We start from the raw sequence: 121,896 nt of genomic DNA, 5'->3' as shown, positions 1-121,896 counted from the left end.
AAAACCGTGTAGGCTAATAAAACCTTTATGCAATTAACAACCACTAACAATGCTTTAACAGCCACATTGCAACAACCTGTCAACCACTCACAACATCCTGCATCAAGTTTTTGCAATATCCACAGAGGAGTCCTCATACAGATATTTATAAACAAAGGTGTGTTTATAAAATTCAGGGCCGTCGAGGAGCTCTGCTATTATTTCCCTCTCTATTTTCAACACACTAAACTAGTCCTACTCAGGGAAAACTGTTCACAGCTTAATTCACAGGCTCCCGTTCTGAGAGAAGGTTAAGGAACAGGATTCATTAAAGATGAGAAGAAGAGGTGGTGAAGGCGCTTTGAGAGATGCAGAAATGCCAGTTTAACTGGGACAACAGAAAATGATTCTGAAAATGAGAAAAAAATGTTTGTGTCTCTTTCGCTCTCTCTCCGTCTGTCTCACTTTGTGATCTCACGTACATTTTGCTCGAACTCATAAACTGCTATGATTTCAGCATTTTAAAACAATCACTGACACAATGTGATGACTTTAATTTAATAAAACCTGTGTCAATTAAACACTGAAACTATGAATCCCACTGAATACAGTATATGCTAGGCAAATGCAGTCCAGATAATGGAATGCTGATCTGAGGTCAGATCCACATTTGAGAGAGTATTTCCTTGTGTTTTTCTACATGTAGCATCCTGAATTACATAACCACACACCACATAATCTTTCTAACCCCAATCTCTCGCCCTATGCACGTGGAAAATAATGGCTGTGATGAGTAACCATAGCAATGACTCATGACCGGTTACCTAAGTCTTTTTGAATATTGATTTATTTGGTTTGATACCATATTGCATAACTGACTGATCACAAGTCACAAGACAGATATAAAACAAATCTGATTAACAAACAAAACAAATGTCTTAAGCATGTAAATGATCAATTATTTAAAGTCTGGAATTTTTTTATATAGAGTTAGTCATTTTCATTACAGTAGCATAGGCTACATACCAGCAGACTAACGAGAAACCTCAAAATAGGACAAATGTGCTTATTCTGAAATATAAATACAGACAAATACAGGCTGTATATGAACACTTTGGTTCCAAATTGAGATAACTAATTGGTTTGTTTTGATTAAAGCCATAATAACTAAAAAAATACAGCTAACTAACAGAATAAAAACGTGATAATACAATAAAAACATGATCTTAATTTGGAACCAAACTCTTCATATGTTCTCTAAAGGTCCAGTGTGTAATTTTTTAGATGATCTTTTGATAGAAATGCATAGCTTTGTCGTCAAAGGTGTATAAAAGTCTTACAAAATGAAGCGTTATGTTTTTATTACCTCACAATGAGCTATTTCTATGTACATACACAGCAGGTCTCCTTGCATGTAATTCGACATGTTCCGTCAGCCGTAGTGTTTCGAAAGGGAGGGGTGGAGTGAGCGGTTGGTTCCAATTCGCAACCTTGCCGCTAGATATTTCTAACTGGACCTTTAAGTCATGAAGCTTTATTTCTAAACATTTACACCTGTGCCATTACAACAGTGTGCAATACACACTCACCTTCTAAACATTCAAGTCACTGTTCTGCCTAAAAGAAACATAAACATTGGAAAAAACATCAGAGGTTATAATACATTTAAACAAACACGTGAACAACAAACTTGTTGCGCACCTATATAAGCAGAAAAACTGATATTTAAGATCGTAATTTTGACTGTAAGTCAATTGCTCTCTGTCAGTTGGGCATACCAAGATGGTGGCGCGATCGCTTCGTGTGGCTTCACCTCTTGCTGTTGGTTTAGCATTCTTGGGGCAATCCAGTCATTTATATCAGTGTATACAATTCCATATAAACCACAATTGTGTCAATTTGGGCTCAACAGCTGCTTGGAGCACTGACAATGAAAAAGACCAGAAATCTGAAGTCACCATTGAGATGAAATACTTGACACAAATGTCAAAGCTTTGTCTGGATTTTTTATTTAGAAAGGAGAGTTTAGACTATGATGTGAACTTAATTTAGTGCCATGTACTAACTAATCATGCCTGTGTATTTCTTCTCAACGACAACCAGACTGATCATGTGAACTAAACAGATTTACTGGCTCAAGGCCAAATTGCACAGTTCCATAGCGTGCGAGTAAATTTCTGACCACTTACCACAGCAAACACAAAAGGTGCTGGTTAGGGTGGGGGATTTGGGTTTGTTGAGTTAACCTAGGGCATCTGGCCAACCAAGAGAATCTGAGAGCATGAGGAACTAGGGAAAAGAACAGATGAAAAATGTGTTTGACAGACAGATATTTTAAAGTCTGTTATGGTAGCTGGATCATCTCAGACCTTTCGTGTTTTTTGTTTATTTTTGCAAATTCAGCATCATTACAAATACATACTGATACATAGACAGAGGGAGACCCACACTCGCCCATTCATACAGCATGCACACATAAACACACTTGTGCACAGTATGTTTTACTGCATTATTCCTGAAGGGAAAGATAATGCCACAATCACAGTGCAATCCAGTCAGCAGCCATTGAACACACCCTGTGGCTAATAGTTTGATAATGTAATGATATGTAAAAAATATAGCAAAACACGTCTAAAACAACTTCAGAACGTCAGAACAGTGTAGTTAAGATTACAAAATAATTGTATTACTAAAACTAAGAGGGAATAATGACCAGCACTCCAGAATAATATAAAATGCTACAGTCTGTTGCTCAATATAAACAATAAATGTGTCAAGATATAGCGGTTGCTGGTAAATGAGTGACCTGCAAGGTCACAAGCCACAACAGTGGCAATCACTGAAGTCTAAAAAGCTATTTTAAGGTATAACATAACATAATTGGGACAGTTCTAAATTCCCTGCTGATTCCTGAATTATTTGTTGTTGTTTTATATCGACCCTTGACAATAACATTGCAGTTTATATACTGTACGTATAAGTAATGAGGTGAATATAATGCTGGCTATAAGCTTTGGCAGGCATGGATATTATTACAGTAAAATCTACAGAGTATTATGAGGTGAGGGAGATTGTGAAAAACATGTTATGAACTGCATTAATGTCCAGAGGGATGTAACAGACACAGATGAGATCTTCACAGCATCCTGGAAATGTGTAATGTTCAATTTAGAACTATAATGCCAAATGACAACTGCAGGCTATGATTATTTTGTGTGTATATATATATATATATATATATATATACACAGTATGTAGAAAGATTAATAGAAAATTAATGGCATACTTTAGTGTTAATGTAGATAAGGTGTAAATGAGCATAAATATCTTTGTGACTGGACTTTTAAGCATATACTGTACTTGCAGTATTGTAAGTAAGGACTTGTATTGTACACAGTCAAACCCCTGTTTCGTTTGGCGAAAGTAAGGTTTGTTTTCTTTCTTAGTCCTGTGCTTATTCAAATCTCATGACACAAACATTCCCCTGACGCCTCGTGTGTTAGTTGCAGTTGTGAGATTTGTCCTCTCACCTGAAATATTAATACTGCTGCTGTTAGAAGAGGATTTCAGACAAGCAAACTACACAAATACCCACACAAACACGCAATGTGATTAAATGATCTAATTTCGCATGAGGCATCAGACTGGCTGTGTATCACTTTGACTCTTGAGGGGACAAGAAATGATGGGTCAAACCTGGCAACAAATCTCATAAGGCTTTATAGCTGTATATATTATTTGTTTGATCTCGCTGTCTGAAATGTCTAAACGTGTCATTTAGCATAAACAGGATGAAATATTCTTGAATTACATTTTTGCTATTTCGCCCAGACAATAATCTCTAATTTGGTATTTTAAATATTATACAGTGAATATCACAATGCATTCTAAAAATAATTTCAACACTAGTTCGGTTGTCACAGTACGAATTAATGTCTCAAATCACAAAAAACATTGTATTTGCAGAAAGATCGTGGGTTATGCAATGTGAAACGGTTTTATTTTGGAAGCACACGAGCAGACGCGTTGCTTAGGACTGGCTTAACATTTCAAATAGTCACAAATTACAGTAATTCACCACAACAAAGAGAACAAGCTCAAATTCTGCCCCCTGATAGGAGCACAAATACCTCCACAGGTAAACAGGATCTAGTTTAATCCAATCCTTCAGTTATGCATTCAACTTTGTTTTTGAAACACCTGATCCGCGTGTCGACAATAGCTTGTCGGCTCAGTTGTTGCGGAGGATTTGCTCACAATGGTCAGGATGTTTCTAGATGCCCTGTTACCGTCGTGATGTGTTGAGTGAATTACACTGGTTGGCGGTTTCAGAATGGGCAGTTAAGCACTGCCCTGCGCCCATGTGTCTATAGTCGTGCTCGTGATCCATTAATCCAATTGAGATTTACAACCTGAGGCGCACTAAACCTAACCTGTGCAGGAGAGAGAGAGGTCACTGAGGGATTTTTGGCCCTGACATCACACGTTCCTGCATCACAGGAAGAGCTTAACTTCCTATTTTCACTTTATTCAAGTTAGTCTGTGTGTAGTATACAGTGTTTTGATAAAAAGGGTGCAATATATAACAATGTTTATGTACAATAATTTAGAAAGAATGTAGAAGCGTGTTTTGGGCATTCCAGTAGAATGTAATGACGTTCTACTGGTTTTCCAATTCCTGTAACGGTTTATTTAACCAAATGCTGAAATTACGCTCTACGTGATTACTGCGCCAAATCACAGAAGAAAGAAGAAAAACGCAGCTAACTGCGAAAAAGATGAATCTACCCCCATCTATTTGATCAGTTTCTCAGCCCCGCTCAATTAAGCACCCAACCTCCCCGCACAGTCCGTCGGTACTTTTCCGCAGGCGTGGCTCCGGTCTGACGTCAGGTCAAGACAGCCCCGTGGCTTTTGTTGAGCGCGTGCTCCAGCGTCAATGCAAGCTCGAGCTCATATCTAACAGTAGCGGAACCCTACGGACACAGGAACGTGCCACATCGATTTCTTTTGCATATCCACAACCAACGGCTCTGAATTTACCTTAAATATGTCTACTATCGTCTACTGTCAAACAGATCAGGTAAGACCGCCATGGATGGAGAACGCGTGAAGCTTTTGAGTCTCGTGTGGCCCCTGGTTCAACGTTAGGTCTTTCACAGGACGACAGCTGTTTTGCGTGAAGATACTTGTATGTATGTACTAATACGATTACTGTAATGATGACCTGTAAGCAGATCATCAGATTATTGATATGAATGAACGTTATTTAAAATACTCGCCTGGGTTTTATGTGTGAACTGTGCGCAGCAGAATGAGGTTTTACCGTTCCAATATTATACATGGACAGCGCCATTTTAATGTAGTACGATGTAAAAACTGCCCAGTTTTAATTTAACGTTAGAACACGACAAATAAACAGCTGTAACCTTAGTAACGTTAACGTTAGTCACAACCTCGATTGCCAGCCTGTCGATTAGGACGTTTATAATACATTGCAGCGTAGCAAAAGGCATGTTTACACGAAATTCCTTCGAGGAAAACAAATACGACTTGGTATAAATGAGTGAACACCAGCACGGGAGCGATTTGTCAAGGTTAATGCTTGCCGTTGTGTTTCGTTGAAAGCAGTGTTCGTGTATTTTAACGCAGATGTTCTAACCGATGGTTTGTAAGAATTGAGAAATATATCGACCAGGTCCCACTGACCTAGTTTTGGATTTTACATTATACTTTGGCGAGGGTAGAGGGTCGTCTTCTGATAACGCAAGCCTCATTGTGCGGGAAAAGTGGCACGTCTTCGAGGTGTATTGATGGACTCACGATTTGGCCAATAGCATCGCTCGGAATCGTGCGTTCTGGCCAATCAGCATTCGTGGAATGTGTCGGGGCGGTGACCTGGTCATTTACTATCGCCATTTAACGTAATATATCTCGGTTTTTTAAAACCGATTTTATTATTCTTGCCGTGATGCTCATGTCCATTATTTATAAATTATAAAATATGATTTAAAAAAGTTATATTGGAGGGAATTTTCTATCAATGCCTTTCTTGCTCGACATTATTTGATTTGATTTCTCTCAACAAATGAACCTAACATTCCCATGCAATTTTTTAAACGGATTTTTTATTCTTGCCGAGATGGTTATGTCCATTATTTATACATTATATGATTTAGGAAAAAAAGTTATATTAGAGGGAGATTTCTTGCTTAATATATGCTTATTTTATTTGCTAGATTTCTCTCAACAAATAACCCAATTTCTCATGCAATCATTTCTGATCGCCCCCCACTCATACATCACAATACATCCCATTTACGCTCTGTATCATACACATGAAATCTCCAGGATGAAATTTGACTTCCTCAAAGGGGTTTCACAACAATACATGGACTTATATGTGACCTAATTGCAAGGCCCAGAGCTTAATTTGTGTTTAGCAAATGTGACCTTTGCTTGTGTATTTTCATTATTTGTTAAAATTTCTCAAATCTAGTTAACTCTAGAAGAATGTGATGAGACGCTGTTTTCTGATGTTGGCAAAGATTTTGGACACATTTGTAACGTGTTGACAAAGATTGCAGAATGATCTACATGGTATCTTATCCCTTCTTTTGGGCTTTTTCCGTTCATAGCGAAGGATAATTCAATTTTCTACTGTGTTCTCATGCGGGAGGTCATGTGCGTTGCATTGTTAGTTTACTCTATTAAATCTGTTCTCCCATTAACCTTATTTTATAAGGCTTGGCATTAGTTAGAAATGAAGATAAGAACAGCACTCTGTAATAGCTTAAACTCAAAATGCTTTGTCCCGCTTGATTGTGATATAGTTCAGAAAGCAGCTTAGTAATATTAAAAAAATATATTCTGAAAAATCATTATTGTGATAATTTATATATTTTTTATCCCGTCATTTTAATAAGGAGTTTCATTTTTTTCATTAGGCAAGGCTCTGACTTCCGTAGCCTTGGTCTTTGGGTTTATGCTGTATTGGAAAGTGCAGTCTGTATATCGGTTAGATAGAGAAATCTAGCGTTTTTCCAAATGTCAGATAACCTTTGGAAATTCACAGTGTTTTACAATGCAATTGTGTTTGGTTGGACCATAGCATTATTTCATTAGCTCAAAGATACATCAGGGAATGTGCTGATTTAAAAATAAATGTATGTTAGACCTTTTTTTGTTACCCTAGATGGCGGAGACTCAACTGGCAGACTGTGAGCATGCTGTGCAACAATGCTAAGGTCATGGCATGGGTTTAATTTCCAGGGAACACATGTATATTGATAAGATGTACTTTAAATGGCCTTTGATAGAATAAATGTAAAAGCTTGGAAGGCTGTGAACATGTGACACTGAGTAATGTATTTTCACAGATATCACTGTGACTTGAGTCTTATGACATACTGAAACAATTATATACTCATACTGCCTATGGTCATGGGCTAGACACAGCTGTTAGATCTATCTAAGATTCCATACAAGGATCCTCTTCAAATAGTTTTTTGGGCCTTAAGCGATGCAATAAGTTGTTGGCCAATCTGGGTTATCTGTTTAGGATGGCTACAAAGTGAATAGAACAACTGTTGCTGCGTGTTGCCCCCTCTCTCTTGTCTGCCGACAGACCCACGCGAACTTTCTGAGCATGCTGTTTACCGCATGCCAGAGGGGATAAAAAGAAAATCACGTACAAAACCGTCTTTCAATGTGTTTTTCCATCACTGCACATTTCAGTGTGTCTTGTCTTTGTAACATTGTCTCCATCAATAATTGCCTGAAGATGTTGTGGTTGTCAGCACACAATAGGCTGATTTGTTGTAGTTCATTTGAAAGTGCACAGTCACCATAGGCTTTGTCTGGTGTCTGGCCTGTGAATGCACTGGTTTAGATAATCGGTTCCCTAGTGGACTAGTCGCTGGTGGCCTAAGATTAAGGCAACAACCTTGATTGTGGACAATTGAGATTTGGTCAGTGGTTTGTGTAAATTTAATATGTTATGGTTTTTGTAAATCTAGACAAGATAAAACAAGTGATGCTGGGTAGTTGACTGAAAAGCCACCACTGTCCATCTTGAAATGTGTGGCTGAAAGGTGTGAGTGGAAAAACACCAACAGGTTTTTTATGTAAAGCGTGTGAACTCCACATACTGAATCTTGTTTGTTTTCATTTTGGGTTTTTTCTTCCCCCCCCCCCCCCAAACAGCTGTTGTCATCTCATTGTGGGAACGTGATAAGTCCATCAAAATTCCTCTGTGATTTGTTGGCTTTGTGGCCATCCTCCACCCTTAAAGTGAGCCATCTGCTGGCTAAAAAGACTTGTGGAAAATTACGGAAGCATATGGGTGTGTCAGCCATGTGGTTAGCGGGAGGAGATTGGAGGGAATTTTCATGCTGGGGTTATTAAAAGGCGAGCAGGACTGACTGACCGCAGGATAGGTGATGGCAAGGGTTGAAGTGTGCGTTAGCAAGAAGCTTTTTGACTTAGGTTTGCATAAGCTTGGATTAATTCGAACGCTGTGTGCTGCAGGAGTAAGCGCTCATCATGGATGAGACTCGTGTTTAGCTCTATAAATCATCACTACCGTAAAGCCGGGGGCCTGGGTCAGTCTCTCTGGTAGAGTTTTGCCCTTGAGCTGTGATTGTTGTTTATTTGACGTCACAATTAGTTGTTAAATTGCGTTGTGGGTCACCGCCTGAGGTATTATGTTCTAGAAATGGCCATTGATGTGATCATTGTTCCAGAGAATGCGCTGTCATTTTAACCCCTTGTTTCTTTGTTCCTTGTCCTGTAGGTTATAATGCACGATCAACACAGAAAAGGTTTGAGTCTATAGCCAACGGGACACCCGAGGACTTGATTGCAGTCACTCTAAGCCTGAGAGTTTGAGTCACCTCTGCCCCCCCTACCGTGCCCGCTGGCATTGCCGTTAACACCCAAAACGTAGTGAAGGAAGACCTAGGCACTCCCGTCCCTGGCTCAACTTCACTTGTGCTTTTCACGGCTTTCTGAAAACTATCTCCCAGACGTACGTCATTTAGTATTAGGTAAGCACATTATTTAAACATGCATGCGTGTTGTTTGGAGAGAATAGGATGGATTTGTAGTGTTTACAGACATTTACATTTATTCATTTAGCAGACGCTTTTATCCAAAGCGACTTAGAAAGAATTCAGGGAGCAATTAGCGATATGTCATAAAAGAGCAATTTATTGCAGACTGAATGCTTTATGACCAGCTCTATATCGTGTCTATTTGTGGGTGTTGTGTATACACAATGTGGGTTAGATGCTAAGCCACATTTAAAGGACCAAGGTGTTTTGACGTATCTGACTAACACTTTCTTTATGCCATATTTTACTTTTTCAAAGGCTTAATTTCCAAAACGAGCAAAAATGATTCCCAACGGATATTTGATATTTGAGGACGAAAGTTTCCTGGATTCCACCGTGGCCAAGATGAACGCCCTAAGAAAGAACGGCCAGTTCTGTGATGTGAGACTTCAGGTAACACACCCTTTTTCAACACCGTGGGTGTTGATCACACCTGAAATGTGAGACAGGGAAGAGTGTGGTTCATTAGACGCAGCTCCTGGAATTTCAAATGGCCTTTAGCTGAGTGACATTTTTTACCAGACGATATAAAACTCTTTATATTCTCAAGGTTTCAAAGGCCCAAAGGAAGGTTTAAGAAATTGTAGTTGCATTACAGAGTAGAACTAAGTATAAAACATTGACAAACACCTCAGAAACCTAACAAACCTAGAGAATATACCAAGAATACCATTTAGACTTTAGGTTGGGCTTTCTTGACCTGGCCCAGGTCAAATTTAGCAAAGACTAAATCCAGTTTTTCTAGCTTTTCAGTTTACTTTAGTTTGCAATTTTGTAAATGGAATAGACCTTTGACACTGTGTCATCATAGTGATGGTGTTAACCTTTGCCCTTTAACCCTTGCAGGTATGCGGTCATGAGTTGATGGCTCATCGGGCCGTGCTGGCCTGCTGCAGTCCATACCTGTTTGAGATCTTTAACAGTGACCTGGAGCCTCATGGCATCTCCCATGTGAAATTTGAAGATTTGGACCCTGAGGCTGTGGAGATCCTTCTTAACTATGCTTACACTGCCCAGTAAGAGACAAACACACAAGATATAGAAACACAAGTTACAGCAAGCCAAAGAGATTTGTATCTGACCAGTATGCCAATGTTGCTCTCTGCAGGTTAAAGGCAGACAAGGAGCTTGTTAAAGAGGTTTACTCTGCAGCTAAACGACTCAAAATGGACCGTGTGAAGCAGGTAGGACTTGCATTTTATACTTTCTATTGTGCATGTGATTGAATGGGTTTTACTTTAAATACAGTCCTAACTGACTTTTATTTTTAACTTGCTTGCAGATCTGTGGTGACTACCTTCTTTCCAAGATGGATTCCCAGAGTGCTATCTCCTATCGCAATTTTGCCAGCTGCATGGGAGATGCACGTTTGCTGAACAAGATTGACATCTATATCCAGGAGCATCTTCTGGAGGTGTCTGTTCAAGAGGATTTCCTTAAGCTGCCACGCCTTAAGGTTAGAGCTTTAGATCTTTGAACATCTACTATGGTGGTTAACAACCCTGTTTTAGAAAAAAACCCAAAGGAGTTTTAGATGTTCCTTTATCTGAAACACCCGTTTAATCGTCAACAAACCAGGCGATGAGTTGATTTAAAGTAAGGGTTAGATTTTGGAAACATCAAGCATATGTGCATATTTGAATAATGCATTTGTGGTAAACATCAAATTCATTTTGTGTTTATAGTTGGAGGTGATGCTGGAAGATAACCTGTCCTTGCCTAGCAATGGAAAGCTTTACTCAAAGGTGATTGGCTGGGTTCAGCGCAGCCTGTGGGATAACGGCGAACCGCTGGAGAGACTGATGGAGGAGGTCAGTAGTGCCCTCCGCTGTGAGCTCTGCTCTTCCTTCCCTCCCCTTTCCCCTCGTATTTCATCCCATTCACAGATTTAACAGGTCCGCTCACACCGGCCATCCTAACGGTAGAGGTCGGTTGCTTTTGTTCTCTCTGCCTTCCATATTTGTTGTTTCCTCTCCCCGTCACCCACGAATCACCCCGGGTTTTTAAGTATATACATTTAGGTACAGAACGGGGCTGTTACACCCTCTGCACAGGCAAGTGGTTAGTCCAGGTGAGCAGAACTAAAAGCCTGATTGCTCAGTGCTGTACAGAAGTCGTTCTGTTTGAAACACTTGCAGAGAGCGAATTGGCATGATGCCTTTTCAGTGATATCTCTTTTTTTTTTAAGCAGGTGTATGAGTGTGTGTTTGTGCTCTGGGAACCAGCACTAACAGTTCTTCCTCCCCGCTGATTTATCTCTCCTTAGGTTTATTAGAGCAAACATCAGCAGGATTCTCACAAGACTGAAGAAAACCAAGACTGGGGCCTTCCAGGGTAAAGAGTCAATGAAAAGAATGAAAATAACAAAAAGAGGGAGCCATGGCAGGACAAGCGCTAGGCTCTCATCTGCTAATAAAATGCACCGACAACAGTACACTTACCTAACTTGACACTTAAGAATAACTCTCCGAAACGCTGCAAATTCTCTATTTAGAACCCAGACAGTGGCCTTCTGCGGTACTCTCCAAACTCGCATTTGAATGTAGTTATGCAATTGCTTATGCATACACTTACATGCCTTTTATATAAAGTTCATGAATGTGAGGAAGAGAGACACTTTATACTTTCACCACTATGAAAAGTTGAAAGAAGTTTTCCGATTATGTTCAAATGAAAGAATGGAAGTGAGCCATCATCCTTAAACACACTCAAGGTGCTGTAACAAAGCCTTTTTTTAAGAAGTGGAAACTGATTGCAGCTTGATGACTCTGAAAATAAATGGAACAAGGAACCGATTTTAGAAGACATATTCCCACTAGGGATGGACACGTACAGTATGCTTTAAAGTTACATGATTTGAAACACAATAAAAGCATAACTTTACACATAAACGTGACCCATTTAATTAGATTGATTGAGGCGTCATTTTAAGCAGTGCTTTGCAATTCACGCCAACACACTTCTCGCACAAACATTAGACATGATGCAAAGGCAAATACATTATTTGAGTTCATTTAATGGATTGTTTCTTTATTTATTTTTCTTTAATCTTAAAAATGAGCCAAGAGCATTTTTTATATCAAAAATCTTTTGAGCTGTAAAATGTGAAAACGGCTAACCAGAGTTTGTGATGACGTCTGACTTGACTAACCTCCTCAGCTGTGAAGATGGTGGCAGAATGACAGCTGAACGCATTGACGTCGCTTGTTTTTCTTATTTCCTTCTCCAAACTGACAAATGAAGTTTCCCACAATCCTTTGTGGTGAATAGTATTGTGATCCCGAATCTGCTATTTACAGTGGAGCCATTGGCCAGAAAGTGCTGAAGATCTTTTGAAATGTCCCCATCCAGAATCTGATGCTGAAGCAGTATGAAGACAGTATGTTCATATTCTTAAAGAAGCTTTTTCACCAGCGCCTCGCAGATCGGCGGCAAGAAGTGGATCTGCACCCCTCTTCATAACCTTCCTTTTCCCACGTTATTGGGTGCTCTGTTGTCATGAAGACAGCCACATGGGTTCTATTGTCGCTGTGTGTTTTGCAGGTGCAAACGCTGTACTATTCGGCTGATCACAAGCTGCTCGATGGGAGTCTGCTTGACGGGCAGGCTGAGGTGTTCGGCACTGAGGATGACCACATCCAGTTTGTGCAGGTACACAACCAGCGCCGAGCTGTTCTCATGCTGGACAGCAGCAGGCTGTAGTAAACTCAGACCTGCTTTTGAGATTTTAGTTTAGTTCTGGCCAAGGAGCTTCTTTGTTGTGCTGGGCTGGTGAGCCGGAGATTATGGGTATTTGACCTCAGCCTAGTGTTTGTGTGTGTTTGGGTGTTTTTGTGTGTGTGTGTGTGTGTGATTGAGTGGAACTGTGGACTGCTTATAGTGTGGCTTTCCATTGGGTTAGATTACCTATACGTTAGTTTAATCTGATGCAGCCATCAGAACCGGTAAGATGTTGAGTTGGGCAAACACCTAGACCGGGTCTGGCTTTGTGTGAGGTTGTTTTTGTGTGGACCATGGGCTCGGAGTCTGTAGCTGCACTGTGCCTTTGCAGAAGAAGCCCCCACGTGAGAAAGTACACCGACAGCTGAGCACCAGCTCCTCTGGCAGCCTCTCCCCTGGATCCACCAAACATCCCTGCAAGCAAGAATGGAAATACATCGCTTCGGAGAAGACCAGCAGTACGTCTGCACACCTTCAGATAATTAAGAATTGTGTTTCAAGTTCACACAGATATTCACAATTGATCTCCATCTTCCTTTTCTCCTTTTAGACCACACGTACCTGTGTCTGGCTGTGTTGAATGGTGTGCTGTGTGTGATCTTTCTACATGGACGCAGCAGTCCCCAGGCCTCGCCCTCGGCCACCCCTTGTCTAACCAAAAGCATGAGCTTTGACGGTCAGCCGCTTGAGGAAGAGCCGGATAAGCTGCTGGCACCTATGCACTATGCTCGCTCCGGCCTGGGCACTGCTGCTTTGAACGGTCGACTCATCGCTGCAGGTCAGTGGATAGAAACATTTGTCCTAAGAGGTTTCTCAAAGAGTACATCTTCTTTCTTTGAGAAGTACATGGTCTTAAAGATGATCTCGTACTTAGGTGGTTACAACCGTGAAGAATGCCTGAGGACTGTAGAATGTTACGACCTGAACACTGACAGCTGGACGTTCATTGCCCCGATGAGGACTCCGCGTGCGAGATTTCAGATGGCAGTGCTCATGGTTTGTACATACAGTTAAATGTATACTTGGATAGATTAATTCTCAGCCTGTGGAAGTGCTAATAATTTTTCCCGTTGTGTTGTTAACCAATCAGGATCAGCTTTATGTGATGGGTGGGTCCAATGGCCATTCTGATGAATTGAGTTGTGGGGAGACTTACAACACAAACACAGACGAGTGGACTCAAGTGCCAGAGCTCAGAACTAACCGATGCAATGCAGGTAAGAAGGATGAGACACCCCCAAGTCTTAAAACCATGACAATGTAGGTTTAGATGCATCTGATGCATGTTTGACTTTGCGCAGGTGTCTGCTCTTTGAGCAACAAGCTGTATGTTGTTGGAGGATCAGATCCGTGTGGACAGAAAGGCCTGAAGAACTGTGATGTTTTTGACCCTGTCAGCAAGGCCTGGACCAGCTGTGCCCCATTAAACATCAGTAAGTCAACATTTCAAAATACACCACACCAGAGTGATATCGGGCATTTAAGAGCTTGGCGTACAGTGGGGATTACATTTGATAAAAAGATGGATCTGTTCTCAACATGATTTTTGCTTGCATAGGGAGGCATCAAGCTGCTGTGTGCGAGTTGGAAGGATTCATGTACGTGATTGGAGGAGCCGAGTCGTGGAACTGCCTGAATAGTGTGGAGCGCTACAATCCAGAAAACAACACCTGGACCCTTGTTGCCCCAATGAACATAGCCCGCAGAGGAGCCGGAGTGGCTGTCCATGAAGGTAAGCAGAGCAAAAGACACCAATTCATAGCACAGGACATTTACAGAGTGTTGAGTGCTTTATCGATAGTGACCAATGTCTGTTCTCTCAGGTAAACTCTATGTGGTGGGAGGCTTCGATGGCTCTCATGCCCTGCGTTGCGTTGAAATGTATGACCCTGCCCAAAACGAATGGAGAATGCTAGGTAGCATGAACTCGCCACGCAGCAATGCCGGCGCGGCCGTGCTCAATGAAATCATCTACGCCATCGGTGGCTTTGACGGAAACGACTTCCTCAATACATTTGAGGCCTACAACCCAAAAACAGACGAATGGAGCCCGTGTGCAGATGCCTTCACCAATTCCTAAGAGCCAGGGGTGGGAAACCAATCGGGTGGGAGGGGGGGACTCACTCAAACTAACAGGCTTAGTGACGTAATCGTGCTTTGTAATGTCCTTGATGTATGCGGGTGGGTGGGTTTAGGAGGGTGCGCGGGGGTGTGATGGGGTCTCGTGGGGGGTTTGCATTGAAGTCACCCAATAGGCTGACTTTTCTTAGTGTTTGGGTGGGGGGGGTTAGTTGGGGGTTGCTGAAAGCAACATTAAGCCTTTGCATATTGCATACTTTATTTTTTGTGTTGTATATATTGTTTCGTTTCATTTTTCTTTCAGTTTTATTTCCTGTTCATGAAGAATGCCAACATTTATTTCACATCGAGTGCACCGTTTAGATTTGAGTGCTTTGGAATATTTCATTTTCGGGGGAAGTTTAAGCATCTCTGAGGTTTGATTGGTTGAACCCATTTAAGGAAGTGACTGGTTGAATTAGTTTTTCTACGCTTCTTGGTGATTTTGGCTTGCTTTATTTGAAGCTCCATGCGTATACAAAGCCTTATTTTACAAAATGTTGAATAACATGGCTTTTTCCTTGTCATCCAGCCATGATGCTGATAACTAACCAATCTTTAAAGATGGCCTTTTTTATATTTTTGATACACTGCTAAGTAACCAATAGACAGATTAGATAGCAGACCCACAACACCTGTGAGGTTATAAACTTTAATCCGTGCCAGTTTAGTAAATGCATAGTCAACCATGCTTCAATGCTCATTAGATATTTTATTAACAGTTTTTGACAGATTCATGCAAGTGAGAAAATGGTTGTTTCTTGATACATTTTTAAAAGTATCTATCGTTTAGCTTTAATTTGGATGTGACCGAGTTCTTTTGGCTCCAATGATTTATTTTCTCTTAAAACTAAATTGGGATAAATCTGTATCACATTTGTTATTATGAGCTGATATTTCCTTACTAATAAACCATTTCAACCTATGGAAATTTATTTCTGTTTGTCATTTATCTAGAAAGTGTATTGCTACATTTTAACATTTAATCTCTTAAACCTAATTCTGGTGGGATTAAATTGAGGGTTACGTTATCCTGGTGGGATTACACTAGGGTTTAGTTATAAATGGGAAGGGATGAAGGGAAAGTCTAGGTCATGTTTTCCAGAGGTAACCACTTGAAAGTGTAAAAGCAAGCTGTGCTATTTAACAAATTTAATTTAAAGCTAGTCAAACTACATACAACTAGCCAGCAATGCTAAATAATGTACTTTGCTCAAAAATGTAACCTGTCAGATATTAAAAATGACTATGTCAGGTTAAGTAAGCCATTTACTGTTACTCTGAAACTTTATTAGAATCTTGTTCATAAAATATCAAATTAAAACGATAGTTTAAAACTAACCGATGGTCAAGTATTTATATAACAGACTTACCGTCTAAAAAGTATCAGTTGTTACTCTCGTGGACTTTTTAAGTGCGTGAAAGAATTATCATTGAGGACATGTATTACTTTTCACCCATATGTGGAATATGTCTTGTATTAAGTAAAACCATGACAACCAAAATAGCAACGCTTTCGTTTGTGATGTCATGAGAGTGCTGTGACAGGACTGCGAATGCAAGAAACATAAAATAATCAGGAAAAAAATCTATTCAATTGTCATAAAAATATTAATGTAAAATTCAGTTTTACGGGTGGTAAAAAATATTAAGGGCTAATAAATTCTCATTTGATTTATTGTGGTGTTTTGGTAATTGTTTGTCTATTCATTAGTCACACAGAGTATTGTTCTTTAACTGAGACTTGTTCAACAAGCCTTCATTCACAAATATTAACCTGTCTTGATCCCAGACATATCACATGTCAATCCTGCTGTCAGTAAATAGGCCAAAGCCTGGTGTGGGATTACAGGTCTTTTCCGGCCGTGGCTAGCCACTGAATTACGGCCTCGGACATCTTTTCTTACCTTGCAGGTTACAACTGTGATTTCAACATAGCTGACAAAAGGACTGCTAAAAATAAGTGCTTCATCAATGGACGTGATCAGATCCATTCTGTATCTTGCATAGACAATTCTAGTCTGCAACTCTGTACATACCTATGAATAAAGCACTGAATTAAAAATCAATTGAGAAAAAAACACTTTAAATCCGTAATCATGGTCCATCATGTTCTCGATGACCCATCATCTAGCACAGGTCAAATGTAATCTCAAGCCATGTCACATCAATTCCCATAATCCTGTAGGGCCTCTTAAATAGTTATGTCACAACCTGAAACTCAGAGTAACATCCTCATGTGTGACAAAAACGGACATATACGCATCATTCAAGATGCAATGTTTTAATCAAAATGCAAACAGATGTACATCAAAAAATATATAATTTTTCCATTAATACTTTAATAAAAAAAGAAATATTTACAAGAACGTAAAAAAACATTATTGTAACACTCTTGCTGAATTGCATATCTGAATAGGCCTATGTTTACATTCTGAGGTGAAGAGGATTTAGTATCTTTTGCATTTTCTCCCAGGCTGCTTCACACAATAGATTCAGCTCCCGTTTACTGGAAATGATTCAGAATGAAACCAGAGAACATTAATCAAAAGAACAGACATAAATTATGCTGCTGGGATTGCATCATAACCAGTAGCAGAACGAAAAGCTCTGAACAAACAGACAACAATATCAAGATAGTCTCAATATCAAGTGACGCCCAGGAAAGCACATTTCGACATGTGACTAATTTAATTACTGAAAGCCTCATAGACCCGATGAACCATGCAGTGTGTGAGACAGTATCATTAGGTAACATCTTTGCTTCTAACTGCAATAATAACCAGCTTGTAGATGTCAGTAGTATTTTGAACAGTGTGGCAGACGGAAGATAAAACAATTCTTCGCACTCCTGTAATGAATAAAACCACAAATTTTTCTCTAAAACAGTCCCAAGTTTTACAACCAGGGTCTGTATGACTTAAAGGGATAGTTCACCCAAAAATGAAATTTTGTCATCATTACTTACCTCTTGTCATTTTAAACATTTTAACAAAAAATTTATATTTTTACCAACATTCTTCAAAATATATATATTTGTGTTTTGTGGAAGAAAGAAAGTCATACAGGTGTGAAATGACAAGAGGGTGAATAAATGATGATATAATTAAAATGTTTGGGTGAACTATCCGTAATTAATCAAAAACATTTAAATCACAGCTTAATAAATAATGAATTATATTTTAAAACAAATGTAAAAAAATACTGCAACGATTACACAAACTAGAATGCGGTGTAAATAGCACATATGTTTGCATCAGAAGACACACTCTGCTATCGAAAACCAGGTCAAATGTGAGGAGCTGTTTTGTAGTTGGGTCCAAACATGGAGTGTTGGGAGGTAAATCAGGTCCAGGAGTTCAAAGAAGCAGCACAGTGATCCAGATTTGCACTCAGTTCAGACAGCTGCGCACCACCTACACGCAGCTTTTCCCTGAGGACACAAAAACAGTGAAGTCACCACTTTTCTAACCACAAACTCTCTTTTATCAAACATATGGAAATACACAATACATACAAAAACATCATGTGAAAGAAATAGGGGAACAAATATATATTTTGCCATGTCAGCAAAAAGGAACTATGTTGAAAGACAAAAATCTGTCAGGGCTATCAATATACATTTTTTTAACAATTATATTAAAATAAACTATATACAATTATAAACATAAAATAAATATTACAATTAAATACAAGCAAAACATGTCTAGATTCCCAAAGCTACTTTTCGTAACGCATGTTCAATGACTTTGTCACAATATTGTAAAGTCTTTGAATGATCTCAGTTTCAGCTGTTTCCAGCAAATATACACATTCATCGTGATTCATTATTTTGCATAAAATTCTACTTAAGTTTTAATCAACTGCCAGCCTCAATGCAAACAGAAACAGAACCAGTGTACGTGAAGACCATCATCAGCTGTTAAAAGAAGCAATGAAGATCTGAATAAACAGTTGTGAAATGTTTCACTTCACACAGGATCACTTCCACGCAACAGCCTGCGGTTACAAACAAGAACGGGATGTCTCTATTGCAGGAAGCCAAAGAGCTTAAAAGAAGGTAGCTGAAGAAATGACTTAACAATAAGAACATTCAGACTTCATGTTAATATAGCTACAATATGTTAGTGGGTCTCACTTCAATGTGTTTTTACAGGAAATGTCCTAATGTTAAACAGTACTGCGAGTCTTGGCAAAGGAAAGCAGCATTTGTCCAATTGACTTCTCTAACTCAGTCACACAGACTTTCTCACTGGTACCGTGTTGCAGTGGCCATTATTGCATTTCTTATTTTCACAGTTAATCTTTCTCTATTTTCATCCGCTCCCTCACTCCCTTCCACTTTAACCTGTTGCTGCTTGTGCTGCCCAATGAACGTTACATAACAACAACAGCAAAAGAACTGGAAGAAATTTGTGTACTTGTTATTCCTCAGTATACACCCTCCTCAGCATCCATCCAGCCTGGTTACGTAATGGAAGGGTAATGTGGAAAAAAGATGCAAATCTGGACACAGAGTGTTGTGTTTGCTCAGTTTTGGTGTCTTTTAATAGAATGGAGAGAGAAACAATATACGATTAAGTAAAGATATAGATAAAAATGACTTGGTGAATGATCTGGTTATAACCTTGCTTTCTCCAAACCCTGTCTTTACTAATCTGATACGTGAGGTTCATACACTATGCAAAACTATTGACTGCTCAGTTGTGACGTGTTGAACGTGCGATGGATTCCTTTCCTCCCGCCTTGCAATTATCCGCTTAACATCGCGCTACCATGGCAACCATACAACACTAGGGCAGCTCCCCTTCACTTGGAAACAAGACCTTGAAAGCACAGTGAATGCTTTACGAAGCCAAGCTCAAATGCTGCAAACCACAATACCGCAGTAATGCCGCTTGCTCAAAAACAAGTGTGCAACACTGATCACATCTTCAGACACAAGCTCGCGTAGTGTTCACGGCTCAACACATACTAAAATGACACAAGTCATCTTAAAATCCTGTTAAATCTGCGAAAAACCTTCTGACGTCGTCCAACCCTCCCTTTGAAATCCAATTACAAAAGGCCACATGAGACACATTTGAGATGCATGTCACTAGCGGGTGTGAATGCTGACGTCTTGCGATTATATCACCTGAGATCCTAATACAAGGTGTAAACAGACCCTCAGGTCAATTTCAGAAACCTTAGGCCTAAAAATCTATATCACATGAGATTACAACCTGAATAAAGGACAGCTTCTGTCAACGTCACATGATAACAAAATCATTTTTCAAGTTATGAAATGTTCAGTAAAGCAATTCCTGTTTGCTTAATGAGACCAGCGTGTTACGTAAGAGGGTACAACTGTAAATCACATACTGATAATATGCGTACAGAATGTGAAATGTATATCTCTAAGTCTTACGGGTTGGGTAATTGACTCATTGTGCTTTGGTGCCTTTACATACAGTACAGTAGGTGAAATGATACCCTTTAAAGGACTGAAACGCATGGATTGGTGCGTGACATGAGGTCATTGAGTTCTTTGTGATGAATGCTGAGTGCTGCGGCTCATTGATCCAACTGAGGTAAGCGAGTCACTAACAATCAGCCGTCAACCGCTCTAGAAGTGCGTGTGTGTGTGTTGCTATGCTTGGCTGACAAGGTTAATCAATGAACCCTCTCTTTGGCCCTGAAGAAAAAAACTGATGGTTGACAAACACAAGCAAAGTCAAAGTCTAGAGTGTTAATCTCCCAAAAGTGACGGCATAATTAATCATTATGTTGGCTGTTTGTACGCACGTCTGACCTCAGGGGGTGTAGCCAGAGCTCTACGGTGCGAGGTATGAACTGTGCGTGAAACGCCTGAAATTGACCGTGTGTGACTGTGGAAATTTTTTAGCTGTTTGACTTGGGTCCTGCCAAATTCCAGTGTTCCATCAGCTGTTATTAAACGCAGAAACATGTCCTGTGTGTTTGCTCTAATGTGCCCCAATTACCGTATAATGCATGAATATTGATTGGTCATGTGGACGTTGCTAAGCAACCTTCTGACTAACCCATCAAGGTACATGAATACATTTTCATGAGCAATATCTTTACCGTAGTGTCATTTTTTAGTTCGTAATCAACTTGACTATTAAAATTTTTTAGGCCTTCTGGCATAAACCAATTTATTCTAAATGTTTTATTCAGAGCTAGTTTATGCTTTTATTTAAAGGATAGTTCACCGTTAAATAACAATTCTGTCCTCATTTACTCACCCTCTTTTCATTTTAAACCTGTATGACTAAGAACACAGAAGAAGATATTTTGAAGAATGTTGAAAATGATAACCGAACAGCGGCGGGCCCCATTGACTTCGCTCGTATGGACACAAAACCAATGCATCTCAATGATGTGGTTCACTTACCAACATTTAGCAGAATATGTTTGTTGAACACAGTCCCTGTGCTTGCAGCACTACAAACAAATTGAAAAAGAGTTGGGAGACATTGAATCGCAAAGAAATCTCTCATAAACTCCTCACTGCCTTCTCTTGCACCCTCATAGAGCCACAAGTTAAGTCCTGCCAATATTCCGCTTGCACACATATTTTCCATCTCCAGATGAAATATATTTTTAATAAACCTTATAATTTAAAAAGCATTCATTTTAAAGAAAGCTAAAACAGTTTGGAATTTGCTGGCTGTCATAGCGGAAAAAGTGCTATTACACCTGGCACAAAGATCCACATAAAACACCACATCCTATTCCATATCCAAACACTGACAAGTGGAATTACATATTTATTTGTGGAATTAATAATTTTATTATACTGTTGAGCACTCCACACCAGCCCGAGGCTCCATTACATCAGCACACTCAGGATGAGAAAATCTTTAGATGACTAGATGCATCATGCTAACGTTCTGTTCCATTTCCACTAACACACACTGCTGGGAATATATTGCGAAATACATTTACCAGGAATGTGTGTTCAAGCTAACGGCTCAGGGGACTAAAGGTGATGTATCATTAAATACACTCTTTGAGTCATTAATGCCTTCCTTTGTGCTATAGATTGTGATATGGATTGCACAAGAGTTGAGTTTTCAGCACAACCTGTTATTACACAAGAGACACGTTATGCGAGGGATGTGACAATGTTGGATATATCAAACATAATGAGCTAAACCGCAACAAGAATCAAAAAAGGAAAAAGATCAGTGGTGTTTTTATGCTACTGCATAAAGAAAGATGCTGAATTACAATAAAAGAATGTGAATATAAAAAAAATGAAAAATACATATAACACTTATGTTTACAAGTGTATGCAAAAATATCCTAAACACTTTCCACATCTGCCCCTGGTAGAATATATGGTTGGAGAAAATTATTTCTGCATGTAACACCCCCACCACTTTGCCTGATACGCCCAGACGGTTGTGACATCATAACCATGACCATTTCTGAACATTTTGTTTTTTTAGCCTATTTTCCATTAATGGTTCAAGCGAAGCGTCCTCATGAAGAACACATGCGCCCATTCGCCTTGTCATGCAACCGCTGCTTATCTAACCTGCCAGACGTGACGAACTGTCTTCGGAGGCTTGTCAAAGCTTGTGATGCAACAACTGAAAATGGAAACTCGAATTTCCTCCGAGGCCACAGACACCTGCTGAGACCTGCCATAGCAAGCACTGACCCGAGAACAGCAGAGCTGCAAACGTTGCCTGTTTTATGGGAGGTGCTTGCGTGGTCTGAACAGAACGGTGCATGTCGTGCACGTAGCCGGTTAACAAAGTTAAAGATAAGCTGATGTAAACGTGACTATGAACTTACCGGTATTCCTGTTGAGATATGAAATCAAACAGGTCCCTGGCGGTGAAGTGTGGCTCCATAGCAGCAATCTGAAACCGAAATGCCTTTCTTTTATTGTCAAGTACAGCTCAATGTCCTTCTGCATAATCACTACGTTAGCGCATTGTTGATTTTTATGATCAGATTTCTGTTCTAAACCAGATGAAAATTATTTCTGCAGAGCTTAAATATAAAAAAATAACCTTTCCTGTTTGAACGACATATTCACTATGGATCTTTTCATACATGACTCATGCTGTAAATTCATGAATAGTCAAAAGATAATGTGTGACCACATTTATCACAACAATATGACTCCCACAAAGCCTTTTTCAGTGGGTGATGTGTTCTTACCCCACTGGTTTGAATGAAGGAGAGAAGTATCTGTGCATCCTGAACACTGCCGTCAACAGATAGCACCCTATTGAAGAAGAAACACACAGCAATCTCTATTGAATACCTATATTTTGTTAAATTATATTTGTGGATATGAATTTTTTTTATCTTAATGCATGCAGAATCTATCTAACTTCGAAGAAACAAAACAATGTATAGTTAATTGTGTGGAAGACACAGCAGAATATGTGAGCAAAAGCCCGTCCTAAATAACCTTCAGGAGATCCGGATGAGAACGAAAATGTTGGTGCAGAGACAGAGGTGAGATGGAAAGAATAAAACAACATGGACTGTAAAGGGAGTAAGAGATGGGGAGAAAAGAAAAAGAGCAAACAAGAAAAAGCTATTTCAGCAAAAATGACTCATGCGTCTGCTTTCCGCACATAAAAACAAGTCGAGCCGTTTCCACTAATCTTCCTTCAAACCTTGTCATTCCACCTTCTGAAACACTTTTCCGTTAGAATCCACAGAGAGACTTTACCTAAAAATAAAATTTCTGTTATTATTTACTAACCCGCTTGACATGATGTTCCATACCCATATGGTTTTCTTTTTTCCAAGTTATCACAAAGACGTTAGTGAGAATGTCTCACAGTCTCAATCCCCATTCACAGTCATTAAAAGAACTGTCCATTTAAATCCACAACAATAAAACCTTAGAGACCATAACAAACGTAAAAGCAACACACACCTGAAGCTCAGATGAAAACTTTGACAATTATGTAACAAATGTCAGTGGGGGGGATCGGGATCAGTAGTGAATCAGAAAACACTACAGTAGGGCTGATGGGTAAAGCTAAACTGTGTCACACTTTCGTCAAAAAACTCCTTATAAAAACAATATAATACATCTCCCTTATAATTAAAGCCAAGGACTGGAATAAAATGAACATGTTAGTAAAAAAAAAATTTGCGCACACTTATCCATGAGCAGGGAAACTTGTGTGGGAATAAGCGAGCGTATAATCAATTAAGCAACACAGCACATAGTGTCACGTCACAAAACATCAATTTCCACTGTCGACTGGAGTCTATAAGTCAGCATGAATCGGAAGGTGTGATGATGTTATCTTCCCTATTGTGACGGCTTCCAGACTGAGAAAAAATGTGTAGGAAAAGAATTGTTGGAGGCTGGAAGTGTGGCCATTACAATCACACCCCCACGTGTGATTTAGAGAGGATATATCTTTGTGAAGTGAAGGTCAATGTTTTTGAAGTAAGATAAAATTTCATGCATTTTAACCAAATTAGGCATGAATCAATTTTCATTTATAGAACTCTCACAAAAGGTTGTTCTGTCCAACATGTACCCCACTATAAAATACGCAAATGTATATTATTTGTAACAAAATTCATGTTTACACAAAAAGTTGCTTGTGTGTGACGCCATTAACTAATTTAGCAAGCAGTAATAAACTACTTGACTCTCTAAATGTAAAGCTACAAGCTACTTACTTAGTTCTATATAAATATACATTCGTTTCAGACCCGGTGATTGATTCGCAATGAAATATTTATTATGCGACCTTGAACGATGAGAGCGAGCGGCTTAATATCTTCATTAGGGCAGACAAGCTTTCAGCTATGTCAGCTATTACAATGAAACAGAGCTTGTCTGTGTGCTACAGCTATGACGGAATCCACCGGCCGAACTGATTTACTAGCAAGACCCAGATAATTCAGATTAAAAATTGTCATGTCAGTTAAGACGTCTGTCTGCCGGCTAATACGAATCATAGAGTCTACAGGAACGCTGAGAAATAAAAGTGAGTCACAAGAAACATGCAGTAAGGATTTGAAAGTGAGTACATGCAGAATACTCTCAAGACAACGCCCCTCCCCCACTCTTGTGACACACCTACTTCTGTCCACTACGTGCTTTGTTGACTAAGGACACACACTGGACAAATCCTGTTAGGAGACATGACCAGAATGTAAACAGGCCCTGCTGCTCAGTTCTGTGTGTGTGTATACCTATGAAGAGCCTCCAGGAGCTGTTTAAGTGCAGGGGAGAGCCTGTGGAGGCAAGAGAGGGCTTCCTGAGGTGGGGGTGTGGTGGTCCGCGGACTGGGCTCAGTGGCTCCCGGGCTGTAGTGTAACACTGAGAACAAGGCCGAACTGAGAGAGGTGAACAGACAAACAAATATGAGTCACGTATCCGGTAATGCAGTGTTTTTATTTAAACGTTTGAGGTTACAAGCTATGTGAATAAATGGTTCTCACCTAATCTGACACACGTTGTTCCAGATGCTCTCAAACAATGCCCAAACTTCCTCATGGCATGTGTGAGGGGGTGGGGCTTCATCCTCCACTTCTGCCATTAGCGAGTCCTCGTTGTCCTCGTTGTCATAATCACCCTTTCGAGAAGCTTTGGGAGACTGTCACACACAAAAAAACATGATCGATCAGATCCACACAATGTTCCATTATAATTTAGCTGTAACTGACCTGTAGTCGTTGCTGCAGCATATGTAAAGTGGAGAGAGCCTGATCCACACGCATGCTGTATAGAGATCTGCAAGTCAGCCCAGACAAGAGCTCCGTAGCCCCCCTCACAGCACTGAGAACAGATGCACGATCGATGGACCGATCTACAGACAGACACAGAGAGACAAGTCAACGTTAATGAGACTTTTAATTGATGCACGACTAACAGCTTTAAAATCAATAGGCCTTAAAGCAGAGGTTGAGTTAAATGGATAGTTCACACAAAATATAAATTCTGTCATGACATATTTACCCTTTTGTCATTCAAAATGTGTACAACTTTTTCTTCCGTAGAACACAAAATAAGAACTTTGAGAAATGTAGTTGTGTTTTTGTTTGCACCATCCCTTTGATATATTGTGTCTAGACATATAACTGGGACTTTGCTGTCCCTTCAGGCAGCTATTTCAGTCGAGCCTTTAGTCAACCAAATTTTAATTGGTAATTTAATGGAAAGGCAACTGTATGTGACTCAGATCTTTGTGACTTTAATGACCTCTATTTTAAATCCTTTGGAGGAAATGAGCGCACCATAATCAATCCGCTTCACAAGATGTCTTATTGAATTCAACAAAGCATGGGTCTCTTCACACCCTCCATCACTAATTTATAATAAACGTGTATTTTTTATTTTCGTCTTTCCATTAATGTGAATTATTAAGCTATTAATTATTAAGTTATTTAATTCTACTGCTAATATTTCAATCGTGTTTAAAACATAGCGTATTCATGAAATAAAAATAGCATCCATTTTCTTGCTCAGACCAGTTCACAAAAGGTCATCGCCGTCTGGATGCACTACAAACCCACACGAGATGCTCTAACAGCTTTCCTGTTGCTCAGTGGTAAGAGCATTGCGTTAACACACAAGATTGTGGGTTCGATCCCAGGGGATTGCAGATACCTATGTAAAATGTATAGGATAATGCAATGTAAGTCACTTTGGATAAAAGCGTCTGCCAAATGCCTAAATGTAAATGTAACACAAAAGCGCCCACGCAAATGCAGCGACAGATGCTCTCTTCACCCCAGACAAACAACAAAATGTTTTAAATCACATTTAGGCATGAGCAGAAGGACCCTGGTACTTTTCCATAACTCCACTACAAACTCTTAAAGTACCCTCCCTCCTCCGCTCTGTTGGACCAGGCTTATGGCCAAAGGCAGCAGAGAAGAAAGGCACAGTCATACTCCTGAAGCAATGATTGACAGAATGAGGTCAATCTCATAACTTCCAAAACAAACAAAATACGAGTAAAGAGAGCATGGATTAAAACCACATGTGTCACATGTGCACACAGACACACAAACCGTTGCAGTTTAATGACATAATGAGCATTTGAAGAAGGAGAGGAACGGTTAAAATATTCTCCCTTTCTGACTTCTAATATATTAAAATCATATGTTTTAAAGAAAGTTGGTAACCGGACACTACTGGCCCCCATTAACATCTATTGTCTGGACACAAAACTAATGGGGGCCAGATAACAACATTATTCAAAATAGCTTATTTTGTGTTCTGCAGAAGAAAGTAAGTCATTCAGGTTTGAAATTAGGGTGAGTAAGGAATAAAAATGTTTAGGTGAACTATCACTTTTAGCATCACACTAAAGCTGTCAGACATACATACTTGAACAGAGACAGTCGCTCAGCATCTCCACGCAGCTGAGCAGGCTCCTCTTAATAATGATTCCAAACACAGCGATCCAGTGCTTCTTAAAACACTTCAGTACACCGTCCAGATTCCACGGTGGCTTGACGTACACTATCTGCACACACAAACACGCGTGTCACTGAGTGCAGACCACAGCACTGTAAAAGCCCTTCTGCAAGTTCATACAAAATTGATAAATAAATTAATCATCAATGTGTGCAGTGCTACCTCGGTCCATAACTCTCCAAACGCGGCCTTCATCTCTTCCTCCAGCACCTCAGACAGCACCCCCTGGAGGCAGAACTCCAGGATTGACACACAGTCACTAAGCTGTGGTTCCTCAGCTGGATCGTTGCGTGTCCTCTCCTGTGATTTTTCCTTTGCAGGAGGTCTATGTGCCAAGACAATCTTGTCTTAAGAATTTAGAGAAATATAAAATCATTTTCATGATGCAGAAACAGCATGAGCATTCAAATTGCAGGTGTCAGTAGCAGACCTTTCTCTACGGGTCCAACAGTGGTCGATGCAGCGGGTGGAGCACAAGTGTAGTTTAGGATCGAAAGTCTGTTTTCTTCCACCTCTTTTACAAGGTCTGCTTTGCTTAAGGCTTTTACCCCACTAAGCAAAGCCTTGCTGCACAAGTTCTTATCATTACTACAAAAATAAATCATACAGAGAAATTAGCATAAATAGCACGTTTTCCTCCACTATCATGATGTACCTTACACAATTGCTAAATAAATCACAGTGTTTTTCATAAGACAAACACATGGCCACCCTGCATGTCATTAGCCATCTGAAAGGACAATTCAGGGTCAACAAAAAAATGGAAATGCACTGCAGACACGTACAGAGGACAAACAGTTGCATGGAGCGAAGACACTCACGTGCAAAGAACTACAGCGCCCTCTGGGTAAAGAGCCTGGTACTGCAGACAGCATGCCAGAACTCTGTCATCGTTATTTACAACACCAGGTCCACCTGTAGGAGAGAGAGAGAGACAGAGGATGACACAGCTCCATCTGCTGGTGGTTGGTTTGCTTTCCACTAAACAGCACATAGCAGGGGGCTTTGATGCAAATACTGATACATCTAAAAAAAAGCGACTGGTTACTCACAGACAGCCTGGGAGGCCTGCTGCATTGACTGGCCCAAAAGTCTGGGCTCCTGGTTTTTCAGGCAGCTGTAGATGTAGTGGACTGCTGGCCTGGCTTTGTCCTCCACATTGCTGGAGAGTTTGCCACTCTTCAGATAGTCAAGCTCCTGCAGGACCACCCACGGGATGAGCAAAGTGGGGAACCCGAGCGCTGAGAATGAGAGTTTTTAAATATTTTGATGAAAACTGCACTGCAGTCATGCATCATCTCAAGCTTTAAAAGCATGCACACTGAATTTCTATGTTGAGAACAAACTGAAAATGAAAATACAAAGTTCCCTTTTTTTCTAATCTTACCAGCAAGGCCATGTGACCTGATCTTCTTCACAAACTCCAGATGGCTGAGCAGTACATTTGTATCAAGGACGATAAGGAGGCTCTGTTGATGTTGTTCTTCATCTGTGAGTAATTAGAAACACTATTCACCAAATCCCACTTCCACCAGATGCAAAACTGCACAATTATTTATCAAAAAGCCCTTGCAAGAAAAAAACCTTTCTATATTTATACTTCAGCAATATGTTAAATCTGTTCATGTGACATTACTGAAGGGGATGCTGGTTCCCTCTTCTGGTGGATCAATGTCCATGCATGTGAGCTCTCCACAGTTCTCCACTAGGTTCAGATCCAGTCGCCTCTCAGAGCGTGCCAAATGCAACTCCTCCACCAGTTGCATCTGAAAAGTGCATGAAACAGAGTAAGAAAGCTACAAACGCTCATGGCTATATTCTGAACGGTAAGAAATATGGCTAACCTCATGGTCACAGTCAAAGGTCTCTGCAGATTCCTGAGGAGTTTTCTGAAACGGCACAAAATATCTGTCTGATCACCACATACCCTGTGTTGAAATGTTATGGTATTAGTACCATTTACTGTGGTTCACTGGTACGAACAGGGTGGGATTCTTTTTTCGAAACCATTTTCTCTTTTTGTCCTGATGCATCCGTTAAATTGGTATTTACCAAATTATATTCTTGTCTCTGTCCTTGGACTGAAGATTGCTCTGTTCTTGTGTCTCTGTAAGCATTGCATATTTCCTGGAACTGAATAAAAAAGTGTTATATTTAAGTGACATTAGTTCCTTTCATAACAAAAGCCTTATTAAAATAGTGTGACAACTGATCATGACGTTTGTGAACTATTAAGATTTTTTTGTTACTGAAGTGACTTTCACTATTAGGACATGGCACACATTTAGAACTGTAAGCTTCATGTATTATCTAAATGACTAAAACAGACCTATAAACTGTAAGCTTGACTTAAAATGTGAGTAATAAAAGACAAACTCAAAGAGAGAGAAGAGAACATACAACAAATTAATGTGTGAAATAACACATGATGTATTAAGCTGGTGAAAACACAGAAAACGTGGTAGTACAGTACCGTGCAGGAAGCGACGCTTGGTGTCGTGACGTCTTTTGATTTATCCGTCTGCACCTGCTGAACCGCACCTGCTGAATTTAAATGTAAAGGATGTGACGAGCGATTACCAAAGAGTGGGTTAGAGGTCGGACCCAAAACCTTCTGTGGTGTCTGTTCGTGCCTCTTAGAGACAAGAAATGTGTTTGTAGATGGAGATACTGCCACCACAGTTTCAGTCAGACATGCCTGAGTGCTACATCGAGGCCTGTTACGAGAAGAAGCCAAATGGACATTCCAAATATCCGTGTTTGTCTGAGCTTTAACAGTACTGGCCTTCTTTGGAATCTTGAAACTGATTTTTGGCATGAGAGAAGGGGTTTGTCTTTCATCCTGCTGCTTGTGTGAAAAATCCTCTGGTAATTTTGGTTTAGTTGCAGAGTCTACATGCTTCACTACCGGCAAATACTTAACCGTTTTATCATGAGAAGTCTCTAAACCGAAAGCCTGGTCCAATTCTTTTGACCTCCTGCTCACCAACTTCTTCCTCATCTCCTTTAAAGCCTCAGATTGAGTTTCCCGATGTGCTGAGCTATTGCTGGTCACATTTTTGTCGTCTCTTCGCTTGGCATCGGTGTGATGCTCTGGCGATACTGACCTCTTCAGTAGTTTCCTCCGTTTCTCTTGTTCCTTGGAGGGAGAAACATCCTGTGCAGGTTTGGGCTTCTCTGGTGCTGATCTCCTCGATACCAACTTCTGTCTCTGATGCTCTAGCTCCTTGGAAGAAGGCTGATTTGTTGCAGTGTGTCTGCTGAAGCTTTTACTCGAGATAGTGGGGCTTGTATTTTCATGTTTGCTTTTGGCCTTCACTTTTTCTTTGTCCTCTGTGATATGAGATTTGACAGTCCTGGATTTCTCAGTTGCTTTGCTTTTCAAAAAACCTTCTTGCTTGCTCGTTTTTGAAACCACATCTGTTTTTGACAATCTCGCATTATTGGGACTGATGCTTGGTGTTGAGGAGTCAGTGGCCCACCTCCCTTTAGATTTTTCTTTGTCAACACTGAAATTCAGTGAAAAGTCAACAATTACTTTAGTTGATTTTGATGAAGATTGTACGGCGTCAATCCCAAATGTTATAAACCCACCAAAATGCAAATATAACATTTCTAAAAAACATGCCATATACATTTTATACTATATTTAATAACGTCTCCATCTCAGAGTTGACAGTGACATTTGTACATATACCTACATTACATCATATTTACATGAAAAATGATCTATGCTTTGACACTCACCTTTCATGTCGATGATGATGACGATGATGATGTGTGTGGCTCTTTGAACTGCTGAGTTTCTTACTGTCTCTCTCCTGTTTAGCAAACACATACAGTACGTGTTAAAAATCTAACAGCCATGAGAACTTAAAACACATATTGTTGGTCCAGTGCTGATAAAAACTAATGCATCACAATCATTACACCTCAAAATATTCCCTTACCTTTTTCTCGTCTTCATGTAAACAACTCGATGAGACTCGTTCCTCCTTTTTGTTTTTTTTCCTTTTTGATTTCTTGCTAGACATGTTCAAACCTCTGTGTCTGTAATTGAACGTAAATCCCACAATGATTCAGTTAAACCTGTGCTCTTATCATCATACAGTATGGTAATACAACAGGATTTATAGTTGGGAACACCTTTCAATATTTATTTAATAAAAAACAATTACTACGATATTGGGTTTTATAACCGTTGTTTATAGTTTCGTTAAAGTAGTCAGGACCAATAAATCTATTTTCTTTCAAGAGCTTCATATCAGTTAATGTTATTCCCAGAGCGGAATCCAACTCATCCTTGAGAGACAGAAAACGCCAAAACAATTTAAACCAGCTAAGGGTTGACCTTAAACTGCTTCACAATACGACAATTGAAATGAAATGGTGATATTTAAGCAAAATAGAACTGAAACATTAAATAATATTTGTTCTGCTTTGATATTAAATAGGTTTACCTACCAGAAATAAGGCAGACGTTGGTAAATAAGTAACGGAATGACAGAACTAGACCTTTAGTCGTCTCACACCCCTCGAAACAACTTTTCCACCAGCGCCTTTGCTCAATCCACTTCCGCTCTCTGAGGTAGCGTAGTTTAGGAGAATATGATTGGTCCGCTCACACTGCGCTTAATGCCTGGCATTTGACGTACGCAATATACGTACGCTAGTTTCGAAAATGGCGGAGCCCAAACAAGAGAACACTGAGCAGCTTCACCAGGAGGACGCCAATATAAAGGGTGAAGTAATGTATTTACCTAATATAAAATGGTTCAGTTTTGTTGCGTAGGTTCCAATTAGAACACATAGCGTTGAGACATTTTGAATATTTATGCAAATTGATCCCAATGCGACTTCAAAACTGCTAAACTAAATATAGGCGTCCTCACGGAGCTCCGCCATAGGACCTACTTTGTAAATAACGTATTGTTCGAAACGTCTCGTTGTCTCAGCACATCGGCAAATTACCATCATGCATTTCTGCAAATACTTTCCAATAATCAGAATCGATTAACTGAGTTAAAAGACAATTTTGAAATAGCATGTAAATGTACAGTGTACGTTTAGCAAAGGTCTTACCACGGAGCTCCGCAACAGAGCCCTTCTGCTTGGAAACGTCAGCCACAGAAAGCGGGATTGGCTGTTCTGCGGGAAATGCTGACACGTGAACGAATGAGGCTTAGAATTTAATCTAAAATGAGTGAAAGTGTAATATAACGTTTTCTTTATGAAATAGTTGATGCGTGAACATTCGACAGAATTATGTCAACATTAACTAAAATGAATCATTTTTAATGATAATTATAATAACTTCATTAAACAACAAATGGTTTAAATACACAACATACATCACTATTTAATATCATATGTAGTTTTTGCTTTGTCTGCATATCCAGACACTGGTACTGATGAAAGAGCGCAGGTGTCCACTCCTGATACCTCCACTAAACCAGCGGAAACAGAGGCCAACAATGGACAAACATCCTCCACTGTTACGTCAGGTAAGAATTCAACAGTTTTGACCTCTGATGATTATTTGAGGCAGTGCATTAAGAAGGTAAAGTCATTCAAATTTGTCATTTCAGAGAGACACGTGTCTATCCAATCCACTCTGGAGGGCCTCGAAAAGCTTGTGGATTTAAATGGAGGTACCAGAAACCTGCGGTATCTTAGTCTGTTCGTTAAAACCCACCATACTGGTTTCCCCATAAAACCACCATTCATACCCGATGAATCTGCAATGACCAGATATCTATTTTTATGATTTCCGACAGCTGGAAGGAAGTCTTGTCCATTGTGTCCTGAAGAAAAGTTTAAGGCCTGTTATAGTCACAAACTTAGACGACACCTGCAAAACCTGCACTGGAAAGTTTATGTGCAGTTTGAGGGTAATTGATTTTTAATTCAATACCATTCTACAGCACTGTGCCCAATGTGCATTGCTGCAGAGTAGAGAACACATACAGAAAACATTTTAATTCGAGAAAAATATGCGAGGTATTCACAGAGAGAATTCGTACATTTTGCTTCCACAGGCCAAAGAATGTGCATCTGTCATCTGCCTTGCAGACAACTCAAGTCCGGTCTTGGTGCTGACCAGGTAAGGTCACTTGTAGCGTTTATCCCAAACATCTATGCAGTAATAATCTTCACCATTAGATGGCAGAATAAAGCAAATTATGTAATTGACAGCTTTCCAATTAAAAATACAGTGATGATCTAGTGACATGAATGGTTTTCCTTCCTTTGTCGCTCAATATATCCACTTTTCTTTATGGCCGTTTTTCTTATAATCGTTTGCTTTGTCTAGACACGTTTGTTTACTTTCAGAACAACCACAATAATAATGAACCAAAAGCTAAAATATCTGGATTTCATATTGTTTTAATTGTGTATTTTTATCCAGCTTGTTTCTTGTGTAGTATCTAAAGTCCTTAAGTTATTCATAAGTATTTACATCACCAGACTCAAGGCAGACTGGTGGCACACTACCACTGTGTGGTTTGTTCTGTCACGATTGCTCGAAAGACAGACATGATCAGTCATCTCAAGCGTCATATCAACAAGGGCGAGACAGAGGAAAGTTATTCAGGCAACTCTGATGTTCCCTTTGTAGAAGCCGGTAGGCATTTTCTCTGTTTATGATGTCAGTGCAACTAATGTCATGATTCTTCCTTCTTTTGATGTGCTTTACTGACATGACAAATCATTGTGTGATCGTGCATTTGTGTTGCCAAGTCATTAAAAGTGACCGGCAGAACTGGATGCCAGTGTCTTGGTGCGGAATTATGTAAATGTTAAACTTGAGCTGCAACATAGTTTTGTTTAATTTCCAATGTAGTTTCAGTTTTCACAGTTTTCCTGTATCTGTGTTTTTTCAAATAGTAGCAAATTATTTGTATATACTGTATGATAACAATACCTGCCCCTTTCTCAGTCCCAGGTGGACAGGCCTATGAGATTATGAAAGAATTGGGTACTAATGTCCAGCTCATGCCCAACCACACCACACCTCAGAAAACAGACACATACTTCAGCCGCAAGATGAAAGCCAACAGGTTCAGACTTTTTAATATAATTTTTGCCTTGTGATGTGTTTACATTGACTAAGTAAAACATTTTCTCTCTGTGATGTTGTAGGCAGCTGGTGTTCTGCTCTCTCGCTGTTTTAGCTGAACAAAGGAATCCACTCGAATGTCTTGATGCCTTTGGAGCCACTGGTAAGAAATCTAGTGTACAGCAAGTAATGTATTTTTTAATTTACATACATAAATGATGAATCCTTTGTGTAGGCATCATGGGCCTGCAGTGGGCGAAGCATCTGCGTAACTTGGTTAAAGTTACAATAAATGACATAAACGAAGCTTGCGTGAAGATGATTAAGGAGAACTGTCACCTGAACCACATCAGAGTAGAGGGAAGTCGCGCGGCCTGTCAGCTAGACGGAGCAGGAGATGTGGAGTCACCCATTGCCTCTGTGGAGGTGGTGAAGATGGACGCCAATGTCATTATGCATCTGAGACCATTTGACTACATGTGAGAATTTCTAACCAATAAAATACGGTAGCGATCAAATAACCGTTAAAAAATGCTTTTTAGAATTTTGGATCACCACAGATTTAAAGTTACAGTTGAATTATAGTTGTTGTATAGTTAAAGGGACAGTTTGCCCAAAAATGAAGAATCTGTCATTATTTCTTAATTTCATGTCATTAAAAATCTGTGTATAAATCTTTCTTCTGTGAGACACAAAAGAAACTATTTTGAGAAATGTCTCATTGGTTTTGTGTCCATACAATGGGAGTGTATGAGGGCCAGTGTTATTTGGTTACCGAAGTGAAAAGAAAGTCAAACATGTTTGGAATGACGTAGGAGTGAGTAAAAGATATAAGACTTTTCATGTTTGGGTGAACTATCCCTTTAAATTACAGTTGTAAAAAGTAAGTCATAGGTTCATTTGTCTTTAAATCAGACACCTTGACCCATTTGGAACATCTGTAAACTATCTGGACGCTGCTTTTCGGAACGTTCGCAACCTGGGAATAGTCTCTGTGACTTCTACAGACACTGGCTCGCTTTACTCCAAATCCCTGAATGTGACGCTTCGACATTATGGCTGCCAGATCATCCGGACCGAGTATTACAAGGAACTTGCAGCACGTATGGTTTTGGGTTCAGTAGCCAGGTATGATCGCCTGTGAATTTTTGTGAATGGAAGGTTTTTGATTGATGTAACATTGACAAGTTTGTCGACGCATTTTTCAGGGCAGCTGCTCGCTGCAACAAAGGAATTGAAGTGCTGTTAGCTGTGGCACTCGAGCACTTTGTCCTGGTGGTGGTGCGAGTGCTCAGAGGGCCCACCCAGGCGGACGAGTCCTCAAAGAAACTGCGTCAGCTTTTGCACTGCCAGTGGTGTGAAGAAAGGGTGTTCCTCAAACCAGGAAGCATGGTGGAAGGTAATAAAAAACTAAACAGCTGCCACCGAATATTGTTAACAAGTGGGTTACAAGTCATTTATAGAAAGGTTTGCAGACAGCAGGGGTTGAATTCAATCAATAAAATATATATATTTTTTTACATCAAAGCCCATGCAACCAATCAAAAGTCACGCTTGATTTCATGTCATCAATATTTCAATGAAAATCTATACCCTTGAAGCTAAATATGCTCTGTAAATAAATAATCCCTTGCTGGTTATGATATCAACAGAAAACCTGTACAGACAGCTGCCCTGCCAGTGTCATGGAAGCATGCCAGGGAAAACCGCATTAGAGCTCGGGCCGCTCTGGTTAGATGATCTTTCATGCAGTTTTCATTAATACATTATTTATTCATTAGGATAAGTGTGTAATTATAAGTTTTTTTGTTTTGTTTCTCTCCTGTATCGCTCAGGGCTGGTCCTCTGTTTAACACTGGTTTTCTGAGGCAGATGTTAGTTGCAGCAGTGCAGCACAATATGGAGGACATCCAGCCTCTGGTGAAGTCTCTCATTTGTGAGGCCGACTGCACCACTCTCAAGCCTTCACCTGTACCGGGATATTCTTCCCTCTCCAGCCAAGGTATTTTTTTGGGTGTGTCAGTATTAAATTCTAATTTATCGTTTTAAATGATGTTGTGTTTGACACAATTAGATGAGCCAAAAGCTCCCTCTGGCTTGTTTGAGCAGAGAACCAGGGCTTTGACTTGATGTTTTTTGTGCATAGTGGAATGTGGTGTGGTGATAAAAACCTTACAGAGGGTTGAAGAGGCTGATACGTCTGATCAATCAGGTATTGCGCTTTTTGAAAACTGTTTATTTTATTCATTGTTGTCTGTTATTGGCTGTTCTATTTACCTCAAATTATAACTTTGGGTTTTTGTACTACAATTTCCAAATTATCTGAGATTAAAAGGCTGTGTGTATGGTGAAATATTTTTATTGTATTTTTTATTTTATGTATTCAGGCAAAAGAAAAACAGCAGGGGAGGATTCTGGGAACGTACTGAAGAAATTAAAACCTGACACATCTCTGGAACATCCAGCGTTCTACTACAGCATCCATCGGCACAGCATCCGTGGCATGAACATGCCCAAGTTAGTCACCACAAACCCCATACACACTCATATAGTGAAGATGTAAACTAAACCTACAGTATGTCATATCACCTGAATCTTGCTTGAGTCATTCGATAAAAAGCTGCACAAGGAATTTAATAATGATAGAAGATATAATTCAGCTTAATTTAGATGAACCTAATTTTGAACTGAGTAATACAAATCAACAACATACTGTATATACATTTATAATTTTATGGGGTATTCTTTAAAAAAAATACACATTTGTTGTTATATAAGGAGTGGAATACGTGTTTAAACACTTCAAGGACCTATTGCGTAGTTCAAGCTTGAAATTTAAAGTCACAAACAAAACACCACTCTCATTATATCTTTCCAATAAAAGTACAGTAGTTTTTTGCCCAACATTGGATTTTAGCATCTTTGGTATTTATCCAGGCCTTCAACTGAATGTGACCCTGAGCTTTGTCCCTCTCTTAGGCTGAATAAGTTCCTGCAGTATCTCACTGAGGCTGGATTCAGAGTCAGCCGCACACACTTTGACCCGACAGGTGTGCGAACCGACGCTACTCTGTTACAATTTAAGGATGTGCTTACGAAATATAGCGTACCTACTTATTCGTCTGCCTCTCAGAGCGGTGTTGAGAGCTCAGATGTCACACGACGTCAGACTGTCTGAAGTTAATGAGACCAATCCAGATGTTTGTGGGGCAATTTAATTGTGTTTTTGAGGTGTTAAGGACATGCATTTCTGAGTTTGACTGCACAGAATTCACCTCTCTTCTCTTCTTCTCCTCTTCTCCTCCTCTTCTTTTATCTTCTCTTCTCTTGGACTGCTGTTGTTGAGTTTGTTTTAGAGATGGATATTTTTAATCGCAAATGAATAAGTATCATTAAGAATGTTGCTCAAAGCTGTTTTTTTATAGTTGCACTAAGGTTTTGACTCACTGTGGCCTTTATAGTGTTTGATATAAATGCTGATGGTAATGCAGTATTGACTGATCTTTTTTCTTTTAATCTAAAGTATTATAATGATTCTGTAAGATCTAGCTTGATCTGTTTTTTCTTTTACAGTATTTCACCTACAGTGTTTAATAGCTCCATCAATAAAACCCTAAGCATTCTCACGTAACACCTGTGGGTCATACTTTACCCCAAAATCTTGTTTGCTCGGTGGATATGTCAAAGAAAGTCAAATGTTAAATGTAATATTTTTTCATTTCGATTTCGAAGTGAAAAATTTCCTGGACTTTCGCGACACGCTTTGTGTGATCCACCACTTCTGTCTTACCACAAAGTTTAGTCCTACCTGCAATGTTCAGACTGAAATAAATTGACTTCTTGTTGATCTGAACAAGAAAACAACTGCAAACTACTTTTTAGCATTTGTCCAATAAATATATTTAAGGTTTTTGTTTTATTTGAGTTTATTTTGCCTTAACCCCATGTATTCTAAATCTAATCATTTATCAACCTAGTGAGCATATTAAACTCATGCTAAGGCTCAAAAATGTTATCCAGGAGGGTAACGTCCCGTGTTTTGGTCGACGTCATGGCGTGTTGCTGGTTCACTTAAGCCACGCCCACAGTTGTGAAACGTGAGCGCGTTGAGAGACTCCGTCAGTCGCGCTGTGAATCTTCTTCACCTGAAATAAACGGGGTCAGTATGGGTTCAGCGTCCAGTTTACTGGATGAAAACAGAGCCAACTACTTAAAAGGTAAGTGTGAAAAACAACGTTTTAAGTTTGACGTTATGTGACGTGGAAAGAGCAGCAATTGCCAATTTTTGGTCAACGATTAAATGTACATTATTGAACCTCAATCATTCACTAGAAAGCGTCTTTTTTACTTGTGTAACATATAAAAAGGGAGCTATAAGGCAGAAAAATAAGATTTTGTTAAAATTTGTTTTGTTTGATTTTCCTAAAATAAATTTAGGATAATTTCTATTTAGTGTTGTTACGTCACAGACTGGTTGCGATGTGAATTTGGACTTGTATATGACGCACGTACGGCCCCGGGATGAATTCTACTATCATGATAGTTAGTCGGGTCTCAGTTGTTACTTTAACTGCAAAGCTGAAAAGTGAGAGCGAGAAACCGGTTTGTTTTCTTATTCTGGCCATTGTACTATACGGGTGGAGCTGTTCGTGTGTCGTGGACTAATTTTCTCTGTACTACACCTTGTGGTTATATACCTCATAATTTACTCCGTCTATTCATGCAGATCTTATTCGGATGCGTAATTGTGTTTGTCAGACTGTGTATTTACTGGCTGTACTGTCCCAGTTATCTAAATATGTGGAACCCTGCAACGTATTTCTCAAGACCAACTAACCCTAAATTCGTCTGAAATTTCAACAAAATGCAAATGTATGTGAATTGGGTTTAGTGTTAAAGTGGAGAAAGCTGTTCTATGGGAACACAAATGGCCTAATTTCACTTGGAAAAGCATTTTTTAAGGTGGAAAGAGAGTGTGTGGTCTCTCTCTCTCTCACACACATGTACAGATGTTGACAGACGCTCCCTGGTCACCATTGTAGGCTACTGATGATGTTTGTGTTTTGATATGAGATATGATCGTACGAAACTGGCTCTTACGTGGCAAAAACTCAAGAATTTGAGACGTCTCAAACCGCAGTTCCTTCTAAAACAATGAATTTCACTCTTGTGTACATACAAAATAATACAGCAAAGCATATTTCAAAGCATGAGGGCAAATGGGGACTTCATTACTTTCAATTGAATTAGTCATTAAATAATGCCTTTGTAATACTGTTTGGTATACTTTATACGGTTGTCTCATCTTTCATAATGTAAGGAACTCCAAACGAAAAAATACTTTGCGCGAGAGGAGTTTTAGAAAGTATGAACACCCTATAAAAGTGGAGATTCTGGTGTGGGTGTGAAATCAGAAAGTTAAATCTTGTCCGGGTAACAACTCTACACACTACATTAGTGCCACAAAATGTTTATGTAAAGAAAAAACTAATATTACTAAACTACAGTGTGTTAAACATTTGATGTAGATGCAGTAGTGGCCAGAAGTGATGTCTGGGGGGGGGGCGTGTTTGCCTTTAAAGAGATATCTAGATATTAATATAACATTTCCTAAGACTTAAAAGGCAAAAAGTAGACAACTGCTTTTATATATAAAAACATTCACTGCAGAAAACAAGGTAACCGTTAGTTCTCTTTTTAACCCCCTGAAAATCACGTACCAAGCATACTTTACACTAGTTAAAGATTATTTAAGCTTCAAACGTTTCCGGTATATCTTTATTCAACAAACTAATTAAAGATGTTCTTCCCGAGCAACCCAGAAAAATGTTCTTAATAGCCACGAGTCTGACAGGTCTCAAGACAGAAATCATCCAGACAGCAGTCTGATTCATGCAAAATGCTTTTGTTCCTATAATTTACACTCATAAATACTAAATCTTAATAAATAATAAATATTAATCTTTTTGCCAAGCCTTTAGTTGCCACTACAATCAGAACAACACAACTCACATAGAACCAAAGTTTTCGATAAAAATATGCAATAAGAATCAGTTGCTACAAATTGAAGATACTTATTTTATGTTATTATGCAAATTCATTCAATGAATTCATTAAACTAAGCCAGAATGCTGTATATTGACCTATCAGTATTGATATCTCAACGTTTCTGTTTATAACAAGGCTAAAATATTTAATATACCAATAGAATTAATAGCGAGTACTAATAGTAATATCTAACATTGTCTGGAGTAACTAGACTTCATACATAATGGAAGTTGTGGTTGTGTTATGTCTCCGCTTGTCAACAATTGTATATAATATAAAAACAGGCACAAAGCATCAGATCAATTGTTATATCAAATATGTTCATCACAGTATTGTTTGGCTAATTTTGTTTACGAAGCAAAAGTAACCACAGTGTTCCTAAAAGATTCCTTGAAGTTGCTGCCATTTAAACAATGCCATGAAATCCCTCTTCACTCGCATTTGGACCGTGCTTGTTTTGTAGCAAATGGTACTCTGGATCATCAGTTTCCTCTCTTTTCCTGCTACATTAAAAGATGATAGCCTGGAATACATAGCTTTTCTAACCTCTTATTGTCTTATAATAATGTATTTACTTTTGTGTTGCAGGGCATGTGGATGCAAGATTTAATGAGTTCTCGACGATTTATAAGAAACAATATTTTCTAGCCTTCCTGTCCCAGGTTCAGGATGAACTTCAGCATCACAAAGAGCAACACACACAGCTCCTCAAACAAAAGGTAAAAAAGTGAATTACAGACATGATAGATATTTGTAATCATCTGTATCATTCAGTCAGTCATCATGTATGATGTTGTCATTATGTTTACTTTCCCAGAATCCTTTAGAGTCGGGAAGAGTCCTGTATGAAGAGAATGTAATGTTCTTTGAGGATGGCAAAAGGTGGAAACACAGATTTATGGTGATGCGAGCCAATTACATCTTGGAGTGTCATAAGAGCTACAAGGTATGAACTGAACGATCTAGAAATAAACATTTGCAGAATGAAGTATCACCAACCAGTATTCATTGCTGTCTCTCGTGGGCAGGCATTCATCAAAGGTTATCCTCCGCTGCTCAGGGTCGTGCCTACAGGGGGCACTGTATTCACTTCAGAACAGAAATATATGGAGATTCTGGACCAGTGTTGCTCCTTCACTAGTAAGTAGCAGTAAATGCAAATCTTCTTTTTAAATGGAAAAAGAATGTCCTAACGTGTCCAATCGTACATATTTTTAGGCTACGAAACAAACGTTAATATCTGTATACTTGTGTTTTTAATTACAGATGTCAAGGGAGATTTTGTGCCTCTTGAGGAAAGCATGCCAGGACAGTGGCCAGTTTATCTCAGACTTCCGTACCGTATGGATCACTATTTCTGTCTCTACAAAGAAGACCAGCAAAAGGAATTCATCTCCATTTTATCGGATTGCATTCGCCACCAGAACCAAGGTACGTATCAACTCCACGTATGAAACCACAAAGCCTTATGATCAATTAAACACTGTCCTGCTTCCAAACGTTACAAAAAAAAACTCAAATATGATCATATTTAATATTTTAAATGAATCCCAAGTCACATACTTCTGAATTATTTGGCACCTTTTGTAGCTTAAATGTTTAAGTGTTTTCACACTGAAAAAATCCCAGAAAGTGTGCTACGAAGAAATTGTGGAATGTTGGACACTGTATATGCAACCAGGTGAAAATAAAACCTTTAGTTGTTCTATTCTGCCCAATATGCATATAGAACATGTGTTTTTGTGTTCCCTTTCCTGCCTCACATAAGAATAATTGAAAGTGTTGAAGATATGATTGTCACATTAGCTTTCTCCTTTCCTATTTCCCGGTTCAGTTGAAGTATTGTATGCTATTAAATATATTTATTATTTATAATATATTTAACAGACTTTCTCAAGAAGAATACGTGCGAGGTTAAGACCTTTCTCAAAGCTCTTCAGTTCTACAGGCAGAAGAAGGGCCAGTATGAATCATGGGATATGCTCATAGGCAGTGATGTACGGGTAGGTACCCTGAAATCATCTGTGCTGATAAATTCCCAGGTGGATGTGCAAGAACCGTGTTCTGACAATAATCAATAAAAATGTGATAAATTTTTTCTCAGTAAGGCATGGAATGTTCTAGATGTTGAAATGATAACTTTTTTGCCATAACAAAGAGTTATGTCATTGTATGTGACATTTGTGACCTTGGTTGAAAAGTAGAAAAACTTTTTTGATACGCTTTAAATTGGTCTTTCTTTAGTTTTTCTTTTTTTATGGACATGTCACAATTTTTATTAGATTTTCATACGTCATTGGATCACTATAGCCTTCTGGAATCTAAGAAATGTGCACAAAGTTTCACTCTGTAGTTTCACCATGTAGTAGTTTCATCATCTATAATGATAAATGAAATATAAATACACAAACACATACAGTATAAAATACATGTAGGCAGTCATCCAAAGCGACTTGCAACATGAGTGAAACAATAAAGCGATAAGTCTTAAGAGGAAATAATATGAGAAGTGTCAACAATTATTATAGGCAAAAATAACTTATCTTTGTATGTATGTATGTATGTATGTATGTATGTATGCATGTATGTAGCTCACAGACTGGTTTTGCCTAGTTTAATCTATCATGGGACGTAAGTATTGTTGCCATGTGACATAATGTACATAATGACATAATGTAAATACACAAGTGTTCTTTTATTCAATGAGTGTTTGAGAATTGAGTTTACATAAACTGTGCTGAGTGGGGTTTAACATCGCAGTGTTTGTCTTCAGTGTTTACTCGATCTATCGATGCACGCATGTTTCTGAATCTGTGAACGTGTGTGTTGTTTCGTTTCATATAGGTGCTTGCTAATCTGTTCATGGGGGACCTTATGCCCTATCTGGAGACAGAATTACTGCCGTTTCTGAAGACCAGGAACAGGAGGAGAATCTGGTTTATGGTGCGTTTCTTTCTTGAACTCTGATTTCTGTGTTGCACGAGAAAGCTGAGAGTAAATCCCTAACATACTGAAAAGCCTGTCTACAAGATAAGATGCTGTTGAAGTACCAGCTTTATCAACTGTGTTCCATGCAGATTTTACATCTAGATTGCTTCTCCGAGCATGGTAGGGATTGTACAGATTGTATAGCTTTGGGTTTTACCAGAACCTTGTCCTTGATACTTTATCCTGGGGTGTGTGAGCCTGATGTAAGCCCAGAGGGATGTCCCACACCCAAATAGCCCCAGGCCAGGGAGGCCAGAAAAGTCCCTTCGGTTTTCAGACGCATACCAGAAACGTGTCAGATCTCAGACAAATTCCCCAATGATAATAAAACACTTACTTTACAGAACACTTGTTTTGAATTACTCTTTGTATGACAGACAATGGAAGCTGCTTATTTTCGAATGAATAAACATCTAATGGAGAGGCTGAACACATTGAAGGAGGAATGCAAAGACATGGTGAAAGAGAAGGAGGTTTTCATGCGCTCCGACATGGATCAGATCATCAGCTCCAGAGCTTTTCTAGAGGGAAAGCTCAAAGGTACTTTATCAGATGAGTTATGGTTTTACTTATAGGGTCTAGTAAATATTGTAGGGGTTTAGCAGGGTCACCACATGTGTGAATATAAGTCAAAATCTATATTGTTTTGTTTAGCAATGGTTGCTGAGCCAGCAACAAAATACTGTGCAGAGCACGTGCAGCCGTACCTGCCAGCCGTCTTGGAGGAAGTGATGGTGCCCATCAGTGTGAGCTTCACAGAGGCCCGGCAGCTGAGTGAAGGCAAGATGCAACAACTGTGTGAGGACTTCCAGGACCGTGATCAGCGTGAGGAACTCCAACAGGTAGTAAACAAAGTCCATATGGCTTATACAGCCACTGTATAAGCCAAGAGACCACTGCAAAATTTCATTAGACATCAGCATTTTTAGATGTATTGTGGCCATTCCAGTCCTGTGTCTGTTGAATTTCAACAAAATCAAACCTCAGGAGTGACATAATGTCATCCAACCGCATGAAAACTGTGATTAAAAATCGAGGTGATACAAAATATGTATGGGGCAATTCTCACTATTATGTAGTTGTTATTAACATGCATATTATTGGCATATTGGATGTTTATTAGTACTTAGAAAGCACATATTCTGCATGACCATATTCTACATCCCTTACCTTACTACCTTACAAACTATTAATAAGCAACAAATGAAGAATTTATTGAGGGAAAGTCATAATTAATGGTTTGTTAATAGCGGGAATATATATACTGTATACTGAAGTATGACCAAAATATTTTTGAATTTTTCTTAAATATATACAAATATTACTGTTGTCCTGTTTAAAAGGGAATATGCACCTGTTTTCTTTGCAGTATCTTTTGGTTATTTTGACTCATTTCTTGAGTTTTCTGCAAATAAATGCAAATAGAAACAATATTTTTATGTAAATATTGTAAGTTGTTCACAGAATGATACAAAAACTGTCATTTTACCTAATCACATACCAAAAAAGTCAATTTTAAAATCTGAAAAAGGTCTTTTAATTTGCTGTACATGCACTTTTTTCCATGTCTTCTGAGGACAAAGTGGTGCATCATGTGTAAAACAGACTGCTATTTAAGTCATTATTCACAGAAAAACCTCTGTTCCACTGCTGCTCATATACATTTTCCCCACATTTCCCTGTAAACAATTTTCAATATATGTGTAGCATTTCTGTGCAATCCCTTTATACGTTTAAGTACGATCTGCTTTTATGATGTTAGCCTTTGGGATGGGGCTTCATTTTTGCATGTTTTTCTAATAATCACGTTTTGGTGCATTTCACATTGTACAAATTGTGGCAAAATGTTAAATTCTATCTCATTTGTAAGACACTTTGGATAAACTGTCTGCTTAATGTATACTGTAAATGTAAATGTAACTGTAAATGAATTAATTTAGTTAGCCCCTTTGTAAAATAGAAATGAGAACAGACCTGCATAGTAACAACCTTGAGTACATATGATATCAAATAATTTTTACTTTCGTTTCGCTGTCTCTGTTGCTGCAGGCTCTGTTTAAAATGAGTATGGCTAATTTACAGAGCTGTTATGAGAAAGTAAGTGAACTGTCAGATCACATCCAAGAACTACAGCAATCCTTCAACTACCCTGTCAAGGGTCTGCAGAACAGCACAGAGATAGACATAAAACAGGTACCGACAGTTTCTTAAGGTTAAATATAAAATTTTTAAATGTCATATTTAAAATTTCCAAACGTATAGATTCTAGACTGAAAGGTGTTTGTGAATGTTTTAGTTGATGGAGAATGTCGAGTACACCTACGAACTGCTTCTGAGAAAGGCCCTGGAGGACACATCCATCAACTTCGGGATGGCCATTCAAAAGGCTTCAAGCAGGGTTCTGAAGGCAAGCACATAACTTAAAAGGATAGTTCACCCAAAAAATACAAATTCTTACTCACCCTCAAGTCTAAATGTGTATGAATGTCTTTGTTCTGATGAAGACAGACATACATTTGGACGAATGCTTGTAACCAAACAGTTCTTGGCCACCATTGATAGTAGGAAAAATGACAATGGCATTCAAAAGGGCCCCAGAACTATTTGATTTCCTACATTCTTCAAAATATCTTCTTTAGTGATCATCATAACAAAGAAATGTAAATAGCAATTTTCCTACTATGGTTGGCTACAAGCATTCTTTCAAATATCTTTCTCTGTATTCATTTACATTTAAACAGATTTGGAATAACTTGTGGTGAGTAAAAGAAGACAGAACATTTTTGGGTGAACTTTAACTTCTATTGTAACTATACTAATAAACACAATACCAGTTTTATTTACTTTATGTTCATCCGACAGCAATTTGACTATGACAGTAGCACAGTGCGAAAGAAGATCTTTCGAGATGCACTGATCAGTATCACTCTACCCAGCATCAAGAAACATTTGGCACCATCCTTCAAAGAGGTATAGTATAGTTTCTGACATTGCATAATAATAGACAACATGATGAGCATGTACAAGGTATACATGGTGCATAATCTCTTTTTTTATTTTTACATCTAGGAGCTACCAAAATTTGAGCAACACATATTTGCTGATTATTCAAACTTCATCAATGTGGAAAACGTGTATGAGGACGTTCTCCAACAGATACTGGAAAAGGAAGTCCTCTTGGGTAAGTCAGTGATCATGGCAAGACTTTTGTTTTACAAAGATGACATTGGGGTTAGGTACAATACAGCAGTGGTTCTCAAACCAGTGGATCCAGGGGCCACAGATTTGTGGCATTTTATGAAATATAGAGAATTTTCAGGCATTTTATGGTATCAAACATCAGAAAAACAACCAATCAAACATTTACCAAAAGAATTGATGTTTCAGAATTGTTTAACTGAATATGTGGCCCTGGATCACAAAACCAGTCTTAAGTAGCACAAGAATTTATTTTGTAAAAAATGCTAAATGTAAAAATACATTGGATGGGTCAAAATAATACATTTTTATTTTATCCCAAAAATCATTAGGATATTAAGTAAAGATCATGTTCCGTTAAGATATTTTGTTAAATTCCTATTCTAAATATATATATATATATATATAGAAATTTGGGGGGGCAAAAAGCCACTGCAAAACAGTATAAAACATTGTTAAATATTGTTGCCATATGAGCATTAAAGTTATTTCCTTGACTTTAAATACGCATATATGAATATAGTAATTTCCCCTAAAATATATAAAAAATGTGATATTAAAACATAAAATGTGATGTGTCCAAATACTTTTATAAAATATGATCAGACATTCCAAAAATACAATTAACGAAAATACAATTCTTAAATCTTCTTTGCTTTTCAGTGGTCAATGAGGCCGCCAGCAAAAAGAAATACAACCTGCTGACAGAGAGCAGATACAATTTCAGTCTCTCCAGCCTGTCTTCCACTCCTCCCAACAGCCCAGGATGCTTAAAGAGCTCCTCAAATCCCAGCACAGCCCTGCCGCCCTCCCCGTTACTGAGCCATGGCCTGAAAGCGAGTCGAACATTCACCAGTGAACTGGAGCAGGAGATGAAGGGGGTCGGTCAGTCCTCCCTAAAGTCCGAAGACGCTCAGCCTAATACAACACTGAGTCAAGATCTGCCAAAATTTGCACCTGTGACTGTCAAAGCTGATGTGGGACAGAATAAGACACTTTTGGACGAGTGTGTTGATGTTGTGTTTGTTACTGCTGATGAGAAGACAACTAAACAGACAGCGACCTCTACGAACACTTCAGCTGAGACCAGACCAAAGCTTATAACGGATGCTTCGGTCAGTTCTGGTCCCATCGGAAAGGTAACCGAAGCCCTACAACGTGCTGCTACTTCCAGATCAACAGAAGCTAATGTACACCCAGCAGTTATCAGCCCTGTTCATGTGACCTCAAGCTCTGGAGGTGAGGCTGAGCTCACAGCGCCCCCTGCTGGAGAGAAGGACAACATCTGGCCAATTGCGGTTTGTTTACCTATTGAAAATGCAGCTGGTAATAAAATTGAGGATGCTGATGACATCATTAAAAAATTATCAGGCAGTCAACAAATCATCAGTCCTGAAAGATCATCATCAGAACCCGTCGAGGAAGCCACACCCCTGGACTGTGTGCAAGAGATCCGTGACCTGGTAGTGGAAGTCACTGAAATAGAGATCCCTCAGTCCTCTAAAGATAATGAAGAAAACATTCCAAAAATGTTGTCCAAAGATCACGAGGAAAACGTTGAGACGTTTGTGTCTGTGGTTTAAGTTTCCAATTCTGGGTTTGAAATGTCTGACAGTGGTTAGTATCCATCATTTTTTTTCATGCAAGCAAACAGGTCAATTGGAAATTTTAAACAGGGTTTTATGACAAAAGAAGTGATTTATACTCAGTTTTTGATGTATAGAAGCAGTTTAAAAGTTTCACTACTGAGGATTTATAATCTTATGAAGGTTATAATATAATTTGATGTAAGCTGTTGTTTTAAATATGTACAAATGAATATGCCATCATATAATTAATAATAAGTTAATTGTATAATAATGTTAAAAAGGTTTATATGACAGCATTTTAATATGTGAAATCTATATTTGTTAAAGAATCATGTTTGTAAATGTTTCCTATTTGTGAAACTAATAATAGAAAAGGAACATTGTCAACATTTTGGGAAGGCAATGAACCATTCACAATATAAGCGAATGGTGTACTGTATATCTGATAAAGTCATTTACCCATAAATCACAGCTACATCACAATCGGCTAAGAATCTGTAAGGCTTCGCTGGGTTTTGTGACACATTACAATGAGGTGCTGCAATGCATGTGTTGTCATGAATCTCATTTTGAATGAGACACATACATTTGTTGTGTCACCTTTATGTCAGGTGTATTACATGCGATGACAATCTCTATTTGTAGTTAACATGAACACCCTGTAAAGGTATTGAAGTTATTTGGGGAGTTTCTAAGAATATGCATGGGATGCTTGGCATTTCTTCAAGTGTAAACAAGATGGACATTTGAATTTATGGCATGTTGACATTCTGCCAATCATTAAAAAAACACTTTACAGTATATTGAGTATGTGGTTAGGCTCTTATATTCCAAAAAACACAAGAAAGGTGTTTGCACATCAATATTTGTATTTCATATTGCACCACAATAAATAAAAAAGCATTTCATATAAAACAGTAGTTGAGACATCAATGAAATGTCATAAATACTTAAAAACACACATGAAAAGAGATCAGTGTAATTCTTTGAAAAGAACACTTGAGTTTGGCTACATTACAAAATGCAGGTGTACTTGTTATCTGTGTACCACATTAAGCAGAGACCCCCTCACTACAGCAACAAAGGCCACATCGTAAAATTACATGCAACGTTGTTTTGCACATGGGCTGTACAATAGTGAATAATGAAGTTATTAGCGCTTTAAAGATACCAGTTGTGTCTGAAATGTGTATGAATTCATACCTGTCTACATTGTGTCCACAAGAGGGTGTAGCTACCATTAAATGTATCCTTATGGTCAACTGCTTTATGTAAACATCAGCAAAACATTCAAAACTGGACCAACTATTAAATGATATGTGAAAATGGAATGCTTAAAGTTGCACTTAGTTACACAATATTTTATTCCCACAACCTTATGATTATACTACTCGACTAACTCATTCTATGCCACTGAAACATCAAGCAACAATTGCACATTAATGTGTAAAAAAGGCCTGCAAAAGCAACATGATGCCATGAGAAACCACAGCACTGTTTCTTCAGTGTTCATAAGCAATGCACAATATATTAAACTACACACTGAAACTACATGACCTGCTACAAAGAGACAGCTGGCTGTAGAATAATTGAGAACATTCAGCTTAACACATCCAAAATGAGAATCATTTGAAAGTGTAAAGAAATACTAAACATGAGCAAAATGTATTGTTGCTTCTATTTGAAATGACAGAGAGACCTAAATAACATAATTTTAGATCCATTTACTTGTAGTTTGTAATTTTCTTCATTATAATAGGCTGTAGGACGCAGGGCTTTTACCGCGATGCAGTGTAACCGTAATAAAACTGCTCATCCGGCCGGAAACCATAAGCAGTTGTAGGACGAGCTGGAGTCACTCCTGTCTGTCCATACGCCTCTGTCAAAGAACTAGAGAGAAACAGAAACAGGTGTCAGACAGTATAGCCTGTGACACTGGGAGTCAATATAATGATTATCATCGATTCATCGCTATAGTAACACGAATCAGATTAGTTTGTGATTCTTAGGCTGGTGATTTGTGTGGAACTATGAAACTATGATTATCAGAAGCACTAGATGGCGCTATGGTCCTACATCCTTCATAGCACAATATGAATTGATTTCTCTTCAAAATCTCAGTATACTTCACTAATAGTTGCAAACGGAAAGAGAAACTCTTCTGAAGAAACGTAAGAATAAAGTTAAAAGTGTAAAAGCGTACAAATCTTATTTGTCATGCCCTGAGAGTAAACAGGAAAAAATCTTTATGGAGGTTGTCATAATTCATCATAACTCATGCATGAAATGGTTAAACCCCTGAATCAGGACTCTTAAGGATTTTTAAAGCCAACAAACAAACGCGAAAATAGAAAATTGTACATTAAATAAAAAAAACTAAATTACACTATTTTCAGATATATTTCCCCTCCGTATCATACTGTAAATGTTAACTACAAAATAAAAAACGTACAGTAGCTTCAATGCACAAACTCTTTCTATTTTGTTTTGTTTTTGAGTTTTGATAATATTCTGTCACATCTTCACCCAAAGACCAGTTGTTTCATAATTTCTGACACTTTAAAGATCCACAAAATGACATGTGCACCTCCTCTTAATGCTTTTAATAAGTTCGGCTATTTCAGCTGCACCCATTACTAACAGGTGTATAAAATCAAGCACACATCCATGCAGTCTCCTTACACAAACATTTTCATTTTCATGAATGAGGCCTTTTCCTGTTCCAGCATTACAAAACCCCTGTGCACAAAACAAGGTCCGTTGAGAAATGATTTACAGAGCCGGGTGTGGAGAACTTAAAAAAAATAGACCTGAACCCTGCCGAACACTTTTGGGATGAAATGGAACATCAAGCCCAAGCCAGGCCCTCTCACTTAAATCCACACAGACATGTTCAAACAACTTAGAGAAGTGAGGCTGCCAGTGCAGTGATGACCATTTTTAATGTATCCAAAACTTATATGATACTTTATGTACTTCTATTGATATACAGTATAATAAATAACCACAAACCCACATAATTCCATAATCATTACTCCAGCCAAAAGACCAACATAACCATCTCACATCAGATTGGGCAAGTGTGATCTGTGTCTAAATAAACACCACCCACCCGTCTGCAAGACTCTGGTCTGGCCTCTTAAAATATGAGTTGTTTGCTTTGCCCCTACCAGCTCCCATAATGCTATGTTGTTTTTCGACCAAATCACTTCCAGCGATCAATTACGCGCGTTACCTCTTCTCTCCCAGCACAGTCTCCAGGCAGGAAGTGTGTCTTTATTCTCTAAGGAACCCTAGTGCTGTCTGAGGAAATTTCAGACTTTGTTTGTCAAGGCTTGAGAAGGAGAGGCTGGATGCCAAAAAAAGAGTCTTTAAGACACTGAAACACAAAACCAAGAGGATAAGTTCAAAGATGGGGGCTGATGGGAAGGATAGAGTGATGAGATATGGGTCAGATGCTGTCTCAAGGTCGAATAGGTCATTTGACAGCTCTGTGCAGATAAAAACACCCCAAAGGGTCTTAGATGTGTGCGTTTTACAATTATGTAGTGAACAATTCAGTGAGACTGGACACAGGCTGACTAAAAATTCCAGTGTCTCCAGTCTGGCCCCTGATAGTTAACACTGAGGTGAGAGCCTGTAAAAAAACACCTGGAAAACTAAACAGGAAAGAGTCAATGTAGCCAGTCTCTCCTCTTTCCTTCCTCTGCTGCTACTGATCACATGCATCTGTCACTCTTCAGTTCACAGCGAATGAATGTTTCAGACAATCAACAGTCCCACACTGGATTAGGGCACTTGAGCCAAAACCAATTAAAAAAGGTATGAAATAATAACATTAAATAAAATATAACAAATATATTGATAATGAAATATCAAACCAAGCGACACTTTTACTTGATTTTAGACATATTCTCACAGTAAACTTTAATTTAAATAAATATATACCAAATAAATATAAACCAGAGAATATACCTACAGTTATGGTGAAAATAATATAGGTCCAGCATCACTAAACAGATCGGTCATTGTTTTTGGTAGACATTATGCTAATATTTTACAAGTAGGTGTAGTAATAGAAAACCAACAGAGCCAACAGTCACGACATGTTTGCTGCTCATTCTTTGTAATCAAATCATTAATTGAAAAGGATTTCAAACAAGTGGCCCTTATTTATGGACGAAGGCAGCAAATGTTGTGCTGTGCGTTAAATGGGTCATTCCAGACATGGTTCAGAAGAACAGTGTTATTTTGATTAAACTTTTATCAGAGAGGGAAAAACAGAGAAGTGCAGAAAAGGATAGGCTGCTCACCTAAAATTATATCAAATGCTTTAAAATGGCAACCAAAACAAGAAAGACGTGGAAGAAATGAGAAAACTCCAATTCAAATGGATCGAAAAATAGCCAAAATGGCAGAGACTATGATCAGCTCCAGGGTGATCAAAGAAATGTACTCAAACTGATCCACGATCCCCGGAATCCGATACATAGGCCCAACACCATAGTATGAGAAACATCCCCATATGATGATGCTTGCGCCACCATGCTTCACTGTCTTCACAATGTACTGTGGCTTGAATTCAGTGTAATAGCATCATATTTTGTGGGCTGATGAAAGCAAGATTGTTCTTTTTCGGGTCTAGGGGGTCGCAGACAGAATTCAAGCCACAGTACACTGTGCAAGCGTTGACGCTCCTTGTGAATCCAGCTTTATAGACTACTTTCTTTTGGTATGATGTGACAAGCCTTAAACATCTGCATTTGACAATTTTCTGCCATTCTGCTCCTCAGATCCTCTTAAACTCTGTTCCGGTTTGATGGAGATTATCAGTAGAGAGATATTGTCAGGTTTAAACGGAGATGTTCAGTTGGGTTCAAGCCCAAGCACTAGCTGGGCCACTTAAGGACATAGACAGAGTTGTCCTTAAGCCACTCTTGCATTGTTTTAGCTGTGTGCTTATGATCAATGTCATGTTGGAGAATTAACCTTCTGCCTGTCAAAGGTTGTGAATGTTCTGGGCTAGGTTTTCATGATCATTATCTCTGTGTTTTGTGCCGTTGAGCTTTTCTTCTACTCAAATGCCCCAGTCCCTGTAGCTGGAAAACACTCCCACATCATGATGCTGTTTCCACCACACTTTACAATTGAGATGGTATTGTAAAGGTTAGACCCTATCTCACGGAGCAATGTCTCCTTGCTGGTCTTCTGCAAAGGCTTTCAAACCATTCCAGCTGCAGCACGCCTCCAACGGCCAAAAGGGCTCATGTGACACCCCTTTTCATCTCTCTCTACTGGCTACTGGTTGAAGCCCGGATCAGATTCAAGTTGCTAATGCTTGCCTACTGGCATACTTTCACACCCATGTACATTACATCAAGAACCCTGCATTCAGTGAACCACCGGCGTCTTGTATTGCCTTCTCATAAGGGCAGTAAATAGCTTTCCCACTCATTCTCCTTCACAGTCCTTCCTGGTGGAACATTCGTCACAACTCCTTCCTGGTGGAACATTCTTCCTAACTCAGTCCGGTCAACCACATCTCTCACAACCTTAAAAAAACGACTTAAAACCCATTGCTTCTGTGAATACTTGACAGACAAATGAGAATTTTTTTTAACTAACCTGCTTTCTCTCATCAGGTAGTGATCTAGCTTTTGTTGAAACTTGTATTTTGTATAAGCACCTATTGCATTATTGCTCCTGTATGACATATCGCTTATTGCTCCCTGAACTCTTTGTAAGTCACTTTGGATAAAAGCGTCTGCTTAATGACAATGTAAATGTACTGTTGTTGAGTAGTGCCTGGTTTTCTACAGACATGATGAATGAAACTGAGATTCATCAGACCAGAGAATCTTGTTTCTGACAATTTGAAAGATTTGTTGAAAGGTACGTTTTTGCATATTTCAAGTTTTTCAAGTCTTCACTGAGCAAAGGCTTGAGTTTGTCCTTTTGTAAGTTTGTCCCATCTTCATATATGATCATGGAGCACAACCAGAGTGATCATCAGCTTCTTGGTCACCGCTCTAACCAAGACCCTTCTCCACCGAGGTGTTGGTTTGGACAGGAGAAAAATACAGAGAATTGGTGAAAAACTGTTTAACGGTTTAACTCTACAGTCTTTGTAATGTGTTCAGCAATACATTTCTAACATCTACAATGTTTTTAGAAACAATTCTCAGAATTCTCTTTACCCGGACTTAAAGGATCAATGGAAGCTACATGCTTCTGTGAACTTTCAATGCAGCAGATCTTTCAGAAGTCTTCCCCAGATCTGTGTCTTGATACAATCCTGTCTCAGAGCTCTACTGGCAGTTTTTTGACCTCATGTCTTTGTTTTAAATTTAAAATGCATTTTCAGCTGTTGCACCTTTTATGGAGATGTGCGTGCCGCCCCGAAATCATACTTATTCAATTGAATTTGCCACAGTTTAACGAAGTGTAAACATCAACCAGCAAAACTAATGCTTCAAGCTAAATTTCAAGTGTCCCAGAAAATGGTATGTAAAACTTAAGCAATGTACTTATTTCAGTTTTAATTTGTAATCAATTTGCAAAGTTGTCAAAAATGTTTTTTGTTTTGTCATCATTATTGTGCATGGAGTGTAGATTAATGTAAAACAAATATTTAAAGTAGGCAGCATCATAACTAAATGCAAGTAAAATGAAGGGGATGAATACTTTTGCAAGGCATTGTATACAATGTGTGTATATATATATATATATATATTTTTTTTTTTTTTTGTAGCGAGGTAGGCAGGACGAGAGCCGCGATGCGATGGTGGTGCGTGAGTGTTAACGAGCGTCAGCTGTACGCACATCCCGGCTCTCGTACCCCCTACCTCGCTACATATATATATATATATATTAGGGATGCATTGGTCTCATAATAAGCTCATGTACTCGTACAAATGCACCGATACCAAAGACTGATACCTCATGTGACAGAACTGACTGAAATTTGTTGTGAAATTTGCTTTGAAAGATTGTGACCAGCACATCAAATGATTTCTTTTTTTCATAATGGTCTTATGATAGAGTTGTTTGTAATTATGAATCTATTCTACTTTGATTTTCTAATCATAACATTCCAAATGAGGAGTTCGCATTCAAGGAGACCCAGCTAAGAATTCCTACCATCCTTTTCATCTGGAACAACCAAGCGTTCTTTATGCGCTAAATGAAAGTGTACACTTCACTATTCCATAAATAAAAAAGAGCCATGCCCGGTGTGTCTGGCTCCTGGCTTTGCACTGGGGAACCGAGGCTGGATTTCATTATTGTGTTAACCTAGATCCCTAACGCCGTATGGACAAAATGAAAACCACACTTTCAAGTCACCCAATTCCCTGCGCGCTCTCAGTGTATTCTACAGGTATCGTTTACAAAGAGCCGTGAAAGAAAAAACATGGCTTCCTCTGGCCCTCCTCATATTAGCTTGCTTCTTCTTTTTCAGCACCTCAGCAACCACCCCAAACTTCCATCCTCCCCATTCTATCTGTTCTCTCCTGAACTCGTGTATAATTTAGAGAGCTCACTGCTTTACAGCCAATGACAATAAACAAGTCATAAAATTTACAATAAGTTTGTATTTGTTAACATTAGTAAATGCTAGGGATGTAACAATAGTATAGATATCATGTTATCGCAATTGCAAAATTGTCTCAATTATCAAAGTCACATGACTGTATGAAACTATAGGTCTAATTTCTTCTGTTATTTAGTATTTCTGTTATTTATTGCATGCATTTTGTTCCTTTAATTCTGTTTTTGTTGTTGTTAATCATAGGCCGCATATTAAAACATGGATATTGAATCCAGTAGTTGTGCCTTTTCATTATATTTATTTTTATATTTTAACACATTATAATTGTGTTTTATATTCATTAATGCGTTAGTTTACGCAAAAAAGAATTTGCTGTTAATTTACTCTCCCCCAGTTTTTCCAAGATTTGGGTGGCATTGTTTCTTCAAGAAGATATTTATGAAGATATTTGATTAAATTAATGAAAGTCAAAATAATTAAAGAAAAAAAACTGCAACACATTCAGCACAAAAGTAATCCCTGCCCTTTGATGTCAAACTGGAGTCTTATAAAGCGAATAAATATAGCTGTTTAAATCATACATCATGAATGCAGTAATAAAAACAACATAGTTTTTCCCTTATCTGAGACAATTCACCTAGTGTAGTTCCCTTCCTGAAGTTACTTTCAAGGGCAGAAGACACATTTTGTAACGCAACCTATTGCATGTGCAAACCGACTGCCTGTGGCTGTGGATCACAAATAATAACCTTGTAAATGACATTAAAGTGGCCCTAACCCAGACAGTTTCTGTATATCTCATGTTGATCTTGAGTACTTAAAGAATAATCTCGTACCCCTTAAATATCCGTCTTAAGTTTGAGCACATTTATAAAAGACAGATAAAGCTGTGCGATTATTTCCGATCATTTTTTGACAAGTTGACCATGTTAAGCATGAGAAGATAGCACGTTTAACATTGTAAAGAAGTCAGAATGCATGACCACCCCTTCAAGTTTCTTGGACAGATCGATCAAATCGTTTTATAAGACATCAATCGTTATGAGCTGCAGGAATTACTTTTGTGTTGAATGTTGCAGCGTTTCAGGACTTTGTGGGGCAACTGAGACAGTTCTGGAAAAGCTGAATAGAGTGAGCCATGTTTACTTTCAAAGCTAAAGGGGTATTACTGTTGGAGGAGCGCTGCGGCCTGCTGGGATGCTGGAGGACTCCTTCACACATTTGAGCCCTGCCCTGCTTAAAGCAACAAAACTAGCAGACACGGATGTGTGTGTGTGTGATACAATAATAACAAAACCGACCGCTCCGCTGTAGCCGGCATGACTGATTAGTCATATTTAAATGTACCTGCTGTGGAACCCCTGTGGTCCTAACAGGTCTCCGTTCTGATAGTCTGTGAAGAACTCTGGACTAATGGCACCATCTACTGGGATTATTCCATCTGCAGAGATCACATAAAATGTGATTTATCAGAGCAAAGCTATAACAGTCAAAGTGAAATGACAGAGTTAAATCACAATTTGATCTTTTATATGATAAAACAGTTTCATTCATGACAATTTATAAAGGCCATTTCTAGGAATTATAACCTGCGCTGTAGAAGAGGTCTGGCCGTTCCAGAATGTCCCCATTTTGGAGGAAAGGTTCTCCATCATCTCCGTACATAAACGGTTCTGCCTCATCCATCTCCCGGTTCTCCACCATCTCCAGCCACTGAGAGTTATGCCAGCGAAACTTCTCGCTCTGAATCTTTTTGCCCCACTCCACATCATATTCCTATTCCCGGCAGAGAAATCGGAGTATAAACACAGCACACAGAGAGGCTCAACTGAGAACTGAGAAGAATCGGGTTTGCTGTGTTGCTTGGCACACGGGTAACACAGTAGCTGTTTATCTGTTCTCTACAGGGACTGTGTTTAATAAACCTTCATTGAGGTAGAGGGAAAAAGTGCCCTGACTCTCCAATCAATCATCCCCATACGGGACGGATGGCCTGGGGCTTTGATAGCAACCTGGTCTCAAACAGGCCTTTTTGTCGCAGAAGCCAACCTCACCCGCGAGTACAGTGACACATTTAGCAAAGGCACAAACTGCACCGCTGAACATTAAAGATGGCACACTGCAGAACTCCAGCGCCCAATCAGAGAACCGGGTCTGATACTCTGGCCGATTAATCAAGTGCATGAACCTGTGACACGTCTAAACGTTTGGATAAGGAGCAAGTTTGACTGTTTTATAAACAAATCTTACAAAATCATTTAACCTTTAACATAAAATGTATTATGAATGACTTCTCCTGTCTAGGTTGAAAACCGCAAAAGTGCTACAGGATTAAATCAAGACAAGGAATACGAGTAAAAATATCTCACTGCAAAACAGATTTTGTATTCAAATTAAAAGATAAAGAACATTTCTATGTGTGTAGATCTGTGTCTCTCCTACATGACAGCAAGCAGACGTCACCTCTCTCTCTCTCTCTCTCTCTTTGATCTGGTGCTCTGCTTTAACAGCCCTGTCCTACCACATGTACGTAACGCTTCCCTTGGCCTCAAGACCAGAACCAATTGCATTAATCTGAGGCCTGCGACAGATCACATTTGACCGAACTGCTTCAACAACAGTACGATTTCGATGGGGGTCACCTAATAGTCCTTCCCTCAACTACACCTGACTTACAAACCACACACTTCCATTTTTCATACTCACAGCGATAATGTCCAAAGTGTTATCGCACACTTTGCGGATTTCAGCGTTCTTGTCGTGCATCAGGTCAATGAGGTACGCTGGAGCCTCTGTAGGTCAGAGTCAAAGGAAAAAACGAACAGACAAACCTCAGTACAGAATGAATCGCATCATGGAGCATTGCCACTGCATGCTGTTGAAGAACAGCAAAGCAAAGGATACGTGTTTCTTTTATAATCACATCTCGAGTGGCCTGGTGAAAAACCATCTGATAGAAGACGTACACAATCTGACAGACGAACTCGTCGTCCTCTTGCTGGGCTGAGGGAGGTGGAAGAAAGATTACCAATGTTTCTCTTGGATGTAGGCTTGTGCCGGTAGTACATTTTTATGTTGCGGTAACTGATTAAGCTTTTATCATGGTAGCATTTATCATTTCCAGACAGCAAGCAGTAGGATAGCAAACGTTAGCTCTATAGACATGTAAAAGCAGCACTCTCTGGCAAAATACGATTGTTCTGCGTTTCATCTCCAGCTTAAAATCAAAACAATTGTTCTGCCACTATTAACTACAAAACATACTGTTATCTTATACGGAATTGTATTTGTTATATTACGAGACTCTAACTTTAGCGTAGCTGGCTGGCCTCTAGTTAACTCTTTGCGAGGAATGCAAAAGGCAATAATCCATGCAGTTTTGGCATTCGAGTTCAGCAATTTGTTTCTAGGTGTCATTCAGAAACACGTAAATATGAGAAGTGGCGTGTAATGACTAAAGTGATACAGAGAAAACTTACTTTAATATGGAAACGCTCCGCCTGACGCCATTCTTCCTTGAGACTGTTTGTTTACAACCGAGTGCGCGGGGGGCGCGCGCGCGCGTGTGTATGACGCAATTTACACGCATTATTTAAACTTTTTGCTCGCACCGCGGGTCACGCGCTTTCCGTGCGGTTTTAGACGATAAATGTGAATTGCACATAGGCGGACAAGGGGAAAGATAAGGCAGACTCTTCTTCACGGTGATTTGAAGTGCCCGCAATAATACTACCGTGCACTTTCCAAACCGTGGTTTACCGTATTACCAGGGTTGGGAGGATTACTTTAAAAATGTATTCCGGTACAGCTACAAATTACTTAATAAAAAGTGCAACCAGTAACGTAATCCAAGTATTACAATATAAAAGTAATGTTGACCGATTGCTCTTAGATTATTTAAGGGTCACATATCTAAATAAAACAGAAAGGCAAAATGATTATAAAAAAGTCTATTCATTTACACAGAGGCAAAGCAGCATCACGATTATCTTGAGGTGGCTCAAAGACTCAAATGAAATCGATATAAAAAACGGGAATTATTAGAGAGAGCTGCGAGATTAAAATGAAATCATTATTGTTGATTATAGACTATGATATTGTAATCATGATTATTAATGTTAATTAACACCATGAATCATAAAATCCATCTCCTTATGGCTATGTAGATAAAAACAAGATGAGAAGCGGCAAGAGAATAGCAATAATACATTAAATTGTATATAGAAATTGATTGCTCAGCACTTCCAGATTTTAAAACAGTTACTTTAGGCTGTGGCCTAGTGGTTAGAGCGATGGGCTTGTGATCAGAAGGTTGCTGGTTCTAATCTCAGTGCCAGCAGGTCATGACTGAAGGGCCCTTGAGCAAGGCACCTTACCCCTGATTGCTCTGCAGTAATGTGCCACTGTATAAAACTACTTGTAAGTCGCTTTGGATAAAAGCGTCTGCCAAATGAATAAATGTAAACGTAATCCTTAGAGTAATAATTTCTTACTAATTGCAACTGTAATCTGATTATTTCGTTTTTTTCATGTAATTTTAACGGATTACAGTTACCAAATCTTTGTATCCTGATGACTGTAATCCTGTTACATGTAATCAGTTACTCCCCAAACCTGTGTATTACCAAACACCGGCATATGTCTAATCGTATGTGAAACAAAAATGAATGTTTCGTACCATTCAGTAGTTCTATTAAGGCTGGAATGATGCCTGATTTGGCCAACATTACTGCACAGGAGTCATCCATGGAGACGGTGCCGATCATAATGACCACCTCCAGGATTAGGTCATCCTCCGCACAGCCTACAGACAGGAGATGCATTATGAAACGTTTGTATATTTATGAAACTGCACATTATGAGTTTCCATAGGATAAAGTTGTGGACCTGGTTTGAGGTGGTCTTTAAGATAAGGCACTAGGTTATACTCCTTGAGCACCAGTTCCCAGTCCAGATCAGGAATTGTAAGATTGGAAAGAGTGCCCAAGCATTCAATCACAAACTCCTCCTCTTCCTTCTGTCCGATCTGAGCAGCCAGGTGTCCAACATAGTCCTAAAAAATACGATTCAACAACAGTTACAAGTAAGCAAACAATGAACCCCCAATGAATGTAAACAGACGATAAACCCCAATGAGTGGATTTTTGTTTTTAACTCTCACAATGAACAGATTCTTAGACGCTCCATCATGCTGCGATATATTTCGGATCATCTTCATCATTAGAGGGTCCTTGAGCTTCAGTGCTCTCTTCATCAGCATTTTCAGACCGTTACCTTGACAAAACACAAATATCCACAAGTTAAATTCTTGATTCGATCCTTGGTAAGTGTCTGTGAATGTTTGTGTTTACCTTCACACATGATCTGGGTGTTCCTCTTGTTGGCAGCCAGATTGATGCAGAAGGAAATGAGTTCTGCATCAATCCTCTCCTCTCCACAATCAAACAACATTTTCATGACCTGTCAATCATCCAGCATAACATTTTATTTTAGGAGGAAACAAGTTATATAAACAAGTTTAAATAATTTTTATCTGATCATGATGTCGTAAATGCTTTTAAAGGTAGAAAGATCATTATAGTTTTGCAATCTGATATACTTGTGTTCCTGTGACCAAGTAGCAAGGCCAAAATCCTTAAACCAAGACAGGCAGCAGGTCTCCGCCCAGTTACCTCATGCACATTTAAAATCTTCAAAAGACATGGCCCTCTTTCTCAAAACACCCAGCTCAACAAAGTCCTGACCCGCCTAGAACCTAAATCAAACCCGCCTTTGTCCTCTCAAAAAAGCAGGACAGAACATTCTTTTCTGACTCCTGCGCCCAATTTGTACTTTTCCCAGAAGTCCAGGGGTTACCGATTTTCTCCAACGGATCCTTACTTTAGACGAAAGCCTCACGTGTCACTCTCCATTAGCTCAGCTGATGTCACCACACCCCAGGCGGAACGTAGGGCGGACTCCGCTACCTGAGGCTAGAGAGGGTACAGTAGGGGTCTAAAAGAAAATGTTAAAAAGGGGCTTGTACTGAAGTGGTCAAAGGTTGTCAACATCGCCCCCTGACGTTAACGATAAGCAGGAGGTCCGCAGAGAGAGCTCGGCTAGAGAGTATGCAAAGCATAGCGAGTCCCATACTGAGTATCACATAGCAGGCGCCCTGCAGCCTAAATCAAGCTGGCTAGACTTACTGGCACCTGACCTGCTTTCACATGCAGCATCCAGTCGCCCAACCAAAACCACAAGAACCCCCAACCGGCAGGCGCTGTTTTCATCTCTCTAGTCACATAATTTGTCTACGCAAATCCCATCAACTTCCTCTTCTCTTAACATTGTCTATCGTCTTCATTCTGCTTCTCTCTAATGTATTTCAATAAATGATATACATATTTTTAACTCCAGATACTACTAATACTTCACTCTCATTTGTATGTTGTAAAACTCATGACACTGACATCATCAATAATCATCAAATGAGGGTAAAAGAGAGTGAGTTATCTCAGTTATAGCGCTCTCACGTCTCTTGCTATAAGCTCATTCTAAACCAAGCTGACCTCTCACCTGTGGAATGCAGTCAGTGTAGGCAAACATGGACTTGAAACGGTCGTCCATGCTGATGTGGTACAGAATGCACATGGCGATCTGTCTCTGCGCTTCGTCTCCTGAAACACAAACACACCTGGCCAATGAATGGACAGATAGAGTGTTCAAATGCTTTTAAACACCTCCTTTAGTTGGAATATATGAGGTATAATTTTAAGTCATGCATTGATTTTCATACTCTCTTTAATGTCACCGCTCTGGAATACTTGATTGTGATTGGTCAATTGCTGCAGCTGCGCTTCAGATCATTTTCGGATAATGACAAACTGATGGCACATTATCCCATATTTAACTTTCTTTAACAATGCGCTTAAGGTCATTTGAAGCTGGGGTTTTTTCACTTAACATTTCCCAGGTACAGAAGATAAGAGTAATATCGAAAAATAGGCTCAAAATGAATAAGAATATAAAATAGGTCTGTCAAACGATTAATCACATTCAGAATAAACATTTGTGTTTACATAATATATGTCTGTTTACTGTGCATATTCATTTTGCATTTATAGAAACATACACATACATGCACATACAAACATTTGTATAACATGTAAACATTTCCTAAATATGCATACGTGTTTATGAATACAAAATGAATATGCACAGTATGCAGACATATAAAATGTAAGTACAAACTTTTATTCTGGATTTGATTAATCACGATTAATTGTTTGACAGCCCTAGTATCAAACAAAATAAATGATTTTAGTATAGGGATGCTTACAATAATTCGATATTGATTAATTGATTAGTGATTTATATTTATTTATTTGGAACATTGCAGAAATGTTCTCTTTTTTTTTTTCGTTCCATGCCTGTTCCATTTATTGACTTGCCAGTAAATTCCATTTATTATTTTCAGTCCAGTTGCATCATTTTATATGACATAAAAACAGAAATATGAATGATTCTGCATAGGGGTGCAGAAAAGAATAAAATAATTCTTTAAAAAACGGTTCTGTATTTCTGAGCAGTGCACCACTAGAGCACACTGTCCCCTTCACAAAGACCCTAGACCTGCAAAACCTGAGACTTAACCAGACGCCGGACCCTTGATAGTGAGGGGAGGGGGTGGTCGGAGCCGGCTGCGGAGCCGGCTGCGGACCCTTTAGGCGAGGTTATCTCAGCCTATTGAAGCCAGATGTGCTCTCAGAGACCCTGAAAAGAGAAGGGCTTCTCCATTTAATTGGAGGAAAAAAGGAGGAAGCATACATTTTACTGCCATTAATAACTTCAAGCCGAGCTGCTCGACATTGCAAGCGCTACGATTGGCCCACACATGTGCTTCTCATTAGCCGAAGACACACACGAGCGTACAAACGGGCCCCAGCACGCACTATGAGGTCAAATGCAATCTCGCACACACCTCGGGTTAACGCCTCGGCCCGCGCGCAGGGCGAGGAGAACGGGGGATCCTTTATGAGGATGGAGGGCCAGTAAAAAAAAATTCAAAACAGCCCTGGAGCCTGGGAGAAAAAAGGCCATTAAAAATTCATTATCCTGTTCAGGGTGCGTTTAGTGAGAGAGCAGGAGAGCTAAACTTCAATTACACCCTAGTAAGATTTAAACCACCCAACCACCATAAAAACCATGACAGCTTCAGTCGACCACTACAACGCCCGTATCCGTTTGATCCGACATTGAGCACATGTTTAATAGTAAACAGAGCTGCTAAATAAAGTTGTGGGCATACTAATGCCAAATTAAATCCAAAGTTATAAACAAACTATTTTGGGTTAACTTTTTTCAATTAAATATTACAGCCGTGAATCAGCGAATTCTGCATTTTGTCTCTGTGATAACTCAAGAAGAAGGGCGGAGTGGATACCAATCCCCACTTTCATCTTATCTGCAAGGTCACGACCCTCATAGTGGCTTCTTTGATTTAAAAGACAATAATCATAAAAGATCAGAGCAGAAATGCGTACACGTGGTGCACCCTGAGGATTCATGAGACATCTTCTGTTCTTTGATAGCACAGGAGTGGACATTCGTACACGCTAAATAAAATCCTCTCATTTTTCAAAAATACACACAAAAACACTATATAATATCACTACCAGGGGACCATTAGCTGCTGGCAGCCGCTGCAAGCTGTTCAAAAAGAATGGGCAGTTTTAGGACGGAGAGTAAATCTACACAAGCCACGAAATGTAGACTTCCCTCATGCTGGAAGATCAATATTTACTTTAGAGGTGAGGGTGTTTTTTTAACAAATATATTACATTAATTGCGTGGGACACACAACTCCCCCATGGGGCACTTTAAAAGATGTATCACTGGTGCCAAAGCCAACCATTCCTATATGCATAATCCGTGCACCAATCGTGTGCTGTTTCATCTCAGGAAGTGCTCTTTGAAAGGCAGGACGGAGCCAGACTATAACTGCTACACGAATTAGCTGGAGAAACTTGTATCCTTAAACAACATGCTGTAAACTAGTGTACCACAGCTTCCACTGCTGTCTTGATGGTTGTAACTTGGCTTCTGTCTGTCAACTAGGCAATTTTGAATCATAAACATTAGAAAGCACAGACCCAACTGGAGGCAAGCACAACATTAACTTTGGGGTTCCCACTCAAGAAACAGCAGTTAGCGGTGCATTTCTATGCCACTGGCAAGACCAAATAGCCACTGGTTTTAGTTTGGGGCAGGAGTGTTTGGAAAACCAGTTTGGAACCGATATCTATTTTTTCAATTCTGTTGTATCATAAATAGTGGGCAAGCTTGTTTCACAAACTTCTTCCAGAATCTTACCGAGCAGTGAGGTGAGTTTGGGCAGGAGGCCCACCTGCACCATCTTGCTACGGAGGCTGATGTCGAAGGAGAGATTGAGGAGGAGACGCAGAGTGACGTTCAGGAGATCCTCATGTTCACAGGGCACCAGTTTGGCCAGCTTCTCTACTGTGTCTATCTCAGCCTATCAGAGAAAATAAGGATTCAAAGGATAAACTTTGCCAAATCTTCACAGTCACAGCCAATAAAAATATATTTTATGGTTAAAGTCATCAGGAAATTAAAATGGACTTTAATATGCAGTTATGCAGAGTGGAATTTTGCATCAATGAGATTTCAGAATGGGTGGGGCTGCCCAGCAACACCCCAATAAATAGCAATCAAGCAATACAAAAAAAGTCTGCTATAATTTATAGCACATGGAGATGGTGTAAGAGCTTGATTTAAGGTCAACCAGTTAGGTCTGTTAGTTATGGGCCTGTGGCTTTGCTTGTTAACACATCTGCCTGCTTCAACTGTGGTCAAAAACAGCCACAGACAGACAGCCCAGCAGAAATGTGATCCCCATTAAACCACTGTTCACAACCTGGAACCAGTTTTCAAGCCATCAGTGTTAATAACTACCTACATCCATATTCTTATATTTACACTCAGACTGCTGAATATGTGAGAAAACAACTCCACAAACGTCATCTCCAATAGATCAAGACTCTTAATTTAACTGTATGGGGCCACATTTGTTGTAAAATAACATATTCGCTACATACTATGAACGCAAGATATCTGCCATAGAATAAATGTGATAGGATGCGTTTAATTCAGAAAAAACTAAATTAGACAGTGATTATTGAATCCCAATTAAAGATACGAATAACATGATCTCTCTTTTAAAGGTTTGTGATTGGATGCAAATTGCAAACGTGTTGGATAAAGTTTGCCGCCGTGGGGTAGCCCAGAACATTATAGAAGTAACTCAGAGTGAACCGTGAGTTGGGAACAGGTGTGGCAGTTTAAGAAAAAAGAGTGCAATGAGTATAAATGGGGGCAACCTAACCTGATGGTCTACAACTTTAAGCACCCCAAAAAAAATCTGTCATCATTCAGTCACCCTCTCGTCATTCCAAACCTGTATGACTTTCTTTTTTCTGCAGAACACAAAATATATTTTGATTGTTTTACATTTACATTTATGCATTTGGCAGACGGTTTTATCCAAAGCGACTTGCATTGCACTATCCTATACATTTATACATAGGTATCTGCAATCCCCTGATATCGAACCCACAACCTTACGTTGTTAACGCAATGCTCTTACCACTGAGCTACAGGAAAGTTTTGAAGTTCTTCTTTTGTGTTTCACAGAAGAAAACGGGTTATACATGTTTAGAAAATTAACATAATAAAATTATCTTTATCTTCAGGTGACTCTTTTTACTCACCATGTCATTCTTATTCTCTAAGAAGATGCTGAGTTTCTTGAGGAAGGACACGACCAACACCAGAAGTTCTTCACCGTCTCTATCCAATGTTTTCACAAGCAGATGGACAATGTTCTTGTTCCTCATCTTCAGCTCTGTGCGGGTGTCCTCGGACAGATTTAGTAGCAGGTACAGAGCCACTGATGACAGAAATGAATGCAGCATATTATCTTCAAACTACTCACAAATCATAACCAGTGATACAAGACTGCATTGGATATGGCATATAGCATTACGGTTTTAAAGTGAATTTCAGTCTGTAAGATGCAAAACAACCTTTAGTTTACCCAAAAATGTATTTTTTCACCCTTATGTCATTTCAAACATGTATCTCTATTATCAGGAATCAAATATTGGTAACCAAACAAAATTGGTCCTCATTGTCTACCATTGTTTGGACACAAGACCAATAAGACATTTCTCTACAAAAGATAGAGTCATATACAGGCATTGAACAACATGAGGGCGAATAAATAATGAAATAATTTTTATTTCTGGGTTAACTATCCCTTTAAGAGCTGGGTAATGGTGTGCATTGTCCACTACCTCTCAAAAGTTGTTCCTGTTTGGCCAGAAGTCCGTGGTATTTCTTCAGAGCTTTCTCATAGTCCTTCTTCAGGTTCTGATTGTCCTGGTCATCGTCCCGTTCTACAAGTCAAGGACCAATGACCGTAGGTCCAGAGCAATAATCAAAGGGCACAATTTTAATCAAAACATAACATTGCACCCTCTGACCTTTGGCTTAACTCTACCTTTGCCCTTTCTCTGACATTCTGTTCCACTTTCACCTATGACCCTCCCCCAACATACACACAAACTGAAAGGATATCAGCCGCCTTCTTCTTCTGCAGTTCGTCCTGCCACAGGTCATATCTCTTCAGCTCATGCTCAATTATGTTCATGCACAGCACTCCGATCTTGTAGTGCGTGATGAGGCCGTGGAACTGGGAGAAACTGGAGATAAATAGCTTGTTTGTCTAACTGAAACCTGCACCGCATGGACCGTAAAAGGGCTTCAAATTCAACAGTGCCAAAACAAAACCTCAACTCATGTCAAACATGGTCACTCACCGAGACAATAATGAACGTTAGTTATCCAAACCATCACACACAAGAACGACTCACATTTTCACATCTACCTAGTCTCAGACATCCTCATATGAGATTTGACAGCAGCTGATGTCATGTTATGATATGAGTACATTTGATATTATGATTCTCAAGAAAGAAAATATGGCCTCCAAATGGCACAACGCCATTGTTGTGTCTATATATACAACACCCATCAAACAACGTAAATAGTGAGTCTTGGCTAGACTCTTGCACCTTGAGAAGCAGAAGAAGACGTAGATGATTGTGGTTGCCAAATCGACGCTCTGTTTCCAGTCTTCCCTTAGGACTCGAGCCAGCGCTCCGATAGCCGTCTCTGTGGGAAAACAGAAAAAATACTAAATGCTTCCACCATGAAAAAAAACTCACGTTGTGAAAGCGACAACAGCTTGAAATAGGTGAATGATCATGAAAATGGCTAGAATGTACTGATCCTTTACATTAGTTGCATAAAATGAAATGCATTGTGGGTACAATTGAGACAGTCATGGGCTGTAGAAACAAAAATGTGGTTAGAGTTAAATACAGCGGAGGGGTCGAACAGATTGGACTTATGAAAGGAAATAGGAGATGGTCGGATCTCATGTGGCATGAGAATGGGACTTCCTGTTTGTAAGATCATGTGTGCTTCACTGTCATGATTCCTGCTGGGCCGTTTCTTATTTCTGCATGAAAAATCCCTTATACCCCATTTTACAACTAATATGTGTTATAGATTATTTATATGTTTTTGTAAATTCAGTGAACATATATTAATGCGTTAATTCACAATTCGTTTCACTTTGTAAACATTTTTCATTAAAGAAATAAGCGCTCATAAAGCATATAAAACTTATGTGAGCCCTCAAACGTCTGTTTGAATAAATGTCACGGAAAAAGTGGTTTAAAATTTTAGGTAAACCCTAAAATGCTATCACATAGGGATGTAACAATATAAAAATTTCACTGTGTGATAATACCTCGGTATTTAGTCCCTGGTACTATAATTATTCGGAACGTACCATAAGCATCCTCTTTTCTTTCTCCTCTAATCATAACTGTTGCTTAGGGGTATAAGTTATAGTATGAGATGGTTTAAATGACCTAAAAATCCCTTTTATAAAATAAAAAAATAGCATCAACGGTAACATTAATACTTTTTTCTAACATACTCTATGTTAGGCCCGGAAAACCAATTTTTTCATACAGTCATGTGACCACGATAATGTTGAGACAATTTTGCGATAACACAATATCGATAATATTGTTACATCCCTACTTTCAGTGTCTATAACACATATTCTAACCCCAGACCCCAGGGTCACATCGCACCGTTCTGCAGCAACTCCTCTAGGTTGTCAGGGTTGCGGGCTAAGTGGAGGATGAGAGTAGCTCCTCTGATCTTCTCAGGGATATCCTCATACAGAAGCTCTAGATATTCATCTATGCTATTAATGTTGGCCTCCTCATCCAACTGAAGACACAGAAGCAATGAGAGCAAAGGTATTAGTTCACATAGAAACACAATCTACGCAAAATGTTACATTTAGATACACTAAACATAAATGTGTGTAAGTTAAAACATTAATCTCAGGCTGTATACCTCCATCCCTTCAAAGGGATTCAGATCTCTTGGTTTGACCTGCTTTTTCTCTTTATTTTCTAAATAAAAATAGAAGGCAAAGCAAACGATAAGTATTACGTAGAGCATTGTGTTTTGATTGTAACAAAACCATTGTCTGCACATCTCTTACCAGCAGGTTTCTTGCGATTCTGCAGGTAGAACAATAACTGTTCCACCTCAGGAAGTCTAGAAGGGGAAATTAGTCTGCATTCTTCCACTACCTTCCGTGCTAAAGATGCAACGTCTGTGTTGAAGTTCAAGCTTTTCAGACGAATTCTGCAAACAAATAGATTTTTATCAAAGAAGACACAAAAACTTTATAAACAAAGTGAATTTTCCTAATTTAATACTGTTTTAACACAGCTTTATGATGAAACACTGCAGTTTATAAGACGAATGTAACAGATCCTACATTTTCTGACATTCCTTGCGTTCTCCGAGCATTGGTTCTCCATTTTCTCCCAGTATTGTGGCTTCCACTTCATAGTGGACAACCAGGGCTTTTTCTGTCGGGTGGACATCTACACTGCGACCCTTATATTGTCTGAACACAAGCCATTCACATATTATTTTAACATGCTCATTATTACTATTTATATAGTTATTATGAGTATTATAACTATTAAGACGATATACATTTGGCGTTACGCACATACAGCACATGTAAACAAACGCCATCATTTAAAAGAACACGTTTAAATGCACAAAACGCAGTTAGATAGCAAAAATCTTCGTCGCAGAAAGGGTTAACATGCATTTGTGATGTTCTCTGGTAAGAACAATATCGATTATAATTGTTGTTATTGTTTTCGTGCAACAGAGCTCAGAACGGATTCTTACCGTTTTAAATATCTGGCGTCCTCCGCCTGCATCGTTGCCCTTTTATTAAAGTAGTTTAATTCTTGCAGTTATTTCTGTTAAATGTATTCTAATATCTGCACAGCTTCATCGTTTCTCTTCTAACAGGACGCCGCTGACGTTTGTTGCTGTTGCTGTTGCTGTTGCTTTGCTATGACGCGTTCAGTAGAAACCACAGCCGTAAGAACAAGAAGCGCCATCTGTCTGTGTGGAGTTGTAATGACACGTCAAAGTTCATGGTAAATGAAAAACGTAACATTTATATTGCTTTTCAACAGGGATATTTTAAAGTAACAGCTTTCGTTGTTTCATATTCATCATTACTTCATATAAAGTGAGTTTATCGGAAAGAATACGTAATTCATAGAGCAGTAGGCTACGTACTACGTACTTTACTGACCCTCCGATTGTTTGAAACCTGTATTGTATACATTTCTTTGTTTTGTTGAACACAAAGAAAGATATTTGTTCATATCAGTTTTTGGATATTACCCACTACTATAGTTGAAAAATGCATTGTTATAAAAATATGTTTCATCTGCTATATCTACAACTATATACCATTACTTTTACATTTTTGGAATTCAAATATTACTGATATATGTATGTGTATATATATATATATATATATATATATATATATATGTACCTATATGTTATGATTTTATATGGGAAGAGACATGAGTTTATTGGTAGATCTGTTGGTTTTGTGGAGGCTGCCCTACCACACTTGCAATGATTCTCCATTATTTAAGTGATAGTTCACCCAAAAATGAAATTCTGTCATCATTTGCTCATCCTTGGGTTGTTCCAAACCTATGTAATTTCCCTGTTCTCGTAAACACAAAGGGAGATATTTTAAAGAATGTCAGAAACCAAACAGATCTCATCCCCCATTGACTCCCATATATTTATTTTCCCTACTATGGCAGTAAATGGGGGATGAGATCTGTTTCGTTACTGTCATCCTTCCAGATATCTTACAGGCTACAAACCCTCAATGTTAATGTGATACATTGAGTGCTGCCTATTTCTGCACTTTTACACTGGTTTATTTTGATCCCTGCTTAAATAATCTGTAAACGTGTTCCATTAAGTATACACATTTCCAACCAGTTGGGGGTTCTCAATATCGAACACACTATCCATTACAGAGCCGATGAACCTTTTGGCAATTAACCTAAATTTCAGACTGCAATCATATGAGTAACACCTGACTCATGAGCTGACATGAAAAAAAAGAGAGGCTTGATATCTCATCATCACTTTCTCTCTCTTAACCTCTAACCTTAAATGAATAGTGGAAACGAAACGTCGTGCCACCAATACCATGTATACAAACATAAGGCAGTGCTAAAAATAGTCATTACATAACCTGTCTGTCACTGGCAGCGGATGAAGGCATAGCCCTCTGCTCCATGTTCTGGAATGCTTGGGTCAAAGGCTGATAGACCTTTCTGGATGTCCGTGACACTTGGGAGACAGATCTTCTTTTGAAACAGAGAAGGGACCACCCTTGTTCTAAAGCAATCCTTCTCTCATTCCTTCACACCGGGCCTGAAGCAGGTGATCTGATAAGCTGTGATAGATTTAAGCACCCTCCTGGGAAGGGAACATATCTCTTCTGGCAGAGGTCTTCAAGCAGAAGTAGCAGTGCTCTGGTAGTCTTCAGGATTTTGTCGACAGCCACGTATTTGCGATCATTTCACAGTACATTGCAGAAGAAGATTCAGAATGTCTGAATCCACATCTATCATGGAGTTTAGTGGAACGCATCAAGCCTTCCGTGACCGCTGGGCGAAGACGGATGATGAGATGTGCAAGCATAGTATGTCTTTCCATCTTCACAACACTCTGAGGCAGGAGTTCTTCGCCAGCTACCTGTACCTTCTGGAGCAGATTCCTCTGGGTAAGGAGAGATGAATGTGAATGGAGAGATGAAGCCATGTGCCTGTGTGATGTAGCGTTTTGCTGTTTGAAAAGCAAGTTTGAATAGCCAGTTCCACACTGTACAAAGAATATTTAGTTTGAATTTATTAATATTTGTTTATATTTATTTATATCTGACAGACCATTACATATTTTATTATTAGAGCAATCATGAATAACATACCTAGGAAGTAAGGATATCTTGCTTTAATAGTTGTGCTTTTAACCATACTGATATTTTTGTGTTCCACACAATGAATGAGGTGGTGGCTAAACTGTGATAGAAATTGTGTCAATGTTGCTCTAAGTAAGGGTTGATCGACAGAATGATTAATTCATTGCATGATGTAAAAATAAACACGATCACAATAAAAAATCTGACATCAGACACAAGAACAGCTCTAAAATACAGTATAAGAATGGATATGTCTTGAAATGAACTCAACAGACGTAACACTTGAGTGTAAAATGCATACTGATAATTGTACTGAATTAAACCAAATGCCTATTAATTTTATATCTTGACCTACTGAGCAAACTGTAGTGTGCAGCTAAAGAATGAACAATAAAAAAAGGAAGACCAAAATAAACAGTCAAGTGTAATCAATCCTCGGAACCACGCCGGTTCTTGTTGTCCAGTGTTACTATCTCTGTCTATACTGAACTTGAGGATCATATGACAAACCCTGCTCACAATTTCAGGATCATAATTCACTCTACTTGCCATTTCTTACACCGGGTACTCCAGAAGGTTCTTCCTGTCAACCATTCGCTGACCTGATGCTCGACTTCAAACATTCCAAACGTCTGTTGACTGTTGACTTATTCTGTTACCTTGTTCTCATGTTGCAACCTAATAAGTCTGTTCTGTTAACTACAAGCCATTCAAGAAGGCAGTATAGTGGAATATAAAAATGTTGTTCTGACACTAAAATCCTTTATAAAGTCCTGGATCTATGCCAATCTGTTGCAAGCATCTTGAAGATGTTGCCACAGTTCTTTTGGATAAGGTTCTGTTCCATTTGCTGTTTCTCAATCCCAGACAAATTTGATAATATGTGGCACATTGAACGTATCAATAAACATTAAGAATTAAAAAAATTTTGTCAAGAACATGTCCAAGGACTGTACAGCTGACATGTGATGCTTAAGACACAGCACACTATTTAGATTTGTGGTCTTTTTATAAAACATCATTTCCTATCTTGCTTCTTGCCCCACAGTGAAACTCTATGCCATAACTTGCGAGTACATTAAAGGGGAGAAGCAGTTTTATTACAGGGCACAGAACTTCTACAAGGACGTTCCGCCATCAGAAGAGGGCATGATGGGAGATTTCGTGGAGATATCCGAGATTGACCTAGAGGGTTCAAGGCAGTTCCTAAAGAAATTTGTTGTATGTATTTTTATCTTTTTTTTACTGAATACATGTCATGTGCTTTCTTTCAAGCACAGCAAATGCACTGAAGTAGCCTATATGTAGGTTAAGACTTCCTCCGGGTAACAGAAATGGACCTGTGAACAGCACTAATTATATAAGCTGGTGTAAAAATAAACTGTAGATCGTATTTCATGAGTGTAGTATTCTCAAGTTCACCTTCAGTTTTCAATGTGCCTTTACTTTAATATTCACACAGTGAGAGTGTGCATCTGTTTTGATGAAGCATTTACTGTAAACTTGATGGTTAACAGTAAATAATGTGTTTACTGTTTGTTAATACCTTGCTTGTAAAAGAGAACAAAACATCATATGTGCTGGAGGTCAGTGGACACTTGAAGGACTAGTTCACCCAAAATAAAACGATGTCATCATTTATTCACCCTCATGACATTCAAACCTGCATATGGCCATTTCTTTTCTAGATCACAAAATAAATTTTTTGGAGAAATTTGAGTGGTTTTAAGTTCATACAATGAAAGTCAAACAACGTTGTTATTGATTTAATTAGTTACATTTGCATTATGTTCTTATATATTTTTCTCTTGGTAGGGTCCAGGAAAAGCGGGCACCAAGCGTGCGTTAGACTGTGGCTGTGGAATTGGACGAGTGTCTAAAGGGGTTCTGTTTCCTGTGTTTGAAACCATGGAGATGCTTGACATGATGGAAGAATTCATCCTTCACGCTCATGAATGTTACCTTGGAGATGATGCAGACCGGGTGGAGGCCTACTACCTTTACAATCTGCAAGAATTTATCCCACTTCCAAACAGATATGATGTGATCTGGATGCAGTGGATTGCCTGTAAGTAACACATGTATTGTTTGCATGGTTTTATTTGTGTAAAGTCAAATATAACCTAATACAAGTAAAAAAGACTGAAAACTTTTTTAATTCTTCAGGTCATCTTACTGATAAAGACCTGATGGAGATTTTAGCTCGTGCTAAAACGAGTCTGAAGCCTAATGGTGTGATCATCCTTAAAGACAACATGGCACGACAGGGGTGCAAGCTGGATCCCATCGACAGCAGCATTATTCGTCACTTGGACATTATGAAGAGTATCATTCAGAAAGCAGGTCTCACCATATTGGACGTGGAGAAACAGGAAGGGTTTCCTGAGTCCATCGTACCTGTATGGATGATTGCCATGAGCTGAACCTATGAATGAAAGAGGTGATTACATTTGTATACATACTTTCCTATGCACTTATTTATAGTATACATTCTATTGTAAAAATGCATAGGATGTTTAATTCCATTTAGCTTCCATTTACCAGCTAATATGTAAAAGGGTATTATTGACTAATTTTCAATGTGTTCAGATCTTTGTTATTTGAAAATTATTTCCCATTGTTTTATTTTGGCAAGAACAAAAATTTGTAACATATCACTGCTGTCCTTGTGAAACTTTCTCCATATTTTTATAAATCATTATTATAGTCACCTTATATTTTTCACTAGGTTTAGCAAATACCAAACCTATAAAAAGTATTAAAAAGTGCTTGTTAACCATGACAACACAATATGCATTCAGTGAACAAACTCTGTGTTTTCTGAAAAACAGCTAATTTAGACATACAAGGTTTTAGCAGGACAGTGTGGATATTTACCAATTTTTAAACATTGAAATAGGATGCTTCAGAATTCAGACAGTTGTATATACTTTTATTTACATTTTTAGTCTGTTTAGTATTTTGTACATTTAGAATAAAATGTCAAACAATTTATAATTTTTTTTACTAAAAAGTACTTATTCTGTCAAAGAAAGAATTAAGTGTAGTATGTGTCATTGTAAATGTTATTTAGTGTAATTTTTCTGATTAATAAATAAATAAAAATTTCTTCTCTTAAAACCATGAATCACAAAAATAAAAAGCTACTGAATCACTTCTATATCTATAATCATTGCTTTCTCATTTGTAAGTTGATTTGGATAGAAACGTTTGCTAAATAAATAAATGTAAATGTTTGTTTTTAAAAAGAGAAATTGACAAATTTAACAAAAAACTTGAGGATATTCCATGACATTAAGAACAGACAATATGTTAAGGCCCATTTGTTTAACATAACGCCTTAACATATTATCTGTTTGAATTCATGCACTGTTGTCACTAGGAAGGGATCTTGTCCCATATTTAAAACTCTAGAATGTTGTCAAAACATCCAAAACCTCAATGTGTTTCCTAAACCATGAAGAACTTTATTGTTAAGGTAAATGGCTCTCAGATGGTGTCTTTGTGGAAAGGAAGAGAATTATCCCTGGTTTTGACAGACTGCTCTTTTGTATCAACCCTGGCCCCTGTCCAAATCTGTCAGATCTTGTCTGCATAAAATGCATCACCAAGTCACCTCAAATATTCAGTGCAGACGGCTCGCAAAGATGTCTTGAGTTGTGCTGTGTAAAAATTCAAGCAGCTCCTTTTTTCCCATGAATAGATGGTTTGTCAGAAAAAAGCGTAAACAGTCACAGCACGCGATGCAGTCAGACTTTGAGGTTCGGCCATGTTCTGTTTTAGAGTGATCTTCGCTAGCTCTCCGCCGAGCAAATTCCTTTTACTCACAGGATTTCGGTTAATATATTTTCAGTGTTCAAAACACCCTCAGGCTGAAGTCACGTTTCTTTCATAAATCTGTATAAATAGCCGTCAAATGTCTATTCACCTGTTCAGTAATGGTTAGTGTAACTGGCAGTTTGTGCTATCAAGTTAAATCTTTCTCACTTTCCTCATAGGCTGCCTGGCAGCTAATGGTCTGTATTAACAGAAAAAATATGAATGAATTTGGTCACATTAGAGCTGAATTGGCCCAAACTTCATGTACAGAAAGTCAAACGTAACATTGAGACAACTGTGAGTGTTGCGCTGACACAAGTTATTAAAGACAAAAAAAATCTCATGCCTAGAGCTGACAGCAGACAGCTACGTCAAAATCCACAAATGGATTTTTCCAACAACATTTGATAAGATTAAATATTCATGTGCAGTATCAAAGAGTACGCAAGCTGCCTAAAATAATAATTCTACTCAAATATAATACGAATATATGCTTTTCACAACTAGACTTTGTTTCTGACATGTCCCTCAGTGTTTTGAAACCGGATCTATCCAATTGACAAACTATGGTTAAGCAAAAGGAAGAGGAAAATAATAAAAATGAGATGTGAATCTCAATATGTTCCTTGTTAATCACGAAGGACTGTGATGATGATTTGGAGTTGTCTCCTGGCAGAAGACAGAGTTACAACCTTAAATGTTCACAGCATGTTGTGTGACACACAATCCTAACCTTATTCCTGAATCTCAAAGGTCTGAGCTCAGTTACAACTACTTTTTATAGATCATGCTGATATTCAATAGCGTATCTATGCGCCCACACCGATCATGTTCTGCTGATAACTTTAGTTTCATCAGCAAACTGTCCAAACTTTGACAAGTAATTGCACCATCAAGATTTTAAATAGATTATAAAGGGGCTATGATGTGCAATTTGTTTACATTTTATCTCAATTTCTTTAAATAAAGATGCTACACAATGCGAGCAAAAACATCTGTTCCATTAAGAACATTTAACACCTAAAGAACTTTGTTCTTTTTACAACACCTTTGTACGTTTTAGAGTCCTTGAATGAAAGGTTCTTTGGGTAACGCAAAATGGTACTTCGATGGCATTGCTGTAATGTTCTAAAAGCTCTATAAATTGATTTTTAAATATATGTAGCATATTTTATTCTGTTCAAAAATGTCTTCTGTAAAGATTTTTAACCAGCACTAGATACATCAAATTGAATGCATACACAATAAGGCTCAGCATGGTTTTTGTGCTTGCCCAACATGCTGTCAAATGTTTTAAAACTTTTATTTTGTTATGTTATAATGTTAAAGTAAAATCTCTAGAATTGTATATAACTGTTCAGATTTAGGATGAAAGTAGTATTGACATGAATGTTTTAAATGTATGTATGTAAAGAAGCAGCACAATAAACTGACCGAAGGAAGGATAAACTGACTTTTTCATCTTCATGTCATTCAAAACCTGTGAAGATATTTTGAGAAATGTCTTTGTGGTTTTGTGTCCATACAATGTAAGGGCCAATATTGTTTGGTTACCAACATTATTCAATAGATCTTAATTTGTGTTCTGCTGAAGAAAGAAAGCCATGCATGTTTATCTGAAAGTAAATTATTTGTGTCTTAATTTTAGTTGAACTATACCTTTAAATCGTTCTTAACATTCTGTCTGGTTCTTCCTCAGACTAGCACTAATACAATTATGGTCACAGTCACCTTGCAATGTCAGCCGCAAACCACGGCTGCCCCTCAACAGTCATGTGACCCTTTTTGTCCTGGCCTGATGTGGTAAATTGGTTGTTGAGGTCAGACATTTGTACTTGTGACTGGATTGGACTTTTACAGTGTGGGGGATATCATCCGACCGCACTGGCACAAACAATAAACAGTTGAATTAATGTCTTAGTATTTAGACTGAGGGACCGTTTTCTTAATAAGCCCGACGTCGCCTACTAGCCTGACTAGTAACACATGTGCTATAGTTTCCCACAAGTGTGTCAGAATCGTGTTTGTGTGTATATACAAGCTGCTGGTATATATAACATTGTATGCCAGTGCGAGCCACTGCTATTGCATTGCTTTGCAGGGGTCTTCCATCAAAATCAGATGTCAGAACGGAAATCATAAGTGCAAGCCCATTAACTACCTACCTCAACCTAATGAAGTACAGCTAGCACCTAATTTAATGACATTGTACAAAGTTTAACAGTAAACCCACCCAATTAGATTCAAAGGAGAGGGTCACGCAACAAAATGCCTTTCTTTTAATCTGTCGGTTTTGTTGTTAATGAAAACATGTATCACCTCATAGACATTTTCTCTCCCACTCACGCATCATAAGAATGGCTCCTCATGCTGGTTTCAATTCTCTAACCTTTCAGCTCACACCATAATGAGCCAAAATAACTCTCACATGGAATATTTGTTCCACCAAAACAGGTCCAGAATTCAGTAAGAACAGGAGGAGGGGGATGTTTTGCTGTTCATTTTGTTGTTGTGTAACCCGTAAATTTGTTCTGCGGTGAACTGCATTGTTATGTTGTTTGGTTCGCGAGTCGCTAGAGTAGAGAGAAAAATGAAATGCTGGTGAAATATAGAGACAGCCAAAGAGAGCCATTAAATCTAACAGGACTAAAAGCTGCAGGTATTTCCTGCTTCTTGATCTTTGGGAGTTGTGCTCATTTTCCCCCGCTGGGGGAAAAAAAACCTCAAGTGGAAGAAATGACATGGATGGAAATTGTTTTTCTCTTTATTATATCACCCTCATGTCGCACAAACCTGTATGTGGCTCTTTCTTTTGTGGAACACAAAAGAAGATATTTTGAGAAATGTTAAAGTGCTTTTGGGTCCATACATTTGGGAGGTCAATGTGGGCAATATTGTTTGGTCACCAACGTTCCTTAAAATATCTTCTTTTTTGTTTTACAGAAATAAAGAAAGTCATGCAAGTTTGAAATTACATGAGTGTGGGTAATTATAAAGAATTGTCATTTTCAACAATCCCTTTAAGGACCAATGCACTTCTAGTTCTGCCTTGCATGTCTGTTTACTCATAACTGAATCGCTTGAATAAATGAAATGCATTTATATTAATAATTCACATGTTGCTTACTCAGAACCCAAATGTTTCGTTTTCAATTATTTCAGACTGGTTCTTTGCAACCAAAGAAAGCAACATATCCAAACTAATACCTGCTAATGAGAGACCAAGCAGCTCTCTCACCAATTTCCAAACAGATTTATGAAGCATGCAGAGAAATATGACTTTAATAACGATAACAAATGGAAGAGCTGCCTTCGGAATTGGCATGTGGTAGCGAGACTGAAGCTATTGAGGGAGAATAACCCCCGAAGGCCAACCGCTTTTGGCAAACATATGAACAAATGAACTGTGAAAATGCTTTGCAGCGTGTCAGATACGGGCACCACAGAATCTGGCTCTATAAACTCCTGATTAAACCTAGCTCTCTGTGGTTTTGCCATCATTTAACTGTGTTACAGGCTCGGTGTAACAGTCATAATTGTGGAAATAGGGGTTAACAGAAATATGGAGAAGAATCTGACTGGCGCTAGTAAACCTCAGACATGGTCACTCCTGGTTTCTAGCAGTTACTATTTTTAAAGCTCCGAATGGAGTTTGAAAAAGCAGTTTTGTTATTCCTACACCAATTTTGGAACGTGTGAAAGGATTAGGACAGAAATTGGCATAAGAAATTGCGCTGACAACTTTTCGCAGCACTTGAATTTTCCATGCCCACGTTTTGACAGGAACAATTTAGTTTTTATTACTCTAGATGTTAGAAGCTAATTCAAATGATGTCAGGCAAATGGATGAAATCGCTTCCCACCAACGCTTACACGTAAACCCTTAATATCTCTTCATAATGTGATCGTATTGACTCCTACAGTTTGATTTGCGCAAATGACTAAACAGACATTGCCCGTTGATTCTTTCATCGTTACTAACATAAGCGGTTATTTTTTACGATGCAGTCTCCTTCTGAATCGCTCTCGTCAGAAAAGGGATGTTGTTCATTGTCACATGACGTTAAAGAATACTGACAGCCCCCTGAACCCCCCCGGCTTACGGCCAGCCCCAGATCCCATTCAAACACATCTTGTTGGCAGATGTGGCGATACCATAAACACTTCAAAGTGCCTGCACTTAGACCTTCTCCATGCACTGACGCCAACTGTAAAAAGCGCCGGACATATGGGTTGGAAAATATGAAACATTTCAAACAGCGACTGGGCAGACTCCTCATGGCAGGAGAAAATATTTGAATTACTCATCATTTAGAGCTATTGAGGGTAAATTGTGACAAAGGCCTCAGTGAGTCATCGCAGAACAGCACGGCACAGCTGACAGAAGGAAAGTCTCAGAATTACACAGTATCACGCTGTGTTAAACAATAGATAGATGGATGGATGGATGGATGGATGGATGGATGGATGGATAGATAGATGGATAGATGGATAGATGGATAGATGGATAGATGGATTGATCGTTAGAGATGGGAACAATGCACATGGGACCCATGAGATCTGTCCTCCTGAGCGTTGCTCATTGCATGCGTTTCTTCACGTTTGCTCATGACTAACACACACAGCACTCTCTGAACACGCTTTGTTCTTGCTCTCATGCAAACAGAGATTATGATGTTCAACTTTCTAAATCCTCAAAAAATAAACACTGAGTCACCGGCCCCTTAGGACGCGACGTGCAAGGGTGTGATTGTGGGACAGGCCTCCATCGGGCAAGATAAATGGGGTGCGGCAGTGATATATTGAATCCCTGTTTCCCTGAGTGACAGTTCATAAAGGGGCCAATGAGATCCAACTTCATCTGTTTTTCTCACTTTTTGTCATTTCCAGTTTAGACTGAATGAACAAAGCAAATAGTGACTTAACCTTGTTAACTCTGTGTGAGGCACTAAGCGGTTTGTTACCCATTAGATCCTGAATGAATTCTTAAGAAAGTGAACCATCATAGACCCTCAGGACATGCTGGCAGTTGTGAAATTACCTATTTGAGACCTATTTAGTGTCAAACTGTAAACACCAGTAGTCAATGTTTTGCAAATGTGTGGTTCTTCACGTCTTTTGGCTCAAATGTTGTTTTCAGCCTCATGAGGAATTGATAACATGAAAATGTGGTAAAGCACAATTACAAAGCAATGGGGGCCATAAAATAGCATGAAAGCATGTTTATTTTAAAACTTGAAAAAAGTTAAAAGGTTGTAGGATTTGACATGAAATTGAAAGGAATATGTTAAATTCTGCACAACTTATAAATCACTAATCAAATGGAAGCAAATTGGTGACATTCTCAATTCGCTTTTATGGGATATCTTTCATTAAGGGGATAGTTCATCCAAAAAATGAAAATTCTGTCATCATTTACTAACCCTCTTGTCATTTCAAACTAATATGACCTTTTTGTTCTATAGAACTATTGTTTGTGGGACAAAAGAAGATATTTTGACAAATGTTGGTAACAGAAAACTTTTGGTCACAATTGACTTACATAAGTTTTTTTCAATACAATAGAAGTCAATGGGGACCAACGTTTTTTTCAAAATATCTTCTTTTGTGTTTTGCAGAACAAAGAAAATCACAAAGGTCAAAAAGGACGACAGGTTGAGTAAATAATGACAGAATTTTAATTTTGAAGATAAACTATTCCTTTAACTGAACCCATTGACTTGCATTGTTTTATTTAACGTACAAGAAATGAAAGGACACAGCTGATGTTCGTTTTCCAGCGTTCTTTAAAATATCTTCTTTTGTTTTCTGCAGAGGGAAGAAAGAAATGTTTGAAATGACAAGAGGAAATAATGACCGAATTTTTGGGTGAACTATCACTTTAAAGCATGCGATGCTCTCTCTGTTAAACAATGAAAAATCACGCTATGTTTAATAATATAATAATTGATTTAATCTTATTTGATTTATGTTTCAGTAGCATACATCTTGACATTTCCCCTTTTCATTTCTATTTCTTCTGGTTTATGATTAAAAGAAACTAAACTCAACCATAAAACAGACGCTCGCGATGACAGTAACGGTGTAACCAACAGAGACAACTAGTGTCTCTGGTTGTGCTCTTACAGTCATCTGCTATTGACATCATACACGAAACACACAGCTGTGATCACGCTCCAAAACCACGCCATAAATATGTAACAAATTAAACCAGTTAAGGACGTCACGCGAAAATTGGCGAAGTTAGGCATGTTTTGTATACATATAACTTACTCTAAAATAAAGACAGATGCTTTTCGTTTTCCTTCTCCTCAAATTCAGCTGAGCTAAAGCAAAACCACATTTTCGGAGTCCTTCGCTGGCTGTGTCGTTTCACCTCTCCAGTATCTAACAGAGAAAAACTAGTTTACCTTCACGAGGTCTCTTGACAACGTCATGCAGATGTATGTAATGAGAACTGTCGGAGGTTGTGGGGATGATTGACACGAGTCCGCAGCACGGTGTACCGGGCATTTATGGCAACACGTCCGTCACAGCTGCCAGGGCTAAATAATTAGATGACTTACCACCCACAGTTTAAGGGGCCCTGCTGCTGGTTCCTGTATATGTGAACATTGGCCATACAGAGGCCACAATTTCACAAAATTGTTTGGATCAAATTCACAGTCGACAGGGTATTTGCTTACTGCTTTACAGTGGGACTTTTGCTCATGGAAATCACATCACTTTGTGTAACTTATTTCTGAAGCTATTTGAAAACCTCTTATATGTGACTAATTATAACCCATTGGGGTCAATTCAGTGCAGTAACATTATTCATAATATTCGCGGTACATTTTCAATGTAATTTGGGATTTTAATGGATTGGGTTGAATTCAGCACTATTGAATGCCGCAGTAAACATTGTACTACGTTGGATATCATTTTGTTTTAAAGAGACATTTGTGTGCATTTTACAACTAAATGCTTTTTAAAACTCCTTCCTGGTGGAACATAAACGTACACTAACCCTCTTCTCTCAACAAGTTGTGGTCTAGCTTTTGTTGAAACTAGTAACTTTGTATTAGCACCTATTGTACTATTGCTCTTGTATGACATATCGCTTATTGCTCCCCGAACTCTTTGTAAGTCGATTTGGATAAAAGCGTCTGCTAAATGACTAGATGTAAATGAATGCCAGCAGTAACTATATGTTTGTTTGCTTATATTCTTCGGGTTTACATTCTAGTCCATTAAAATAACATTCTTTATGCCTATATTTAGTTTTTCAACTGATGAAAATATGTTTCTTCAAAACTGCGTGCAGTCATTGTTAATCTCATTTACCTTAAAAAATATTATTCTTCAAATTCTTTTATTAAAATTCTGTCATCATTTACATATTTTGAGACAAAATAATCGCACTGATAGATTTTACGATATTTCAGTGCAAGTTGTTTTTCGTAACATTTAAGTCTGGGACTAATCGTAAGCCCTGTCCGGGAAACAGCCCCTTAGAGTAACAAGTAAAATTATTTTTTTGTATTCTACAAGCAAACTTTGTGGTATGCACGGTATACTAATAATCGACCAGTTCAATACTTGTAACACCTGAAAGTATATTTTAGAGGGAATTCAACATTATACTTAATTATATTGCATATTATATTAATACTATCTTGACAGGATGCAAAATTATGTGAAAAAAATATTTAATGGGCTATATCATTTAAAAGAGTAAACATGACCACTAACAAAGTATACTTTGAAAGTGCTTTTATACTTAAGTAGGGCTGTATTTCCTATATAGTGCAAGTATTGACTAAATATGTCTATAATGTCTTTTCGGTCAGAATAGTTCAAGCACACTTAAGTGTACTAATAAAAGTACATGTCTGAGAAGTACATAAAAAGTAGGCTAAACTGTTAATATGCGTTCTTATTTTTAGTTTAAAAGCAGTATACTTATAGCACACTTGAATAAACATATTTTTTGGGTTGCTTTGCTGAGGGTTACAGTGGTTATGTTATGTCCCATTTAAAAGCAGCTCGACTGAAATGATTTTGGAGGGTAAAAAAAACAGGAAAGCAAACCCATAATCAACACGCTTGTCTCATGATGGACAAACACTGTGCTCCTGACACATCAAAGAAAGCCTGTGGCCTCTTGTTAAAACTCAACAACATCTCCCACTGCTGTAAACCTTTCACAAAACACACAAGCAGCACTTTCCTCCAACGCAAAATAACTGTAAATGTTTAATTGCATTCATAAAGTAGATAGAGACTGTAAATCACCCATGGTGAACATTTGTGTGTTCGTGTGACTGTGTGTGTAATATGGCAACAGAATAAATGCATTATTGTAACTGTTCTTCACATTAGGGGGCTGCTAATGGCTGGCGCGCACACAAAAGTAGCATTCTTATAAGAAGGTGGCCAGTTTCTCCCGCAGTAAATACATTAAAAAACCCATATAAACTATTCTAGGCCTTGCGGCTGGTGTTGAGTGCATCTTGAGGTGGAGGGACTGGGGTGGGGGTACTGCTGTTGAGGGCTCAGGGTGGGCCAATTGCAGCCTGCTGATGGGTACGTTTTAAGAATTATGACCAGATGTTCATTAATGATGTTTCAGAGGACCACGTGGGGAGATGAGTAAGAGAGGGTGAGAAAGAAAGAGAGAGAGAGAAATATAAGAGCTCAAGACAAGGACAAAAGGGAAACGTTGCTGTTTGCGTGTCTGAAGTCTGTGGCTAACAGAGCTCAAGAATTGATGCCACCTGCACTGGCCGCAATTGGATGTCTTTCAGGAACTCCTTTGTTAGCTCATTGTCCACAGCAGCTGCGACACAGTTGCATATTGGGGAAAACCCCTGAGACAAGGAGACATATAAGGTGTTGAGATCAAAATAGGGTTGTTTTCAACACATCATCCAGCAACAAAGCAAGAATGAATTGTCTGTGTAGTTGTTTGTTGTACAAAGGGATAAGCTTTGGTGGAAGACTAAATGGCTCATTCTTCATCATCTGGTTAAACAATAACAGACATCATACCAAACATGATCACATTAGCATGTTTCTCATTAAATTGTTAAAATCATTTGCTCCGTCCATTTTTTTCCACATGTTAACAATAAGCTTTTTGTCATTTATAAATGTGGTCTAGTAATATTTTTGTAAATATGATAGTAGAAAGGCGGCCAGTTTAATGTTTCTTATCTGCAGGCTTGTCACGCAAACAATATTGCACTAACTTGGCTAGCTCAAGTGACAGAAGAATTTGTTCCATCCAGTATTTTACAGCATTAAAGGGAGAGTTTACAAAAAACGTAAACGCAGTCATAATTGATTCACCCTCATGTGGTTTAAAACCTGTATATGACTATATGGTTTTGTTCAATGGAAGTTAATTGGGTCCATTGTTGTTGGGTTATCAACGTCCTTCGAAATATCTTCTTTTGTGTTCTGCAGAAAAAAAGAAAGTCATACAGAGATTTGGGATTTCATTCTTTGAAAATAATTCTCATTAAATACATTTTGAGATTGGTGAACTATGCCTTTAAAAAATGGAACAAGAATATAACGAAGGGTTTCCATTCATCTTTACAAAGAGAAATAAATTGAATAAAAAATCTAAAATTTAAGCTGCTTAAATATTGAAGGAATTTATTGGTTGCCAAACATTTTACAAGCGCATACCTGTCCAAACAATAAACATTCCTTTGTGTACCTCTGTTTTATGGACATTCTTATAGTACATTATATGAAACCTGTCACATTAAAATATAAGTTATTTCATGACATAACAGAATTTTATCACGCTGTTTGTACACCAGAGAACTTTACACAAATTATATTTTAGTTTGTATTAAAGAAAGTTTTATATAAAAAAAGCCTACATTTAATTCATACATTGTATTTTTCTGCTATTAACCATCACTTAGGGCAAAAGGAGCACTTCAATGAACCCATCTTTATCGTTTATTCTAGAAAATGTGTTTTGCTTTATGCCTGAGGTTCTGCCAGATGTACTGTGGGTGGCAATACATAAGACCTGCAGTGAAGTACTGGATCAGAGCCTGAGCTGGTCCAGAAGCAAAGCAAAGCTGCTAATTCATGTGGTTTTGGCACAACTTTAGACCATAGGTAGAGTTTGAGTTTTAGAGCTTCAGGACAGGGGCTAAAATGGTCTGGTTTCTGACCAGGTCCAATCCTGTCTCTTTCTGCTGACCTCTGTGTTTCAGCTTTACAGGACACGCATGTCAAGGTGGGAGTTGGGAAGTCTGTTCGTAGAATGTAAATAAAGAATGAATGACACTTTCCTGTAGAGTAAACAGCAGAGGTTTGTGCGTGATTTAAAGGTTTGCTCGATTGCCAGGGAATACACATACTACATAAAACATATAGCCTAAGTGCACTGTAAGTAGATTTGGATATAAATGGATCTGCCAAATGCATCGATGTTAACAGTTAGCTTTTTATACCTCTTTTCTTTGTTTCCATACGTTTGGCGCAGCAATTTTTGTCAACCCTACTCAAGCATTTCAACATTCTTCATCAATTAAACTCAAATTACTACACAAAGTGCAACATGATCACCGCAGGCACCACTTTAACTCCAAAACTTGAGGCAGCCATAAAACTTAAGGTTTTAAATGAGGTGGGTTGAATTTGTTCACCCCTGGCATCAGAGATGAGTTAAATGAGAAAGAACGTAGGAGTTTTATATTAAACATACAGTGAAAGAGACAGCAGATGATCACAGGATAATTTCTGTCTTTTCTAATCAGTGCGTGACATCACACAGATCGCTCTCTGGTACCCAAACTCTTTGCAGATGGCCTGGAATCTGAAACTCTGTTTCGCTGCGTAAACATAAAGAAAAGCTCTGTGAAAGACAGAAATGTGGTAGAGTCTAAACGTGGGTTTTGAAACCATTACATTTCATGTGCCTAAAGTTCAACCTTTGCGTACGAGTGACAGCTCTGACCCTTAATCATCTCCATATTGACCTCAACCCTACATCTTCCTTGAGGTCAGCCGTGAATTGGCTGTTTGTCTTTTTGACCCGTTCACTGGCTGATTAAGGGAAGTGTATTTTTATTGACAGTTAAAAGTCACAGAGAGGGCATGGGGTGCACTTGCTGTCGCTAAAATGATTCCTACTCAATTAACTGTGACACAAACACATACACACAGAACGAATGATGCTGTCTATCGAGATATCCCAGCAATACAGCAAAACTTCCTGTTTCCCTTACGTGGTTTAAAATGTCAAACTTGATCTAACTGGGAATTTGTCTGGCTCACAAAATAAATATCTTTTTAAATTAGATGGTGCAGATGAAGCTTTGTGTAACTCTCTTGGCCAGGAGACAGCTCTCTCATTATACAACACATAATGTGTCATTCGTTGTTGATGTTGACCAAATCGTTCCATTTGATTTATATACACCTGTGTTACGTTTATATTAATATTAACCTATACTATATTAAAAAAACACTATCTCATGTCTAATTTTAGACGGCCAAGGTTGTTATCAAGGTGTTGGGTGATGTTTCACACACATTTGCACAAATTTCTCCAAATTTATGATCATTAGTCAAACACAGCTTATTGAATGTTACTGGTACCCCTTCCTGCAATGAATATGGTTTAGTTAACAGAGAGGACAATGTGGTGTAAAACAGTATTTATTTAAAATTCATTACTCTCTGTCCCTATAGACTATCCAGTCAGTCAGTATTTAGATGTAGGCTGGCCTTTGCCCCACAGCTTCATGTAAACACATCTAAACATTAACTCAAACAAAAGTGCAAGACTTATTATGCCCATAGGCGTATACGGGGCGCACTTTATCACTGCCATTCTTCTTCGCAAATTTAAATGTATGAACTGCAAATACAAGCTTGTTCTTTGAGCAATGCTGGACGTTTCTCACTGGCCTCCCTGTAGCGTCCATACAGGCCTTTCTTGTAATTGGGCATTTGGTCAGCAGTGACCAAGACTCTTCCATCTTAATTTAGCGAAAGTTCACCGTTCAGTCGCCCTGCCATATGGAGCCCATGTATCAGTAAGTTTCCCGACCAGTCTACATTTATCCTCTGCTGAGGTGTTGTTTCTGCTTTAAAGTGCACAAATAATTCCAGATGGATAAAATATGTGTGTGCCTTTAAAAAGCTGCTATGCAGCAGTAGTGACTGGCCGTAGAGTAATTAACAGGGTGTGCTTTTGTTAACGAAAGTTTATTAAATAAAGTTGAGGGATAGTTGTGGGGTCAGAGGCACATTTGTCCTCTCCTGACACACAGAGCTAGATCCATTATAACCGTGTGTGCTTCATAATCGGAAGTAGGCATGAATTTAAGATAAATAGGGTAATATGTGTGTGTTTATACAAAAAAGAGAGTAAGGGAGAGAGAAAAATACGGTAGTTGTCAGCTGCAAGATTTTGTCAGTCTTTATTTATGGTTTCCTGTCTGGATGAAGTGTTGTGTCATGGCAACACTCCACCTTGAGGGCAATGGGTCAAAACATCAAATGGGCTGTCAAACATGGACGCCAATTTATTTTGAATTAATAGCTGATGTTTGTGAGGAATCACTCTAAGGATACCATTTGAATTTATAGACAGTGAACTGTGTTTGAATTGGCATGTAAAACAAGAGCTTAAAAGAGTGATTTCATTTATAAGCTTAGTCATCTACTGGCAAAATATTAGTAATTTGTTTTTACTTTGATTTTTTTCCACGAAAAAAATTAAAATTCTGTCATCATTTACTCACCCTACGTTGTTCAAAAACTGTATATGACTCTTCTTCATATGTAGCACACACAAAATACATATCAACAATTGCATGTCTATCCAATGGAACTCAATAAATTGTGAGTTCTGCAGAATAAATTCATTTCAGGTGAAGTATCACTTTTAAGTAACTGTTTTGGGTCTTTGATTAAAATCACATTTGAACCCTCAGGCGCTTTTGAATTACAGTATGTTCAATGTTGACAGTGTATGACCACAAGTTCATCTCTGTATTTCTGCTCACTTAGACTACCAAACAAATCGCCACAAAAAAAGTCACACCAAATGTTCCATTGATGGTAGAGGTAATAATAAGAAATCATGCATTAGAGTTGTTGCTTGTGGACTCTTACAAAGGATTTAACTTATTCAAGCCAAATTTGGCAAAACATGCCACATCACAAAGATAAGCAGTTAGTACAAAGAAATGACAGGCCTTCCACAATCCCACACTTGCTCAGACCCTGTGCTTGCTTCTGTCACAATCACGGGTGCTTTTGGCAGTAAAGCAAAAGTGTAACTTGAAACAACTGTTTGACGTTTCCTGCTCTCTTTGGATTTCATGCTTTTTATCACAGAGCATGCTCTTTCATTAACCTCTGACCTCTCTGGCCACTAGGAGTGCAGGATGGCCCAGTGGATGTGAAGAGGGTAATTGGAGCAAGAAGAGGAGGATAAACAAAATTAGCCATCGACTCCACTAGTCTGACACAGATTTCCTGCCTAAAAGCAAACACTTATATTTATACAAAACAATTAAGCCTAACTGATTTAACCTGGTGGATATACAAGCTTATATCCTACATATATTTTAAATGTGCATAATTTTAATAAGCACTTGTTTACTATGAAATAATAGTACAGGATTAAAGAAGTTTCAGGAGTCTTGCAGAAAATAAATATTTTATTTGTACATATTTCTTTTAGTTATTTTTTTACTAAATATAATATAATTTTAATTTAAATTATTTTCATGACAATTAATAACAATAGCTGGTTACTTTGGCATTGAAATACCTCCCCAAAGACATTTTAAAAGTAAATGCAAACAGGCAATATGTGAGGGCACACGCAAAAAGGGACCTTTCTGGGTCTTGAACGTGGCAGTATATACAAACATGGCGGCTTCGTGAAACCTGTAAGTTAATTTCATGCATAATTAATAGCATTTTAGTGTATATATATTTACCACTGAGAAATCCGATTTGGTATTTAGTCGTAAGCAACTTCACGGGGTGTACAGAGTATGGAAAATGGCTGAGTGGGGTGGATTTTCAGAGGAAGAACTGCAAAGAATGCAGCGCAACAGCGATCACTGTAAGTATGGACGCTTAAACCTCACTTAACTTATTTATTCACGAAATTGGAACTTATCTGTAGCATAAAATACATTTGATGCCGGTAACTATTTCGCGAATTACAATTTTAAATGACCTTTATCTCAAAACCTAGATCGCATTTGGGGTATTATAAATGCCTTGACCGTTTCTTAGTGCCCTAAAGTGCTGTATATCGTATGCTGTATATGTTTATTGATAGTTTATTCTATCCTAAAGTATAATCACATATTATTGATCTCGTTCGTTAGGATCAAAGTTGTCCTGATTTAGCTCTGCTCTATTCTTAATCCAGCAAACCAGGCTGTGCCTGTAACTTTAGGTCGTGGCCGCAGACCCGCTCCCACCAACCGGAGTAGGCAGCAGCTACAGCGGGATAGGGCTTTGCAGATGGCCGCTAAGCAAAATGATGGTATCGACTGTCTGCCACCTGAACAACAGCTTACCAAGCCCCCGGACCCACCTGCTGCCAGTCATCCTGCTCCTTTAAAATCACAGGAGGAACCCAAAGTGTTTGACTCAGAACCGGTTAAGCATGAATCAGAAACGGTTGCAGAGGCACCACCACCAGTCATTGTCAAAGAGCTGGACAAACAGGAAGTGGAATTGTTAGTAAGTTTATTTCTTGTGCAAATGGAACATATAATTCATATATTGATAATAAATAGTGAGATAACTACGTCTTTGATAACTAACTAAAATGGCCAAGGACGGTTTATATTATTTTATAGAAGACATATTTAATGTAAGAATTTAACAAAACCTTTTTATAACAACAGGCGGGAGAAGACCCGTCTACAGCAGTTGCAATGGGAACAACGAGCAATGGAAGAGAAGAATAAAAAGAGAAAAGCACTCCTCACCAAGACCATTGCTGAAAAGTAGGAGCAAATTTAGTTATTTAAACCAGCATTTCTTAACCAGGGGAGCCTCTAGGGGGCCTCAAGATGACGTCAAAAGATTATAAATTAGACAAACCAACAATCCAAACGTTTTGTTTCAACATTTTTGAATGAATAATTTGTTGTTTCCCAGGTCCAAACAAACACAAGCTGAAACTGTGAAACTGAAGAAGATACAGAGAGAACTTCAGGCACTTGATGATTCCGTGTCAAATGATATTGGGATTCTCAGAAAACTGATAGAGCAATCCAGCATGGATTATTCTCTGGCGTGGTATTCATCTCTTAATTTTGAGTCAGTTAATGGTCCATTCCAAGTGTAATGTCATATTGGAAGCAACGTCACATTCAGTGCAGTTGCATTATAATGTAAAAGGATAGTAATTGCAGGGTCTGACCTCTAAGATAACCCCCTTCCTATTAATGGTCATAAAAATGCTTTAAATACTGCCATGCTTACTGAGGTTGAAAATACTACCCTCTGTAGTCTCTCTGTGTTAATTCTGAAATCTGATTCACAAAAAGTTATTTGTATTAATACGTTGTAGTAAATGTTTACATCCTTTAGGGTCATGTCCAAAAGCACAAGCTGAGAGTTAAGGGCTGATTGGGTAATTGTGTTATTGTTTACAGGAAGCGTTTTGAGAAGGCAGAAGCCGAGTATATCGCTGCTAAGCTGGATTTGCACAGGAAAACTGAGGTAAAGGAGCAGCTCACAGAGCACCTGTGTGCGATCATCCAGCAGAACGAGCTACGCAAAGCCCGCAAGCTGGAGGAGCTGATGCTACAGCTGGAGCTTAATGCTGAAGATGTCCCCAACCTGGAGGAAACATCACAAGAGAAGGAGAGTAAGGACATCTTGCAGGCTAATACTGAAAATGGTCCTACAGAAGGCATAGAGGGTCACACAGAGGTGGACGGTTCAAGTTTAAGCAAAGACAGTTCCATTATAGACCTAAAGATTAGCCAAGACAATCAGGAGATCAGAGCAACAGATGTTTCTACAGATGGGCCAAGCTAGCTCCCAATCATCTTTATAACTTCATGATGGTTTACAAAACACTTTAGAATTTGAAATGTCTTCAGTGTGAGAAAGCTGAACAAAGGAACAGGCCTGCATTTGTGATTGAAATGTTGAAATTTTTGTGTGAGGACACAAAGGCAGTCTCAGTCTCAGGCTGATAGTGATTCCATTACTGTTGACACTAAAAATGCCTCAATGTTCTAGGTCTCAGAAATTGTCTACAAAATGTTAAACGCAGAAGTAATGAGAAAGCTAATGCAGATACGGTTTTCTGGTTGTCAGCTATTTTATTATTTAATCTCTGTCTTACATTTGGAAAAAGGGTTAGGATATTTTTTAATAAAGAATACTTTATAACACTATACCACACTGAACTTCTATTGACTGTTCCATAACTATAACACTAATTAAAATAGAATACTGGTATATGATTAGGTGGAAATTTGAAGTTGTGATGTATTTCATATATTATGTTGCACACATAAAAAGAGCAATAAGTGTGTAATGTAAACTTTACTAAAAACTATGCAAATGTTAACAAATCATAGTTTCTGTCATAAAATTGTGGTGTTTGCTCAGCAATATGTAAGGATTGTGGGAAAAAGGAGTTGTGCTGTAATTAGCATTCCAGTACAAAAGTACATATATCTTGTATGTATATATTATGTACTTCTTTAAACTCTGTTCTCTTCACTTTATTAACTTTGATTTACCTAACAGATAATGATAAATTTTTGTTTTAAAGGCTATGATTGTATGTCTTTATTTTCTTTATTTTATATTTGCGCGGATGAGGTGGAATGGCTGGAGTGTGACACAAATAAGTTATTTTTAGCTTAATAAAGTATTTTAAAACGGTTAATTATTTGTCTTTTATTGCACTTCATTAGTTTGTTATTTAACTGAATTAACTTGTCTTACAAACTTTCATTCATGCAATCGGTTAGTGGTCGGATAAGGTATTTATTTACTTGTCAATTTATATGTTGGTAGGTGACAGCTCATAGCAGTTTGCAGTTCAGTGTGCAAAGGAATTTGAGGAAAGCCATGAACCTCTCTTTAAATGCCACTCGACTGCTTTTAAGAGTCTTGTAAGTGCTCCTTATAACCACTTCAAACTTTTACAATGATTCATTGAAGTCTAGACATTTCTGGAAGAGCACATAGAATCATCCTTTCTAAATTCGTGTCTTTTATTTTTTTCTTGATGAAACATTGTGGGTTTACCTTTTTAAATGTTAAAACTTAAGCATTAACGATAGGTAACATTTGTTGAACATAATCATATGATCAAACCTCTATTTAGATTGCATTCGTTTTCGCTTTGGCGACTGCTGTTAAGTAATAGCAAAACGCTACAAAAATACAACATTAAATATACTAATATAAGTTCACTGTATAAAAGCGAAGACGGACAATGTTTTAATATAAATGTTGAAAATGAAATTTTCGTGAGCGTATTATTTTTATTTATGTGTCAGTCCTTTGAGACGGGTTGAAAAGTCTCCGAAACTCGAGGGAAAAGCACAGGTCAGATTTTACGGAAAAGTCTGCCTTCTGACAAATCTGTAAACCCTCGTATGGACAACAAAGAAAACTATTGTTTCGTGTTAAAAAATAGAGATTTTAATGAATTCATTTGGCTGTACGTTGTTTATTTAAAGAGATCAATCTTAATGTATTTTTTAAGCAATTTCCCATTTGTATTTGCTTACCATTAAATGCACTATATTAAGAATTGCAAAAATGTACTTTCACGTACGTAAAATTAACAAATCTTTATTATGTAACGATGCTGTTATATATGAAAAAGTGGAATGCAAAAAAATTAAATAAGTATTTAGTATTTGGGCAAAAGCTAAACAAATGAAATAAAAAATAAAGCCCTACATAATTGTAAAGATTTTTCTATTTCACAATGCTAAACCGTGACAAAATATAGCGTATGCCTACATAATTAACGTCATAACGTCAGGAAGCAGAACGTAATCTAGATAATTTGACAGACTCACAAAGGCTATGACATTGAGGGATGGCTACCTATAGATTTTTTCGTATAATTTGTATATTATAACATTAAAATGCGTATGGGCTGTACTGATTTTTTGTTACTGTAGGCTAATTTATAAAATGTTGACTAGGCCTATTACAAAACAGTAACGCGACTAAACCCCTCTTCAGCATGGTGTTAAATCCGTTTAGAAGCGGTATGCTGTCCATGAACCCCTGGTGCTGATGAGACTACTGTAATCGCTTTTATTTCCCTAATTACAATGAAAGCGCCTCCTCTCGTGCTCGAGCATCTGCTCTTGAGCGCTAAACACTCACGGACCTGCATTCGCTCTTATTACATAATCAATGGAATTCACCTATGTGCCTTTGTGACATCTAAATGTATACTAAATCCTATACGTATCCCATAAATGTTTTAACGCGCAAGAGCAGATCCACATCTGTTGTCGGTAGTAAAGCCCATAGCCTATACATTAATTCGTTAAAAAAACATTACTCAGTACCAACTCCATCATGTCGTTTTTAAAAATGTATGTCATAATTTAGGGTGAGCAGTAAATATGTCATTTTAAAATAAAGGATTATGATTAATCTTCATTTACGCGACTCTGTTGCTGGATCCTCTGAGTTTAACAACTTAAACCATCCTAAGGTTCATAAATGTAGGATTAATTTTGTGTAAATGTATATTACGGATTCATGCGAACAGATTACATACACATTTCACGAGCTGTCACGTCTTTCCATGTGATTCTGCGAGTCCAAAAACATGTATATTTTAACTGAAGTGTCCCTGTTGTCATTCTTGCACTTATGTATTGTTGAGTCTGTGTTTATCAAAACGCCACAATGTCAGTCAAAATCACTAGAGGGTTGTGTTTTCAATTACGCACATTTTAATAGCCTACAATGATCTAGGCTGCATTTGAACAAGCCAAAAAACTACTGAAATACATTATAAAACATTCTAGTATTGTATCGGTCCTTTCCTTAACCTTGTTGTGGCCTTTTTACATCAGACACATTACATTTCATTTTGATTCGTTTTAAATAACTTTTAATTCAATTTAAAGGTTCAGCAGTAAATATATCAGTATCAACTGAAATTTGTATAAAAATGTATAAAAAAGTATATAAATCTCGTAGCATTTAAGGTAGGTCTTGGCTATATAATTGTTTTGGAACAAATAGTATTTTATAGTATAGTATCTCTGTGAAATATAGAAGTTTTACATTAAGGTGTCTACTCCAAATCCATCGTAAAACTGTAAATAACAAATATTTTTCACAGGCCATAAATAAACAAGCGCGATTTATTTTATGTGGGATGCCTAAGCTCATGATGACGGACATATGCCACAAAGTTTTGACGTTCGAGTGTAAAAACGTTTTCTGGTTAAAACAGCATCCATTTTACAGACTGTCTCCTATTGCGCGATCCCCTACCCGACAGCAGGCCTTTATGAGAAGTCGCTTGCTCTGGCAGCCGAGGGAATGTGGAGGGAAAACTATAATGATGAAAAAGGTCTACACCATCCCAACAGCGGCTTAATTAAATACATGGAAAGAACGAAAGCAGCACATCTGGTTTCAATCCGTTTTCCTTTGATGGCATCAAGTGCTCTTTTCCCAGATGAGTTGGAAGCTACGGGATGTCTGTGTCAGTGAGGAGCCTATAGATTCTTGCCATTGAAACATTTAGCCATCTTGTGAAAACCAAAGTTAGCCTATAACTCACCAAGTGGTAAGACATTTCTCCCATCCCGGCTATTTGTTTCAAAGATAACAAATACGTAAGCATCTTTGAACATAACCTTCACCAATGAATGTTGCCTTCGTTTGTAAAGTAGCCTACAACTTACTCTCCGTAACGTGAATTTCCGAATACTTTTAAAATGTATGCATTCTATTTATTTCTTGATGATATATCAAATGTAAACTCCCAATTCCATTCGTAAGGTCCACGGGACGAACGAATCAACTCGACGGATGCATCATTCTAGTATCTGACGAATTATGAAACATGTCTACAATGCATCCGTGACACCACTGACTAACTAAACATTTTTTGAATTTCTTTGTCAGTTTTGTTGAGTGACATGTGGGTTCAGAGATTTGGGAGGGTTAACATGAGGAAAGCCGTGATGAAGGAGGGAGGGGGGCTGTTAAACGTCAAAGACAGCACAAAGTCTTTTGCCACGTAATTACGAGAGCCTTTCAGCTTCATCTTCTCTCCCAGGGGTCTCCATTTTTCATTTACAATCCACTTCACTGCATGCCAGTGCGCGCAGCGTTTGAAGTGCCAGAGCGTGCGTTCCCGTGTATGCTTGTGCCTGATTGAGCAGAGATCAGCGTGGAGAGAAGAGAGCCAACAGCTTCGGGAAGGCGGCGGAGTGTCCTGCCTCCTCTTGCCTTTAGCCAGCCCGCTTTACGCACATGCATCTGTAAGGCATCAGCACTTCTGGATTCGCTCTCAGTCAACAACTGCGTGGAGCTCGTGGAGTTTTCCCCCGTGAACCACCGTGCTGAGCAAACTTTTGCAGATTGTATTGCTATGCGTGAAAGGATTCAACATAGTCCATGGACTTCACAGTTATATTAAGTTCCACCAAGTTACATAGACTTGAAACGCTTGCACCTGGATTTACGTTATAGGTCGCTATCATAGAGAACACCAGTCGTCATCTCGAGTCGCTTTGGAGGCGCAGCTTTATATCAGTTTGTCTTCAAACATATGCAAGGAGGAACAGTTTGGTCAATCTAATACCGCGGCACCGCTTTTTTCTCTTGTTTCGTATTTGCGTCATGACTTCTAGCTATGCACATGTAATGGACAGACAAGCAAACATATCCAGCAGACTGGAGAGTCCCATTACAGCCAACCTGGAAAACCTGCAGGCCAAAAAGAACTTCTCGGTGAGCCACCTGTTGGATCTAGAGGAGGCCAGGGAAATGGTCGGATCTCAGACGGACGAGAGTGTGGGAGACGCGGGCAGGACTATGCTGGAATCTCCCGGTTTAACAAGCGGCAGTGACACAACGCAGCAAGAGAGTAAGTGCTGGATCAGCACAACATATCTCAGATAGATAGATAGATAGATAGATAGATAGATAGATAGATAGATAGATAGATAGATAGATAGATAGATAGATAGATAGATAGATAGATAGATAGATAGATAGATAGATAGATAGATAGATAGATAGATAGATAGATAGATAGATAGATAGATAGATAGATAGATAGATAGATAGATAGATAGATAGATAGATAGATAGATAGATAGATAGATAGATAGATAGATAGATAGATAGATAGATAGATAGATAGATAGATAGATAGAAGTAAACAAATAGTAAAAGAAAACAAATAGTAAACGTGCGATTCTTAATAGCATAGCCATTTGAACGTGGCCTGTCACTATCGATAACTTTCTTTTTCATTACATTAATTTGTATTAGGCTACTTTGTGTTTATATAATTGCTTTTTAATAACCATGTTGATAAACGAATTCGACTAGATAATTTGCATAACAGTTACTCACATGTGGAAAAAATTATAGTTAGGCCTATTGTAATTTTAGATTTTGTTTTGTATAGTGAAAATATAAACAAAGCAAGGACAACGTCAAATCAATAAATTTCCGAACCTTTTAGTCAATTTAAACACCATCCTTTGTACATGCATCCCAACATATATCTGCGATTAAGGTATCAAACTGTCAGTCCATAAATTGTGTATTGCTTGCCATGACTTTTTGTACATTGAAGAAGTATTTTTTTGGATAGCAAATTAAGCTTTAAAGGATAAAACATATAAAATATATTTTTATGTCTTTGTCAAAAAAATATTTATTACGCATATCTGCTTTTATTTATTGCTTCTCTTCCCTTTCTCGAATACCTTTTATTTATTTATTATTTTCTTAAATCAATAGTCTGTCCTGTAAATTCTCGTTGTTTTGCAAGTTAAACGCGAAATTTCATACCCAAGCCCATTTTCTACGTAGTATTTAAAAAAAACAATGCCTCAATCCTGAAATAACTTAGTTAAAATGACTATGAAAAGAAGATCATTATCAAATCATTATCAACGGTATCACATTTTCTGACTCGAGTCATATATAATGCATTAGTTCAGCAAAACTCATATCAACGCAATTAAAGGTGCGTGTTTATGGACATATTTCCAATATAAAAATAACTGCTCGAAATAAATAAACTCTAGAATTTGAACTGATCCTTGTTGTGAGGCCTAAGGAACAATTCAAAAATATAACTATTGAAATAAATGTAGGCCTATAATTTTTCCTTTCGCCTATAAAATATTCTTTCATTCGGATAAATAACACACGGGGTTATAATAACCATATGACTGAACAGATGTGAAATGTAAACTAGTATTTATATTTATAGATCGGTTTATTGTTTGTCAGTATTTTTAGTATAGTTTAGTAGCATTACATTGTCAATAACAAGCCTGATGCGCTACAACAGTATGTTTTAATTTAATTGTAGTAAACAGGACGTGTAAAATGTTATCAAATTGACCTTTACAATCCGGTGAATCAGACAAATAAAATGCTGCCATTTAACAATCTTTCCAATAGATTTAAAGATCACCCAAAGCTCATGCTACACCTAGGCCAAATGTCACCTTTTCTTCAGGCTTTCATTTAGGGAAATTGTGATTGATTTACTGGTGGTAGGAAAAGCAAGATGGCACCCCATCAAAGCGAAATTATTCTTGTTTTGCATTGTTGGTACTGGGTTGGGTGTTAAGAATTTAGCAAATAATGGAATTGACTTGTTTAAAGATGAACAGCTACTTTCAAATTGTAATATGAACAGAGTTCGTGTGTGGACTACAGCTTGTGTGTTCTGTCAGTTAGGTGATTATTGAGTCTCATGAGAGTCTAAGTAACTTTTGTGCTTTTGGCTGTGATGTGAGGCTACTGTGATGTGAACAGGCATTGCTTCAACAAAACAGAGATAGTTTTGCTGTATGCTAGACCCTGGTCAAACTATAAAAAAGGCGCTGTTTTGTTTCTGATCACTCTCTCAGTATTTATTCATCTCTCCTTTGATGCAACCAGAGTAAACAACACAACAAATGCAACAACTGTTAAAACAGCCTAATGATGTTAAAACAGAAAAAAACACTCAGATTGGTTTAAGATCTCAAGAGGATCATCCACCGTAATAAAAAATATAATCTGTACAGTAATGTCAGGAATCACATTGTTTTTTGTCTTGTTAGTTTGCTTTATATGTTTTCATATGGACAATTATTTGTATCGATGTTTTTCAGGCCATATGAAAACAGTAAAAAGGTATGGAATAAAAAATTATTAAATATGCATTTACACAAAAATATAGTATATTTGAAAAAAAAATGTATAGGGAAAATTATAAATACATCTAAAGGACAATGAAAGTTAACAACAGTCGCTGTTGCATATTTGACTATTTTTCCACAACTACCTCTCACAATTTGTAGAACAGCACATTAACAGAGGAAAAATGGTATATAATAATATGTTAATAATATTAAGAAATAATCACTAACTATAATATATAAAGTTCAAACATAACAAACACCCACTGTTGAACCACAGTATACCATACATAATTTTCTGTAGGATACAGCTGATTCTTCAAACCCAACAACAAGCAAGAGAGCTGCCGAATAACTGTATATGTTTTTTTGCGTTACCAGATGAGCAACTAAACTCGGAAGAGAAAAAGAAGAGGAAACAACGAAGGAACAGAACCACGTTCAACAGCAGCCAGCTGCAGGCACTGGAGCGAGTGTTTGAGCGGACACACTACCCCGATGCCTTTGTTAGAGAGGACCTGGCACGCAGGGTCAACCTCACTGAGGCTAGAGTTCAGGTAAGATCGAACGGTCACCAGAAACATGTTCTGTAGATTAAGTTTGTAGAGAAAATGTACTTCAAGAACAATAGTCTTATAAAAACATTTTTTTATATTAATTGCATGGCATCTTTGTGTTAAATACATCAGCGACGTTTAGAAATTAAAACATTTAAATAGTTTTGAGATTGAAAAAGATGTTGCTTGCCAAATTGAATCAAAGTCACGTTCCACTGTAAATACCTCTCTACTGGAGCCTGTCAGCACACTGAAGTCTCATTGTCATCAGCCCCATCATCAGTGTATAAAAGTTCTCGCTCGATCACTCTCTCTCTCCGTACATATGCTGTAGGTTGGAGCCAGTCTCCACATTTTCCTGTAATGAGAATGTTTTTCTATAAAGATGGGGATTATTCCCGTTTATAGATCAAGAGAACGGAGAAGAGGGAAAACGAGAACAAACACATCTGCAATTAATGTGTCCCAGAAAGGGAGCGATACAGAAATACTGGATAAAAGAGACTCAAAGCTCATTCCTGAGGCGCTGCGTAACCGGACACTGTGCCTCCACCACGTGCAGTGCTTGCTTCGAGATCTGGGCTCCCGGCTCCATCTTCAACCATGTTTCACAACCGGCCTTATTTCACAGAGCTCGTTCTGCAGGCCTCTGGTGTTTTTTCAGGCCTCAGGTGTGCACACGTCTGCCGGTGGATATCCAAAAAGTGCTACAATGTAGCACATATTTGATGGTTATTTTGGGGTCTTGACGTCAAAATGGAAATGGACAAACACGCATTGAATATACTATATAGAAAAGCTGATAAAGCTATTTGCATCCTATGCTAATTAGAATTAGGGAGAAAAATCTTAGGACCTTGATAAGGTTTTTGGTCAAAATATCTTTCTGGAAAAATAGTGTAGTTCTAGTGTTTACATGTACGTGAACGTTACCTTTTTAAGCACAATGGGTTTAAAATTGTGCAGAATCATAATATCGGTAATGAATAAGAAAAGAAAATCTGTAAACCGCACCACCACCATACAAAACAATGATATGAAAGCTTTGGTACCAAAACACAAACCTTTTTTAGACTCGATATCATCCATTTTTTTTCCGTGATGGAGAAAACACCATACCAGCTGTTCCACTGTTAGAATCTGGTTTACCATACAATTTGTCTTTCATCACAGTGCGATATATATCCCGTCTAACCACCATACCATATCATTTCGGGTTCTGTTCTCATAGGTGTGGTTTCAAAACAGACGGGCAAAGTTTCGACGTAATGAGCGGGCGATGTTGGCCAGTAAGAACGCCTCGCTCCTCAAATCCTACTCGGGAGACGTGACGGCCATAGAGCAGCCCATCGTTCCCCGCCCCGCACCACGTCCCAACGACTACCTTTCCTGGGGAAGTACCGCTCCATACAGGTAAACCTTCTAAATTCTTGCGTCTTCCTTTTTTAATTCTGTATACGTCTGCCTATACGTCTGCCATTCGGAGCTTTAACACATTGTGCCAGCTCTTACTGTACTTCTCCATTTGACCACATTTTTTGCATTTATTGTCCTACTCTTGATGGTTTTTAATTACAGTTCTTCACTATTTAATTCCCTAGCTTTTTCTCATCGAAAAATATTGTTAATTTTAGGGAATCTGAGAGCTAGGATGTGAAGAAAACAAAATGGAAACATAATGTGGTCTAAGTTAATACACAGAGTTATATTCTATCGCTCTCTGTTGAAAGGTTGGTGGGCCGAACCCCTTTTGTTGAAATGATAATCTGAAAACAAACCCGTGCCCCTAAAGACCTTTGAGTCATAAGATACACAATGGATAGCTGAGGAAATGACTATTGGGCAGGATTTTTTGTGTCTCTAATTCCACCGGTTGTGATTTACAGTAATCTAAATGGCGTGTAGAGTAACTAACCCTGCTTCTCCGGCCAAACTCTTTTCCCAGCAGCTGAAATACGCAACTAGACTGGGAACGCTTTCTGCCTATACATTTGACCAGCAATCGTGCCAATAAAACAAGCTTACACAATTTCAATGCACACCTAACACATCACTGTGCACATATGATGCATTTACTATATTAATGCAGTATTTATATATTCTTAAGCTGGTACCCAAGGCCGGAGGGAGGGCCAATGCGAATGCCACAGAAAATGCTGCCCACAGAAAGCAAGTACTTTTTTTCACATTTCTTTTTTCTAAATTAATACTATTTTTGGATTCAATTGTAGCCAAAAGAAAAATTCCTGTCCTTCTTTATTGCTGTTTGAGCAACAGAACAGGATTTGGGGATGAATTTTTTTACTTTTAACTAATGTATATAAATATTTACGCTACTTGTAACTCTAGAAATCTGTTTCATATCTTCCTTTCAGCGCAATGGCAACCTACCCACCCACTTGTGCCAACGCCACTTCCACCCAGGGAATGAACATGGCCAACAGCATCGCCAACCTGAGACTGAAAGCCAAAGAATACAGCCTCAATCAGGTGCCCACCGTCAACTAAACCTGAAAAAGAGGGAGAAGAAGGGACAGAGAGGAGTGATGAGAAGATCTCAGAGGAGCTTATTTGAGATTTTTTCTGCCTTCTGCACTGTCAGAACATAGTGGATATGACCTGTCACCCCCTCCCACAATAATGGAATTGCATTGTTGTCCCTTTCATTTGGCTTTTGACTTCATCACAGATGAAGGTATGTTTCAAAGAAACTAAATCTGATTTTGTACTGATCTGGAGACTGTAAAGACAGCACAAGGTCTGCTCCCCGGAGAACGAGTCAATGAACAGGGCTCCACTAAATCAGTACGAAGTAGCAGGCAGCATGTCTGGATACTGTAAGCTGTTCTTTCTTTGTTCTTTTCTGGCTTCGTTTTGAGTCAACTGGATGAAAAGTAAAGAAACATTCATGGCAAACAATGAAGGACTGTAGTTCTCAACAGAGCAATTGAAATTACACCGGGAGTCTATGTGCCTGAGTTTAATGCCGAGATCTGGAAAAGAATCACCCCAAAATGTGATCAGTTTTTACATATTGGGAATAAAGACTCATTTGTGGAATAGTCGGCGACAACTCTAGACATCAGATGTAAAATACCATCAGTGCAAAAGGTCAAATTGCTACATCTTTTAATGTCGGTTCTTAAATATTTCACCACTGTTTAGGGTTAAATGATGTTCCCCATAGTGACTTATGCATATGCTTACCAGTTGTTCCGTAGGTTTCGAGTTGTGTTTTATTTCTTTTAGACCAATTTTTCTTTCTTATAGTTTGAAACCATATAGTAATAAAAGCATTTTCAAGCAATGTCTCTTATACTAGTGTGTTGAATTATGCATTTTGAGACTGTTGCAGGCAACACTGTAAATACATCATGACAAAATGTATTACTTTTTCATGTTAGTCAAAACACAAACAATAAAGAAAATATTTATGAAATAAATAACTCAAAATCACTTAAACATTTTCAGTCTGGCGCTTCTCATTGAGACAAAATAAAAGAATGGGATTCCCAGCATTTAGAAAAAACGAATTTTGAATTATTCCACCAACCAACTGAATTAGAAATAGATGAAAGAAGGCCTACATTTGTAGCAGACCTCATTTTGCATATTTAATTATGGGTCAGATAAATAACCAACATTTAGCTGACGGGACTGAACTCCTAAACATAAAGGTTTGAAAAAGGATTCTTCAAGGCGATGCCTTTGAATAACCATTTTAGTTCTCCCAAGAAGCTTTAAGTCAAAAGATCTTAAAATAACATTTTTATAGTCATGCAACAAGGTTCTTTATGGAACCATACAGCCAAAATACATACTGTATATGATGCATTACCGAAAGCTGTAATATAAAGCACATTATGAAACTGTCTTGACAGATAGGAGATTCTGTTATGTCTGGTTTGCACTGTAGCCACACCCACTTTCATGTACAAATGAAAAGATGACGTGACAAGTGCTAGATATCAAGATGGCTTCCAACAGTTTTGTCTAAAATTAAGTCAGGGGATGGATTGTCATATGTCTTATCTGAATTCTCAGCCCAACCTATAAAACATGCTATGCAGATTCATATTTAAACCAGTCTACTTTGAGATACCTATTTACGCATACAAGTATTGCTTTCTTACATGACTTATGAATGTGTATTCTAGTGCCCGAGTCTTGTTCTCCATCCCGAGCGTTGCATGCTCTCCATGCTGTGCTCCTCAGGTCAGGTCGAAGCATCTCACCTTTCAAGCAGCCAGGCCCTGCTGACCCGAAGTGATTCCAGATGTGTGTAGGCTGTGACCCGCTTGCCCCACCCCCAGCCCCATCACCTCAGGCCTGGGGCCGGGCCCCTCCATCAGGCCTGACAGCATCCCCTTTGGATGGGTGTATGCGCAGCCGCCCGCGCAGATGACATACAAACACCTCACCCCCTTCAGCAGCACATCTGGACCCTATTACAGAGGAGACAGTCGAAGTGAGCATGGGGGGAAGAGTCTGCTCGAGTGTGTGTGTGTGTGTGTGTGTGTGAGGGGATGTATGTATGAACTTTATGTATGATAAGCTGTAGATGGTTTGGAGTATGCTTGTGCCTGCATATGTCTGTCTACTTTTGTTATTTCCTGTGACCTTTTCTCTACATTATTCTTGAATCTTAAGATGGTCATTTTTCCTTTGCTCTGTAACCGCCTTCCATGTGAGCCCTCTGGCTATTGGCCACATGTGGCCACAGCAAGTTTATAAATGTGAACTTTTGAGTTGCAGAAAACTAGTAAATGTTCCTTTCATTTTGTAAAATATGGCACAGCTGTTAACAGTGTACACAGTTCACACTGTGACGGCATTGTGCTTAACACATTCTGATGCTGAATCAAATGTGTTTCTGTTGTGCAGACTTCACAGACCACAATCCACCTGATGCGGCCATCTTAGTTGCAAACTTACACTGAACTTTGACTTTCCTGATGGCTTGATTGACATTTTAAATGTATGTTTAATTGTATGTGGCTGGCTGATATGCCCTTATGTCGGTAAACTTTCAGATATGACTGCTTTGAGTTTGTGCTTAACAAAACGCTGACATGTAAACACAAATAATATAAGATTAACATGATTGATTTTCACAAAGTGTAACGAATGTGTCAAAATGTGTGATGATAATAAATGCAGAGCAAAAATATCTGTGCTGATTGGATCTTGCTTAAACCATCATCAATAACATTATTATTGAAAGTTAAATGGATAACGTTACTTTACTCAAAAATAACATCTGTAATAATTTATTCACTCTCATGTTTTTCAAAACCTGAATAGGACTAGGGCCCTATGATTTCCCCGGTGCGGAAAACGCAGATGGAATCGCAGAATCCAAGCATAAAAATGGCATAAAGAATCTGGCAAATGTATTAGAATACATAAAGTAGCGCTGAACAGCTAACAAAATACAAATTGTGCTAAGGAACAACGTTAGAATTATTAAGATGCGATTTAACTAGTCTGCTTGTTTTGCATGTCTGTATTAAAAGTGGTTAGATCGAGTGTGGAGCTTTCAATTGCATTAAAGCTACTGTCAAACAACCTTTGCATCGACCCATCAAAATAAAAGTCTGGTTAACTTAAAAGTTATATCACCAACATATTTTACATGCCCCTTAATTTCTTTATAATTCGACCAATTAGTATATTATTTACTTTAGTAAATGTAAGTTAATGGGTTTGTAAAAATATGAAAGTATTGATATGACCCTACATGCTGCCGTATTATTAAGAATAATTATGAAAAGTCATACTGGCACAAAAATGCAAGCAAGACCCTATGGCAACCACACAGCTTTCTATTTTGCTACACTTTCACTGTCTATAATTGTGTGCATTTTAACAAGAAATGCAAATTATTATGCGCCATATCTTCGAGGGACGTTAACCGGCTCCTTGGATAAAGTAAATATTTTAATTTCCTATCAGTGTCACAAGACCTTCATGACATCGCTCCTCATCATCGCCACGTAATCAACTTCAGCTTCACCCATCACGAAAAGTCACTTCTATTCCCACATCAGCTGAAGTATTTAAAATATGCTCTGTTAAAAGACTTTTATTTATAAATGGGGCAACAGAGAAGTGGATTGGGGTTTGGGTTTACAACAAAACACATGTGAGCCCTGGCCCAGCCTGGTGACAGCTTTCAGCTCTCTCCGTTCTGGAGTGAAGATGGAGAAGAAACGCAGACCAAAACATCTTTCTCTCTCGCCAAATTACTTCACAGCACAAATCTGTCTGACCGCTGTGTGGTTTGGGACTTGCTTGAAAAAAAACCTAATGAAATACAATTAACCATTAGTTGACCCTAAAGGGGTCAATGAATAACAGCAGGCATGAGCTATAAGAATATGTAGCATCTTAATTTACTTAATTTACTCATGGAAAATGAGTAATGAAATTAAAATCTTATTAAAGAAACTGAAAATAAAGTTATCTGATGGAAAGAATGGCAGACTTTAAAAAATATGTTTTTCATTCATAATTTTCTGAGCAAACCAAATGAAATTTGACTGAGTAAAAAATGTAGTTGACTGATTCAAAAATATAAATTCTGTCGTCATTACTCAACTCTTTTCATTTCAAACCTGTATGACTTTCTTTATTTCACAAAACCCAAAAGAACATATTTTGAAGAATGTTGTTAACCGAACAGCGATGACACCCATTGACATGCATTGGTTTTGTGTCTATACAATAAAAGTGAATGGGTGCTGTTTTCAAAATATCTTCTTTTGTGTTCTGCGGAAGAAAGTAAGTCATACTGTACAGGTTTGAAAGGACAAGAGGGTGAGTAATGATGACACCTTTTTTACTTTTTGGGTGAACTATCACTGTGTGGATGGTAATTTAAAGGAAATATCATAGATTTATTTTTATATATTTTTCTAGCCTTCCCTAGGAAAGCCTAATCTATACATTTTTCATTTTGACATCAATAACAGTGACTGTTTAAAATAAATCATTCACAAATTATACACTTACGAATTTTCACAAGGAAGACAACCAAGCGTTTTTCAAGATCAAACGCTAATTTCCCCTTATAGCGGGCAAACGGGATCAGAGGCCTCACACTTGTCATCCGTTTGCTGATATATTCAAGAAGTGTGGAATAGGCTGTTTAGGCTGACCTTGGTGTTTAAACTATCACTAATTTGAGCTGGATAACTTCCTGCTTTCATTACTCTTGCCAGCATGGCAGAGATGACAGAAGTCCCAGCGGCGCCGGCCTGATGGAGAGGAAGCAGCGATGCGATTTCGGCGCCCGAGTCAAACGCAAAGGTCAACGTCCACCATGCACCCCAATCCCCTGAGCGCCTGTTAAAACCGCAGGACAATGCAAATAGGTTGTGTCGTGCAATTTCCGCCGGCCAACTGGGTTTTAGAAGAAAGGTAATTTCTGAGGAGAATAATTTAAGATGTTTAAAGGTTAATTTGAACGTACGATCGGTTCTTCATTAAATGTCCCACTTAAGGAAGCCATTTATCAGAGCTGTGGCGCCTAACGCTGCACGGTCCCAAACCTAAACGCGTGCCTGCATAGAATTAAAGTCACGAAGACAAAAGCAATAGAGCTATGAGGTAACCTTGAGCATCAAAAGAACAGATCAAGAGCTTTTCAGAATCCCACTTTCATCATAATTAACAGTTTGTTTTATATTACACGGTAGAGTCTATTCTTTTAACTTTACAGGGAGGAAGTAATCCGATCATTAAAACCACAATCCATCATATATTCTTCAAACAGGCGATGCTTCGATCTGCTTGCGATTGGTTCTTATCTTACAAAACTGTGAGAAATCATTCTCTTCTATTTCAGAAATGAACAGCTTCAGTGTTTTGTGAGCTCTGTGTAAATGGAGAGGGGGCGGAGAGGTACATGCTGAAATTAATATTATTGTCACATCTCGAGCCAGGTCAAATTCCCCACCAAATGTGCAATTTGGAGGTGACGCCTGCCACGGAAAGTCTGCCTTTTATTTGCTCCGTTGGCACACACGCTGACATGTGCACGCAAAATAGCACATGCACACACACACAAAGAAGGAGAGAGAAGCAAGTGCAGAACAGCAAAGTTAATGGTTTATTTGGCTCAATTGTCCATATAGTTTATAATTTAGGTTGTGATACAAAGATATCCGATGAGCTTTATTTAATAAAAGCTTTAAGCACAATAATAGCCGCTGTAAAAATACACCGACTTGATAGCCATCTATAAATGTTTGGTTTTATTTTTATTAAGACGAGGTGGGGCTGATTTTCTCCCATCGCTCTTTTAGAACTCTTCACAACAAAAGTTACTCATGTAACATAATGTGTTTTTCAGTGAAACTGAAAACACAAATGATTAGTATTTATACAGGGCTCAATATTCTCTAGCCCAGAATAGAGGTTTTCAAACTGGGGTCAGGAGACGCCCCAGGGGGCCACCAGAATGTTTCCCAGATTTTTAGTTTTTTAGGAAACATATGACAGCAAAGGTTGTAAATCCAACTGAAGATTATTACAGTTAAATTTCTAAAAACAATGTTGTCTTTATGATATCACTACTATTTGTCAAACAGTTAAAATCCTTATTTATACAAAACTTCTTTATAAAAAAGTATTTTAGAAAGGGGGTCTCTTGCAAAAGGTTCATCATATTTGGGGGTCCTTGGAATAATTTTTTTTCTAACCCTGAAGTCAATTCTTAAATATCTGTCTACAGCATTAGAGTGACTTTAACTTCAAGCTATGGTCTGTCTGAATTAATGCAGACAACAAAATCGTGTACGGGTAAATGTTGGAACATCGGCCTGCCGACTTCGATTAGAGAACAGGAATTGATGGGATTTAAAAAGCTGCGTTGTGTTGCAGATGTAGAGAACTGTGCGGTTCTCACAGTCACTTACACTAATTGAGAACATAACATTCTTTACATCTGTAACTGTATATTTTACCAAATTACTGTTTATTGATCAACTCATATCCAGTACATCTGGAGCCTGTTTTAAATTTCCAAGGCATTACGTGACTTTTTCGAGATACTATTAGACTTTGTTTAACTTCATTAATCAAATGTATATTTATATACGACTAGCTCTTAATAAGGGCCCAAGTATAAATTGTAGCATTTCTCAAGAATGTATCCAGTGAGACTTGTAAATCATTTGGCTCATAAAGTATGTAAAACTCAGTTTGTTGGTCTTTTTATGTTGGCATTTATTAAAAGCGAGGGGCCCCGCACACCACAGGTGAGCATGACGTCTTGATTCACATCCATCTATTACATTAAGGGAAAGCCTAGTAACCATCTGTTTGCATTTAATGTAATGGATTTAATTCCATCACCTTTTGAATTAATGAAAGATTATACTGCAATGTTTGAGCATACCTTTTAACAAGATTTATGAATTTGACATTTTTGTGTCTAGGAATGGAACAGTGCTTTAGTTTTCGGAAACAATGTAAATCGCATGTAATTCCAATTGTCATTTTCGAGTGTTGTTTCAGAAATATGTTTTCCAACTCCAAGGCTAAGATAATGAAATTAATAAACATTAATAATACATCAGTCATCAGCACATTTTAAGTATGCCCAGAAATAGCAGCCTTGCTGATATTCAGCATTAGTCTTGCCTGTTGATCATATTTAAGTTTTAGCGTGTTGATGTCAGACAAGGTCGGTGACTCTTGCGAAGTCACTGTAAAAAATACTTTTCTATGTTCTTTGTTGTGCACTAAGGCTTTTTTGTGCAGGGAGCAGCAGCTTGTGCTCAAGACGTGCTTCTCTGAGGGGAGCGCAGTGGAATTTAGTGCATTTCCCCTTTTCGTGCGCTGGTCTTGTTCACTCGCTGCCAACTCTGGGCTCAATTTCAACTCCACATGGATTCTTCCCTCAGGGGTCACCATGAGAACGAGCAGATCGATAATTAGAAAAACAAAAATGGAAGGCTGTGGACATGGAGGGCAGAGTGCAGTATTAACACAGACACTGGGGAATGGCTGACGGATCACAGACTGTTATGACAGCTCTAAACAAACCAGGGGATGGCAGAGGGACAGACAGTGATGCCTGGGTAGGGACAGGCCAGTCTGACACCCTCTCAATGGTCTTAAATGTGACCTTGCATGTCAAATACAGGCTAATGTCTCAGTAACTTATTCTGAGAAAGCAAGCATCAAAGTTTGATTTCAGCCATTCATTTTACAATGATTTCAATGTTTGACAAGGTATAATTAAATGAATAGGTAACACTTTAGTAAAGGGACCAATTCTCAACAAGTTACTTATTAGCATTGATATTATTAGACTATTGGCTGTTTATTAGCACTTATAAAGCAAATTTTCTTTATGATTCTACATCCATAACCCAATACATTAACCTAACAACTATCATACTGACTATTAATAAGCACCAAATTAGTAGTTTATTGAGGTAAAAGTCATAGTTAATGGTTTGTTAATAGCGAGAATTGGACCTTAAAATAAAGTGTGACCATTTTAATATTAGCATTACTTGTTAGGTGAAGCTGAATTGGAAAAACAAAACGTTTGAAGTTAATTGCAAACAATTTCTTCAGTAAGCCCACCCCCCCACTCAAAATTCCTGACCAAACACATTTTTGGGAAAACTATCCCGTTAAGACTCTTAGTAAAGCACTTTGGGGATCCTTGTGACGATTTTATATGTGCTATACAAAAATAAGGTAAAGTGGAAACTTCAAACTAAAATACACTCCTAAATTTCCTCATACTGAAAATGTATATTGTAAAATTAAAATGGTTATTTGAAACGAGTAAGGAAGAAAATAGACTCGATGACAACGACCAGTGCAGCTGTTTTTATGTGAATCTAATGATGTGCTTTACCAAGTCTTGGCCACGAGGTGGCCTTCAAATCAGCAATCAGTCTTGGCCTTTCTCGCGTAAAGGTACAGGCCGTGGGTGGCAGGTAGCACGTGTTTTTCGTGACCCCAAAACATTTGACAACAATTAGTATATTTCCATGTTGTTGTGGGCAAGCTCAAAAGGTTGAGCTTGTTTTGTAAATGAACTGGTAACTAACACATAATTATGCAAGTGTTGCTCCAGTAGTGAAAATTGTTCCCTTGTAGACCAAACAGAGAAAAAAGAAAGCAAAATATATGTTGAAATCTCTATTCTCAGTGCCACAGTGTGTAATTATTTTAGAAAGAAGTTCTAAAACCACCAAAAAGAAACTACTACATAGTGATCATTTTTTGGAGTGGGTATAGGTCATAAGTGCGCATTGCACAGTCAAAGGGAATAGCTCACCCAAAAATGAAAAATCTGTAATTTATTCACCTTTCGAGACGAGTTCTGTATAAATGTCTGTGTTCTGATGAACAAATATATTTGGAAGAATGCTTATGACCAAACAGATATCTCCCCCCATTGACTCCCGTATTAGGGGAAAAAACAATGATAGTCAAAAGTGTCCCAGAACCGTTTGCTACACTCTTCAAAATATCTTCAGTGTTCAACAGTACAAAAAAAGGATGAAGCACAATGGGAGTCAGTGGGGCGCAAGAACTGTTTGGTTATAAGCAAACACTGGCGGCAAAGATGTTTTGTAATGTATGTTTGACGCTTAACTGGGGAGGTTGATGCTTGCACTCGTTCGATGGCGCTCTCGTGCCGCATCTTCTGTCCATGGCGCGTTCAATAACCGGAGCGCTGCCCAGCCAGCAGTGTGTTATTGAACCACGGGGGGTTGTGCGTTCACTATACCGTTGACAGCTGCGCATCCGAAACAATGAGGCGGCACGTTTTCTGTCATCAACAACATAACGGCATAGTTTTAACCTTATTTAGATGTTGAGCACCACACACAAGATAATATGGATTTATAAGGAGGCGCAAGAAAAATAGACTGGACTAATGGACTGGGCACCGTATGATGAGCGACACAACGGAGATCTCGAGAGGTATGAAAGGTCTCTGTGAGCCAGCCCTCAATGAAATCTATGAATATTTTGCAGTGTTATTTTTATGCTATTTAAGAGATTGTTGTTTGTGATATGTGCTGTCTCGAAACTGTTACGTTTATTTTCATGAATATGAATGCAGACCCAGTAAATACTGCCTTTTATATACTGCAAAGGGTAATAAACTCGCTGCCAGACCTCTCACGTGTGTTGACGAGAAAAAGGTATCTGCACATCACCTGTCCATGTGTAGCTACTTTATGGTAGGCCTATACCTGAATTAAAACGACATTTTTCCTTTAAAACCCTAAGAGTCCAATTGTATCGTAACAAAATTGGAATAAAATGAGAAACATGGTAAGTGTTCTTAAATAATTATATGAAAGCAGAATAATTTTCCTAAAGGTATATGTGCTTATACAGTCCATCAGTTTTATCACTTTGATGTTATAATTACGTTACATTTCTTATATACCCTAAACTCGTGTTAAAATATACAACAGTTTGTTCCAGCAGGTCTTATCACTGTTCAGAACGTCTGGCTTGTTTAATACGGGGTTGTCTACAGGGTTTGTGCGGGGTTTAATATTATTTGACAATTGTGGATTTTCACTATTCACATAAATAACCACCTGATATTGTCTTCCTAGAATCATTAGTCTCCCAAACACAGAGGATGCCTACCCGACGAACCCAGTGAAACCTCGGACCTCCTTTTCCTAAATTCATATTCTTGACTGCTCCCTCTGTCATATACAAGGCGTGGGAAATCTCCTATCGTGCAATTCAACTGCGCTGAAATAGTGGGATTACAACACCTAGTCCTGTTAAGCGAATGTGATAGGGTTTGAGAGAACCATTAGAGGATGTGTAGGTGTGAGCAGGAAGTGATTATTTGTATTTCTTATATAGCAACCCCATATTTAATGTATGTTTGTCTTCAGGATGTGTTTTAAATGAAGTTATCATGTTTGTGGAGGTCCTGTTAAATTGTGTCTTATTTGGATTGTTTTCACTGAACAGAATGTTACAGTGAGCATAATATAACATTCAGTTTCTTGTGCAGAGAGTTTGTAAATCGAACAGAAAATGTTATTTTACTATATATTTCTCAGTGTCATTCACTTCCTGGAAGTATTGTAATGCTTGGTTAGTTTGAATGTTGAAAATGAGCGTCCTTTCAAAATTTTGCATCCTCTTCCTAATGACTTAATAATTGACATAATATTGTGTCTGCTTTTAATTCTGCTCCTGCAGATGGATGCATAGCAAGGAATCGTAAGAGTTACATCCTAAGAGTTACACAACTTAATTAACAGATTGTAATTCTGGAGCCTATCACCTCCCTCCCTTTAACACACATACGCACGCACGCACACACACACACACACACACACACACACACACACACACACACACACACACATATATAGAATGCCCTGTTTCTAATCAGCCTGTCTGTTAACAGTGAAGGGATTGCCTGGAATTTATTCTACACAGATGGAAACCCAGAGGTCCCCTGTCAGTGCTTCAAATTCACTGTATATTAGACATGGAAGCGTGAACCATTCCACCGATGAAATGATTAACTAATAATAACCGTGACATGTCCTCTCACATACCATATAATTGTCAGTAAACGTAACCATAACACATGAGCTCATAGCCTTTTGAAATGTATATCATAGTTGTGGAATTCCACCCGTCTTATGTTTAACAAAAAAATCAAGCAGATAAAGAGCTTGCTTAGTCTTAATATGATTATGAACGCTGAAAATATAGAGGTTTTGTGATGTCACAGATGTCACAAAGTTTCACCTGCTCTCCAAGGGAAAATGCTCACTAGGAATGCAGAATCTGCTTCTGATATGAAACAAACTGTTTGTGGTTTAATTCTAGAGTCTTGTGTGACTTGTGGTTCTCCGTCAGTCATACACCGGCAGCTGGCTCCGGGCAGCTGTTCAAACACAGGGGTTTTAGATTGAAGGGGGGGAACACGGTGCAGTCTCAATGGTAATTACAGGGTCACAGCGGCTCCTGGGTTAGATACACTACTTCTTGCTCAGTTATTGAAAATATAGCTAACTTTAGTGTGCCTGTGAGTGTTCCTGTAGATTTCCATACGTAGAGCTCGGAGTTGTGTTTACACCTCGAATCGCATAGCATCTTAAATCATTCTGTCGAGCTGTGGCGAGTTCAAATACAGTCACATGCTGACTATTCCTAAAGGGGAAAGTGTGGTATTTCTCAGGCCCGCACAAGGAATAACAGCAGGCTTAATACGGAATAAAACGTGGATGACCGTGAACAGACGATGATGAACGGTGAGCAGCATTTTCCAATGTAAATGATTTAACTGGGGGAAGATATTGTGATTATGTAACATGGCTGCCACAGAACACCCTGGTCGGCATTGCTTATTCTCCTTATACCCGCCTGCAGGAAAAGTAGCTCATAAGTGCAAGAAGTTCCAGAACTGCTGAGCTTCGTTTAACAGCTTTGTGCGGTTTAACTGGGCTCAAGTAGATAACACAAATGTCTCGCTTTATCATTCATTTCCTTTTTGAAAATTAATGTAATTGAATGTTTATGTCCATATTTCTCTGACTAAACTATTGTTGCGCAACTTGCCAGCCTCTCTCCACCTGACTGGAAAACATGTTATTTCCATTCTTGTCTCCTTGAATGTAGTCACTCACACGCAGGAATGTAGTAATCATGGAACAAGACAGAAGCGTACTGTTATGTCTGCGTTATGCGTTTTCTGTCCAGCTGATTTTTTTGTTTTTCATAGTCTGTCTTTACTATTAAACTTAGCAAAAGATTCTCATCCTCAGTGGAAAGACTAATCCTGTTTTTATCTACAGACCTGTCTGAACCTGAGTCCCCAGGAGCTCCGCCTCTCAGTGTCAGCTATCTGTTAGACACTAACAGCTGGGGGCGAATAGCCCATTTACAACTTAAAGGATGCTCCTCGTGCCTGGGCAGGAAGGCCCTGTGCCGTTTGCACCGGTTGAAACCAAACACACACCCTCCTACCCATACATACCGCCATACACAGAGAAACCTGTCTGTGAGCGTGCATGAACAAATCAGCCATTCAGGGCAAGTCAGTGGTGCTCAGTGTGTGTGTGTACCCTCACCTCTGTGCTATTTACCTCTTGTTTCGCTGACTCCGGGTCTGGCCTTGCCACGTCAAATGACCATCTCTTGCCCGCTGTCTAGGGAAAAATAGCGGCTCTGCATATGTGTGTATATGTGTGAGTTCTTGTTTGTTTGGACTCCTGACCAGCCTGGTCTATGGAAATGAAGAGCTTTTCGCTAAAATACTGGATTGACATCAGAGCTGCAGAGGAGTCTGAATGTTTCCTTCTTTAGGAGCTGAGGAATAGTTTGTTCCTGTCTGTTCTTTTTCAACTTTGGCGTGGTTTGGATGGAGCGAAGATGAGTGGATTTTTGTATCGTGGCAGGTAAGGGATTTACCTCTGACAGAGCTGCAACCGTATGTCTCAGGAATGTGAGCGTTGGTTTTTGAGGAGTTTGTTTTAGCAATATTGTATGTTTTTGGTACGTGTTTGTTGTTCAAATAAGGATCAGGTCATAGGAGCTCAGAGTAATTCCAAAATATGCAAATGTACTGTTTACCCGACTCACAGTAAAACTGAAATTGCTGCATTGGTTCAGTGTAAACAAGATACTAACAAGTTGGATCTTGCAATGCAACTGCACACGGTTGGCTGTCTATGCAAGGAATGTGAATACTGTAGACTAAGTTTGTGTAATACTACTGTTCAAATAACATTCTAATTCGGGCAACGTGACCATTTGTTACTGTGGAAGTGGTCTCACCGGTGTGACCCAGAGCAGGTGGTCATGACTCTGGGGATTTCTGGGCGTATGAATTTGTTGTACTTGTTGTTCATTTTTCCCTTCATTATGGAAAATTCCATTCCAAATAGGCCCTTTACAAAAACGAAAGGGATTGCTACAAACTCTATTGTCATTGATCTGATGACCCATCCCCCAGAATTTACTCACCCTTACATTAGTGGGAGCAAACCTACAGACACTGTGAAGTCGTTGACACCCTTAGCAGTCTGTCATCTTTGCGTGAAAAACCATCTGTTTGTGTTGCTTTTGCCTGCTGGACCCTCACGTCGGGCTTATTATTAAGTTATTAAGCATTGTGAGATTGATATTTTGGGATATTTGGAGACTTCTATTGATCTTTAAGTGGATTTATATGCATCATGTAAATTAGGCCCATGCTCAACACCTTTGTCTGTGAGATTAAAGTGAAAAAGCCAGATGGCCCCATCTGTGTCACAATGTATTATTTTCTGAGTCTATTTAAATGACAAGCGTTAGGAGTTCATTATAGGCAGTCATTATCTATAGTAAATGGGCAAATACCTTCATGAACTCATTGGTGCTTTTGTTTTTAACAAACCAAGGTAATAAGGCAATGTTTTTTTCTCCCAGACTAACATCCATGTGTTCTCTATGCACACGCTCAGAACTTGTGAGTCATTCATTAAAAAACAGCACCGCCGTCAGTTTTGTGTGGTGTTTGAGACATGTGAGCATGAGAAAGCCATGTCTTACCATATTACTCTAATAGAGGCATTAGAGCAAGCAACATGCAGCTGATTCTTAGCTGTCTTATGACAACAATATGTGATGTCTTGTGATAAATCTGGTATTGTACTAAAATTGAATACAATAAGATAAGATAAGATAAGATAAGATAAGATAATATAAGATAAGATAAGATAAGATAAGATAAGATAAGATAAGATAAGATAAGATAAGATAAGATAAGACAGTTAGATACATACAGGATATATAGGTCAGGCACTCAAGCAGTGAGTTCATGCGTAAGATGAGTGTTCCTCTTTCTCAAATGTCCTTGTGTCAATTTGTGCTGATGATTTGCAATCTGAGCAGCGTTTTAGACAATGTGGACACCGATCAATAAGAAAGTGCTTTGGAGGTTAAATATTAATGGGAGGAGGAACAATGCTGTGCGAGCCCTGAAATCTGAAAAAGCTGTCTAGTATCAAGAGTAGGACAAAGGTTCTTTATTTTCTCATTGAGTTATGATGACTATTATTGTATCTAATGGTGGAAAACGATTATTTAACCAATGACACATTGTTTGTTCCAGACACTGTAAAGAGCGGAAGGCGGACCGGCCTAAGAGCATGATCAACATGAGTGGTAAGTATATAGTCCCACTGGTTTGACTTTCATTTTACTCATACGCCTGGAGGCAACTGTTTTATGATTTGCTGTATAGAATGGATAGTCCTGATCCTCAATTCTGATTGGACCTGCTGCATTTGAAGTCGACAATTTACCACTATATTGCCACAGATTCAAAATCACAGGGATAGTTTACCCCCAAATACAATTTCTGTCATCATTTACTCACCCTCATGTTGTTTCAAATGTAAAGGTACAAATTGTTTCGGTGAACACAAAAGAAGATATTTAGAATAATGTACCAAACCATTCTAGGGCACAATTGGCTACCATAGTAGTTTTGCTTCCTACTGTGGAAGTCAGTTGTGCCTCAGAACTATTCGGTTACAAAAAATCTTCCAAATATCTTATTTTTTGTTCAGTGGAACTATTAAATGTATACAGGTTTAAAACAACTGAGTAAATGATGACAACATTTTCATTTTTGCACAAACTATCCCTTTAATGTGCCATGGTGCTTATTTGTTTAGCACCCAAAGACACTCATGCTTTCTGTAGTTCCTGTATTTGTATATAGTTGTAAATAAACCCTCTAATCCTAGTAAAACCACTGCAGTCTTTACTGTCTTACAGTTTTAAATGAATGGGTTTAAATTCGGCTCAACCATTTCTAAAGTCCGTTACCCATAAACCCCTTAGTAGTTGGAACATCACTTGCTTGAGTCTCCTTTTGTGAATTGTTCTTGGTGAATCGCTTTGAGCTCTGCTGCTTTGTTCTACTGCCTATTTTCGGAGACAAATCTGTAAAAAGCTTTTTCACAGATGTTAAACTGTCCCCGTCTACTCCCTTCTTTCTCCCTGGCCTCAGGAAAACACACAAAACGGTTTATTTCAGGGCATACTTATGTGTTGTTAATAAAAGCGTGAGGGTAATGGCCAAATTGTGTTTAAGTTAAAAACTAAATCTCACTGTAAATGTGCCTGTTTGGTATGCAGGCTTCTCTAATACCCCTCCGGGCTCACTTCCAGTACACATCACTGGTACATATTAAATAAAAATCCTTTAATAAGCTTTAATGAGGCCATGCCATGGGTTTAAAGAACTGCAAGAAGTTTGGGCTTTGCCAGTGTTTCAGTGATTATGCTCAGCGGGGGCTCTCCTCTCCTCTCATGCTGAGAAAAAAAGAAACATAATTTTAGCCCTGTTCCTGGAATGTTCCTGGTAGCTTTTTTCTGTAATGGTTTGGCACAGTTGGGCTCTCATGTATGTGTACTTTTTATATTGTTGTATGTGTGTGTCTATATATTATTATTAGAGTTGTTAGTTTCTAATATTAAACTTTAAATGGCTTTCACAGACCTCTACCCAAGTAAATTTGTTGTTGTATGAACGGTGGTATGGGAGTAAACTGAGCTGTGGGGATTATGTGGGCGAGGCAGGTTTGAGTCTGGCATGCAACACTTTCTGATCCCATTTGTCCGCTGATTTCAATATATATATATGTATAAAAAATCCACTGTGAGACTCTAACTGTTGGTTGTATTTTCAACAGATTCCTCTAATGATGACACAGAGAAGATCTCTGTACTTCAGACACCTAGTGTGAGAGAGTTTGAACAGGTAGGTGCTTGATTCATTTTCCAAAATGGGCTTCAACTGCAAGCATGTGAAAACAATTTGTCAGGCCTCAGAGTGTTTCCACTGTTCTGAGAGTGTGGATATATGGCGTTTGCACTCAGTGACCCAGCAAACCAACAGATAACCAGCTTAAAATAATTTAGCCAACGATCAGAAATAATTTGAGTAATTGGAAACGTATTGCTTAGTGTGCCAGTTCTGACATGTCAATAGTTTGTGTTTCTTCCTGGAAAGGCACAGTTTTAAACATCATCACTATTGAGACGTTCTCTCAGCTTGTTGCCTATTCCAATCTAATGGTCCCTGTTGTTGTAGTAACTACAGTGGAATCCCCCAAGTTTCCCAACAACTCTGTGTACACTATACTGAGTGAAATCTCATATGATTTTTGTAGGGGGGTTTTATGTGATTTCCATGAAACACATAATGGAGCAAAGCAGGATCTGGAATGTCTTCTGTACACACACTGCCATGGTCGATCTGTAGGTGAAATGCTATCTGGGAAAGGAGCCAGCCTGTTATGGCTGTGATATAACTTCAGCCCTCCTACCTTCAATTAAGAGAGACCTGTAAAAAACTGTTTTTTACTCGATAGAAGTCGTTTCTGGAGTGTTTCTGTGAGGAATGTATGTGTACGGCTTTGCAAAGAACTTTACGTTTTGAGGGCAAAGAAATAAGGTTTCTGAGACTGTGTAAGCTTCAGAAAAAAATGAAATTTGGCGTCATCTACCTGTGAGGTGGCGAATTGCAACCAACGGCCCACTCCACCCCTCCCTTTCAAAGCACTATGGTGGCTGACACAGAACTGAAGTTTTCGCTTCTTTGCTGAAGGCGAAAGAAATTTACAAAACGCGCTCTGTAGAGCAGTTTATCCACTTGGGGCTACTGTAGAAACCACATGGCGAAGCATGTAAGGGGAACCGCAGTGTATGTAGATTCAAACAGCTCATTCTAAGGAAATAAAAACATAATTTTAATTACGTAAGGTCTTTATACACCTCTGAAGACATATGCCAGAAAGCCAGACAGTGAAGATGAAGATGAAGTCAAAAACTGTCATGATTCTGTCTAATCTTGTCTTGGTTTTCTGGTCTAGGGGCAGAATCATGACAGACCCACGTGTTTTATGTGGAGAGAAACATGTTATGGTCAATCAGGACATAATATGTGTTCTCTCCAGTCTCGTCATTGGCCCCGCCCCTCTCGTTCCTAGTATTGCTTTCCTCCTGTGTCTCATTACCCACACCTGCCCATTGTTATCTCCTTTGTTAGTTTTCCTATAAGATGCCCTCATGTCTATTGTCTTGTGCTTGTTCGTTTTACTTGTATCCTGTACATGTCCCTGCGCTGTATGTGGTGTTCCTGGTTCCTGTATCTTGTTTGTATAGTTCTAGTTTCTTGTTCTTGTTTTTCTAGCAGTTTGTTTTTGCCCCCCATGTGGGAAGTATTTGTTTTCAATTTTGTATTTTAGTTTTGCGTAGTGTTTTCTCCCCATTGCGGGTGTTTGTTTTGTGTTTTATATTAAAGTCTGTTTAACCCCTTCATCACCAACGCTGCCTGCAATTGGGTTCTTCCACCACGATCACGACAAAAAACACACAGTGACATTCGGTTTAGGCTAATAATACCAACGCAGATTTTTTAATAATTCAAACGTACATTTTATCGTTTAATTTCTTCATAAAATGATTTAATGACGAAATATGTTTAGAGTATTCTTGTTTGTGCTGTGGCTGTTTACTCAGGCAGACTGTCCAGTTTGAGTGCATGTTGTAAATTATGAGATTTTTTCTGTCAATAAAATAGTTTAGATTTGATTTAATGGCAAATTACATTTATTACGTTGAATTTCTTTTTAAAGTAAATTTAGAAAAATGTTATAGTTTGGAATAACATTGTTTATGACTCAGACTTTTTATTTGAACTCATGACATGAATTGTCTAAATTCCTCGTTTAGCTCCTCTCATTGTAAGCAAATGTGTGCACAGATGCCCGGTCCTAGAAGCATAAATGATTTGGGTCTCGTTGATCTAGTATTGAAATCCAGGATTTTTCCAGTTATATTTCCAGTTATATTTTCCAGTTATATTTCCAAACACATCTCATTGAGGAAAATTTTTAATACACGACAACGATCTGGTAACATTTGCTGTATCACCGTAACTGTTCATTTACCTGGTCAACAGTCTTTAAAGCAACTTTTGGCGTCTTTGAATTTGCAGTGAGGTGCCCGATAATATCAAATTTGTATGGAGCGTTTGCTAGGAAATTCATTTTTTTATTTATAGCCTAAAATTTATTTGATCCAAAGTATGCATTGTTATTATTACTGTAATTTTCTGAGTTTATATTGTTTAAGACGTAATTTTATTAGCATATTGTTAGAACTGTGCTTTTGTGGTTATGTTCAGCATTTTTGCGCAAAATTTTAAATCCTGTGTGAATGCATTTATGCCGCTTTAGAGCCGCATTATCGGTCTGTGTAGGCTAACTACACATTTTTGTGGTTTTACGCTGTTTCAGATTGCTGTGTAAATAGGCCATAAGTTATCAAGATAATTAGAAAAAAGTAGAAACATAGAAACATTTTCACTGAAGGTCTCAGACTTTCGAATCCTGTACTGTTCTTCTAAAGTTTGTTTTGCCAGTCTTAAGTTGGCACCGTTATTGTTGTGTGACCCACTTAGTGCTGAATTACTTACCTGTAAGAAAATTTCCATTGAATCTGCATATTCAAAGCTGCCTGAACAGAAATACCATCTCATCCCAGAAATAATTTATAGCTGCAGCTATAAATGTGTTCTTTTTGTTTAGTGTGTGTATGCTTGTATCTGTAAGATTTTGATGAGAAGTAGTGATTCTTTCTCCGGATCTGATGATCCTGCATTCTACTTCTATATTCCACTGATCCGTCAAACCTTTCCACACTAGCTCAAGAAAATAAGAATCTGTCAAAATACCATTTGTAAATGTCAAACAGCTCGGTGGGGTGTGATTGAAAGTTAGAAAGTAAAAAAACACTCATTCGAATGGCTCTTTT

The 121,896-nt window shown here is 38.4% G+C and overlaps 8 protein-coding genes across 13 annotated transcripts; 6 read left to right on the top strand and 2 right to left on the bottom strand.

Moving 5' to 3' along the window:
• Positions 1-4,303: 4,303 nt before the first annotated feature.
• On the top strand, positions 4,304-15,864 carry ivns1abpa (influenza virus NS1A binding protein a). Its single transcript, XM_079474666.1, has 15 exons — positions 4,304-5,062; positions 8,774-9,026; positions 9,351-9,485; positions 9,939-10,108; positions 10,201-10,276; positions 10,375-10,548; positions 10,778-10,903; positions 12,636-12,743; positions 13,144-13,270; positions 13,363-13,590; positions 13,687-13,808; positions 13,903-14,029; positions 14,114-14,245; positions 14,371-14,544; positions 14,636-15,864. The coding sequence occupies exons 3-15, from the start codon at positions 9,375-9,377 to the stop codon at positions 14,890-14,892; spliced, it is 1,932 nt and encodes a 643-aa protein (XP_079330792.1). The 5' UTR covers positions 4,304-5,062; positions 8,774-9,026; positions 9,351-9,374; the 3' UTR covers positions 14,893-15,864.
• Positions 15,865-17,171: 1,307 nt separating this feature from the next.
• On the bottom strand, positions 17,172-32,482 carry swt1 (SWT1 RNA endoribonuclease homolog). 2 transcript variants are annotated; one of them, XM_079474615.1, is made up of 19 exons: positions 31,825-32,482; positions 31,311-31,410; positions 31,108-31,181; positions 29,834-30,869; positions 29,344-29,493; positions 29,205-29,249; positions 28,997-29,126; positions 28,748-28,849; positions 28,413-28,601; positions 28,182-28,275; positions 27,791-27,948; positions 27,523-27,707; positions 27,271-27,409; positions 25,602-25,744; positions 25,377-25,531; positions 25,128-25,271; positions 23,112-23,178; positions 22,740-22,807; positions 17,172-18,363 (listed from the first exon to the last, which is right to left on the bottom strand). In XM_079474615.1, exons 2-19 carry the CDS (start codon positions 31,392-31,394, stop codon positions 18,276-18,278), a joined length of 3,051 nt encoding a protein of 1,016 aa, XP_079330741.1. In that variant the 5' UTR covers positions 31,395-31,410; positions 31,825-32,482; the 3' UTR covers positions 17,172-18,275. The 2 variants fall into 2 exon arrangements, with proteins under 2 accessions (XP_079330741.1, XP_079330742.1); XM_079474616.1 differs by having other exon boundaries at positions 29,413-29,493.
• Positions 31,987-38,478, top strand: trmt1l (tRNA methyltransferase 1-like). 2 transcript variants are annotated; one of them, XM_079474618.1, is made up of 17 exons: positions 32,029-32,102; positions 32,760-32,864; positions 32,949-33,011; positions 33,138-33,251; positions 33,399-33,463; positions 33,829-33,985; positions 34,301-34,421; positions 34,504-34,583; positions 34,656-34,899; positions 35,336-35,548; positions 35,629-35,819; positions 36,073-36,151; positions 36,256-36,422; positions 36,567-36,632; positions 36,808-36,937; positions 37,400-37,470; positions 37,554-38,136. In XM_079474618.1, the coding sequence occupies exons 1-17, from the start codon at positions 32,042-32,044 to the stop codon at positions 37,562-37,564; spliced, it is 1,938 nt and encodes a 645-aa protein (XP_079330744.1). In that variant the 5' UTR covers positions 32,029-32,041; the 3' UTR covers positions 37,565-38,136. The 2 variants fall into 2 exon arrangements, with proteins under 2 accessions (XP_079330743.1, XP_079330744.1); XM_079474617.1 differs by having other exon boundaries at positions 31,987-32,102; positions 37,400-38,478.
• Positions 38,479-38,504: 26 nt separating this feature from the next.
• On the top strand, positions 38,505-49,565 carry niban1a (niban apoptosis regulator 1a). Of its 2 annotated transcripts, none has more exons than XM_079474612.1 (14): positions 38,505-38,637; positions 41,057-41,187; positions 41,286-41,414; positions 41,497-41,608; positions 41,735-41,899; positions 42,356-42,471; positions 43,313-43,411; positions 43,834-43,996; positions 44,111-44,298; positions 45,506-45,649; positions 45,753-45,863; positions 46,319-46,426; positions 46,526-46,637; positions 47,318-49,565. In XM_079474612.1, exons 1-14 carry the CDS (start codon positions 38,586-38,588, stop codon positions 48,235-48,237), a joined length of 2,550 nt encoding a protein of 849 aa, XP_079330738.1. In that variant the 5' UTR covers positions 38,505-38,585; the 3' UTR covers positions 48,238-49,565. The 2 variants fall into 2 exon arrangements, with proteins under 2 accessions (XP_079330738.1, XP_079330739.1); XM_079474613.1 differs by having other exon boundaries at positions 38,513-38,637; positions 45,539-45,649; positions 47,318-49,189.
• kifap3a (kinesin-associated protein 3a) lies at positions 48,968-70,333 on the bottom strand. Its single transcript, XM_079474614.1, is given in 20 exon segments — positions 48,968-50,133; positions 57,140-57,233; positions 57,382-57,568; positions 58,499-58,584; positions 58,697-58,795; positions 60,471-60,596; positions 60,680-60,845; positions 60,954-61,066; positions 61,144-61,252; positions 62,348-62,448; positions 65,144-65,306; positions 66,562-66,740; positions 67,147-67,246; positions 67,416-67,554; positions 67,927-68,026; positions 69,022-69,163; positions 69,293-69,351; positions 69,444-69,589; positions 69,726-69,857; positions 70,154-70,333. Coding segments are annotated over 20 exon segments (2,385 nt in total). The 5' UTR covers positions 70,186-70,333; the 3' UTR covers positions 48,968-50,021.
• A 1,068-nt stretch (positions 70,334-71,401) lies between these two features.
• Positions 71,402-75,434, top strand: ntmt2 (N-terminal Xaa-Pro-Lys N-methyltransferase). The gene is made up of 4 exons (XM_079475679.1): positions 71,402-72,080; positions 73,324-73,496; positions 74,091-74,343; positions 74,442-75,434. Exons 1-4 carry the CDS (start codon positions 71,906-71,908, stop codon positions 74,696-74,698), a joined length of 858 nt encoding a protein of 285 aa, XP_079331805.1. The 5' UTR covers positions 71,402-71,905; the 3' UTR covers positions 74,699-75,434.
• Positions 75,435-89,939: 14,505 nt separating this feature from the next.
• On the top strand, positions 89,940-93,001 carry gorab (golgin, rab6-interacting). 2 transcript variants are annotated; one of them, XM_079474917.1, is made up of 6 exons: positions 89,940-90,016; positions 90,095-90,195; positions 90,511-90,823; positions 90,995-91,096; positions 91,251-91,391; positions 91,751-93,001. In XM_079474917.1, exons 2-6 carry the CDS (start codon positions 90,132-90,134, stop codon positions 92,136-92,138), a joined length of 1,008 nt encoding a protein of 335 aa, XP_079331043.1. In that variant the 5' UTR covers positions 89,940-90,016; positions 90,095-90,131; the 3' UTR covers positions 92,139-93,001. The 2 variants fall into 2 exon arrangements, with proteins under 2 accessions (XP_079331043.1, XP_079331044.1); XM_079474918.1 differs by having other exon boundaries at positions 89,966-90,016; positions 90,538-90,823.
• Positions 93,002-96,570: 3,569 nt separating this feature from the next.
• Positions 96,571-103,510, top strand: prrx1b (paired related homeobox 1b; the record flags this gene model as incomplete). Of its 2 annotated transcripts, none has more annotated exons than XM_079475419.1 (5): positions 96,571-97,206; positions 99,875-100,050; positions 101,282-101,463; positions 102,158-102,219; positions 102,426-103,510. In XM_079475419.1, the coding sequence occupies exons 1-5, from the start codon at positions 96,960-96,962 to the stop codon at positions 102,479-102,481; spliced, it is 723 nt and encodes a 240-aa protein (XP_079331545.1). In that variant the 5' UTR covers positions 96,571-96,959. The 2 variants fall into 2 exon arrangements, with proteins under 2 accessions (XP_079331545.1, XP_079331546.1); XM_079475420.1 differs by having other exon boundaries at positions 96,630-97,206; positions 102,158-102,223; positions 102,426-102,558.
• Positions 103,511-121,896: the final 18,386 nt, after the last annotated feature.

This window comes from Barbatula barbatula (assembly GCF_947034865.1).
Source record: "Barbatula barbatula genome assembly, chromosome: 15".
Lineage (NCBI taxonomy): Eukaryota > Metazoa > Chordata > Actinopteri > Cypriniformes > Nemacheilidae > Barbatula > Barbatula barbatula.
The sequence above is the reverse complement of the archived record's forward strand: the minus strand, read 5'-3'. Positions and strand labels throughout refer to the sequence as shown.

Excerpts from the sequence above, each read along its gene's own strand:
- niban1a (XM_079474612.1), top strand. The coding sequence starts at position 38,586 with ATGGGTTCAGCGTCCAGTTTACTGGATGAAAACAGAGCCAACTACTTA. Across the intron at positions 41,415-41,496 it reads AGTGTCATAAGAGCTACAAG|GCATTCATCAAAGGTTATCC; the intron begins GTATGAACTGAA and ends TCTCGTGGGCAG. Across the intron at positions 42,472-43,312 it reads TCATAGGCAGTGATGTACGG|GTGCTTGCTAATCTGTTCAT; the intron begins GTAGGTACCCTG and ends CGTTTCATATAG.
- gorab (XM_079474917.1), top strand. The coding sequence starts at position 90,132 with ATGGCTGAGTGGGGTGGATTTTCAGAGGAAGAACTGCAAAGAATGCAG. Across the intron at positions 90,824-90,994 it reads GACAAACAGGAAGTGGAATT|GCGGGAGAAGACCCGTCTAC; the intron begins GTTAGTAAGTTT and ends TTATAACAACAG. Across the intron at positions 91,392-91,750 it reads ATGGATTATTCTCTGGCGTG|GAAGCGTTTTGAGAAGGCAG; the intron begins GTATTCATCTCT and ends TATTGTTTACAG.
- trmt1l (XM_079474617.1), top strand. The coding sequence starts at position 32,042 with ATGGCGGAGCCCAAACAAGAGAACACTGAGCAGCTTCACCAGGAGGAC. Across the intron at positions 33,012-33,137 it reads GCTTGTGGATTTAAATGGAG|CTGGAAGGAAGTCTTGTCCA; the intron begins GTACCAGAAACC and ends GATTTCCGACAG. Across the intron at positions 35,820-36,072 it reads ACCAGGAAGCATGGTGGAAG|AAAACCTGTACAGACAGCTG; the intron begins GTAATAAAAAAC and ends TGATATCAACAG.
- ivns1abpa (XM_079474666.1), top strand. The coding sequence starts at position 9,375 with ATGATTCCCAACGGATATTTGATATTTGAGGACGAAAGTTTCCTGGAT. Across the intron at positions 10,904-12,635 it reads TGGAGAGACTGATGGAGGAG|GTGCAAACGCTGTACTATTC; the intron begins GTCAGTAGTGCC and ends TGTGTTTTGCAG. Across the intron at positions 13,271-13,362 it reads CGCTTCGGAGAAGACCAGCA|ACCACACGTACCTGTGTCTG; the intron begins GTACGTCTGCAC and ends TTCTCCTTTTAG.
- swt1 (XM_079474615.1), bottom strand. The coding sequence starts at position 31,394 with ATGTCTAGCAAGAAATCAAAAAGGAAAAAAAACAAAAAGGAGGAACGA. Across the intron at positions 30,870-31,107 it reads CATCATCATCGACATGAAAG|TGTTGACAAAGAAAAATCTA; the intron begins GTGAGTGTCAAA and ends ACTGAATTTCAG. Across the intron at positions 28,276-28,412 it reads GCAGGCCTCCCAGGCTGTCT|GTGGACCTGGTGTTGTAAAT; the intron begins GTGAGTAACCAG and ends TCTCTCCTACAG.
- ntmt2 (XM_079475679.1), top strand. The coding sequence starts at position 71,906 with ATGTCTGAATCCACATCTATCATGGAGTTTAGTGGAACGCATCAAGCC. Across the intron at positions 73,497-74,090 it reads AGTTCCTAAAGAAATTTGTT|GGTCCAGGAAAAGCGGGCAC; the intron begins GTATGTATTTTT and ends TTCTCTTGGTAG. Across the intron at positions 74,344-74,441 it reads CTGGATGCAGTGGATTGCCT|GTCATCTTACTGATAAAGAC; the intron begins GTAAGTAACACA and ends TTAATTCTTCAG.